Source organism: Lycium barbarum, chromosome 2 (genome assembly GCF_019175385.1).
Source record: "Lycium barbarum isolate Lr01 chromosome 2, ASM1917538v2, whole genome shotgun sequence".
Classification (NCBI taxonomy): Eukaryota; Viridiplantae; Streptophyta; class Magnoliopsida; order Solanales; family Solanaceae; genus Lycium; species Lycium barbarum.
In genome coordinates, this window is record NC_083338.1 from 150,628,956 (window position 1) to 150,770,743 (window position 141,788).

General features: G+C 34.5%; 11 protein-coding genes and 2 non-coding genes across 18 annotated transcripts in view; 6 read left to right on the forward strand and 7 right to left on the reverse strand.

Annotated features, from left to right (window-relative positions):
• Positions 1–4,101: 4,101 nt before the first annotated feature.
• Positions 4,102–4,984, reverse strand: LOC132623876 (protein SMALL AUXIN UP-REGULATED RNA 51-like). The gene has a single exon (XM_060338688.1). The coding sequence runs from the start codon at positions 4,805–4,807 to the stop codon at positions 4,487–4,489; it is 321 nt and encodes a 106-aa protein (XP_060194671.1). The 5' UTR covers positions 4,808–4,984; the 3' UTR covers positions 4,102–4,486.
• A 31,414-nt stretch (positions 4,985–36,398) lies between these two features.
• On the forward strand, positions 36,399–47,961 carry LOC132628103 (5'-3' exoribonuclease 3). 5 transcript variants are annotated; one of them, XM_060343821.1, is made up of 19 exons: positions 36,399–36,951; positions 39,634–39,736; positions 40,138–40,214; positions 40,298–40,489; positions 40,617–40,736; positions 40,846–40,908; positions 41,174–41,323; positions 41,592–41,756; positions 41,851–41,928; positions 42,031–42,117; positions 42,433–43,166; positions 43,239–43,315; positions 43,490–43,530; positions 43,603–43,677; positions 43,759–43,916; positions 45,728–45,832; positions 45,941–46,016; positions 46,694–46,773; positions 46,878–47,961. In XM_060343821.1, the coding sequence occupies exons 1-19, from the start codon at positions 36,748–36,750 to the stop codon at positions 47,518–47,520; spliced, it is 3,228 nt and encodes a 1,075-aa protein (XP_060199804.1). In that variant the 5' UTR covers positions 36,399–36,747; the 3' UTR covers positions 47,521–47,961. The 5 variants fall into 5 exon arrangements, with proteins under 5 accessions (XP_060199804.1, XP_060199807.1, XP_060199805.1 ...); XM_060343824.1 differs by having other exon boundaries at positions 36,933–36,951; positions 39,634–39,702; XM_060343822.1 differs by lacking the exon at positions 36,399–36,951 and adding an exon at positions 37,466–37,534.
• Positions 47,962–55,441: 7,480 nt separating this feature from the next.
• LOC132629158 (uncharacterized) lies at positions 55,442–56,344 on the forward strand. The gene is made up of 2 exons (XM_060344886.1): positions 55,442–55,657; positions 55,919–56,344. Exons 1-2 carry the CDS (start codon positions 55,442–55,444, stop codon positions 56,342–56,344), a joined length of 642 nt encoding a protein of 213 aa, XP_060200869.1.
• Positions 56,345–87,488: 31,144 nt separating this feature from the next.
• LOC132628105 (cytokinin riboside 5'-monophosphate phosphoribohydrolase LOG1-like) lies at positions 87,489–91,821 on the forward strand. Its single transcript, XM_060343826.1, has 7 exons — positions 87,489–87,841; positions 88,773–88,870; positions 88,976–89,006; positions 89,397–89,496; positions 89,797–89,867; positions 90,715–90,858; positions 91,418–91,821. The coding sequence occupies exons 1-7, from the start codon at positions 87,695–87,697 to the stop codon at positions 91,514–91,516; spliced, it is 690 nt and encodes a 229-aa protein (XP_060199809.1). The 5' UTR covers positions 87,489–87,694; the 3' UTR covers positions 91,517–91,821.
• A 2,776-nt stretch (positions 91,822–94,597) lies between these two features.
• LOC132628106 (endoglucanase 2) lies at positions 94,598–101,109 on the reverse strand. Its single transcript, XM_060343828.1, has 7 exons — positions 100,862–101,109; positions 100,512–100,741; positions 98,789–99,072; positions 97,206–97,643; positions 96,708–96,846; positions 95,886–96,052; positions 94,598–95,185 (listed from the first exon to the last, which is right to left on the reverse strand). The coding sequence occupies exons 2-7, from the start codon at positions 100,714–100,716 to the stop codon at positions 94,853–94,855; spliced, it is 1,566 nt and encodes a 521-aa protein (XP_060199811.1). The 5' UTR covers positions 100,717–100,741; positions 100,862–101,109; the 3' UTR covers positions 94,598–94,852.
• A 2,498-nt stretch (positions 101,110–103,607) lies between these two features.
• Positions 103,608–106,967, reverse strand: LOC132628107 (probable diphthine methyl ester synthase). The gene is made up of 6 exons (XM_060343829.1): positions 106,620–106,967; positions 106,374–106,498; positions 105,396–105,625; positions 104,859–104,898; positions 104,688–104,779; positions 103,608–104,024 (listed from the first exon to the last, which is right to left on the reverse strand). Exons 1-6 carry the CDS (start codon positions 106,767–106,769, stop codon positions 103,843–103,845), a joined length of 819 nt encoding a protein of 272 aa, XP_060199812.1. The 5' UTR covers positions 106,770–106,967; the 3' UTR covers positions 103,608–103,842.
• Positions 106,968–106,970: 3 nt separating this feature from the next.
• Positions 106,971–107,052, forward strand: TRNAS-UGA (transfer RNA serine (anticodon UGA)). Its single transcript has one exon. It is a non-coding gene; the product is annotated as a tRNA-Ser (tRNA).
• A 672-nt stretch (positions 107,053–107,724) lies between these two features.
• LOC132628109 (protein SPA, chloroplastic) lies at positions 107,725–112,191 on the reverse strand. Its single transcript, XM_060343832.1, has 5 exons — positions 111,923–112,191; positions 111,733–111,816; positions 111,167–111,218; positions 108,418–108,574; positions 107,725–108,045 (listed from the first exon to the last, which is right to left on the reverse strand). The coding sequence occupies exons 1-5, from the start codon at positions 112,082–112,084 to the stop codon at positions 108,024–108,026; spliced, it is 477 nt and encodes a 158-aa protein (XP_060199815.1). The 5' UTR covers positions 112,085–112,191; the 3' UTR covers positions 107,725–108,023.
• Positions 112,192–114,450: 2,259 nt separating this feature from the next.
• Positions 114,451–114,532, forward strand: TRNAS-UGA (transfer RNA serine (anticodon UGA)). Its single transcript has one exon. It is a non-coding gene; the product is annotated as a tRNA-Ser (tRNA).
• A 119-nt stretch (positions 114,533–114,651) lies between these two features.
• Positions 114,652–120,628, reverse strand: LOC132628108 (uncharacterized). Of its 2 annotated transcripts, none has more exons than XM_060343831.1 (8): positions 120,472–120,628; positions 119,868–119,998; positions 119,699–119,771; positions 119,023–119,105; positions 116,193–116,231; positions 115,316–115,386; positions 115,134–115,248; positions 114,652–115,057 (listed from the first exon to the last, which is right to left on the reverse strand). In XM_060343831.1, exons 1-8 carry the CDS (start codon positions 120,518–120,520, stop codon positions 114,989–114,991), a joined length of 630 nt encoding a protein of 209 aa, XP_060199814.1. In that variant the 5' UTR covers positions 120,521–120,628; the 3' UTR covers positions 114,652–114,988. The 2 variants fall into 2 exon arrangements, with proteins under 2 accessions (XP_060199814.1, XP_060199813.1); XM_060343830.1 differs by having other exon boundaries at positions 119,868–120,001; positions 120,472–120,626.
• A 3,834-nt stretch (positions 120,629–124,462) lies between these two features.
• Positions 124,463–128,127, forward strand: LOC132628110 (putative HVA22-like protein g). Its single transcript, XM_060343833.1, has 7 exons — positions 124,463–124,670; positions 125,258–125,298; positions 125,405–125,503; positions 125,582–125,638; positions 125,749–125,812; positions 125,928–126,134; positions 127,252–128,127. The coding sequence occupies exons 2-7, from the start codon at positions 125,267–125,269 to the stop codon at positions 127,678–127,680; spliced, it is 888 nt and encodes a 295-aa protein (XP_060199816.1). The 5' UTR covers positions 124,463–124,670; positions 125,258–125,266; the 3' UTR covers positions 127,681–128,127.
• A 1,060-nt stretch (positions 128,128–129,187) lies between these two features.
• LOC132628111 (transcription factor E2FC) lies at positions 129,188–136,593 on the reverse strand. Its single transcript, XM_060343834.1, has 13 exons — positions 136,192–136,593; positions 133,359–133,530; positions 133,211–133,264; positions 133,028–133,113; positions 132,772–132,860; positions 132,642–132,696; positions 132,299–132,351; positions 132,164–132,214; positions 132,032–132,080; positions 131,889–131,954; positions 131,727–131,812; positions 129,993–130,158; positions 129,188–129,617 (listed from the first exon to the last, which is right to left on the reverse strand). The coding sequence occupies exons 1-13, from the start codon at positions 136,369–136,371 to the stop codon at positions 129,549–129,551; spliced, it is 1,176 nt and encodes a 391-aa protein (XP_060199817.1). The 5' UTR covers positions 136,372–136,593; the 3' UTR covers positions 129,188–129,548.
• Positions 136,594–137,593: 1,000 nt separating this feature from the next.
• Positions 137,594–141,788, reverse strand: part of LOC132628112 (uncharacterized) — a 6,645-nt gene continuing 2,450 nt past the window's right edge. Inside the window, exons 4-13 of the mRNA XM_060343836.1 lie at positions 141,659–141,740; positions 141,518–141,588; positions 140,911–140,952; positions 140,480–140,604; positions 140,092–140,185; positions 139,819–139,885; positions 139,519–139,706; positions 139,329–139,434; positions 138,447–138,533; positions 137,594–138,047 (exon numbers count right to left, since the gene is read on the reverse strand). Of these exons, the coding sequence (XP_060199819.1) occupies positions 137,940–138,047; positions 138,447–138,533; positions 139,329–139,434; positions 139,519–139,706; positions 139,819–139,885; positions 140,092–140,185; positions 140,480–140,604; positions 140,911–140,952; positions 141,518–141,588; positions 141,659–141,740 (970 nt within the window). The 3' untranslated portion in view covers positions 137,594–137,939. The remainder of the gene's footprint in view (positions 138,048–138,446; positions 138,534–139,328; positions 139,435–139,518; positions 139,707–139,818; positions 139,886–140,091; positions 140,186–140,479; positions 140,605–140,910; positions 140,953–141,517; positions 141,589–141,658; positions 141,741–141,788) is intronic.

Here is a 141,788-nt window from a genome sequence, read left to right on the forward strand (position 1 = left end):
CATACAGATATATATCTGGACGTTCTCATGATATATACAACTCATAAGGTTCAACTTGGCTTTGGAACTCGAACTAACTTCAAAGATAAGTTTTTGCCTCCAAATTTTTGTTGTCATTGAGGATATTATTATAAACTACCCATTTGATTTTCTTGGTCAACAGGAAGTTAAAAGGAGTTAGAACAGCGGTTACATGAAGTCATCAACCTTATCATTCATATTGTCTTTCTTTTTTGTGCAAAGCTGGAACATGAAGCATATAGAAAATATTAATTAATCTTTGTTGCTAATCAAACCGAAGACAAATAGATGTGGAACAATTTTTTTTTTATTGGGAACCGGGAAGCAAGCACAGATATATGTCTTTAATTTTTCTTATATATGAAAAAACACACGATAGATTCATTTTAAAAATAGTTTAAATAGAAAACAAAATAGGTCAAACAAAATGATATATGTAAGACGTACTAGTTAATATTATAATTATAGAAGTACCATTGGATGTTCTTTGGTGCACTATAGTTTATTCTCCTTTTTCCTTTTTATAATTGAAGTTGTTTACAGTACCGCTTCAAGTTGTTGAAACACAGTAACGTGATTAAATTCAACAAATAGCATGTTAAACCGGTTGAAATATAGAGATATTCGGTCCTCGGAGACATATCTAAGATTTAAATTTGATAGTTATATGAAGTACTAGAACATTTCCGCAGCTGAACCCAATGATATCTAAATTGCATTTTCAATACATGATAGTGTAATGTCGGTTCGTTAGAGTTTTAATCATATAAACCGCTAGTCTAAAGAATTTTTTACACTATCAAGTCATGTTGAAAAATTTACATGTCATCCTCAAATTGTGAAATTTACATTCTTAAAAATAAAATAAATTATCTGCTATAATATGTAAAAATGAGCTAATTGTACAAAAATTCCTTGAACCCATAGTATACAAACCTTAAATTATTTTCGTTTATAGGGTGATAAAGATCATGCCGCCAACTTCGACGTCATCTTTAGATCAAACAGCTAGGACTATCCAATCTGTACGGATATGTTATGGGCCACTGAACGTCGGCCCAGGATTAGGAGTTGTAGATGGACCACATCCAATCCGACCCATATTGGTGAAACAAACGAAAGAATAAAGGGATAGGATTAATAAAGATATTGGCAAAATATATCAAATGCACCCTTAACTTATCTCGAAATGTCGAATTCACACTCCAACTAATCGAACGACCTATTAGCTCCTGCACATATAAAAAGTGAATTTATTACCTCCGTGAAACATCAAAACCAAATATTGTGATAGGCAGTGTTTCGCACGCGTCGCCACGTCAACACCACATCAGTGCCATGTCATAAGTCTATTGTATTTTTTAATTCTTTATCTTTCTTTGCTTTCACAATTTTTACATTAGTTAACACTAATTAACTACTAAAATTCCTAAATAATTGTGATCTTTTTCATCACCAGAATCTAACCCACTCCCGTTCCCCTCTGCCTACGACTTTTAATCTTAAGATTTACAATGGAGTGGCTTATAATTTTGCCATGTATTTTTTTGTTTTTTTATTTTAATTAGGCATGATGTGAAAGAAATCCCAAGTGCGATTTGGTCGGAAAAGTCTAATTCAGAGAAGATTCATTTTTCTGGGTTCTTTTGTTTTCAGTCATTTCGTTCTTCTAAGGAGTGGGTCTTTTTTTTTTTTCTTGTTGGCTGGATTATGTTCGTTTTACCTCCATTGAAGTCCTTTCGTAAGGATGTGAGTTTTCCGGCGAGGCGGTGGCTAATTTAGTGTAAGAATGGGAGTCTTCTCCGATGAGTTTTCGATGGGTTTAGGCAAAATAAATCATGAGTTTTACGGAGAGATTGGACAGGGTTTCCAGAAAGAGTCGTCGTCTTCCCAATGGTTTTCTTCGGTCGGTTCTTCGATGAGTTTGGGCAGAAAACATAGATTTTATGGAGATTTTATGGAGAGGAATCATTAATTATTCGATGGAAGTCGTAGTCTTCTCCATTAAAAATTCTCTTTCAAAGTTTACGAGATTGTCGCTTTGTCGGAGATGTCTTGACGGTGAAGAAGACGAAGTGGTACTGAAGAAGATACAAGGAGGAAAGAAGAAGTGGGACCCACAAATAAATAAATAAATAAATAAATATAAAAAGAGGAACCTAAAATAATTAATTGTATGAGAAACAGTTAATGTATTAAGAAGAAGTTGAAGAATACTTTAGTTATATAATGGCCAATAAAATAGTGACACGTGTATAATTCTGTCATTTTAAATTAAAGGAATCCTTCTCACGCACCTTTAGGAAAGTGAATACACTTTTTTTTGCCATATCACGTTTTAGGGAGGAAATTAATTCACTTTTTACATGTGTACAGAGGTAATAGGTCGTCTGATAAGTTGGAGTGTGAATTCGACATTTCGAGACAAGTTGAGGGTGCATTTGATAATTTTGCCTAAAGATATTACATATAGATGTATATAAAATACATTCAACAGGTTAAAAAGGCTTTGTAAAGCAAGCACGATTGTTAAAAAGGCTTTGTCAAGCATGCATAATTGTCACGTCGATCGACAGTTGAGGAATACTATCTCCAGAGCCCTCTCCTGAGGGTTATCTTTCACCAATTGGATGAAGTCTCGCTCATAGAGGAGAGCGTGCTACACCTTACGTAGTTGATCGGATCAAATAGCATGTCCATCGGGCAAACAACCAACTACGAAACCGTACCCAGGGAGCTTACATCAGGAAACTCCCAAGCTTGTCGAGGAAGGAACAAAACAGAGAAAACACCATTTAACTGAACCTCGTATAATTTACAGCACATAATATATATCTCTGTGTGTGTATTCATTAAATAACACAAATATTAAGTCCTATATTCATAATTCCAAAGGTGCAATATGAGAATATAAAAAGCTGAATTCATCAAATTCAAATTATAAATCGGACTCTGATAGAGTATATATTATCTTGGCCACCCCATTTCACCATTTAAAGCCTCTGTGACTGTAAGTCTTATCCCCGTAACATAATTTCACTACCCCCAAGTGGGCTCGGTAGAATTTCAGTCATTTGCTATTTACATCTAGCCTATTTGAATCCTTCTAATTTATAGTATCTACTTACTACTGTAGTAAAATTAATTCACGTGAAACGGTATTTTTCATTTTGTCAGGTAATATGAAGATATTTAAAATATGTTTACACTAGCACCAATTTATGTAAATTACACCCTCTGGCAGGCACTAGCTAGGCCACAAAATTCATGTTTTAATTACAAATAGAAAGTATGACTTTTTTTTAGTCGGCACTTTTACACTTGACCCAAGCGAATACCACATTGAGCTAGAAATTAAAAAAAAATTACTCCTAATTGAAATGTTGACCCGTCAAACAAAAAATAAAATGTTTTTGCCACACTTACAGAAACTTTAGCCCAAAAAAAAAAAAAGTACACCTCAAGGACGTCAATTAACCAAATATTTTTAGGTTTTAAATATTCTTTTTTCAGAAAAAAACTGCTGAAAATAATTTTGCCAAAACAATTGTTCAAATTCCAAAAGTCGTTATTTCATGCGCCCATTTACTTAATTAGTCATCTCACTAGCGAAAGGAATTGAGGTAGTAGTACTTCGAAAATGAAGTGGAAACTATTTTTCACATATGCTTAAGGTATATTTCAAATGACTCAGTAAGACCGTAAAGTGAGACGATACAGATGAAATTTCTTTACTCTTAATCAAAAGTCTCCAACTCGAGTCGGGCGAAGAGAAAAACCTCTAATTACAAGTAGTATTTCTCTATTATGAACCCTAATTGGCACCAATCTTAATCAACCGAACTAGCAAGTTCAAATTCTACTTTTATGAAAGTTGCAATATTTCAACATCCTTCCTAACTCATATTTATTTGTAGTTACTATACTTGATAGCTTTAGCTATACTCATATTTTTCTAACAAAGTACTATTCGAATGGCCAGTCAAATTAAGAAAACATTGATATCTGATAGCAATAGGAGTTGGTATTCATAAATAAAAACAATCTGTACATCTTAAGATCATTGAAACACAAAGCACAGCGGCAAAGACAGATATAAATCTCATAAACATAATAAAACAGCTCTAAATATTATACTATAATTTATACTATATAATTAGTTAAATCTCTCACAGGGTACAAATTTTAGTACCTAACACCACTATGAGGAAAATTACAGACTTTTGAGATTTACAAACAGAAACCTATCACACCCGTCACCAGGTTTCCAGTTTAGTTAACAATAAACACAAGATCCCCAAAAAAAAAAAAAATACAGAAGCAATAAAGTAGATTCCGGAACTTCTATTATAAAATTTTCCAGACAACCTAGCTAGCTCCGCCTATAGTTAACTAACTCCAATTAATTTCTTCATCGTCATCTTGCACTTCTCCGTTTTTTTTTTTTTTTTCATTTGTCCTTTATTTACCTTAGCATTGACGAAGTTAGAGATTCGAAAAAATCTTCATCACAAGGAATAGTAAGTCCCATTTCATGATCAAAGCCAAATTCTTCTTCGGCTCGTTGAAGGAGTATTCGAAATTCGGGCCTTGACAAGATGGAAATTGGAACAATGTATCTTGTTCTGTTTTCTCCAACGTATACTACAAAATGCCCTCTTGGTACGTCCATTGGAAGTCCTTGTTCATCTTGATATCCATGTTTCTTTCCCAAACTCGAACACCTTTTTAGAATTTGCTTCAACACTGCAGTTTGTGACAACTTGTTTGACTTCCTAATAGCCATTTTTTGGGAGAAAAAATTTGGAAGAGAAGAAAAAGAGGGATATTCAAGAATTGAGAAAATGAGTGTGGTGGAAATGAAAGGAGTTAGAGGGGTATATAAATAGAGAAATTTGAAGGAGAGATTAAAAAAATTTATAACAAATAAAAGAGAAGTAATTTTTTTAGAGAAACAAAAGCATGTGGGGTTGTGATGTAAAAGATCTAAGAGAGAGATAACACGGGTGTTTTAGAAGGAAGTGTAAGGCTCAAGGACAAATGTAAAAAATACATGTTGGGAGCCAAAGGCTTTGGGTTTATTACCTGTTGTAGCCTTTCATCGGGACATGTTGGTCCCTTTTGCTCTGTTTTCAGTAAGAGTTCAATGTACTAGTAAATTATTTCTATCGGGGTTGGGTAAATGAAAGGATTATGGTGGATTGAAAACGATTTTTTTTTTTTTTCGTTTAATTAGAGATTTCGAGTTCGAAATTTGGATATAGAAATAATTTTAGGAGGGAACACTTCACCTTTAATGGGTTTTACGGGCAAAAAATCGAATTAGTTAGGACCCAATACAAATACAAACACCGGGAGTGAAACAAACGAAAAAAAGGTCCGTTTACACTTAAATACAAGGGAGGTTGGATGGATTATAGGATCCATCCATCCTTAACCAAATGTTTCGGGTTTGGGTATGATCAAATCTTGATAAGGAGTATTTTCTCTTTTAATATTTCTTACTCGATGCGAATTTGGATTGGTCAAGGCCCCAATACGTGTATGGGACATCGGATTAGAAACCAGGCCAAAAAAGTCCATTCACCCTAATTAAGGATAATTAAGGATTTCGAGTTCGAAGAGATTGAAATCATCTTGCTAGGAAGCAGTAAGATCTCACATGGTGATTTTTCTACTACGCAAATTTAGATTACTCGGACTAATGAATTCTTGACTCGAGATGCTTGAAGAAAACTAAAAGATTTACGAGTGACTGTCCATAAATTGTCAGATTAGCAAACTAGAAAATAAGACATGGATTACTTGCTACAAGCCTACAAGACGGTAAATGCATATACAGATAGTGCAAGAAAATATTACTACATTATAAGTAGGCCTTATAAGTATTTACTAGTACTCTAAGTTATGTCGTATTGGATTTTTTTTTTTTCTCTTGAACAAAAAGCACAGATGGAAAATAATAAAAGAAAAAGAATAACAGACAAAGTCTAGGAAATTCAAATCAAATCATTGGGAAAGAGGTTTTCTTGTTTCAACTGATTAAGAACCTTCCTAACAATTTTCAAGAGTGTCTTGTTGTGAAATTCCTTTTTTTTCAACCACATTCTTTAATTTGTCTTGTCATAGAACAGAATATGGAGCATAGACTATCAGATTAATACTATTATCCCTAACTTGTCCATTTAATTTTGTTATTGACTTGACTAATCACAATATAATTGATTTGAAATCTCATTTCTAATAGTACTTTTCTCAACATAAAAATATCTTTGGCTGCAGCACAATATTGCTACGTCAAATTAAGCATCTCAATTAACTTTTCAAAGTCAACAAATGCGTAACATTTTACCAGGGACAACTTTCACGACATCCAATAGTAAGCAATCAAGTTCGATATGTACGACAGACCAAATTCATATGATGGAGCCTAAATTGCCGTAAAATTTGGATTAGTTTACTAAACCCAAACTATCATTATAAGAGTAGAAAATTGGCCTTGATGGAGGCGTTAATTTGACAAAAGAAAATTACGTAATACATTAGCTGCATTTGATGAAGGAAGAAATGGCTAGGCTGATTTGCACTGTGTTTAGTACTAAGGAAAAATGAAAGAAAAAGAAGAAAGGTATTGGTTTCCCATGCCAAAAGGTTTAATTTACCAAGAATTGATCTCTGTCCCGCAGGACGATAATGACATCTGTTTCAAGAGTTTAAATTGTATACACTAACATCATATAAGTTTTAATCTACAATAACATGTCATCCTATATAGCAAGTCTTGATAATTGCACTTATAATGTAACATTTTAATGCTCTTTGTATATAATAAATGGAGTTTTTTAATTCAAAATGTAGCATTATTAATTGCAATCTAGTGAAAACCATATAAAGTCTATAGTCATCCAGCTTTTTAAATAAAACCCTCAAGGTGTAAAAAATTAGTATTCCTTCCATCTCAAAATACTTATCACATTGCACTTTTCAAGAGGCTAACTACTTGAACTTTGATCAATTTTTTAAGATATAATTTTCACCATATTGATATGAGAAGAATTGCAACTTATAGTACTTTCTGTGTAATTTTTGAATATATAATAATGTTAATATAATTCTAAATTAATTAATCCAATTTAGTTTCAAAGATTGGTCAAATATACTCTCGAGAAGCAAAACCTGTGAAAACTATTATGGGACGGCTATAAGACGAGTGCCTCTAAAGTTGGGAACTAAGTGCGCATGATGCTACAGAGATAACAAGTTGACAAAGATATATGTGTTGCAGCGCCGAAAGTATGTATTATGTGTTTATCTGAATGCTTTCATTTTACGAGAAATATTGCAATACATGCATATCCTAATAGATTAAGATTTTTGACATATATTGGGATCCCTTTTCTGTGTTATGTCCATTTCACTCTGTTGAATACGTTCATTTCGTACAAACATTGTCCTATGGGACCTTAATAAAATTGGCCACTGGCCACTTATGAAAATGTAGCAGACATTCTTGCCCGAACGACGTCGAAGAATTAATCCTGTAAAACCTCAAATATATTACTGTTGGAAGAAACAAGCAATAACCAAATTGCACGATGAGGTAACAGCGGAAGAAATACCTAAGTTAAAACTTCCCACACTATTTGAACCAATAGAAGACAATAAATACTAGCACAAATGGAAATTCGGGCAGTAGCTATATCAACAATAAAATAGCAAAGCAAGCAAAAATAAATCGAATGCAAGAGATACCAAATTTACGTGGTAAAACCCCTTCAAGGTGAAGAGGAAACATCCACGGGACCTCCGGCCCATAAAAGCTCCACTAAAATCAACAAGAGTTACAACAATGTTCTCCAAATGGCTACAACAACAAAGCCAAACACGGAGCAACAATACATAAAAGATAGCACCAAAACTAGTGAAGAAAAGAGAGAAATCACCCCAAAAAAGGAGCTATTGTTCGTACTCGAAAACTGGAGCTACAGACCATAAAATCCGATCTCCACCATTTGAATCGAAGAACCAGATGTTGAGAACCCCCAGTTCAAATTTCAGCACGATCCAATGGTTAACGGATTGGAAAACGCAATTTAAAGCGGACTGCTGTAGCAAAAAAATTCTGGACGAAAATCTGTTTTCTCTCTCACGTTTTTCTCTCTATATGGCTGCTATGGATTAACTCTTGTGTTCTAAAAATAAGACCTAAATTGATCCTATATATAGAGAAATTTTTGGGCAAAAGTGGCCTGGTCCAAATTGGATTGCGTTTTATTAATCCAATTCCACATAGGAAGGGAAAACCCAAAAACCTAACAATTCTCCCCCTCCCGACTATGTGGAGGAAACCGCCATTCCGGCGATCAAGCAACAACACTCTAAATCCGGAATTGCAGCCAAGCCCAGAACAACCTGAATGGATAATATCTTCACAACTGGAGAAAAGATTTCATCAAAATCAACTCCCTTCTTCTGATTAAAGCCCTTGACAACCAATCTAGCCGTGGAACTGGGTTACCATCTTCATGTTTCACCCTAAAAGCCCACCTGTTTTTCAAAGATTTTCTGTCTCTAGGAAGCTTAACCAGATCAAATGTATGATTATCATGCAAGGATTTAATCTCATATTGCATAGCATCAAACCACCTTTCCTTTTCTTCACTATCCATGGCCTCATCAAAACTTTCAGGTTCTCCCCTATCAGTCAAGAGTACAAACTCATTGGGAGAATAACGAGATGAAGGTACTTTCTCTCTAATAGATCTTCTGAGAGAACTCTCTGGAGCATCAATAGCAGCTGGTTGTTGCCCAACCACATCATCTTCCACTGGAGGATCAACAACATCATGCTGGTCATTCTGAACATCTTCATTATCAACTTGATCTTCATTATTTTGAAGATTTTCTTCAGGTGCAATAGTCACAGGAACTGGATCAACATCAACTAAGCTCTCATTGCTCTGAGAATCAACCTTCCCAGCTTTGTCAAAATCTTCAATTTTCTGGTCTTTAAAGAACACATCATCACGGCTTCTAACAAGTTTCTTCTCAACTGGATCATAGAAACGATAGCCAAATTCGTCTTGACCATAACCAATGAAGATACACTGCCTAGTTTTAACTTCCAGCTTTGACCTCTCATCCTTAGGAACATGCACAAAGGCCTTACACCCGAAGACTCTCAGATGAGCATAAGAGACATCCTTACCAAACCAAACTCTGTCAGGGGCATCACCATCAAAAGCAACAGTAGGAGATAGATTGATAACATAAGCAGCAGTATTAAGTGCTTCTGCCCAAAATGAATCTGGCAACTTAGCATCTGAAAGCAAACATCTAACCCTCTCAACTAGAGTTCTGTTTATCCTCTCTGCTAAACCATTTAACTGAGGAGTCTTTGGAGAAGTTTTCTAATGCCGAATACCCTGCTGTCTACAATAATTATCAAAGGGACCAATGTATTCACCACCATTGTCTGAGCGGATGTATTTTAGTTTCTTCCCTGTCTGTCTCTTAACCAAGGCCTGAAAAGTCTTGACCATATCAAGTACTTGATCCTTGGACTTCAAAGAAAATACCCAGAGTTTACGAGAATGATCATCAATAAAAGTCACAAAATAAAGTGCACCACCACGAGAGCTTACTTTAAAAGGACCACACAAATCAGAATGTACCAACTCTAGGAAATCAAGTTTTCTTGAAGGCGAATGACTCTGAAAAGAAACCCTTTTCTGTTTCCCGGCTAAGCAATGAACACATCTGTTTAACTTTTCTTGTTTCACTCTAGAAAGCAAATTCTTCTTAGCCAAGTTATCAATCCCCTTCTCGCTCATATGACTCAGTCTTCTATGCCATAACTCTGATGAAGTATCATTCTCCACCAAATTTACTGAGTCACCACAAATGGAGCCCTGAAATAAGTACAAGTCAAATATCTTGTTATCTCGAGCCACAATCATTGAACCTCTAAGAAGCTTTTTCTGGCCACCACTAACGGTTTGATCATAACCCTCATCATCAAGCTTTCCTATAGAAATTAAATTCAGACGAACATCTGGAGCATTCTTGACATTGTTAAGAACCAACCTCGAACCGTTCTTACTTTTCAAGCAAACTGTGCCAATGCCAAGTACCTCAACCTCACCCATTCGTAACATTTCAAAATTACCAGGAGTGTAAGAAGAAAATAATTCCTTCTTTGACTTGACATGAGAAGTGGCACCTGAATCCACAAACCAGGTAGACTCATCACAAACAAGATTGATATCATTTTTAGCACAAGCAACAAGAAGATCATTTTTTCAGAAACAACAGCAACATGATTTTCATCATCACCTTCTTTCTTTTGCCTTTTCTGGTCTCTCTTAAACTTGTAGCAATGTTTCTTGATGTACCATTTCAAGTGACAATAGTCACATGTAAGATTCTTGTACCTAGAGGATCTTGACTTGCTTCTACTTTTGCCTCTGTCATTCTGACCTCTGAAATTACTTCTCCCCCTGTCTTTAGTAACCAAAACATCGGAGTGTGAAGTTGAAGAAGATGAAGCTTGAGATCTTCTTCTCATCTCTTCATTCAAAACACCACTCATAGCATATTCCATAGTTACACCATCACTGGGAGTAGAATTAGTCAAAGAAACTCGAAGAGTTTCCCAAGAGTCTAGCAGAGTATTAAGAAGCCAAAGTCCCTGTATTTCTTTATCAAACTTGACACCTATTTCAGACAGCTGATCAAGGACACCCTGAAAATCATTGATATGATTAGAAATAGGGCTGCCCTCTTTGTATCTAATATTCATCAATTGTTTCAGTAGGAACAACTTATTATTGTCAGTCTTTGAAGCATAAAGTGTCTCGAGCTTTTCCCATAAGCTTTTAGCATTTGTCTCATTCACAATATGATTTCGAACATTATCTTTAACCCATTGCCTAATATATCCACAAACCTGTAAGTGCTCAAATTCCCAATCCTCATCTTCAATAGACTCGGGCTTCTTAGAAGCAAACACAGGTAAATACAATTTCTTGACAAATAGAAGATCTTTCATCTTACTTTTCCAAATGTGGTAATTACTGCCATTTAAGCAAACCATCTTGCTCATATTTGCCTTCATCATTCAAATAGACAATCAACACAACCAAATACAACCACAAGCTCTGATACCACTTTGTTGGGAAGAAACAAGCAATAACTAAATTGCACGACGAGGTAATAGCGGAAGATATGCCTCAATCAAAACTTCCCACACTATTTGAACCAAGAGAAGACAATAAATACTAGCACAAATCGAAATTCGGGCAGTAGCTATACCAACAATAAAATAGCAAAGCAAGCAAAAATAAATCGAATGAAAGAGACACCAAATTTACGTGGTAAAACCCCTTCAAGGTGAAAAGGAAACATCCACGGGACCTCCGACCCACAAAAGCTCCACTAAAATCAACAGAGTTACAACAATGTTCTCCAAATGGATACAACAACAAAGCTAAGCACGGAGCAACAATACATAAAAAATAGCACCAAAACTAGTGAAGTAAAGAGAGAAATCACCCCCAAAAATGAGCTACTGTTCGTACTCGAAAACTGGAGCTACACACCACAAAATCCGATCTCCACCGTTGAAATCGAAGAACCAGATGCTTAGAATACCCATTTCAACTTCAGCACGATCCAACGGTTAATGAATTGGATAACACAATTTGAAGCAAACTTCTGTAGCAGAAAATTTTTGGACGAAAATTTGTTTTCTCTCTCACGTTTTTCTCTCTATATGGCTGCTATGAATTTGCTCTTGTGTTCTAAAAATAAGACCTAAATTGATCCTATATATAGAGGAATTTTTGGGCAAAAGTGTCCTGGTCCAAATTGGGTTGGGTTTTATTAATCCAATTCCACATACGAAGGGAAAACCCAAAAACCTAACAATTACATCATTCACTGATATTAATTTTATGTATGTTATTTAAGTACCCTTTTAGAATGGTTAAATATGTTCCAAAAGACATGACTTAACAGATTTTAAAGGTATATTATAAATAACACTTGTGTTTGCCTCCGAAGTGGATATACACAACTGATCAGATTTGCCTGAGAAATTTCTTTTTCCTCTTTCTCTTGAAATATCAAATGTTGACATCTAATTTTGGCTCAACGTGCTTAAAATTAACGTTTTGGGGGGCCATGATTCGTAAAGAGGGCGAAATACATTTTTTTACACATTTTCACATTTTTCGATAATTTATTGATGATTATCCTTATTTTAGGAATTTTATCAATTTACTATTGTCACGACCCAGCTAGGGGCCGTAACGGGTACCCGGGGCTAGCCACCGAGCACCACTCGTTCTAATACTCATCTTACTCATTTAATGCCCTTTTACCAATTTTATACACGAATTGTAGGAAAATCTTACTTTATATAGAAACATAAATACTTATATACATTTGCCTCTCGGCCATCAAAATAATATATACATAATAATAACATCTTGTGAGACCATCTGACCCACACTGCGTATCTACGAGCCTCTACTGACATACTAAACATATAGACGGAACAAGACTCCGTCGTGCCCAAAATATGCATATATACCAAAAGAAGAATCATAAGCACCTCCGGACAATGGAGTGCTCTCAATCAGCTGACAGCTACTAAGGGTCTGAACCAAGCTCCCCTCCCTGTCTACCTGTGGGCATGAACACAGCGTCCAAAGAAAACGGACGTCAGTACGAACATTGTACTGAGTATGAGAGGCATAAATAATAAAGAAAGACAGTGTTAATATAATGTGAACATCAATATGAAACATCTGAATTTGAATGACAATCATAAAAGAAGTAATGCATGTTGTCTTACTCATACTCATCATAATTTCATATATGCATAATATGCAAGCTGCCCGTCCATATCGGAACGGTGTAATAATCAATAACATTAGCCCGCGTCCAGGCCTCCCGCGTCCGGGGTACCATCTCATGCCGCCCACTAGTGGTGTCTGCCCATGCCAAAAGGTCATGGTGTATCCGTATAGCTGCCCGCCTTGGCGGTGACTGCCCGGCCAACTAGGCGCGGTGTAATATGATCATGACATGCTCATAAAAAAATACTTGTAGTAATATGCTTATCATAGTACATGCATAAGACTCAAGATCAATTATACTCTGTCGGGGTGGCGTAAGGTCGTGATCGCCCGATTTCATTATGGAGCAATTATTGACATTCTATCTCACCTTGAAGGAATTAGTACATAAGGTGAGTGTAAGAAATAAATAGCATCATTATCAATATGGCATCATCATATCATATCTCTTATCTCTTATCTTATATAGACATTTATAGACTTAGGCTTCTAGCTTTCCGGAAAATAAGAACTCATGAAGAGGAAAAGAACTTATGCTATAGGATTCATGCCATTAGAAAGAAAGGACTTGCCTCACATACCTTTGTCGTTTAGCTATGTTATCGTTCACTTGCTCTCCCCCAATGTCACGTCGTTACCTTCACGGGAGAATTCATGTTAACATTAGTTAATAGATTATAAGGACGCGTCGTAAATTCTAGAGAAAATTGGGCAGCATTTCCCCTGTAAACTTAACAATCCTCGAAATTCCAACTTAGTCAAACGTCAATCAAAATACCAACAACAACAATACCAACAATTTCATATCAAACTAGACTTAAATCCATTCTTAAATTACTCCCAAAACAGCCCAATATGCATTCGGATGCCAATGCTTGTATACACTTCTTTATACACTTTATTCTCCCAAATTCAAGAACAACAACTTATCAACAACATCAACAACAATATCAACAACCTCATATAGCAATATAAGCATCTAGAAATCTCTCAAAGTTCCAATAAAAAAACAACCCTCAAGGCAACCATATCAACCAACTAATCTATGACTTCATAACATAATTCCCTTCACTTTAAACTAGGGAATTCTCCCATGAATAACTTAATTAACAAGAATAGATTATATTACATACCTTATTGCCCAGAAAACTCAACTAAAATCCTAGCTCCAAGCTTCAATAATCAGCCACACATCAAGCACCAAATACTATAATCCTTTCTTAACTAGTTTCCAATTTCCTAAGATGAAATCTTGGTTTGATTTGGAGGAATTCAACTTGAAAGATTTAGAGATCTTTTTAGGAGATTTTGGGAGGGTTTAGAGAGAGTTTAGAGTGAGAGAGAGGGGTAGAAAATGAAAAAAAATCAGATTTTTTTCGTTTTTTTAGTCTCTGATTTTACTGTTCACTGGCACTGTTCACCCGCGTCTACTGTTCACCCGCAAAATTATTTCATGGATTCAATTTTTTTTTTTTTTTTCTGAGGTGTAACAACTATCATTTTCCAAGAATCATTATTTTGCACATATACAACGTAATACTAATATTTTTGTGCAATTAATAATTGTTTCTTAATTTTGTAGCAATACATTTTCATATCTTATACATTAATAATTACATTTTTATACTTACACACGTATTAATTAACTATATTTTAGTACAGTCCGTCAGTGCAGAGAAAATCGAAGCAATTAAATTTTTAAACGCAGAGCAAAAATTCGATCAAGTCAAGGTCTCGTCACCTTTTTAAAAGTTGACATTTGAGGTGATGGGTTATGTTCTTGATCCATTGGTTATTGTATTTTTGCATAAGGGTCAAAAGGGGTAAAGGGGACAAAAGAGGGAAGATCATTATTTTTTGGACAAAAGGGGGTGTTTGTTTACATTATAAGAAAGGGGGGGGGGGGGGGGTTTAATTTAATTATTTTCTACACAACACTTTGCACATTTCAGATTTTTTCTCCTCTAAAAACCTAAACATTTTCTTTCTCTCCCCTCACTCCTCTTTCTAGCCGCCGCCGTCGCCACCACGCCGGAGCTCAGAGCTCCGGCGACGCACCAAACCACCCCCACACCTCCTTCTTCGTCTCCCAACCACACCACCACGACAACACCTCCAAACCACCCTCGCTGCCCCACTTCGTCTCCCTCTCTCTCTTCCCATCGCCGCCGACCACCACCCCAGCTCCGTCCAGCCACAACACCACTGCCCGAGCTCACCGACGAAGCTCACCGGAACTCCGGCGGATCTATCTCCATAACATCACGAACCAAACGACCCTCCAAACAGCCCCCCCCCCCCCCACTTTTGCCTTCTTCACTGCTCCGGCGAGGAGCTTTATGCTCCGGTGAACCGGACCAGCCAACCACGACCCCTACAACCACGGCGCCACCATCTCCCACTTCGCTTCCCTGCCTCACTGCTTCTTCCTCCTTCACTTTGCAGCCCCCCTTGCCACCGCTGCTCCGACCAAACCACGCCGGAGCAGCCAACAAACACCTCACTCAACCAAACGCCACCAACCAACGACCCTTTGCTCTGTTTTTTTCATTTATTTATTTTTTCATTGCTATTGTTGCTAACTTGGTTATTGGTTGGATTGTAAATTTTTCTGATTTGTTCTTGGCTTTGATAGCCGGAATTGATAAGTTTTACGTAACTATTGCTATGCTCTTGATCTCTGCATCGTGATGCTACTGGTTTGGCCATTGTTTGGTCTAGTTTTGTATCAGTTTTGGTGTCTCTTGTGATTCGTACACCTCTCCGGCCACTTTTGATTTTTCTCTAGTGGTTTTGGTCAGATCCTCTAATGTTTTGCTGATGTTCAGACTGATGTTTTACATTCTATAAAAATTGGGATTGAACGGATACTACACCTTGGCCGATGAAGAAATTTCCGTCGATTTCCAAGGCCTCCCATGTACAAAAGACGGGTTTTTTATTTTAAGTTTATTCATTATTTCTTTAATTCATTCGATAGTTATTTATTTTCTTACTAACACTTTTACTAAGTGTTTATACAAGTACCCGGAGATACATCCCGGAGACGACACTCGGAAGGAACCCGAAGATTTCATCGAATCACTGTTTGTATTTACTTTCCGCATTTTTTTTATATAACTGTACAAAACATAAACTCATAGTATCGTGAAAACTTTATTTTTGGAATGACGGGTTGATATATTTATTTACTTATCGCCTTGTTTGTTGAACTTAAAATTGTCATTCGCTTTAGGCAAGACTTAGGCCGTCAATACTTTCATAACTGTATTAAATTGACTTGGTATAAATACTTTGTTAAATAAATTCACACTTTTGATGTGTAGGCAAAAAATACTAGTCCATCTTTTATTTTATATTATTTATACACTCTTAATACAACTTACAGTTTATAATGTTTCGTGTACACTAATATATATTTTAATTAAGTTAAATTCACATTTTGACGCTAGGCAGATATTAAGTCTTCTATTCACAAATCTTTTATTCTTTAGAGACATTACATATTTTCACTCATTTTTTATCCAGAATCCCTTATACTTATTTTTTACCAATACTTTTTACAATTATTTTGTTCTTTATTCTTTTGATAGGATATTCATTAAACAAACACTCTTTTTAACTAAACGGTAGAAACAAGTCAAATAGACCCTACTTTTCTGAATAATTTTGCTATATAAACTCTTTACACCAATGAATATTCGTAGATTATTTTTTACATTCTTTATGGACTAATATACCTAGTTATACAATTCTTTAGACATTTTATGTTCGATATACACTCTTTTATTCTTGAAAATACATTCTTTATTTATTTAATATCCATACATTCTTACATAGACGCACATTCTTTATATCCTTGATATATTTATTTTTTACATAGTCTTACATTTTTTTTAATATTCTTAATATAGTTACACATTCTTTACACTAACATATATATACACTCTTTGTACTAACAGATATACTTTTATACTTACGAGGTACATTCTCTTTATACTCTTTTATATATTCTTTTTTACTATACATACTTTATGAATACCTGATACTTGATATAAATACATTTTTATACACTGTATATGATTAGTATATTATCACTTAATGTAGCTTTTCATGAAGTCATAACATTTTGAAAACAGGTAATAATAATGATAAACAAATAGATAATCCCCCTCTAGTGTTCAGTTAAACTAAGTTTAAGGACTGTCTTCGGACAGGCTCTGAGGGATGTTTAATACCTTCCCCTCGGGGTAAATAAAACCCTGATCTAGTATCTCATAGGTTTCGTGGACTAAAATGGATTAGACACACAAATACATATAGGTTTCCTGATTTTCCTAAAAAATAAGGTGGCGACTCTAACCCTTTTATACCAGTAAGAAGAACCGAGAAGTTGCAAACTATCTTGGACCCAGTTCAAAATAGGGCGTAACATCAAATATTCACACTTGTTTTTATAGAAATTCAAGCGATTGCTTGTTTTTATAGAAATTCAAGCGATTGCTGAACTTGATTTTCTCTTGGCTTTGTCAAATCCTAAAAGATAAATGTGTTATGATTTTCCGAAGAGAGGTGCAAACATTAAGGAAAAAATATGGATGAAAATTTGTCTCTTAATTTATAATCACGGGATTTAAATAGTTGAATGAACAAAATAGTAGACTTTTCTTACAACTAAAGAATTAGCAGGTGGAGACTTGAAATATTTTGCAGCACCAGAACTAACTCTATCTGACAAGGTGATCTGTGATGCTTCTGGATGTGGTATTCACACTGCTCATACCTAAGTTGTCCTTATGACAGGCAAAGTCATTTGGGTCATATAAGTCAATCCTCACCGAAGCCACTATTGTTGTTTGCTTCACGAATTTTTCCTATAAATCAGTTAGAGATAACTAGACAATTCAGAGAGTAAAATTTTGCCCTTGACATTCATATCTTTGGATCTTTTACAACATTCTCTTAAAGCTCTTTATAAGTGGGCTTTAGAGACACTAATTTCAAACATTCTCTTACCGAGCGTGTACACTTGCTTGGTTGAGTTTTTCTTCTCGTCTAACTCTGAGAGATATTATGAATGCAACATTTCTTTCACATAAGAACTCCAACCATATAAAGGGGCGGACCCACATAGAGAAAAGTGGTGCTCGAGCACCCATTGACCGCATCTCGAGCTATATGTATTTATACATAAAAGTCAACAAAACGTTTATATAACATGCTTAAGCACCCATTGCACAAAGATACTGTTGGGTGCTTTGGTTAGAAAGTGGATGATAAAGCTTTAGCTTGCGTGAGGTTCGGGTTCGATACATGCTTAGAGCATTTTCTTTTTGAAACTTTACTGGGTCTTAACTTCTGAGCTAGTTTCTTTTTAAAACTTTACTGGGTCTTAACTTCTTATTGAGCTACTGTATTTCTAATTAAGTTTTTGGTGCTTTGATTCTCAAAATTTTTGGCAGATTCTTCCTTTTATATTTACCAGCTGGTTTTCCTTTTCTTTTGGATTTTTAATTTTTCTTTTTTAAATTAGTTTGCTTAATCATGGTACAACAGAGAAAAAAATATCTCTTGTATTAATATTCCGTAGCCTTCTCTTCAGTGTTCTAACTTGAACACAACAATTTTTCTTTTCCCTCCTCTTTAGCTTTTTTGACGATCATCGTTTATGTTAAAGGCGAGCACCCATGACCTTAAAATCCTGGGTCCGCCACTAACCATATTATGTGGTCATTGTTGACACCCAATTTTGTCCCTCCTTTATTTGATTTTACTTACTCAGGCGTCTAAATTAACTGACGAGCTAAATACTTTATTTTCACTACTATTATTTTCTACTTTGCAAAATATTTATTTTTCTACATATTAATTATTTATTGTCTTTACATAATATATATTGTACCAGCTATCAAATTAGAAGCCCGAAAATAATTTTAAAAAAAAAAAGAAAAAGGAACCCATATTTTCGGACCAACATTTGAGCCCAAATGCCCAACCAATGTTTAATTCGGATCAGCCCACACCCTTTAACAGCTTACACGGACCAGACCACAACACCCGGTCCAGCCCATACCATACCCAACCCGGCCCACTACCTAAATTAAAACCCTAAACCTATCTGCCTCCCTCTTTCTTTCGTTTCCCTTCCCTCTCTCTACTCTCCCCCTCACCTTCTCTCTCTCGCTGAACCTCTCTTTGCCATCCCCACGTTCTCTGCACCTCCACACTCCCCTGCTCCCCACGTTATCTGCACCTCCACACTCCTCTGCTCCCTACATCCTCTTGTTCCCCACGCCGTTCGTCTCTCTCCCACGCTCCTCTCTTCACTTTAACGCTAACAAAACCCTATAAATATGTCGAAGTTGAATCGTTGAAAAGGGGGGGATTTTTTTGGAATCCTAACGATTTTCCTATCTCTTTGATTACTACTCTAAATCTGGAATTCGTTCGAATTCTGTTCCGTTTCAGTCCTTCGGAAACCACTTTAACCATTCCTAATTGTTTTTACATATTTCAATCGCTATACTTGGGAACACTCATTTGAAAATCAAGTCGTTTTACTCTTTCGGCTTGTTACTTGAAGATCGAGCGTAGATTCGAGACCTCGACGCCTCACTTCACTGCACTCGCAAGAGGTAAACTTCGATACATTTATTACTCATGGTCTTTAGTTTCTGTTTTGATTAAGATTTTAGTTTATTCTGTTGTATGTTTAGTGATTATGTAGTTTCTTTGTCGTCGCGTTATTTGTTTGATGTTTGGGAGCTGTTAGGATAGGATATTAATCGTTAATTGAATTTGAAAGGTGTCTATTGTAGTTCGAATGCTTAAGACTGAATTTCCAGGACTTAGGACGTATGTAAAACCGAATATACATAGGATATACAGTGGGTTATCAAGATAAGAAGAAGATATACATTCGATATACATCTGATATACACACCATGGTGTGTATATCTTAGGTATATTGATTATATGATTAAAACAGACCGACACTGAATCATCTCTACAATTGTCCTTCATCTCTAGGTTTAAATTTTCTGTTTTGGTTAATGCTAACATAAAAACAGTAGCAGTGACATTATTACTGTTAGTGTAGTGCGTAATGTGACCAAATCCAGTTCTGGGATTAGTATGTCCATTAGTTAATTTCCAGCCAAGTATATGTCTGTCTGTTGCTTGAATACTAGGCTTAGTATTTAAATACCTGTTACACGGTCTAAATAGGATTGAGATACAGCCTATAATAAAACTTATGCACGAGTTACAGCCCTGCTTTTTAAGTTATCTGGATTTATCCGCATGTTTGATTAATCTAGTAATGTTAACGAACTAAACACAACATACACAGCTGTTAAGTGTGTGGATTTGTATGTGTACAAGCTCAGAAATATGTGAAGAAGTATGTTGTATCTGTTTCTTCATAAGCACTGTCCATTTGGAGATGTCTAGTCTGTGTTGAGTAAATCTGATTTTGCTTTGTTCGTTTATACCCCCATGCCTACTGTTTTTGCTGGTTTAGGAAATTGCCATGTCCATGATTTTATCTTCGTGTGTTCCTAATGCAAATGTTTAAAACATGAAGATGATTCTGATGTACTTGTTTAACTATGACTGCACTTTGAGCAAATTTGATAGGCATTGCTGTTGCACTTTGATACCCATTTTGGGGGGGGGGGGGGAATTAACTGTTGCTTTTGTTCCATAAAAATGAACTAATGCTTAGTTCTAGTTGTATTATACTTCCAGGTGATTATTTCCTGATTCACGAATGCCTACTGGCTCATTTTCTAAGTCCTAATATATAAGAGTTATCTATACTCAGATTTAGCTTGTTGTTTAAGAATTTGTTTGGGAATTACTAACACGCTGACTGTGAGCAGTCCCTGTTTTAATTAAAATAATTAGGTTGTCAATTGATTGCCACACTTAGTATGTATTTTGTGGAGTCTCGAATTGCTATTTTCTACCCTGCACCATGTGTTCCAAAATGTTTTCCCTGTTTTTCTCTGTTTATTTTCTCTTCTTGTGCACATGCGTATCCCCTCTCCATTTCCCTTTATCTGCAAAATTAACTCTGTGTATGAGTATGCAACATGTAAAAAAAAAGGAAACTACCAAAAGATTTGTTTACATAATCAACTTTATGCCTGCTGTCTATCTTATACTTATGCTCTAGAATGCTTATGTTGGTTTATCTTTGCATATTCCCTAGCTGATTTCCTGTTGTTGTATGGTATACCTCGAAGTATACACGGGTATATGAACCTCAGTATACCCCTGGTGTATACAGGGGTTGCATATCAGTATATACCCTCTAGTTATACCGAATATACTCTGAATACTGTGCATATATCAGCCACTGTATTGTCTGAATTCTCCCGCGTCTAATGCACAATAGATGTTATACGGTTTGATTCATCTATATCGGTTGTTGCCTTGTTTATATGTAGTGTGTGTTGGCTGAATTGTGTGCACATAGAATACACCTAAATACGCATAACAATATACATAATCTATTAATTTGTTTTTTTTTTCTTTTTGAGTTATATTTTACACGTTTAAACTTCATTCGCTGATCATATTCTAATCATTTTCTTTTCATTTTTTATGCATGACATCTCGCATACGAGTCCAAGCAACTCGTCATCTCCCGCATTCGATGCTGGGCTAAAAACCCAACGCAATTTCTCTATCGAGTCAGCCAACCTGCAGCCAAACAAGGAAATAAAATTTGGGCCAAAGCCCAATAAATGTGAACAGCAACAGTAGCGGACAGCAGCATTCTTTAATGGGCTGAGCCCATTGGCATCATTCCTACTCCTCTATTTTTTTTTATGTGCATTTGACGTGTATTGTATGATTAACATTTTGTTTGCTAATTTAGATAAACCTTAGTGACATTAAGGGTTTTAGTTTAATAATGGGTAGTTAATTCCACAAATTACATTCACTTCTATTTATGTTCTAAACTACTTATATAGTATCTATAACATTTATTTGGAGTAACTGATTTTTAAATAGCATGACTACATATTTGAGTTAAACGAATCAAGATTCGCTCTTACTATCTTAGAAATTTAAAACATTACATATTTGACACTAATGCTAACTCATTTGAGAAATAAAAAGGCAAACTAATTTAACGGATAACTCTTTCACTTTAACTCTTTTTCAACGCTTCAAACGTATATTTGTTAAAACAATCCTTACATAATCTATATTGAACTATTAGTCTTTTGTAAGTCTTACTTTTAAATAGCATTTAAAATCTTGTTTTATACCAATAATTATTTTTTTACAAGTTCTATTTTAAATAGCATTCTTACATGTCTATCTATAACTTTAGTCATACCTACAAAGCTACTTTCTTTTTTCTACAATACCATATTTACACTTAGCCTAGTTAATTATAAGTCCGGTCGGTTAACCATTGTTAATGGGTCTTAAAGGGTGCCTAATACCTTCCCTTTAGACTAATTGAACCCTTACCTAGAATCTTAAGTTTCGCAGACCTTAAACAGAGTTAACTTTAAAAATAACTTTAGTAAACTTTAGGTGTCCTAATTCACCATAAATAATTAGGTGGCGACTCCTTAAAACAAAAAATTTAGGAATCTCCAATATGTTGTACTTCTAATTTAACCCGGGTTAAAATGGGGTATAACAGTCATAATGACACGAGAGGTGTCAGCCAGATGTTTTGTTGAGATTCACATCAATATGATCATCAAGTATATCCTTCCATCACTAAATGGGATCCTGGAAGGACTTTTCGACCTCTTTATTTTTTTAACATACATCGGTATTGAAATTAACCTTGTCTATCGTTCGTGTCTGGCCCAATGCAGCTTACATTAAAATTCATACTGACACGACCTAGCTGGAAGAGGTTATCAGCACCGATACCCAGCTTTTGCTCCGAAGATTCTAAAAACACCCTAAATATGGAACCAACAAAATTCTAATCTCTTTTCTCTTCCCATAGATTCTGTGAAGTGTCAAAAGTACCTTAACTCTTTTGTAGGACAGGTCATAGAAGGATAGGATGATAATACTCATGTGAAGTTTATAACTATTATATATATATATATATTCGTGACTTTTTGATATCTTCATTTTATATATATATAATCGTGACTTTCTCTACTCTCGAACCCCCCCCCCCCCCCCGGCCCGATCTAGCCCCGTTATCAGACTTATTAGAAACCATCTTTGACACTTTTTAAAATTAATTGTTCTTATGATGCACTAGGTGTTAAATCACACTTTTTAGAACAATAATAAAAATAAGGCAAATATACCAAAACCACCCAGGGTCACCACCATTTTTTTTTCTTTTTTCTGTCGAACCTACCTCACTACACCACCCCACTCCGTCGGAAAACAACTCAACTCCACCCATCAGCACCCAAACACCCAACTCAACTCAAGAAGGTAGCTCTTTCTTCTCACTTCTTTTTTACTCATTTGTGATACAGAAAATGTTCTCAAACTACGTACTGCGGTACTGGTGTTTGCTTTTGTATCTTTTTTCTTTTCTTTCCTTCATGACTTTTGAACATCTGCAAGTTTTTTTTAGCTTCTTTGTTTTGTTTTATTTGAGTGTTGTTACATGGCAGATATAGTGTGTGCTATCTAGCAAATATGAAAGTTATTGTTCGATATTTCCTTTTATTTTTTTAGTTTTGAGTAACAATACCTGTTGTTTTAACTCAAGTATAAAAATATTATTTTTTCCTTTTCTTACTAATCAGACATACATATATTTTTCTTTCCTATCACGCACACTCATATAAACACATAAACACACAAAAATATTGGGGGACATGTAGGTATTGGAACGTCTAGAGTTCATGCAACACCGGGGGATCAGTGCAGTAAGTTTTTGAGTTTCTATATCAACCTCAAGTTAATATAAATAAATGGGTTGCTAATAAATATTTAGCAAATTTATTAATATAAAAGGGTCTCGACAAAAGCTATTGGAATCCAGTAAACTCATATATTGTACTTTAGCTCCACCTTTACACACATAGAACAATATAGATCCTTCAACTTTAACTAAAGATCTCGAATTTCAACCATGAAAATGAATGTCCTTTGATCGATAGAGGTAACCCCCTCCCCCATCCCCTATAATAATTTTTTACCGGGTGAATCTAAATTATTCAGATCAGGATAATTATAAAAAGAATTTAAGTTATATCAACAAACAAGGGCAGCTGAAGCGTCAAGCAACTAAAGTTGCTCCTCTAGGCCTCTTAATTTTAGGGCCCCCAAAATTTCCTAACATATGTATATATATTATACTTCATTCGTCTCAAACTATGTGAAGGTGTTTGATTTCGAGAGTCAAACGAGTTATTTTCTAACCGTAATTTCTTATATGCTTCTTAAATATTTTAAATTATTAATTATTGCGACTTATAGTACTTTTTAGTGGGAGTTCGCTAGAAGACCACTTTGGAAACATATTTAGGAAACAAGCCACAAGTTTCAAACAATTAGGGGCAGGATCACCATTTATGACGTCTTTATTGACAGCCCAACAAGCTGTCTACCCTAGTCCCAATGTTTTAAAAATAGATTTTGACCCCCAACCCCTAACATTTTAAATATCCCAAAAATAAATAAAAAACAAAATATTTCCTTCAAAAGCTCCAAAAGCTCCCGATTTCAGATCCCGTTTCCAGCGAAAATTCCGGCGTTTAGTCGGAAAATCAGTCCCCAATGACTGAAAGCTTCCCTATTTCGACCATTTTAACTAAAAGCTCGTAGAAATCATTGAAAATGGTCTTTCCCATTGTTGGAAAAGCTCATTTTTCAGGCGAAACTCTCGGCCTCATTCCGACATTGGAGTTCGTTTTGGGAATACAAATTCTCTTGTGGAGTCAATTCTCCATTCTCGTAACTAGTAAGAGCTTTATCCATGCTCTATTTGGTTCTGAATTTGGTGTTGTTCGTCGGCCAGTCATAGACCACGGTCATCGAACAGTCATAGACTATAGTTATAGTCTATTATAGATTTATTATGGCGTCGATTGCAGAATATATTATAGTAGGGGTGATTACATGGATGAATGGGAGGAGACCCCAAAACTCATTCATTTTCTATTTTCTTAATCAAACACCTCCACAGTTTCTTTTCTTGATCAAACTCCTCCATTTTTTTTCTTGATCAAAACACCCAAAATGTATCAGCTATCCGAAACATCTCAACCAGTAGATCCCGATATTTGTTTCAACGGTGAATACACTATCTTGAAGATGTTTGTCACACCCTCGTGATTGGCACCCGGCACCTTATGGAAACCGAGCTAACCAAATTATAACTTGTATTCTCTATGTCTCGAATGACAAAATAAGGCTAAGGCTAGATATGAACGTAATATCATGTGTAAATATATGTACAATGGACCCACGACGCCAATATAACGACTGACAGAACATAACGAAGCTATACACAGAAACTGTCTGCAAAGCCACTATGAACATGACTGAAGTATTCAAGTCGGGACAGGGCCCCCGACATGCCCTAAACAAAAATCATACAAACATATATATATCCAGACTCGGCAGCGCTCTAGGAAGAAGTGGAGCTGACCAATCATAACTGGTACCTGAAAGTAGCCTACGATGAAAGATCCTCGTCTTGTCTATCCACACCTACGAGTATGAACGCAGCGTCCACAAGAAGGGACGTCAGTACGAATAATGTACTGAGTATGTAAGGCATGAATAGTAACATAGTAAGCGATACCGAACATGGAAAATAATATAATGAAAGTATGAAAATAAAGTAATATAAAAGAGATCAAACTGTGCCTCTGAATGCCCTTTTAAGGCGAATGTCGTGCATGCTTAGCTTTTAAAGAAAACCTTTTCCTTACATATCCATATATAATATCTCGTCCGGCCGTTAAGGCGCGGTAATACATATATATACACATAGCGTCTTGCATGGTATTATCTTACCCGGCCATATAGGCTCGGTGTCATCTTACCTGGCCCTTTCGGGACTCGGTGTTATCTTACTCGGCCATATAGGCTTGATATTATCTTATTCGGCCATATAGGCTCGATATTATCTTACTTGGCCATATAGGCTCGATATTATCCCCAGCTGATCAGTGGGATGCAATGCATACATACATACACACACATAAAAAAAATACATACATGAAATCAACATTATCATTGGCTTTACCATTATCATCATATCATTCTTGAAGGATTAACCATCGTAAGATGAAATCGACGATGTCACGGGAATCTTGAGAATCATGAACTTAGGTAGCACTGAAAATAGAATCGTTATCTTCGCTATATCTCACCTCGAAGGAACAAGTAACATGAGGTGAGACCATCAATAATAAATAAGATCTAGGGATTCATGGAATGGCTCAATAATCTCATAATGCCCTCAAATCATAGCTTCGGAGTTTCTAGAAGAGGATCATCATCATCATCACAACCATCATAGAGCAATATGATCATCTTTGACATCATCATTATCATTGCGAAAACGTGTTCATCGTTGTTATCATAAGAGCGTACGGAGTCATAAACCGCTGGTTTGGAAAATACGAACATTTTGGAAAACATTTATGAATTATTAGGAAAGGAATTATGCCTTTGAATCGTAAAATTCTAACCTTGAAAACAAGGAGGCTATGAAAACATTTATGGAATTATAATCATAGGAATCATGACTTTGAAAGAAAAGGGACGAGCCTTAACATACCTTTTTGGTCGCCTTAACTTTAACTACTCAACTCTTGTCCTCCCAGGCTCGTAAATCTATATTCAAGAAAATTTACTGTTGTTAGACTCACCTTTATACGCTTGTCTTAGTCCTTCAAATAAATCCATTCATAATCTGCGAAATTCAAGCAGCACCTCCCCTGTTTATATGCCTAGCCCGAAATCACAATACCAACAAAACAACAACTACAACAGCACCAACATCAACAACATCATCATCAATACCAAAATATTCCATAAAACATCCCACGCGATGTTTGTCCAATTTCTCAACCAACAACTTTATTATACAACCATTTCATCACTCTATCTTTGTAAATAAACCAAAAGTACTACTAATAAGGAGAGATTCATACCTTATTTTTGTTAAAACAGCGATATCTTCAATATCCACCTTGAATCCACCGCAAAACCATACTAAAATCACATCTATGCGTTTATCCGAGCTTCGATTAATACTCCGCCACTTGAAAATTGCTTACTTTTTGATTCCCTCACTCCCTCTTCAAATTTTCTAGAATTTTCTGGGCAAATCTGGTGAAAAAAAAAAAGGTTTTTACCCTTTATATAGGGGTCAAATTCGGGTCGGGTCATTGTAGTAATTTACTGTAGCATTGCTGTAGCAGGTCGGTACTGTAGCAGTACTGTAGCATGCGTTTCTGCTCTGTCAGCCAAATTTGTAACGTCCATAACTCTCTACTCCGATGTCCTATAGACGAGCAGTTTGTTGCGTTGGAAACTAGACTCGACGAACTTCATTTTAGGCTTTGTTTCACTTCAAAACACTTCATATGCTAAGAGATATTTGTCCCCCAAGTTAGACCAAAATTTTCACACAAAACATTACCCAATCCTTTCTCCAAAGTCGTACTACTCCATTTCTTCCACTCATTTCCTTATAAAACATTCCTATATACCTTATATACATCCTTCACTCATTAAATATACTTAATAATGCTCACTCTTTATATTCCAAAGTGGTTTCGATTAACCCTAACCCAATGTACTTATGTTTCAAATTTGATAAGTGTTCTTCAAAGATACGGGGTGTAACAATGTCACACACCCCAAAGAATCCAGGTCACAGATTCTTTAATGGTGCAGTTGGAACTATGAGTTTTTATTCTTAACGTATGTGTTTTTTTATGTGGTTTCAGTTTAAAAACCTCTAATTGATTGCTGTTTGTTTTAAGAATATGGCAGCTGCGACTATTTCAGGTTTATTGATCCACACCTCGACGCAACACCAAAAAATCTCAAATGAGCCCTGGACCTAGAAGAAGCCCATGTGGACCTGAGGCACCAATATCAAAAGACTTGACCAAATTTGAACTGCAAACTAGGCTCATAGAATATTTAGAGAATGAGGAATTACTTCAGTAATTGTTTAGAGAATCTTAAGAAAAGAAGAATCACTTGAAAGTTATGTTGCGAGAGACCGAAATTGAGAGGGATGAACTAAAACAGAGGTTGATGGTGGCTGAAGTGAAAGAGAATGGACTAAGGATGCTTTTGTATGATTTATTAGTGGTATTTGCCATATGAAAATGCGTAATAGAGCTGTAGTGGGATTGGGTATTTTATTTTGGCATATGAAGAATTATGGACAAGATGAAGCGGGTTTAATTTATATGAAAAATATATATGTGTATGGGTAGAAATCTGGATTACACAAATATCCATGTGAACTTGCAAAAGGAGATGAAATAAATCGGAAAGCAACGCCGAAGAAGCAGAATCGGAAAGCAACGCCGAAGAAGCAGAATGATGCAGCGACGTGAACATTTATGGCAACATACCAAGAGAATTTCGGAGATGCCAGAACGTGATATACGGGATAGGGAAATAATTACATGTTATGACCATAACGGAAAATATAACGCATGGCGAGAATCACGACATTTATTATCAGTCATTAATTCAGGAGTTAATGATATACGTTACATCAGGCAGATCAACTTAGAGACCTTAAATAGCTTATCATTTGTACATTTTTGGGCATCGAATATAGACAAGAGAAATACATAAAAAGCTTTTACTTTCTTGCTCAATCTTCCAGTTCATATTGATATTGTTGCCAAGTTCTTATGATTAACGAAGAAAAGGATAAGTAGATTGGAAGCGCTCATTACAGAAGGAACAAGTTTTCTTTCTCTTCTTATTATCGTTTAAGTCTTTAACTGTTCATCTTGTTAGTTCGATCAAAGTGTTTAGTCTAAATCGAATTACTACCTACTGTGGTTAACTCCTTTATTTCCTTTACATAAATTTAACTAATTGGGCAAAGTACGAATTTTGACTCGAACAATGTGTTTGTCCTCAAGTGTTATAACATCTCTATTAGGTTTGTGTATAAACGTTATTCATAGTCAATAATAGTAAATATAAACTCACAATCGATGATCAATAATCATCGTAGCAGATAATAAGAAGTGACCACTGCTTGTAAAAACAATCACATTTGAAGACATCCAAGTGTTATAACATCTCTATTGAGTTTGTGTATAAACGTTATTCATAGTCGATAATAGTAAATATAAACTCACAATCGATGATCAATAATCATCGTAGCAGATAATAAGAAGTGACCACTGCTTGTAAAAACAATCACATTTGAAGACATCCAAGTTCACAAGGAAACGGGTTGGTCTATAATAGCTCACTTGAACGAACTATTATAGACCATAACGGTTAATTATAAACCCTAGTAATAAAAGCGACTGTTGAAGCCTGCTAAATTTGCACAAGTCCAATAGATCAAAAAAAAAAAAAAAAGGCAGACCCCAAACCATATTTGTTGAACCGCGCATGGTTATATGCACGATCAGTTTAAAAAATATTCACACTATCAAATCACCGTTACTCTATAGTAGATAACTTATTTTACTTTTAACACCACATATTTTAAACTCTAATGAGTCTTACAGGTAGATATCCTTTGAACGATCTAGTAATATAAAAAGTTCTTTACACACGACAATATATACAACCTAAATTCTTATAAAAAGGTAATCAAACAAAGGCTAAGAATAAGCAAACATCTCCCCTGAAATAAAAACAACCCCAGACCATAAATTTATTTCATACGGCTCTAGTCCGGCCATTTTGTCCTTGTACACCTTCTATGTCTGTCATTTTCATTTCTCCATTTATTTCAAACTAAATTATAAATTAGTACTACTGTTACTATCACTCCAATTTACTTTTTATCTGACAATATTTGTATGATAAAGAGTACGTGTACGTATCTCATAGCCATGTGCACTACATCCCTTCGAAATATTACTTCCCAAGTAACGGTTATTTCAAATTAAAATTTTGGACGATGGAGTTTCGTTGTCTGTATTATATTCACATATATTGGTCGATTTGAATATTTCTTCAAAGAAGGTTTTTTTCTTTATGTATACACCAAATAAAGTACAATTAGTTACGAACTTGAATGTTATGTCGCTATTCTCATAAATCATGTATTAATTAAGGAGTTTCAATCATGGTTGATACATTTATAAGTTATGTCTACATCAATGTGAACAGTGAACACCGTGTTTTCTTCTTTTCCTTTTCTTCACTAGCTCGTTTTTTAGTTCAAATCCAGTAAATAATTTTTTTTTGCACTATCAGGTCACCAAAAAAATATCTACACGTAAACCTCCATAAATAGTAAAGTTTATGTTAAAAACATGACAATTTACCTACTACAATAGATAAATATGACATGATAGTGCAAGATATCTTTATATACTGACAACGTATACAACGTAAAAGTCAATTTAATATTCAGGCAATTCATTATAATTAGATTACTTTTATGCTAGTCATGATCGACGTAACGCAACGTTATTTCTTTATTCAGATTTGCAATAAATATTATAAATAACTCACATAGTCAAAGAATTATTGTACTGTACTTTGTTATTAACAAAATGTGAAAAAGAAAGATTGGAAATAGAAAATAGAAAGTGGGCCAGGAAATGGCCTGCTTATGGAAGGCAAGCCCATGTTCTGTGAAAGAAATTGGCTAGACCCGGCCCCACTCTTCTCGCCGAAGGCCGTTTGCACTTAGCAGTTTAGCTCTTTTGGTCATGTTCAACTTCGAATGAAATGACAAAGCTACCACTTTTTAATGTTTTAGGCCGTATTCGTCTTTACCAAGAATTATATGCTTGAATTTGGAATACATATTTACAACAATTTATTTTTTCGACATTTAAATATATCTAATTTATTTGTGTTATAAGTATCAATAAATATAAAAGTTTAGAATAATTATTAGAAAAAATATAATTATATATGATGACGTCAAAATTATTTGTTTGATGAAGCATGCTCTAAAAACTAGTGAAAGCCGGGTGATGATCATCGGAGATGATGGTTGTGAGGTGGTGGTTGATAGTGGTTGAAAGTAGTGGCTGATAGTTATGGCATGCGTTTGTGGCCAAAGGTGATAGTTGGGTGGTGATAGCTAGTAGTGAATGCGGAGGTGATTGTTAGTGATGGTTGGTAGCGGTGAAGGGGATTGGTGGTGTAGGAGGGTGGCAATGGAGGTGGTGGTGATGGTATTGGCGGTAGTGGCTGATGGTGATGATGGTGTAAGTGGTGGAGGTGGTTGCCAGCAGGTGATTGTGTAGTAACAGTTGACAATGATAATTGCTGGCAGTAGCAATTATGCGCTAGAGGTTGGTGATAACTTGTGGTTATAAATTATAGTGAATAGCTTAGTGATCAAAAGTCACTCAAACTAGAATATTTCAATGAATAACGTTGTAATGATTTTAAAATTTCATACAAGATCGGAATTTCAAAATTTGATCCTTCATCAAGTAATAATAACAAACGAGAGCTAATTAGCAAAGTCATGTTACTCTTGCCTCCCTCGCTCATTTAAAGACAACTTATCCATTTCTTCTTTCAAAATCTGTTTCTTTTTAATCAGGTTGTAGGGTACCTACATGTGTAAGAAAAATAGCTAGTATAGAAGTGGTAAGGTATTGAAATCCCATAGACACTATGTTGCTTTTGTCAAGCGACATTTTCTTGTATCCCTCCAAGGAAATCCTAAATAAATCACATGGAGTTTTTGATAACATGCTTTTAAAGATTAACTAATTCGTGCTTCCAACACAAGAGATGATAATAATAAGTTGTTGGATGTGTTTCCAAATTTGCTAAAAAAGAGTAGATTGGCACCGAACTCTTGAAATAATCTTATACCAACCAACTAAAAGTAATTAATAATTTGTATTGATGCATGCATATAGTTCCCTCTAAGTAGAGTTTGATCCACTGTTCTAGTATTATTTTCCATGCATGATCTAGCTAGTGACAAAATAATTTTTTTTTTGCCAAGTATGTTTAAAATTTAATATACACGTATAAGAAGTGAACTTTTAACCTATACATATAGTATATTTTTTTTTTCCATAAAACATATAATTTGACGATAAATGTTCAATTGACCAACCTTCAGTTTTTGTACATGTGTCCTTGGGAGATTAGACCTTGGAATTGAACATTTGAACATAGTTAATGTAGTGTAATAACCGACGTGAGAATAAGGACATCACATAATTATTAAGTAAGACAGCATCTGGTAAGAAGTTTCATGGGACTATCACATTTCAAAAGCAACATGTGAAATTACAAAAAGTAGAATGTAAAAAGATAAAACAAGATGACAAAACGAACAGAATAGTACTTAAGAGGAGAAAACTGATCATTAAAGAAAGAAGATATAAAAAGGGTGTAGGAAGCAGTAGTAAATGAGGAAATGGACCAAAAAAGGACAGCTGGGTCATTGAAATCCGGACAACCAAAGGACTTTACGGACGTACCTAAACCTTAAACATCACTTAAATACTTATTCATATCCGATATTTACATCAAATCATAACTAATTATTAGGGTAAAATAATAACGTAAAATACTTAATTAACTACATATAATTTAGTGATAACGGTTTACGTGAAGACGTGTGTCATGTATTTATTGATGAACTAGTGTCAACACCAGATCATGGGCGGAGCTAAAATATGGGTTAGGGTTCGGCCGAAGTAGCTTTGGTCCAAATTCTGTATTTGTCTTAAGAAATTTGTTTAATATGTACAAATTGTTAATTTAGAATCCAATAATTTAAATAAACTAGAATCTCAAACCCATAAATTAAATCTCAAACCCATAAATTAAACTCCAAATCTTGATTCCGCCTTTGCATTGATGTAAATTAATATCTATTCATCAAATTGCTGCCTAATTGAGTAACATTTTGGTACTAAAAGGACCATTAAAGCCAAACACATTAGAGGATGAGGAACTATATGTTTAAACTTATGTTGCAATTGAAGAAAGAACAACGGACACGGTCTCGACAAAAGGGTCCATGGCCAACTAGGGTTTATGAATCATCCATGTTTCTTGTTTTCTTCATGATTTTAGTCACTGTATAATAAGAAACAATAAAAACTAATGTATCCATGTAAAGCCACGTCGAAACAAGATGCGATTTACACAACTTATTGCATTAGTTATATTTTCCTTCCATAAATTATTTAAACATATTCCTTCCTAGCATGATAACTTGAAGATAAGGTGAATAATTAATTAGTTCCTATAACTAACTCTTTTTTTTTCATTCAATAAACTTACTATAACTTGTTATGATAGAATGTACTGGAAGCATCAATTTACCAGTTATGCTAATGACCAATGGCATCATCATTAATTAGTTCTGACAATCAACTATTACAAGCACCACTGAGGGTTGTGATAAAGTAGATATCACTCATTCACATTTAATTAGAGATCTCGGGTTCAAAACTTGTGAATCATTTTTTTTTTTTTTGTAAAGAGCGCTTCCCCCTTTAATAGGCCTTATGTAACATAATTCTAAATTAATCGGGACTCAAAGCAAGTACTGGATAATTGGTGAGAGAGAAAAAACAGTTATTACAATAATCTGGCTTCTTGCTTTATTCTGCGCTAAACAATTACCAAGAAATACAATTGTTAAACACTACTACAATATGCTAGTATGCCAATAACATGAACTTATTGGAAAGGAAAAGAGAAAAGAACGATAAATAGATTGGAATAATTACTCCTAGATACTGGTCGGGCATCTAGTTTTCCAATATGAGTCAAATTCCTCATTACTTACCCGCTTAGCCCATGCTTATCGCACAACGGCGCCGACCTTGCCTTCCGACCTTCGACAGGTGCCGACCTTGGCCTTCCGACTTTCGATCGGTAAGGCTCCTCTTTTTGTTTTTTTTTTTTTTTTCTTCTCTCTCTCGCTCTCTCCCATTCTCTCTTTCTACCTACCCCTTTCTTCTTCTCTTAGAGATTTTGGGGTACTGGTTGGAGTTTGGTGATGAAAACTGCCCCTCTGCTTCTCTCTCTCTGTATGTGTGCGTACTTCGGGTCTGTGAACAGCAACAGGTCCGGTAGATCTGGAATTTTACAAGAAATTTTAAAAAGCAACAATGGAGTTTAGATTTAACCAATATTTTAGTCCCCAAAGGGATACTTTGTTTATACATAGTTATACTATATTTATACATTGTTAAACAAAGCATACACATTATTTATACATTATATATAGTGTATAAGAATGTATATGTAATATATATGTAATGTATAAGAACGTACATGTAAAGTTACAAAAAAAGTTGAGCAATTTATATATATCTATACATTATCCATACACTGACGATACAATTGGCTACATCGATTGTAAATTAGATGTGTGTGTTATATATGGGTTATTTCCCCAAATAGATTACCCAAGATTTATAGTTTTATTGGGCTATAATTTAGGATAGTTTCTCAAGAACGTCATTTGAAGTGACGTTGATGGTGGAACAGACCGACTAACTTGAAGCCCAATAAATATTCCAAATTGATGGGGGTCATTTGCACTTTTGTCCATGTTTTGTACTGGTCTTTCATTTTTGTCCTCAAAAGCGAACTTATGCCTAGAGTGCATAAGTTAAGCATCATAATATTCAAAAGTTATATCAGTGTTCTTAAAGAACTTATGCCCCATTAGGCATAAGTTTGATTTTGAAGGGAGAAAAATTAAAGACCAGCCCATTTGAAGAGCAAAATTTAAAGACCAGTCCATTTGAGGGAAAACCATGCAATTACTTTGATGGCCCAATATTTAAGTGTTCATGGGTTATCCTCCTTTTTTTTTTTTTTTTTTTTTTTTTTTTAAACCGTAAGTTATTGTTTTCAAACTTCGAATTTAGTTTTCTATTTCTGCTGTGAATTAAAGAGGTAAAAACATATGCAGAACAAAACATGGCTGATATGGAACAACTACTTGTAAAATGAATAATTAGTTCTTTTAAGATTTTGTAAGGACTTGCTTTTAGAAGGTTACTCACAAGACTGTTGAATTATATCAAACCATAATGAGTTTCCCTAGCAGTTATCAATAAGCAAACATATTAAATAACAAAGTCTTGAACATCGTCCTCGATTTACGCATTCTGTTTATGATTTGGACATAAAACAATTTGGATAAAATCCGTTTCTTGCATTGCATCTTTATGTGTACCGAGTGAATGTCAAGGATATAATGCTCTTAAAATGGCCACAAAAAAAGACAAACAAAATCACTAATACTAGATTTCAGCATTATGCAACTCGTGCCAACAAATCACGTACTCAAACACCACAGCGGAATACAATAAATGCTCCAAAATTATTACGATCCGAAACAGAAAAGAAAAATCATGCACTCCTCAACACTACATTTAACAAATGATGAGTTGATTATATATAATGTACAAAATACAAATGATGGATTTTCTACTTACTCATAAGTAAAATTAATATAGTACTACCAGTGTTTATATTATAGTCAAGTACTTGCCCATTTTAAGGAATATGAAATATCTTTTGTACTAGAGAGCTTCATGAAAATACTATTACAGGCCGTTCCCATAACGAAACAATAAACGACGGACTCTAGTGCTTTACATAGTTTGGATAAATCCGAAATCTGAATCGAAATGGTATTTAATTTGGGTTTCAAAATTACTGGTTGAATTTCAGATTTAATTTTTAAAATTTACGGATTGGATTTCGGTTTTGGAACGTTGGATTTTTGGATATCTGAAAATCTTTATATCTTATATTTTAGTCCCTACCCGACTATCCCATTAGATACTAGCGCATTAATCATATGCTCAATCTAATAAGTCAAATACACTCTAATCCATGTTCCGGTCCCGGAAGAAGCTTATTTTTATCGCTATAAGGTATAAGTAGTGAAAGAAGTAGACCTATAAAAAGAAAAGGAAGCGCTATCCCTCCTCCTTATGATTCAACATTTAGCTCGATCTATTCTAAATGCCATTAGACATTTGCCTATGTATCTAATACTCATTACTAAGTCCAAAATATTTGAATTTGTTAATCTTGAAGGACCGCATTTTAGTTTTTTTGTTGTTGTCATTGTTAGCATATTTTATGTTTGGCATGTTTTACTATGCTGGAATTGTCTCTTGTAATTAATGCTTTTCTTGCATTTCCTTAGTAATGATTTCAATGCTTCCATGAATACTTTAATTGGATGATTGTGGTGAGCATGAAAAACTATTAAGGCAATTTGTTATGAATACTTTATTTGGATGTTTATTTTTGTAGGAAGAAGAAGCAACTCAATTTACACGTTTAAAATCGAAAATCCGAACTATTCAAACCGAACTTCAAATATCACATTCAATCGGATCTTATTTGGATGAATTTAGATTACGGTCCGAAAACCAAAATATAAAACCGACAATTGTGAAATCCGATCCGTGCACAACCCTTTCCGACTCGAGTACAAGTACAAAAACAACCCTATGTATTCTCTCAAGATCATGTAAACAGAAGGGTATAATCGTCCTAATAATTTCCTGCCCTAAAAAGATCCATTTTACTCATTCCGGATCGGATCCGCCCCACCATCCAAATTCACATAATCTTTTCCCTAACGTCTATCCTACTCATCATTGCTAGGGTTAGGGTTTGGTTCCTTAAATTGCTTCAATTCTCAATTTCAATATCATTAAATTGAAGTGAATTTGAGAATAATCGCATAAAAATGGGAGTTCCAGCATTTTATCGATGGTTAGCTGAGAAGTATCCAATGGTTATAGTTGATGTGATTGAAGAAGAAGCTGTTGTTATTGAAGGCGTTACAATTCCAGTTGATACGAGTAAACCTAATCCAAATAAAATTGAGTATGATAATTTGTATCTTGATATGAATGGAATTATTCATCCATGTTTTCATCCTGAAGATAGAGTACGTAATTTTAACTCTTGCTTTTTATTCAGTAATTATAGTCAAAGATTCAGTTTTCTTTTAATCTAAATGTTGGTGATAAAGTTGATTGTTTGCTTGTTGGGATTTTGAATTGCCTTTGAGTTTATGTATAAATGACTAGCAGTGTGGGTACATAATGAATGATATGTCGTTTGTTCAGGGTTGAATTTTATGTATAAAACGAAGAAATTTGTTCCCGTGTTTACACTCGGTTTGGATGGCTGTTACCTATTGTATTGTATTGTATTGTATTGTATTGTATTGTATTGTATTGTGGTGTTAGTTTAAATAGTACGTATTTTGTTTGTTCTGATTGTTACTTAAATTTTATTGTATCGTCTTGTTAAATCCACTATATGTAATGACGAACAGTCTCATTTTGTATAACGACCGATTTGGTGTGATCGCATCATTACCTTATTTTTTTCCTCATTTTGTCGTTACTTTTTATCTAATAATCCTATCTAATACGATTAAACCTAATCCCAATAAAATCGAGTATGATAATTTGTATCTTGACATGAATGGGATTATTCATCCATGTTTTCACCCTGAAGATAGAGTACACACTTTTTACTCTTGCTTTTTATTCTGTAATTATAGTCCAAGATTGATTTTTCATTTTCTATGAATTTGGGAGCTAGTTTTTTGGTTTTTCAATTTTTGTGATAAAGTTGATTGTTTGCTTGTTGGGAATTTGAATTTTCTTTGAATTTATGTATAATTGACTAGCAATGTGGGTATAATTGACTCTGAATTCTCTTTCGAGCGTTTGTATAATTGATTAGCAATGTGGATTGTGGGTACATAATGAATGGTCTGCCATTTACTCAAGGCTGAATTTTATGTATAAAGGAATTTGTTCCTGGGTTTAAAGGAACAAGAATGAAATTTTAAGCTTCTTGGTGGGCTATATGAAAATATTGCACTGCTACTTATGTACCGGACCCAAACACAACATAGAAAGTTGAATACTAAAATGATTTTATTACTCATGATATTTCTTGGCATCTCATACATTAATTACTAATTCATGGTTATTAATGCAGCTTTTAGCTAATTATTAGTATTACAAATTAAGTATATTTGGACCCATATGTATTACTGTTCTTGGCATCTCATACATTAATTACTAATTCATGGTTATTAATGCAGCATTTAGCTAATTATTAGTATTATAAATTAAGTATATTTGGACCCATATGTATTACTGTTTAAAAATAGCTTGATTTAATTTCAAGTGTGATTTGCATTAGCAATAGGCCTCGCTTCGATTCAATGAATAAATAAATTAATAACTATGAAGTAACAAAATCATATAATGGAGGTCTAGGGTGGCTCAGTTGGTTGAGCATGGGGCTTTCATAATGGAGGTCTCAGGTTCGAAACCCCCTGCCTACGACAGCAGGATATTTGCCTTCTGGGTCGAGCTCGTCGCACGGGGCTTGCCTAGTGCGAGTTACCTCTTCTGTGTGGTTTGCGAGCTATTGCACAGGAGCTGGGTTTACCCTGTGCGCACCCGGAGGGTAGCGGCTGCGGGTTCCCATGTCATCAAAAAAAAAAAAAAGTAACAAAATCATATAACTTTGAAGATTTTTCAGCAATTACCACTTAAAGTAGGCACCAAACAACTACTTGTAAATACATACATAATTATATATGAACCACTGCATATTCTCAGGATGGTTGAGACCAAGTTAACTCTTACAATTTGTAAGTTGTATGTTAGCAAAAACGTTGTAGTATTTTGCTCAATGCATATATGCCTTTAAAAGAAGCTACTTATATATAGATATCTTGTGGGTGGTGGAAATTTGCATTTTTGTAGTAGGTTGAGGCCACAGTAAAAATACTTGCACTATGAAAAACAAGAATCCTATAGTGGACCTCAGCTTATTTGGATTGAGCCATAGATTGATTGATTGTCTGAAACGATCATTTTAATTTAACTTTGAAACATGCTTGTGTATTGGTGATATATTCAGTCTAGATTATATTTGAATGAAAAATGTAAAATGGAGATTTCTCACTGCTTTGCTGCTATTTTCCTATCCATGTTATCATGGACCATATTAGTTTTGTAGCAAGAAAGTACATAGACAAACTTGTAGCAAAAGGATGTATCAATTTTGGACTTCCTTTGTCCTGTCTGTCAGAGGCTAGTAGAATTGGTCAGATTCTGTTTGAAGAAACAAATGGTGTCATAGAAAATAAGTCTGGGTTCACCTATCTTAGTTTTCTACTGCTTTAATGTTGCATGTAAGAGCTTTTCTAGGGAGAAACCTATCTACTTCCACAATAGCTTTTAGACGTAGAGAAATTGATAGAAGTTTTTCGTATTGGACATGATGGTTTTTATTTTGTTCAAACTCAGTCCGTATGCATAATTGTAGATTCCTGTACTGCCTGCATTATCAATTGGTTTTGTTCCCTTTTGGGATGCCTTATTTGAACTACAAGAATTTGTCCTAATATCCACCTGTCTTTCCCTGCTGTAGTAAACGAGAAATATAAGAAGAGGGTGGGAAAGTTCTCTTTTGATGGCCAATTTTGAATTATATTGGATGCTATTGAAGGATGCTGGACTTTATCGCTGTTTTATGTGTATGTTATTGCCATCTCTTATGCATTGTCTTCTAACTTACCATACTTTTTATGCAGCCCTCTCCAACGACATTTGAGGAGGTCTTTCAGTGCATGTTTGACTACATAGACAGGCTTTTCTCTATGGTGCGTCCTCGAAAGCTGCTATATATGGCTATTGGTGGGTAATAAGGTCAACATGCCTTTTAATGATAGTATGGATGCTTTATTTTGGATAAAAGTGAATTACATAACAGGAAGTTGGATGATGGAAAAGAAATTTTTTCTCAAAAGTTTGTAAATAGGGAATAAAAGAAAATGGTATTGTAAAAGGGATCTAAAATTCGTGTGAATTCACTCTTTAATACCGATTTCCCACTTCTTAGATCATATTCCCTCTTTATAGGTTAAAATCATTTCTCATTTCATGGTTTTTTACATGTCTATACATACTTGCCCTTGCACACATTTCCTTTTTGATTCCTATTGAATAATTTCCCTATACAGTTAATCGACGTATTTTACATAGCTATAAGTTGATTGAAGACTTTAGTTCTAATTATTGACTGATATCTGTGGTAGATGGTGTTGCACCAAGGGCAAAAATGAATCAGCAGAGATCTAGACGTTTTAGAGCAGCAAAAGATGCAGCAGATGCGGTACGTGCAATTTTAAATTTCTGTAGGAATTTATTTTCAACTTCTAAATGTTTTATGGTTCTATCTCATGGAATCTTTTTTAGGCAGCCGAGGAGGAAAAGCTGCGGGAGGAATTCGAGAGAGAGGGTAGGAAGCTCCCCCCTAAGCAAGAATCACAAGTTTTTGATTCAAATGTCATCACTCCTGGGACTCAATTCATGGGCACATTGTCAATCGCTCTTCAGTACTACGCTCATCTTAGACTAAACCATGATCCAGGATGGAAAAACGTCAAGGTATCCTTGATGTAAATCCTTTCTGTTTATATTTTTCGTTGTCTGTTTTCTTTGTATTCTTTCTTGTTTTGCCCTGTCTACGATGTTGGATTTTTACCTTGCTTATTATTTGAACTGCTGCTTGAAGGTTATACTTTCTGATGCAAATGTTCCTGGTGAAGGGGAGCATAAAATTATGTCCTACCTTCGCCTCCAAAGAAATCTTCCTGGTTTTGACCCAAATACACGCCATTGTCTCTATGGTTTGGTATGTCTTATCTTTTAAAATTACTTGCAATTTGTACTAATAACTTCTTTCTGGTTTCGTGAGTTTATATTAGATAACTTATATCTCTGATTCTGGTTCCACATGACAGGACGCAGATCTAATCATGTTGGCTTTGGCTACTCATGAAGTTCACTTCTCTATACTCAGAGAGGTTTAACGCTCAACTTTTTTGTGCTCTCTAGTTACAACGTTCTGGTTAGAAATGATTTTGAAAAGAACACTGGGGTTTTTTTGTTCATTCTGATTTGGATAGTGGAGATTCTCCTCGTTTTCCCTCATTTTTCTTAAATTCTGGATGTTGTTTATGGCTTTTCTTCAGCATAACATTTAGTCGTATTTTGAATCTCTTTTTAAAAGTCTCGTGCTTTATCTTTTACTTTGCTTCTTATTTGATCAATCATGCGTCTATGTGTCAGGTTGTATTTACTCCAGGTCAGCAGGATAAGTGTTTCCTTTGTGGTCAAATGGGTCACTTAGCCGCAAACTGTGAAGGAAAGGCGAAACGAAAAGCAGGAGAATTTGATGAGAAAGGCAATGCTGAGGTTGTGGCAAAAAAACCTTACCAGGTAACATTTGAGTTTTCTGTCTATGAAAAATTGACGTAGACGATGTTCTTGATTAAAATTTTTTAGATGTATAAGATGTTATTGAGGGTCTTTCGTAAACAGCCTCTCTACCTCCCAAGGTAGGGGTAAGGCCTGCGTACAGTACACTCTACCCTCCCCAGACCCCCCTTTGTGGGATTTCACGGGGTATGTTGTTGTTGTTGCATAAGAAGTTATTGACAAGTAATATCTGGAATTTCGTTTGCTAATCTTGTGCATCCTGTTGCAGTTCCTCAACATATGGACTCTGCGGGAGTATTTGGAATTTGATATGAGAATTCCAAATCCTCCTTTTGAGATTGATCTCGAGCGGATCATTGATGACTTCATATTCATTTGTTTCTTTGTTGGAAATGATTTTCTTCCACATATGCCTACACTTGAGATCCGCGAGGTCTGTTCTCTTAAGAATCTTAGAATTGTCTTCTTTTTTTTGAGAAGGTTGTACTATGATTTTCTTCATTATTTTTTATATTCGTCCTGCTCAGGGTGCAATAAACTTGTTGCTGGCTGTTTATAAGAAGGAGTTTAGATCCATGGGAGGGTATTTAACTGATGGTAGCCAGGTATTTGGTTGTTTGCCAAAATATGATATATCTAAATTTTTCCTGTACCAAGTTATTCTTGGAACATTTACTTATGAATTGATTCCTTTACTACTTTTCCAGCCAAATCTTAGCAGGGTAGAGCATTTTATTCAGGCAGTGGGATCATATGAAGATAAGATATTCCAGAAAAGAGCTCGCTTACATCAGGTCTGCTCTTGTCTGACCATGTCCTTCTACTAGTAGTAGTTCTACTACCACCACCACCAACACCACCTCCATTGTTCAAAATGTTATTCTGCAATTAAACCCTTCTGTTCTATTCTAATGCAAAATCTTCTTTGAGGTGATGCTTTCAATAATTTTTTGTTGTCTAGCTCTCTGAAGTGTCCTTTCTTGAAGCTAGGACTTTGTAATTGCTTGCAAGTTACATTATATATTAAATAGGTACTTTTGAGCATGGGCCTTCTATTGCATGTAAATGGAGCTACATTTCACTTTGATGTTTTTTTTTTTTCTTTCCAGAAACAATCTGAGAGAATCAAGCGTGAAAAGGCCCAGTCAAAAAGAGGAGATGACTCTGCTCCTCAAGCTGAACCTGAATCTTTGGTTCCTGTTTCTCGATTCGGTGGTTCTCGGCTTGCTTCAGGTCCTTCGCCTTCTCCCTATCCACAAGGGGGAACTGCAAGACGTGACCAACTTCGGCATGGCACATCAAGTCTTTCTGTCCTTGACATTCAGAGCGAGCACTCTGGGACTGTTGATGATAAAGGATCTGTTATTCACGCCAAAAAAGTTGCACGTTCGAGTTCTGGGGCCACGATAGGAGCTGCCATTGTTGAAGCTGAGAATAGCCTTGAAAATGAAGCATTTGAAAACAAAGAAGAGCTGAAAACAAAGCTAAACAAGTTGATCCGTGAGAAGAATGATGTTTTTAATTCAGAGAACCCTGAGGAAGACAAGATCAAACTGGGTCTGCCAGGATGGAAAGAAAGGTATTATGAGGAAAAATTTTCTGCAAAGACCCCTGAGGAGATGGAAGAAGTACGAAAGGACATTGTCTTGAAATACACTGAAGGCTTGTGCTGGGTTATGCACTATTATTACGAAGGTGTTTGTTCCTGGCAGTGGTTTTATCCTTATCATTATGCTCCTTTTGCTTCTGACCTCAAGGATCTTGGGGAGTTGAATATCACCTTTGAACTAGGTTCTCCATTCAAACCATTCAATCAGCTGTTGGGAGTTTTTCCTGCTGCCAGGTTTATACCTTACTTTTTGTGTTTCTCAAACTAGATGTCTTGCTAGAGGGTGCTGACTAGGTTTATATGCAGTTCACATGCTCTTCCTGAACAGTATAGGCGATTGATGACAGACCCAAACTCACCCATTATCGACTTCTATCCTTCTGGTATGACATTTTGTTTCTCATTTTGACAGTTAACTTCTGTCAATCTGTTAAATTACCTAATAATACACGACAACTTCTATCTCATCTGCCGGTATAGTATTTTGCTTAACATTCTTTCTCTCTAAATGAATATCTCAGACCTTAAAATATCTCATACCTTGATGTTGTTGACAGATTTTGAGGTGGACATGAATGGAAAGCGCTTTTCATGGCAGGTACTTGTTAAATTAGTTTTCTTAAGAACAGTATTGTCATATCTTTGTACTGACATATTTCTTAATGTGAAGGGTATTGCCAAACTACCTTTCATTGATGAAGCCCGGCTCCTTGCAGAGGTTGCAAAAGTTGAACATACCTTGACGGTATAATGGCATTGCTTCTGAATTAAGTTGAACTTCTTAGAGGACAATATCCATTTTCCTAATCAAGCCATTTTCTTGCAGGAGGAAGAAGCACGAAGAAATAGTGTGATGAATGATATGCTTTTTGTGTCATTATCTCACCCTTTATCTCCATACATTTTTTCGCTTGATGATCGTTGTAAGCAGCTTACAGACAACGAACGTGTTAAAGTGAAGGAGCTCTTGGACCCAAAAGCAAGGTTCGTTGTGCCATATGACCTATGTATAAATATTAATTTGGACTTTGGAGGACATTAAGTGAAACTGAAAAGAAAATGTTACTCGTCGGAGCATTTATTGGTTAAGTTTGGCATCTTATTTGATAAATTTTCTGTGGAGGTGTAATGATACCCAAAATCTGCTCATCTTGTATCCTATTGCTCGTCCCTGTATCTGGATTATCTACGAAGCGCATATGTTCTTTACTATCGTGTTTATAAACTTTGTGAATTTAGAATCTTCAATCATCTACCAGGATCCAGAAGAAAAGTAGTTTTAAGTACCTTGGGTCTATTGTGCAAGGCAGCGGGGAGATTGACGATGATGTCACACATCGTATTGGGGCAGGGTGGATGAAATGGAGGCTTGCTTCCGGAATGCTATGTGACAAGAAAGTGCCACCAAAACTTAAGGGCAAGTTCTACAAAGCGGTGGTTAGACCGACTATGTTGTATGGGGCGGAGTGCTGGCCAGTTAAGATCTCTCACGTTCAAAAGATGAAAGTTGCCGAGATGAGAATGTTGAGATGGATGTGTGGCCACACCAGGAGCGACAGGATGAGGAATGAGGATATTCGAGTTAAGGTGGGGGTGGCCTCGGTGGAAGACAAGATGCGAGAAGCGAGATTGAGATGGTTTGGGCATGTGAAGAGGAGAGACACAGATGCCCCAGTGCGGAGGTGTGAGAGGTTGGCCATGGATGGTTTCAGACGAGGTAGAGGTAGGCCGAAGAAGTATTGGGGAGAGGTAATTAGACACGACATGGCGCAATTATAGCTTACCGAGGACATGACCTTAGATAGGAGGGTTTGGAAGACCCAAATTAGGGTAGAAGGCTAGTAGATAGTCTCGTTATCCGTTCTTACTAGTAGTCGCAGTATCGCAATATAATTTCTTGTGCTCCGATTTATGCTATTATCTGTTATTTCGTGTGCTTTGATTATCCTGTGGTATCTATGTCGACTGCATTATTTTATTTTATATTATTGCTTTTCCATGTTGCTTTGAATTTCTTAGCCTTATCTGACTTTTTTTATGCTTTTATGCTTTTCTTGAGCCGAGGGTCTTTCGGAAACAGCCGTCCTACCTTGGTAGGAGTAAGGTCTGCGTACACTCTACCCTCCCCAGACCCCACGATGTGGGATTTCACTGGGTTGTTGTTGTTGTTGTTGTTGTTGTTGTTGTTGTTGTAATCATCTACCAGGATGTTTGGAAACACTGCTGCTTCCCCTCTTCATACACATGCACATGTATTTAGTTATTCCTAAAAAATTTACTCAGCCTTTATGCTAATTGTTCAACACTTTATCTGGATACTATGTGAACTATCTATTCCGTATGGTATTCTTAAATTTTTTTAAAACTTGGATCTAGTTTCATCAACCGGGATATGTGATGACAATTGGTCATTCCCAGTTTCACAGACATGCACATCTATATAAGAGGGGCTTTTTTTGTGTGTGTGTGGGGTAGTGGTGGGGACGGGGGTGGTTATGTCAAGGACAGACTGTCATATCTCCAGTTTTGTTTTCTCAGAGGTTTGCTGTGGAACTTGTTATGTTTGTGATCGAAGTTTCTCACTAGTGACTTCAGCCCGGACCCCTTTAATTGTGTCTTCTCTGGCTGGGCTAGGTCCTGGTTTTTCCTTTTTCTACATGATTATTCGGTCTTTAGTCTTTTTCTGCATACTAAATCTGCTTTTCTCTATTGTTAATTGTGATAAAGACCTAGCTCGAATCTTAATGGTAGAAGTCCTTGGTGGACTCTTCTGATTTGTCTAACGGTACATGCAGTGGTGGGATGAATGGCTACATATCCCTTTGCATGGGAGATCCTTGTCCTCCAATTTTTAGAGCACCTATTGATGGGATGGAAGATATTATGGACAATCAAGTCATGTAAGAAACTTGCATTTAATTGCAGCATCTCTGTACCAATTGATGGTACTGACCAAATGAAAATATTTTTATAATTTCTGATCAGCTTTCTGGCTCTTGCATTTTCAGATGTGCAATATACAGACTCCCGGACTCCCATAAGCATATCGCACGGCCACCTAAAGGGGTTATTTTCCCAAAGAAGGTAATCTATGCGAGAGATCTACTCTTTTGATCCTTCATTTTTTTGGGTGTTGTTTGTTTTTTTTTTTTTGGGGGGGGGGGGGGGGGGGTGGAAGACCATACTGTGTTCTTGACTAGAAGGTTACCCTAAGATTATATTTTGTGAATGCTTCCTGTGTCCTAGATTCCTTTTGTCCTTTTTAACTTTTCAATAATCAAACCAGGTAGTGGTCAAATGCCTTTTTTAAATATATTTATCTAATATCAACATTTCTAATCCCGTTCCATGATAATACATATTCCATCATTTATCTTAGTTACTATTCGTATTAAGAACTAAAAAACGAGTCCTAAAAATGGCTTTGACCAAAGCCTATTTTGATTGTTGAAATCCAAATCTGGGAAAATTATGGACCGGAAGGAGTTCATGAAAGTGCTATTTTCTTTCTGATATATACTTGACGTGTATAGAGTGAAAAACCAGCATAGTTAGTCATCCTTGTTTAAACAAACATAGATAATGGTTCTTTTAAATATCATAATGTTTCTAATTATACATGACTTATAAAGAGTTAAAAACCAGCTGTTTCTATGTGTCCATTGTTTAGCCAGTTGAATAAGGTAAAAAACACGAGAATTTAAGTTTTTTATTTTTCTTTTTCATTTCTTCCTCACTGATGCTGCATTGATACTCTGCAGTTGGTCACATTCGGTGATATGAAACCTGATCCGGTGTTGTGGCATGAGGATACTGGGAGGAAACCTTGGGAAAATGGAAGGTACGTTGCTATATGTTGATTGGATGAAGTGTCAAATGATGCAGTATAGTTAGTTATGTCTATCTTGTCCATTGGATTTTATGTAGCTGTGTACTTCGTTTTAGGAACAACCACCCTGGCGGAAACTCTGGTCGTCACCTTGGAGAGGCAGCACACAGGCTGGTTTCTAATAGTTTGCAGATGAGGAGTGGTCATGGTGATAATACACATGCTCAACCGGCATATCCTGCTGGTTATGGTCCTTTTCCTTCCCCTCACAGATACAATGGTCAGGAACATGTTCGAGCTAGTTTTGGCCATTCTGCTCGAGATGACATAGCTGCCCCTTACCCCTATGATCGTAGTTATAACCAATCTTATATCCCAGCTGCTGTTGATCCTTATAGTAGGCCGCCTCCTCTGTATGAGAGGGGTGGCCAACCTGCCCCTCCTAGCAGGGATTATCATAGACATGGACATCAGCAAAATGTTGGATATGGTTATTCTCCTCATGCCACTCGTCCGCAGCATATTAGCCAATCACCAGTACCACCAAATGATCATTTTCGCCAGCAGAGTGGATACAGTAATTACGCGAATTATCAACCTTATGAGGCAGGAAGCTATAACCCACGGGGTGGTGGATGGACCCCACAAGTAAACCAAAATGTTGCTCGGGGGTATAGCAATCCACGCCCTTCTGGTAATCACTTCTCGGCTTTAGGAAGGGGAGGAGATCGAAGGCCACCTTCAGGTTATCACCGATAGAGGTATCATTGTTTTAGCCAGGTCAAAACAGGACAGCATAATTGCCGCTGCAAAGGATAATGAGAAATTCTTGCATGTAATCGGTAATGTTTCAGACTTATCTTTTTGAGTAGCATGTAGATGAACAGAAAAGAAAAGAAAAAGCAGGTGGAGAACAAACAGATGTTGCTGGTCAATATGTAAGTTCAAGCGACTTTACGGTGCTTGTTCATCATATGGTGATGTTGTACAATATAGGTATTCACAGGATTTTGCCATATTCTTTTCTCTTCCTTTCAATAGTAAGGTGTAGTTGAGCTTCATTTATTTGAAAGATGACATTATATTATAGTCCAGAAAGGTCAGCGTTGATGAATAAGACTCGAATTTTTTCCTGAGCTATGAGCTTTATTTGTAACGTCCTTTATGTTTTTGTTTATTGAAAGAAACTTTGATATATAACTCTTTCCTGTTCATTTCATTCATGGTGCTATTTTGACGATGTAGTTTCTGTAACTGTAGAATTAACTTAATGACAATTATGCCTGTATTTCATGGACAGGGACTGTTGGGGGTTCTATTAGGATGGAAAAGGCGGACAATTTTGGTCCGTTGATGGGATTAAAACTCAGCCTGAGTAATCATTAGGCTTCCAAAATGCTGGATTAAGCAGTGATTAATTAGTCGGATAGCTAAATTAGTCCTACACACTACCCTTTACAACATCTGAATGGGTCTATATGTCCTTTTCGGAGGACTTTTTTTAAATTCTGTCCCTGTTAATTTAGTGGCTGTATCTAACATTTGAAAGTAGTCTGGATGAAAATTCTTTTGCAGACAAATTAACCCACTCAGTTAACTTAGAAACTAAATTGCGGCATAAAATGGGTCATGCGGACAAACACTCCCCTTTATGGGAGGTGTTAGGTTTTAGATACCCTGATGTGATCCAATTGTTCAAACCTTCAACCAGATGGACTATTATACTTCTTTACTCACAAAGAATGGGCCGTATTTATTCCCATAGTTGGCCACGCCCATGAGCATATTAGGCATTTTTGTGTGCGTATTGTCCTTCAAACGCAATGGTCTTTAATTTTTGGCCCTCAAATTGCTGGTCTTTAACTTTTGGCCTCCGTTTAAAAAAGTGGCCCAAAATATCCTGGGTTCGAACCTCAGCTCACTAAAAAAAAAAAAAAAAAAAAAAATTGCAAAGCAAGGCTTTCGCGAAATTTCTACCTTAAGGCCTAACATTTGCTCAAAATTAGGCCTATTTTTGACTTAGGCTTAACTTTTGCCCGAATAGGCCTAATTTTGGGCAAAATTTTGCCTTAAGGTAAACGTCTACCTTAAGGCCTAACTTTTACCCGAATAGGCTTAATTTTGCTACGAAACTCTGTCTTGTAATTTTTTTTTACTGATCCGCAGTTCGAACTCACAACTTCGGGGTATTAGGCGAAGGATAAAAATTAAAGACCACCTGAATAAGGCCAATCGTGCAAATTGGCCCGTCCTCCCGATCTCATGGGCCTCTATCAGCCAAGAGGTTAAAAATGGTCACGAGATCCATCTCGTACTTGTTAACATTGCGATTCAAATGAGATAGAAACTCCTACAGATGAGGAGCGGTTTTCATTTTATTATGTTATATGAGGCACTAATTAATATGAATTAAGCGGTCTGGTATGCTTCAGATATTAGATGGTTAGACCGAGAAAAGAAGAAGAGGTCTATGGTGGTCAGGAATTGATCTAAATTTTTGCTCCTTAAAATTAGATCCAATTGTGACTAATAAAGAAACGCATTGTAGGTGTAAGTCAACTGAAAAGTCTCACGAGGTGAGCGTTGACCATTACCATATAAAGAGGCAATCCCATTCCTAAAGAGCCGATGTGGGAACTAGACATAACTCTTGGTAGCAATAGAACCGCTAAAATTAATTTGTTTAGTGCCAATATTAATTGGTTGTTTTTACATTAAGGGGCAGCCGAGCCCCTAAAACTCTAATTAAAACCCTTCATATTCTTCAAAAAAAATTATATAGAAAATATCATAATACGTAACATCCAAACATTGGTATCTCGATGAAAAAGACTTTCATTGATAAAAGTACCCCAAATATATGCGAAATTGATTGGGTTAACCTTTCTAGACATGAGCCACCTTATCCCATTTCTATTTGCCGATACTTTTCATCTCTAAGGAAGCAAAGTTTAAAGAAGAAAGGGGTCAAGAAAACAAAGAAGAAAAAGCCAACAAGGATGATACGTCATGTGATAAGGTTCATTAAATAATTAGTATAGTCAAAGGAGAAAAAGAATGTACTACTAAAATCTGTGTTTTTTAATAGTATTGTGGACCTTGTACCCACGCGTGTGCATTGTAATCACAGCTTATATTGGTCGGAGGGTTGGGATATTTGGAGGGTCCCTTACCTTTATCTATATATCTCCAAACGTGTAGTAGGCCTAGCTTTATTTGTTTGGAGTTCAAACTCAGCTATTGACTTAATAAATATTCGACACTTAGAAGAGGTGTGTGATATATATATATATATATATATATATATATATATATATATATAATATTTTTTCCTAATAAAGAAATGAGATACGTGTATGTTTTCTCTTGAGAGAGAGGACTACTTAATTTCGTTAAATAAGTACACCTAATAGATTTTGAACCAAATAATTTAAATAAACTGTTATAGAATCTGAATTTGAAAGCATAATATGTAAATCTGACTTTTCCAGGAAAAGACAGCAAAAAGTATAGTTGACAAACACGGGGAAATTAATGAACCTATCAGTTTCGTTTCATTTAAAAATGGTTGAATTGATTCAAAATGTTAGTCTTCATTTGTCATAATTCGTCAGTAGGTAGAATGTCCATTCCCACAGCTGTGGGAGACACTTACCTTTGATCTGCAATATCCTCCAATGGGGCACTTTCCTTTGAGTTTCTCATGGATAATAAATATTCCTTCTTTTCTTAATAAACTCTACGCAATAACGGAAGAGAATATGTACTAAATAGTACTAGGAAAAAAAAAAAAGGGTTTCAAGATCTTCTCCCATCTCTTATATGAATCCTTAAGCTAATAAAGATACATTAGTGCATGTCTTTCTTTCAATATTATCAAGATTCTTGTATATTTATATATGTTTAATATGAAAAAATAGTGAAACTAGTTATCAAGTAGTTAATGATATGGCTTTTACTTTCTTCCTGTTGAGGTCCTTGAGGATATAACTTCAATAAGGTATTCGCGTAAATTACCGTTCAATCAATTGTGAACTCTTCATATGCTCTCTTCAGACAATTCAATTTAAAGTAAAATTTTCGCGAGATCCAACCTGGATAGGGAAATCGTTATAGTTACAAATTCGGCAAATAACTATAAATCGATAGCTGAACTCAAATATTATATTTGTATTAAGAAATTCATTTAATATGAATAAATAATCTAATCCAGAACTCAAAAACTAAAATTTGTGGATCCAAGCAGTCCAAACTCATTGTTTTAATTTTTATTTTTTTATTAACATAGATTATCATATATAGATGAACTAGGCTCTGTAATCCTAACCCATTGTCGGCATAATTATTTAAAATTAGAAAACATTAATCAAAAGACTGTGTAAAGGGAAGCACGACAAGCAAGGCTTCTAGATGTCACCCAGCATCAGGCAATCTTTAATTAATTACTTTATTTGAAGAGAAATGAAGTACTTACTAATAAGCTTCATTCTAAGTACATATTTATTAATGGGAAGAGAGACACTTATATTATCCACCATGCAGTCATTAGTGACGCATTATCAACTCTGACATTTCATAGAAAAGCAATTTTAATCGAATTTATTGAAAGACCTATAGTATTAGTTAATGTACAAATTGCCCATTTTACAATAGTTTAAAGACCTCTATAATGGACTTCTACTTAAAGTAAATAACATCCAAAAAAAAAAAAAAATCCTAGCTGGCTAATTTCTTACAAACTAACAATTACTGTGCCTCAAGCCTAAGTTGGATCGGCGGGAAAAAATCCTAATCTATTATGGGACTATATAAAGTCTATATTTTTGTATTTAATGAAAGCAAAAGATTAACAAAATGAAAAGGACTCCGTGTGTGTGTATATATATAATCATAGTACAACATACTCAGGTTTGAATGTTTGCTTCCACACTAATCTTAATGTAGCGTTTCCACTTTGCAAATCCTTTTTTGTTTTATAACACTACAAGAAAAAAGATATTTGGCAATAATTTTTTTTTATTGTCATAGATTGATTATTGTTGCAAAAAATACTTTTGACAAAAAAAAATTATTGCATAAACTTTTCCCAACGGCTGTTATTTTAACGACGTGCAACAACTTATTTTTTTTTTTGTTACCAAAAGTACTTTTTGCAATAATAATCAATACTATGACAATAAAATTAAATTGTTTGGCAACAAAAAAGTTCATTTGCCAACAATAAAACTAAATTGTTGCCAAATATTAAATTTTTGTTATCATTTCTATACTTTCTTGTAGTGTAATAATCCGCCATAACTGCTCCTACTTAATCTACATAACCAAATAATAATCTTCGGTGTTCTTATGCTGCTTGGTAGATGCATTTTAGTTTTTAATAAAAAATGCAGTTTCTAATAAGGAATGGACTTACACATGGTTCTTTGGTTAGTCATATAATTCGGTGATCTTTGTATTTTATAATTTATTTATTATACTTTGCCTACTTCTGTTTTCCGAAAAATTTCTACTATATTTACCCATGCTTCTTCGTCAGTCACCATAAAAAAAAAAAAAAGGATGGCCCCAATCTTCTTTCATAGTAGAAAAATTCTTAAAAAACAAAAAGAGTGGGCCCTAATCTTCTTTAATAGTAGAAAAATTGTAAAAAAATAAATAAAAAAATAAGGTGGGGCCCAATCTTCTATAATAGTAGGAATGAAAAAAAAAAAACAAATTTAAGGTGAGGTTCACTCTTCTATAATAGTAGAGATTAAACCCTTTTATTCAACAAGAGAAAAGGGTTAAGTTTTCTCTCTCTACCGGCGCATGTTAGCATAGGTGTACGATAGCAGAGATTGCAATTGTTCACCGCCGCCAATGGCGAGGGGGCGAGCTAAGAAAATGATCCCGGTTGAGCGAGTGGTGGGGAAACCTCATACTCCACCAGAAAATACAGGGAAGACACCAGGGGTGACAATAGTTAAGTACGAGTACAACAACACCAGTGGCGTTTTATGCTACACCGATGGCCCAAGCTGTGGTGGCGTCGGCGCAGCATCCAAACCCTCCGGTTAAGCCAGTTGTTGAAAAGGAGCTGGTGCCGCCAGTTGCACAAAGGAAACTCAACCAGCCTAATGCTGATAAACCATGGATTAGCCTTTTTAAGGGGAACACGATAGGGGAAAAGGGCATTGAGCTTCAGTTTGTTCCACCGGTGGTGCAGGATGGGGTCAAATATGTGCAATTGGATAAGAAGGAGACCATAAAAGAATCAGAACAATGGAAATCTGCCGTGATTCTGTATGTGGTAGGGACGTCCCCAACAATTGCTGCCATTGCTCGGTTCCTAGGAACCATCGAGTTCTCGAGTAAGCCTGATATCTTTTATCACAACGATGACTACTTTGTCGTAAAATTCAAGTCCATTGATGATAGGGATGAGCTGCTCTATACAGGACTCCATATGATAAATTTGAAACCTGTCATTGTTAAACCGTGGAGTGCTGACTTCAACTTTAAGAATGAGGTTCTGAAAGTGCTGCCACTATGGGTTAAATTCCCAAATATTCCACTAAATTGTTGGGGTGTTAAATCACTGAGTAGGGTGGCTAGTGGTTTGGGCAAACCTGTATGCGCAGATAAATGCACAACTAAGATGGATAGGATTTCACTTGCCCGGGTCTTGGTGGAAATGGATATCACAGTCCCACTACCTAATGAGGTCCAAGTAATGAATCCTGATGGGGGAGTGTTTGGGCAAGAGGTTAGATATGAATGTACACCCATGTATTGCCATACTTGCTGCCAAATTGGGCATGTTTGTCCTCCAAAGCCACCGAAGGTGGATGAGCAACCAAAAAAAGCCTGTTGAACCTCAACAGAAAAAGAGGGGCCACAAAAGGGTTCGGCAAGTTTGGCAAAACAAAGCTGGGGATCCAAATGAAGGGGTTCAACAGGAAAATAGGGGAACTGCTCCACAAAAAGGGAATAATGCTGGGAATATGGAGAAGGCTGAGGAAGGGTGGACAAAGGTGGTGAAATCAGCTGGCAAAGGGCCCATGCCAGCAATTGAAGAGGATAGTGTAGGAACATCAAATATTTTCCAACCTTTGACTGAACATACTTTGCAGCAGTTCATACAGGCTGTCTTTGCTTCAATGGGACAGAGCGAGCAAGGGGTTGGGGGTCAAGGGTACAAACCTCACTTTGTTCCTAAATGAAGATAGCTACATGGAATCTGAAAGGGTTTAATAAGCTTTATAAGCATAAGGAGTTTTTGAAGACAATAAGGAGGGAGAATATTAGTATAGTAGCTATATTAGAACATAGAGTAAACCAAAATAAAGCTCAACAAATAGTGAGAAAAGTGGCACAGAGGTGGGATTGGCATCATAACTACAATGCAGTTGGAAGAGGTAGGATTTGGTTGATATGGAACTAAGCAGTGGTGGACGTTACTGTCTTGCAGACATAAGACCAGTTCATACACTGCTTGGTTGAGCACCATGGTATTGGGATAAAACTACAAGAGCTTATGGGCACAACTTGAAAGTATGGCTCCACTAATAACTAACCCTTGGTTAGTCATGGGTGATTTTAATGTTGTGCTAAGAGTAGAAGACAGAATTCAAGGGAATCCAATTGTAGATGCTGAAACAAGGGACTTTGAGCAATGCTTGTTACAAACTGGCCTGTCGGAACTTAAAATAGTGGGGAGTTTCTTCACTTGGACCAACAACCATGTTCTGAGTAAGATAGACAGAGCACTGGTCAATCCACTATGGGTGTGTAGATGGCCTCAACTGGAAGTGTCAGTGCTGCATCCTCAATTCTCTGATTATGCACTCTTGTGTGTAGAAGAGGTATGAGGGAAACAGGTGAAAGGCAGTCCTATGGAGAAAGTGTGGATGAAACTAAAAGCAGTGAAGAACATTATGAAAACACTGAACAAGAGGGAATTCTCAGATGTAGAGCAAAAAATACAGCTGGCAAGGCAGGAGCTGAGTGATGTTTAACAAGTATTGAGAACTACCTATGATGATCAGGGTTTGTACGAGAGAGAAAGGAACCTCAAAATGGAACTAGAAAAGTGGAGCCTAGTGGAGGAGAGTATATTAAAACAGAAGTCAAGGGTACAATGGGTGGGGTTGGGGACTCAAACAATGCTTATTTTTTTGCTAGTGTGAAAAATGGGATTAGCCACAATCATATCAAGAAATTATTGACTAACAATGGAAGAGTGTTACATGGGAAAGCAGAGGTGGAGGGTGAGATTACTTAGTTCTATAAAAGGTTGTTGGGGTCCTGTTCTGATGCATTACTTGCTATCCATCCTAATGTGATTCCAGTTGGCCCTATTCTTCATAGAGAGCAGCAACTCAGACTTATTCAGACTATCTCCAGACAGGAAGTGTTTGATGCACTGTAAGATATCTCTGACCTGAAAACCCCTGGATGTGATGGTTTTAATGCGGTCTTCTTCAAAAGAGCTTGGCCTATTATAGGTGATGAGGTGGTTGCAGCAGTCCTTCATACATTACACAGGAAGCAGATGTACAAAGTTATTAACTACACATCAGTGACACTGATTCCAAAAGTACAAAATCCCTCCTATGTAAAAGAATTTCGACTTATTTCATGTTGCACACTATTGTATAAGATAATATCCAAAATCTTAACTATGAGACTACAATGTGTAATGGGTGATATCATAGATGGTAGTCAAGCAGCCTTTGTTCCTAGGAGGGTAATAACTGATAATATATTGTTAAGCCATGAACTTGTAAAAGGTTACACTAGGAAAGGGGTGTCAGCTAGATGCATGATCAAGATTGATATGCAGAAAGCTTATGACTCCTTGGAATGGGGCTTCCTTGAACAAGTACTGGTGGTTTTAAATTTCCCTGTTGAGTTTGTAAGCTGGATTATGATATGTGTTAAAACTGTGTCCTATTCTATACTAATTAATGGCCAGCCATCCCCTCCTTTTGAAGCAAAGAAAGGTCTAAGGCAAAGGGACCCACTGCCCACTTTTCTTTTTGTCATTGCAATGGAATATTTTGGTAGACTCCTGAAATAATTAGGACAGAACCCCAAGTTTCATTTTCATCATAAATGTAGAAGACTAAATATCATACAACTAGGATTTGCTGATGACCTGCTACTGTTCTGTAAGGAAGATGTCGAGTCTGTTAGATTACTTTTTGAGAAGTTTACAATGTTCTCTCAGTCTTCTGGTCTCAATGCAAACCTGGGGAAGAGTTGTATCTATTTTGGGGGAGTCAAAGATCAGGTACAAAGTGAAATACTGGGGGTGTTGGGAATGAGCAAAGGCAGTATGCCTTTGAGATACTTAGGGGTCCCCCTCAGTACCAAGAGAGTTTCTATTGCACAGTGTCAGCCCCTCTTAGACAAGATGCTAAGTAGAGTCAAGTCCTGGACCACAAAGCTCCTATCTTGTGCTGGGAGTCTTCTCATAAAGTCAGTATTGTTTTGTATACAAGTGTTCTGGGCACAGGTTTTTGTCTTGCCAAAAAAGATTGTTGAAGCAAATGAAGCCACTTTAAGAACCTTCCTGTGGACTGGAGGGACTGCTTTATAAAAAAAAAGCACTCTTAGCATGAGAAAAGATCTGCTCGCCCAGAGCTGCTGGTGGAATGGGCATCCTTGATATTGAGAGTTGGAACAAGGCAGCATTGTGTAAGCTCCTATGGAATATCTGTAGTAAGCAAGATAATTTATAGGTGAAGTGGATCCATAGTTACTATGGGAGGAACAGGAATATACTGCAAGATGTTCCACAACATGCATCTTGGATTGTGCAGAGGATCTTGAAAGCAACCAAATATTTTGTCCAAGTTTGGTATGATGTGTGTGAGATACAGAGTGTGCAACAGTTTTCTATCAAACAAATGTATCTAAAGCTTAGGGGGCAATTTCCTAAAGTGACATGGAGGAAACTTGTATGCAATAATGATGGGCTTCCCAGATGGAGTTTCTTGTTGCTGCTATGTGCTCATGCGAGGATTGCAACTAGGGACAGGCTACATAAATGGGGGGTCACTAATGACACTATTTGTCCCTTATATGGTACAATAGATGAAAGTATCCAACACCTATTCTTTACTTGCAGTTTCTCAGCAGTGGTTTGGGGAAAATTTTGAATTGGTTGGGCTATTAAAGGGTAGACTGATGAATTGGAGTGGGCAGTCAAAAATGCAAAAACGCAAAAACGCAATCTGTGAGGGCTGAAGTATACATAATGGTCTTGGCTGCCACAATATATCACTTGTGGAGAGAAAGAAACCAAAGGGTATTCCAGAAGCCGCAACAGCCAATTAGTTTGCTGATTAAAAAGATCATCCAAGAGGTGCATCAAAGAGCAATTTGCAAGCCTAGACAAGCACTGTGGCTAGCTAATTATAATTACTATCCTGTGTAGGCATGGTATTGAAATTACACTGTTTTGTTTTGAGCTAGTAGTAAGTATTTTTTGCTGCTTTGAGATATATGCTTGAGAATGACTGCTGGGGCTTTTGTCCAGTAGCATTGGTCCACAAACTGCTTTGTATTTTTTACACTTTGGTAAATAATATACTGTTATTTTCCAAAAAAAAAAAAAAATTAAGGCGGGGTCCGCGTGGAGAATTAGGAGACAATTGTAAAAAAAAAGTTAAGATGGGGTCCACGTGAAGAAGTAAGAGACAATTGCAACAGGAAAAAAAAGGATATTTAAATAATGATAATAAGTTCATAAAATGGTAAAGGTACGCTTAGAGAAAATGTAAAGAAGAGAAGTTCGGGAAAAAATAAATAACGATTTAAATTGAACACAAAAACTGCTAAAGAAGTCATAAAATCAAAAGATTTAAAACTTATACCATACGTGTAACGCTAATAATGAGGAATAACATCAAGAAGGCGAAATATAAACGGTCTTCTATAATAGTAAATTAAAAAAAAATAAGGTGGGGCCCACTCTTCTATAATAGTAGAAAATTTTTTAAAAAAATAAGTTGGGCCCCGCTTTTCTATAATAGTATAAATAAATAAAAAATAAATTTAAGGTGGGGCCCACTCGTCCATAATAGTAGAGATAAGAAAAAAATTAAGGTCGGATCCACGTGAAGAATTAGGACATAATTGCAAAAAATTAAGGTGGGATCCACGTGAAGAAGAAAAAAAAATAGGACATTTAAATAATGATGATAAGTTCAGAAAATGGTAATGGTGCGCTTAGAGAAATTTAAAAAAAGAGAAATTCAGGAAAAAAGAAATAACAATTTAAATTGAACACAAAAACCGCAAAAGAAGTCATAAAACCAAAAGATTTAAAACTTATACCTTTGGGTATAAAGTTTAGACACATACGTCTCACAGAAATAATGAGGAATAACATCGAGAAGACGAAATATAAATGGTCAAGAAACGTATACACATATTTTCTTAAAATGATGAAATTGGTCTATACTTAAAAATTTAAGACTACAGCAGATGTTGACACATGAAAGCGTTTTTCAGTGTTGTTGATTAAAATGAGATGATGGCATGAAACTCGGTAGGAGAAAGTGTATTTCGAATCTTTCAATTGGAGAACCAAACAAGGAAAGTCATATATGGGAGAAGCGGACTAAGTAAAATAATTTGTTGATATTTTCAATTAATTGAATTATAATACTTTCTATAATAAAAATTATATAATTATATTACTAAAAGGTATTCTCTTTGTCTTAATTTATATGACATAATTTGACTAGGCACGAAGTTTAAAAAAGAAATGAAAGATCTTTGAAACTTGTGATCTAAAACAAGTCATAAATATTTGTGTAAATTTAAATCAAGTTAAACGATTTCTAAACATAAAAATATATCATTCTTTTTTAGACAGTCTAAAAAAAGGTGGTACTATTTTTTACCTCCAACTCATGTAAAAAAAAAGAAAGAAAGAAAAAACGTGGACTCCATATTAAAAATAAGCAATATCAAAAAAAAAAAAAATGTGACCCCATATTAAAAAAATCAAGCAATATCCATGTAATTCTCAAAGTAGCCCCATTAAGTCAATAATGGTGGATTCATTCAGTAGGATTTCTATATCACCCGCTGCATTTGCAGCATTTTTGAATGGCTGTCCAAAAAAAGTGGCCCCCTTTGTTGGTAGATCAAAATATTCACTTTATCTTATTGTGTTGTTTTTCTAACAGTTTTTTCGGATATTCCATCTTTTATTTTGTGCTGTCGGTCCTACCAAAACTTTCTCCACATTTTTTAGGCTCATTGTCACTTATGCCCTTATTTTGTATTGTTGTTTAATTTTTTCCCTCAAAAAAAAAAATTCTAGGGTATAAATTTATATTTCTGGATCATAATATCTCACAAGTTATGTTCCGCACCATTAAAAACTTATGGCCACTAGGCATAAAATTTAGGAAAAATAACAGCCTATGTCTATTTGGAAAAAATATTTACCTGAAATAACTCATATTTTCAATATTACCCAAAATAACCCTTTTATACATTATTATACACTTTTATATAAGATCGACACATTATTTACAGTAAGTGTATAATGTTGTATATCGTGTGTATAAACACTATTGTAAAAAAAGTTAGTAATATAGATGTAAATTAAAAATATAACTACATGGATATAATATTTTATGCTGGATTATATATTATTGAAATTATTCCTAAAATTAATTGCTAAAGGTAAAAATTAAATACCAGCCCTTTTGAAGGACAATTCGTGCAATTTAATTTGTAATAGACAAATTCCTTTTTTTTAAAACTAAATTATATAAAAGCATGAGTTAAAGAAGTAGATCGTGACCAAGGGCAACCAAGGACAATTTGGTCAAAGCACCTGTCATTGAATAATTCCATTAGTTAAAAGTAAAATCTTACTGTAGCTTAGTATTAAATATATTCGTACTTTCCCTATTTTGCCCCTGCTCATAAAAATTGCATCAGAACAGATGATGTCATTTCAAGTGGCAAGTATTAATTATATTTTTGGCACGTGTCACTTTTACACTCCTTTTACTATTCATTGTTTTATCATGGTCACATAATTTCATTTAATAAACAAATAAAATTTGTGATATGTATTAATGTTCATCTATATATATGCATTGACAGTGCAAATTTAGGTATGTTTATTAACAGTATAAAATTTATATATATACTATCACTACCCTTACAATTGTACACAACCACATACACATAGATATACTATATAATGCAAAGTGCGCACGGGCATACGCCGTCTAGTATCGTTATATATAAGTGCGGTGGGGGTACGAACACAGCTGCCTCCACTTGTACAATGAGCTTCACAAATTGTACACGCAATGAATGCTTGTACCATGAGCTATATAACTTATGCACTTTATCTAATTATTTTTATATTTCACGTAGACATATGTCATAGTACTTAATATTTATTCTCTTCTCATGTATAGACGTATGCACTTCAAATTTAATTCTCCGACACATTTACTTCCTCCGTGCACTTTTACTTGTTCACTTTTGACTTTTTGTATTCTAGCTGAATATTTATTCTCTTCTCATGTATAGACATATGCAGTTCAATTTTAATTCTCCTACACAAATTTATTTCGTCCATGCACTTTAATAAGTTCACTTTTGACTTTTCACATTCTTTAAGAATTAATAAATCTCACGTGGATATATGTCATATTATTGAATATTTATTCTCTTCTCATGTATACACGTGTGCACTTCTATTTTAATTCTCCGACACATATTTATTTCCTCCGTGCGCTTTTACTTGTTTACTTTTGGCTTTTCACGTTTTTGCTGAATCTTTATTTTCTTCCCATGAGCTTCACAAATTTTACACGCAATGAATGCTTGTACCATGAGCTATATAATTTGTACACTTTATACAACTATTTTTATATCCCACGTAGACATATGTCATAATACTTAATATTTATTCCCTTCTCATATATAGACATATGCAGTTCAATTTTAATTCTCCTACACAAATATATTTCATCTGTGCACTTTAATATGTTCACTTTTGACTTTTCACATTCTTTAAGAATTAATAAATCTCACATGGATATATGTCATCCTATTGAAGATTTATTCTTTTCTCATGTATACACGTATGCACTTCTATTTTAATTCTCCGACACATATTTATTTTCTCCGTGCACTTTTACTTGTTCACTTTTGGCTTTTCACGTTTTTGCTAAATATTTATTTTCTTCCCATGAGCTTCACAAATTGTACACGCAATGAATGCTTGTACCATGAGCTATATAACTTGTACACTTTATCCAACTATTTTTATATCCCACGTAGACATATGTCATAATACTTAATATTTATTCCCTTCTCACTAATAGACGTATGCACTTCAAATTTTAATTCTGCTACACAAATTTATTTCGTCCGTGCACTTTAATATGTTCACTTTTGACTTCTAACATTCTTTAAGAATTAATAAATCGCACATGAATATATGTCATACTACTGAATATTTATTCTCTTCTCATGTATACACGTGTGCAATTCTATTTTAATTCTCCGACATATATTTATTTCGTCCGTGTACTTTTACTTGTTCACTTTTGACTTTTCACGTTTTTGCTGAATATTTATTTTCTTCCCATGTTTCTTTTCTAATATATATAAGTGGCTTGGGGGTATGAACACAACTGCCCAAACTTGTACCAAAAGCTTCACAAATTGTTCACTTTTGACTTTTCACATTCTTTAAGAATTAATAAACCCCACGTGGATATATGCTAGAGTACTGAATATTTATTCTCTTCTCATGTGTACACGTTTGCACTTCTATTTTAATTCTCCGACACATTTATTTTCTCCGTGCACTTTTACTTGTTCGCTTTTGACTTTTCATGTTTTTGCTGAATATTTATTTTCTTCCCATGAGCTTCACAAATTGTACACGCAATGAATGCTTGTACCATGAGCTATATATCTTGTACACTTTATCCAACTATTTTTATATCCCACGTAGACATATGTCATAATACTTAATATTTATTCCCTTCTCATGTATAGACGTATGCACTTCAAATTTTAATTCTCCTACACAAATTTATTTCGTCTGTGCACTTTAATATGTTCACTTTTGACTTTTCACATTCTTTAAGAATTAATAAATCTCACGTGGATATATGCCATAATACTGAATATTTATTCTCGTCTCATGTATACATGTGTGCACTTCTATTTTAATTCTCCGACACATATTTATTTCCTCTGTGTACTTTTAGTTATTCACTTTTGATTTTTCACGTTTTTATTAAATATTTATTTTCTTCCCATATTTCTAATATATATAAGTGGTTTGGGGGTACGAACACAGCTGCCCAAACTTGTACCAAAAGCTTAACAAATTGTACATGCAATGAGTGCTTGTACCATAAGTCACATAACTTGTACATTTTACCCAACTATTTTTTAATCCCACGTGGACATTGCTAATACGTCATAGTACTTAATATTTATTTCATAGACGTATGCACTTCAATTTTAATTCTCCGACACATTTATTTCCTCCCTGCACTTTTACTTGTTCACTTTTGACTTTTCGCGTTCTTGAAAAATATAATATGTGTGAGTCCAAATTACTTGTTCATTTATAAAACCAAAATAAAATTAATCATTTCTAATAAATATTCTTGGAAATAGTCTATTGGAGAGAGACTATGACAAATGTCTAAGTGGATAAAAAAGTAGTTGGTTAAAGTGAGCAATTCATATAACTTTTGATATAAATTTGCATTGCTATTGTTCGTCCTCTTTTCACGTTTAAAGTAACCTTCTTTGTCAATACTTTACTTATCTTACTCTCATTTGCATTCTCTGATTATTGTTTCTTTACATTTATAAAATGTATTAGTTTATATTTTCATTTTGAAATTAAAATTTGGTGATTTACGATACAAAATATCGCATTTCTAATATGTCATAATACTTAATATTTATTCCATAGACGTATGCACTTCAATTTTAATTATTCGACACATTTATTTCCTCATTTTTTTTTAATTAATTTAATAAAAATATTTTATTAGTTTTGCTTTTAAAAAAACCAATATATACAACAATAGTTCTTATGTTTGGATCTGAACAGTTAATTGATTGAGATGGCTATCAACTTATCAGTATACATATAAGATATTAAACAATCTAAAAAAAAAAAACGAAAATCAGAATATTAATTTTCTCTCACCTTCTTACTAATTTTCTTTTTCATATTGATGAATAACTTTCATGTCATGACTATGACAAATTTTTTAAAATTATTTACAAAATACAAATTTTAAAGACAGGCTAATTAAAATGAATAAATAGACAGGCATAGATGGCTAGTTCTTTATAGAAGGCCCAGGTCTGAATCTGACATAATTAATATTCATAAATAAATAGCACAACTTATGTCGTACATCATCATGTACATTTGGACTCCAGAAGCAGGAAGAAATAAAATAAAAAGCCATACAAATTCAAAAATAATTAATGTGTTGATCAATTATAAAGATCCAATTTAATAAATCCAAACGTATGCTTCTCCATTTGTGGTTAGGTTCTTCCTTCTTTGACCTTCCAATCCATAAAACATAATTCCCTTTTGAGTTTTAAGGGATGCGTTCTGTTCCTAACCACACCATCAAGTACTCTTAAATCAATTATTAATATAATGATTGTATATAATAGAACAAAAGAATAAAAGTATATTAATTAGTCAAATGACTTGAATAAAAAGGAAGAGATATTGATAGACGTACACACCCGCGACATTACCGAAGAAAAAAAGTGGCAATTATCAACCAGCTTTTTATTTCAGTCATATAGTTGGTCATAAACATGATTGATTAGTATATTTGACATCAACTCAAGCGTATGATTAGTATTGTTCGTTTTGGCACAATATATTTTACAGATTTGTATCTTGGACCATGCCATCATCGAACACAAAAATGTACATATCTTGTGAACTTGTGTTATGCATTATAAAGCTATTCACTTTCCTCTCTAATTTCAATATGATATCCGCTTAAGGTGTGACAAACACTCTTTTTCGAAAGCTTGCCGGCTAGAAGTCTCTCAGTGCTTCTCTTCAACCCGTCGGCCCGCCATTCCGTTATCGGCTCCACAATACTAGTTTTGATGAAAGGAATATATATAAAGTAGTATAGTAATATTAATACAGTTTATGGATAAGATTATGACTTTATGCATTGCCCCTTTCTTGCAAGTTGCAACCAGCCATCGTCATTCTTAGGTAAATCAAACGACTTCGTGCTGAAAGGAATTATTTATAAATATTATACCAACAAATATAGGTTGAACTAAATAAATTTTCTGATCGATTGATTGATTACGTATTAATTAATTTTTTGTTTGAGTGATGATAAATAATACATGACAATATCAGTTTTATTTTTATGCAACTGAGCCACAATGAGACGTGCAGTGTGTAGGGAGGCAGCAATACATCTGGCAAAAAAAGTAACCCACTTCAAATTATCTCAAATATAATTAAAACTAAAAAGTTGTACAAAACTATTGCAAAACATATCGCTAGAATCTTCCCGTAGAATTCACTAAGGGCCTGTTTGGAAAGCCACCCAGGTAATTGGAATTGGGTGTAATTACACAGTTTGGTCTGTTTGTTTGACCATTTAATTACACAGTTATGTGAGAATTGAGTGTAATTGAGAGGGTGTAATTACACTCTCCAATTCTCAAGGGGGGGGGGGGGGGGGGGGGGGCTGAGAATTGAGTGCAATTACAGGGTTACTTTTTAGTTCTTTTCTTTTTTAATTTATTTTTTATTTCTATTATTTAATTTATTTTTTATTTAATTTTAATTTCTTTTCTTTTCTAATTTATTTTTTATATCTATTATTTGATTTCTTTTTTATTTTTGTTTTTTAAAAATACATATTCTTTTTATAATATTTATATTTCATTTCATTTCTTCTCGTTCTCAACCTTTACTTCTTGTGGTTCCATGTAATTGTTCGTATTTTTTTATTTTATTCATTTATAACCGTGTTAATATTCTAATTTTGGAAACTACATCTCTTAATATTAGAAAGAATCAGTCATTAACAAACTTGACATATAATGAGTTACGTTATTACGGTAGAATTTTATTGTGAATGAGGTTATAGACTTAAATTTTTCCTTTCTTTTGAATTATAGGAGTATTTACTTATGTTACTTTAAAACTTACTTATGTAATGTTGGAATTTGACATAAGAGTATTACGTTAAAAAAATTTCTTTTAGATTCTGAATTTAGGTTATATTTTTTATTTTAATTTATTTGCTTTAGTACTATTGACTTGTTATTTCACATTGCATGTTGTTTATTTTTCACTTACGGTTGATAGAATTATTGTCAAACATTTGAATAATGTTATGACATCATATTTATAAATATTCTTTTTTTGTCAAACATCCAATTCCATAATGTTCTCACAAAAAAAGTATGCTTTTAAGTTTTATAATCAATTAAAATATTATTAATTTGAAATTACATATCAATTATTTTTTACAATATTAGTTTCAAATATATGATTATTAATTAACATATTTTCAAGAAACAATTTATTATTAAATAACTAATTTAATATCATTTATAAAGGCACATATTTTTTTAAATATTAGTGTTAAATTTTTTTATAATTAAATTTTATTTTAAAATTAAACTAACTGTGTAATTACACTTGTGCAACCAAACAACACGCTTGTAATTACATTATGACAAACAAACATGTCATTATAATTACAATATTGTGTAATTACTAGGCTATATAATTACTAGGTAGTAATTACACCAATTCCAATTACCAGGTGGCTTTCCAAACAGGCTCTAAGTGGAGTAGGTTTTAATACTGTTTAAATGAACTTGACTTAAATGCAAGACAGTTACATTCAATTATTTGATCTAACTGAACTCTGAATTTTTCATGTGGCCGACGACAGTAATTAGGTCCTTGTTGTGACAAGGATGTCTCGGTGTGCCAAAAAAAACAAAGAATGCCTCGGGTTATAAATTTCATGCTATACCGATTTTTCTCGATTATGTTACGACATAAGCTCATGCTTATTTATTTTGCTTCAACATGCCTCACGTATATGTTTCTTGGGCTATGCTATCATCGAGCCAACAACACGTGTAACATATCAACTTTTGTGTAGCGCTTCCTCAGAGGTTTGGCACCCCAAGAGACTACTAATCTGTCTTAGCGACTCGTCTTCGTCTGCCCACCTTTCTTCATGGGCGTCGCAAATTATAATATATTGTAAGTGCACTGATATTTGAAGCATATGATGCTGCTCAACCCATCGGAAAGTTTCACTTTAAGATATAAACACTCCTATCAGAAGTGACTATTATTTCAATGGACAAAAAGGAAGTACTACTGAATTATCATTTTCAAAATGAATTATTAGCTGAAACATCACGTAGGAGAAGAGGTAAGGAACAAGCAACAAAAAAGAAGCAAGTGTTTTGAGACAAAGATCGTTCCACGTGCAACCCAAGTCCAACTCTGCCCCACTTCTACTCCAATCATTCCCACTTTCACACCCCACTTATCTTCTTTTTCATTAATATAATCTATTTTGTCGAGAAATTATATTATTTATATCGCTCAAATATTAGCTTGTATGCATATATATTCAATTCCGAATGCCTTTAGTGAAATTCTTGATTTCAGCACCGCGAAGAAGATAATGCTTCTGCTGAGAAAATTGGTCATTCAAGTATGTATTAGTTTATTATCCGGTTGAAATTTTGAATGCCAGAGAAAATTAAGTAAACGTTTTTACAAGAAAAAGCTTATCAAAATAATCCAAGATTAATGACTTATAAAATCGCGAAATTCTATTAGTGCTAATTACACAATATTTTTGAGAATCTAAGCTTTTCGAAAATATATTTCGACAATGAGTGTGATAACTAAGGGTGTCAATGGTATGGGTCGGGTGGTTATTTTATAAAATTTATATCATATTAATTTTTCGGTTAATTTATTTTGTATAACCAAAATTGGACTTTTTGAAATTGTCCATCATCTCGATTTTTCTTCTATATCGGTACGATTCGGTTAATTTTTCTGTATTTTATAAGAAAAAATGTCATATAAAAGTTACAAGTAGAAGTTGTACACGATACCATGCATACTTGTATAAGACTTTGGCAAAAACTCTCTAGACATTTTATTGTTTAAAAGGTGAAGACTTAAGAAAACATGAATCACGACAAGAATAGAGATCCATCCCATTATTTTTATAGTAGTGTACGATAATATTAAATAAAAACAAAAAATCTAGATCAAACGAGCGGTAAATAATCATTCAAGATGAGACACAAGAACTGAGTCTAATAAGATTCAATATCCAATAAAATAATTTAAATCAGAGAGGAAAACTATATAATACCTTGTAGCTTGCTACTCAATATCGTTGGAATACCCTATAACTTAGTGGTTACTACACGAGGTGCTAGACCTAATTTAGTTTCAATAGGGGAAACATAACAGGTTTCGGTGTTGGGATTTTAGTGCTAATTACTTGTTGCCGACTTGTAGTCATTTCCATCATCCAAGGATAAGGCGAATAATTTAATGTTTTATTAATTTTAAACTTAATATATAAAATTATATATTAGACATATAAATGTATTCGATACGGTTCAGTATTTTTTTAATTTATTTTTATAAAATAAAAAACCTATTCAATTTTTCAGTACGGTTAGAAATTTATATAAAAAAACTGATAAGATGTCTTTGTCTTGCAAAATTGATGTTAATTATAAAGCTTAATTGACTACTACTGATAATTGAGATCTTTCTTGTGCTTTTCTAATTCAGCATTCCAATTATTATTATATTTTTTGACGGACGTGTCGGAATTCAATGTTCATACGACTTTAAAGTACCAAAACTCATTTTTGGATCTGAACGAACAATGTTGACCATAATGTAGATGAAAGAGGCTTCTAGAGGCCAAACAAATAAATAGGAAACTTTTTTTGACCTTGGAAATTACTGAGGAAAGAGGAAGTTAAACTACATTCTTATCTGCTAATCACATATAGAGGTGAATGCCATTATTTGCAAGAAATTAACAATACTACTCATTAGCTATGACTTAGAATATATGATCATTAAACTCGAGTAAATAATCGAGTCCTCATGAGCAGTGGCGGAGCCAGAATTTTTGTCAAGGGGATTCAAAATACAAAAAAGTAAATATACGAAGAAGCCTAAGGAGTTTCAACATCTACTATATATGCATAAAAAATAATTTTAACCTTGCAAAAATAGTATTTTTTTCCGCCGAGAGATGAACCCCTCGGCTCTATGTGGCTCCGCCACTGCTCATGAGTCATGATTGCCATATTACCAATTTGACGTTGGTAATAGTAAAATGATAATTGCATTTGACGTATGATATTTTTTTTGTTTTCTACTCGGTGCATACTATGATACTCGTTTTGGATGTCGACTAATTTAGATTCATTCCCAGAAGTTCCACCATGAGGGAAAACGCGCTATATATCAAAGACGATTGGGTTTCCAGCGTCGAACCCGAATTCTAATGAAGAGTCTTTACTGTTCCGCTACAACTACAGATGATCGTATGATGAATACTTTAACTTTTATGTAATATCCTTTTTATAAAACACTACTCATTATTATTCGGAAGAGCTAACTATTGTTTCTTTGAATACTTTTATGAATTATCTTTAATGTACCTCGATAATATAGTGATCATGTCGTACATGCAATAACGGCAATAACATATCCAGTGTAATCCCACAAGATATTTACATGAATTTTTCATAATTTTAAATGCATAAATATGAGGGAAAAGGGTAAAAAATGTTCCTCTACTTTGGAAAAAGGGCTAAAAATATCTTTCATTACAAATTTGGGTAAAAAATACCCTTCTGTCATTAAAGTTTTCAAATATACATCTGTCTTAACGGAAATCCCCAACATAACCTGATTTCATTTTTAAACCCGCTCCATTTAAACCCGACCCAACTAAATAAAAAACACATATCGATTACCCACTCCTGTGCGTAGTGGCTCCAGATGTAGGACTCGGGATAAGTTGGTCGCATATGAGTTTTTTATGTAGTTGGATCGGGTTTAAATGAAGCGGTTTTAAAAAAGAAATCGGGTTATTTTAAATTGAGATAGGGGTATATTTAAAAACTTTAATAACGAAAGAGGTATTTTTTACCCAAATTTATAACGGAGAATATTTTTAATCCTTTTTCAAGCTAAGGAGTTTTCCCTAAATATAATTCTACTATCTTATAAAAGGGAATAAGCACACAGCAAGTCAACATGCCTGCTAGGCTTTTATAGGGGCATTTCGGTCATCTCAGTTGAAATGGAGCAATATAATTGGGCCTAAGAAAATTTTACTGTAGCTGTTATATAGCTTTGAGTGTCTGGACTAAAGTGTCCTCTGCTTATGCAATTCTACGTCACCACACTCCTTCCCCACACGACACAACAGCCCAATGCAACTACCTTCACGCCCCAAACCCTTCCCACTGTTTCTTTCCCATGTATATATCAAAGAATTGAAATTGTCATATTTGGTATAAAATAAAACTATGAAGTAAATACACAGAAGAAATATATATAGCTTTGAGTGTCTGGACTAAAGTGTCCTCTGCTTATGCAATTCTACGTCACCACACTCCTTCCCCACACGACACAACAGCCCAATGCAACTACCTTCACGCCCCAAACCCTTCCCACTGTTTCTTTCCTATGTATATATCAAAGAATTGAAATTGTCATATTTGGTATAAAATAAAACTATGAAGTAAATACACAGAAGAAATATATAGAGAGAATATGTAGAGAGATATCCGATTATATTACTTCTGCTCTCTCAACATTGCATCTGTGCATCCTATTTATATGAGCAACATACAAAGGATTAACATATTTAATGGACATGCGATATTTTGAGATATTTATAACTTAATGGATATCCACTACTTGGGATATTTATAACACTCCCCCTTGGATGTCCATTAATAGATGATGTACCTCGTTAAAACCTTATTAAAAAAAAAAACCTGTGGGAAAAAGTCCTAATGAAGGAAAAAGAGTGCACATATCTAGAAATACGCTTTGAGAGCTGCCTCATTAAAAACCTTACCAAGAAAACCCAATGGGACAAAACTTGGTTAAGGAAAAAAGAGTACAACACGTATTTCACCCCCCCCCCCCCTGACGAAGACCAAGATTCAGATGTCGGAGTCTTCGCATTCCAATCTTGAATATCATCTTCTCAAGAGTTGAAGTTGGCAAAGATTTAGTGAACAAATCTGCAGGATTGTCACTTGAACGGATTTGTTGCACATCAATATCACCATTCTTCTGGAGATCATGTGTGAAAAATAACTTTGGTGAAATGTGCTTTGTTCTATCTCCTTTTATGAAACCTCCTTTTAATTGAGCTATGCATGCAGCATTATCTTCATATAATACTGTGGGAATTTTTGTATCACACTTCAAGCCACATCTTTCTCTGATGAAATGTATCACTGATCTCAACCACACACATTCTCTACTTGTTTCATGAATAGCGATTATCTCAGCATGATTTGAAGAAGTAGCAACAGTAGACTGCTTGGTCGATCGCCATGATATAGCAGTACCTCCGCATGTAAACAGATAGCCCGTTTGAGATCGAGCTTTATGTGGATCAGATAAATAACCTGCATCTGCATAACCAACAAGATCTGTACTACCTTTGTTAGTATAAAACAGACCCATATCGCTAGTTCCCTTCAGATATCGCAATATATGCTTAATCCCGTTCCAATGTCTCCGTGTAGGAGAAGAGCTATATCTTGCTAGCAAATTAACAGAAAATGCTATGTCAGGTCTTGTAGCATTAGCAAGATACATAAGTGCACCTATTGCACTAAGATATGGTACTTCAGGACCAAGTAGCTCTTCGTTTTCTTCCTGAGGTCGGAACGGATCTTTGCTCACTTCAAGTGAGCGAACAACCATAGGAGTACTTAAAGGATGCGAATTGTCCATGTAAAACCGATTTAAAACTTTCTCAGTATAGGCAAATTGATGGATAAAGATCCCTTTTGCGAAATGTTCAATTTGCAGACCAAGACAGAGTTTTGTCTTTCCGAGATCTTTCATCTCAAATTCTTTCTTCAAATATTCAATCGCCTTTTGGAGCTCTTCTGGAGTTCCAATGAGGTTTATGTCATCAACATAAACAACAAGTATAATGAACCCTGATTTTGTTTTCTTAATAAAAACACATGGACAAATGGCATCATTTATATATCCTTCATTTATCAAGTACTCACTTAGGCGATTATACCACATACGCCCTGATTGTTTTAAACCATATAATGTTCTTTGTAATCTGATTGAATACATTTTCCGAGACTTTAAACCAAATGCTTCAGGCATTTTATATCCTTCAGGAATTTTCATATAAATTTCATTATCAAGTGAACCATAAAGATAAGCTGTAACCACATCCATAAGATGTATTTCAAGGGTTTCATAGACAGCTAAACCCATGAGGTATCGAAATGTTATAGCATCCATAACTGGAGAATATGTTTCTTCATAGTCGACGCCGGGTCTTTGAGAGAATCCTTGTGCAACAAGGCGTGCTTTGTATCGCACAATTTCATTTCTCTCATTTCTTTTCCGTAAAAAGACCCATTTGTGACCAACTGGTTTTACACCATTAGGCGTTTGGACTACAGATCCAAAAACCTCACGTTTAGAAAGTGAATTCAATTCTGATTGAATTGCTTCTTGCCATTTTGGCCAATCATATCTTCGTCGACATTCTCCGACAGATTGAGGTTCCTGATCCTCACTACCTTTTATAATATTTAGTGCAACATTATATGCAAAAACACTATTCACCACAATTTTCGAACGATTCAAGTTGTCCTCATCACCAGTAAAACTTAATAATAGTTCTTCACTCACTGAAGTCTCGGGTTTGCTGATTTCTTCAGGAATATCAGAATTAATCAGATCTTGAATCTCTTCATAAGATCCTTTCATAGTGTCATTCTGATCATTGTTTGTATTTTTATCCTTGGAGCCCAATGGCCTACCACGCTTCAGGCGTGGATGAGATTCAGAGGCTATGACACTAGTAGATTGTCCCTTTGGAACATCAATTCGAATAGGCACATTCTCTGCAGGGATATGCGACTTAGTTATTCTTTTCAAATCAGTAAATCCGTCTGGCATTTGATTTGCTATTTTCTGTAAGTGGATGATCTTCTGGATCTCCTGCTCACATATAGGGGTACGTGGATCAAAATGAGATAGTGATGGAACTCTCCACGCAATTTCTCTTTTGGTTTCTTTTCTCTCTCCCCCTAATTGTGGAAAATTTGTTTCATCAAATCGACAATCTGCAAATCGGGCAGTGAATAAATCTCCCGTCAATGGCTCAAGATAGCGAATAATGGAGGGTGATTCAAACCCAACATATATTCCTAACCTTCTTTGGGGGCCCATCTTAGTGTGTTGTGGTGGTGCTACAGGCACATATACAGCACAACCAAAGATTCGGAGATGAGCAATATTTGGTACATGACCAAATACTAATTGTGACGGGGAGTATTTATTATAATGAGTCGGTCTAAGACGAACAAGAGATGCTGCATGTAAAATAGCATGACCCCAGACGGTTGTAGGAAACCGTGTTTTCATAAGTAATGGTCTTGCTATCAATTGCACACGCTTAATAAATGACTCAGCAAGGCCATTTTGGGTATGAACATGTGCTACAGGATGTTCAACCTTTATCCCAACTGATAAACAATAATCATCAAAAGCTTGGGATGTAAATTCTCCATCATTATCAAGACGTATAGCCTTTATAGGATAATCTGGGAAGTGTGCCCTTAAGCGTATTATTTGTGCCAATAATTTCGCATACGCCAGGTTGCGAGACGATATGAGGCACACATGAGACCATCTCGAAGACGCATCTATTAGAACCATAAAATATCTGAATGACCCACAAGATGGGTGAATAGGTCCACATATATCCCCATGTATACGATCTAGAAAAGCAGGGGATTCAATGTCAACTTTCATTGGTGGTGGCCTGATTATCAATTTGCCCTGATGACAAGCGACACATGAAAATTCACTACTTTCAAGAATCTTCAGGTTCTTAAGTGGATGCCCTTTTGAATTTTCAATAATTCGTCTCATCATTATTGATCCAGGATGACCCATTCGGTCATGCCAAAGCATAAAAGTTCCTGAATCGTTAAACTTTTGGTTTACGATTGAGTGTGCTTCCACTGTACTAATTTCTGCATAGTACAGGCCAGAAGACAAAGTTGGTAATTTCTCCAAAACATATTTCTGGCCGGAGACATTCTTTGTAATGATAAGATATTCATCATTTGTTTCATTTAATGTCTCGACGTGATACCCATTACGGCGGATATCTTTGAAACTCAACAAGTTTCTTGGGGATCTAGAAGAGAATAATGCATCTTCTATAACAAGTTTCGTCCCCTTAGGTAGAAATATAGTAGCTCTTTCGGAGCCTTCAATTAATTTCAAATTGCCAGAAATTGTATTAATATTTCCCCTTTTTCTACGCAAGTGAGAAAAGTATTTCTCATCTTTGAATATAGCATGCGTTGTTCCACTATGAATCACACAAATATCTTCATGATTGGTCATTGATCCAAATAATATTTGAGGATTTTCCATATATTCTTCAAAACGAAAGAATAAGCAAAGTAAACATCGAAGTAGATATTTTGATTAGACAAAGTATTACACACACTTTATTACTGTTGTATACCTTATTTTTTAACGTCAGATTATTTGCTGAGATGGGACCCACACATCGAGATTTTTTTTTGGACATCTGAAAACTCATATGAATCACATATGAGAAGTTAAACACAACTCAAGAAGGACCCTTGGGCGAAATCAAAGTGGAAGTCCTCCAAACGAATATTTTAAGAAAACGTTTTCGGGTGATCTGACTTCAAGGGGCAAAAAAGGTATTATAAGTTTGGAATTTTGAAAAGTACCAAGAACTACAAGTTGTAGATAATTGAATTAGCTTTCCAACCATAGGTCGTGGGTGCCCAGGTGACGTCGGTACAAGGAGATATGGACGTTTTAAGGTCGAAATGTCAGTGGGCTAGGCCCAACTCGGGACCAAACCGAGTTGGCCCAAAAAAAAAATCAAAAAAAATAATAAGGCCCAAATTTGTGAGGCCCAACCGGCCATGGTTATGGCCCAAGCCCATATTAAATAAAATTTGGTCAATAAATAAGATGACTAAGTCATCTTATTCCACATAATGTTCTAGAAATTTCAAGAAAAGCAAGAACAAGAGAGAGAGGAGAAAAACTTAAGGCCATTTCGGCCAAGAGCAATTTTCACAAGAAAAATTTGCAAAAATTCTCCAAAAATCATTTTCTACCAAGTAAAGGGTGATTAACAAGGTGGAGTTGTTGTTGGAGCAAGAAAAATTCAAAATCATACAAGTTGTCAAGTTGTAGTCAAGTGAGAAGTTGAAGAAGAAAGGTGAGTTTTGATCTTGTTTTATGTGTTATATATGGTTTATATGTGTTGTAGTATGCTAAAATGGATGAAATTCATGAAGGAGAGAAATATAGTATATGGCCGTGTATATATATATGTGTGTGGGAGTCATGCTTCAATTATTTTAATTAGTGTTTAGTTGTTATTGTTGTGAATGATATGTGGAAAATGGAAGTTGAATGAGTTTGGAGAGATTGTAGTGGTGTATACATGTTGGAGCCGTGTGAGTGTGCATGGTATATGTGGCCGTGTATACTTGATGTATAGTCGTGTATATTGGTGAGTTGTGAAAGAATAATGAGCGAGTTGTAATTAATATCTTAATCGTTGTGTTGTAGATGTTATATCGCAAATAAAGACTTGACAAGTTTGGTGAAGTATTGGCAATTGGAAGTTTGTGTAAATTGAAAATAATGTTTTTGTATGGAAGACATGTAATGGTATTACTATGATGTTGTTGGAATATATGTATTATAAGGTTATTGTTGTTTCATTGGAATTGGAGAGTATTGAAGGAGGTAGAATGTTAATTGAAGTGTTGGAATGCACCTTGAATGGAATATGTGAATTTTTAGTGTGATTGTTGAATTATGTTAATAGTTTGGCCGGGTTTGAATTCCCGGATTGTGATTGATGAGAATTTGGCTATGTTGAATGTTGAGGATGGTATATTTACAGAGGAAGTGCTGCCGAAATTTCGGTAGCCAAGTGGTTCCTTAAGATTCTAACTCTAAGTACCCTAATGAAAGTTTGGGTAAATGTGACCAATTTGCAGATTTTGACGAGATTGCAACGTGAATTCGGAATAGCAAAAGAAGCGGAAAGAGGTATGTAAGGCTTCACCCTTCTTTCTATGGCATGTCTTAGTTGAAATAAGTTGGGTACGAGCCTCGGGGACAACTCGGTTCCCCGGAATCCGCACCTAAAGTTTTCCACTTTTTGTTCAATAGAATTGAACTAGAAAGTGTGCCAATTGTTGGAAAAACCTCCTACACCCTTAGAACTTGTATAAATGGGACCCGATTACCCTAAGACCCTCACAAGTAACGCTATGACACGTAACATACGTAAATCGTATACGCTACCTCATCCGGCCCGAGGTGGGACCGCTACTCTCGGATTTTTCCTTACAGTCTTGCTTGACTTACTTGAAGTGAATCCAAAGGGAACCTTTGATCCCGATTTCGATACCAAATGATAAATACTATGACTCCTCTAACGAGGGCACTTCCATGACGATAATGATAACAATGATGTTAGATAAGAGAATATGCCTATGATACGTACTACCGGAACGACTCTATGACTAAGATGACTAAGCTAAGTATCTTATGTAAACATGAAAATGATAAACTAATTTTTGCATCTTATTTATATTTCCTAGCTATGACTTTATTTTCTAAAAGATTTCAAAGTCTATGAACCGTCATCTATGATGCCCCGATTTCATTCTACGTTTACTTTAATATTATTCCCCGTTGGTAGTCTCACCTTAAAATACTCGTTCCTTCAAGGTGAGACAAAGCGATCACGAGTATTCTATAATATAATTGGAGGTCACCGACCTTACGTCACTCCGATGACTACATGATTCTTCTTTGGGCTTTCCTGCGTGCCTATGAGACATATGTATATAGGATACGTAAATGCATATAAGACATGTAAATGTATGTAAGATATGTGTATATACTTTTTAAAACATGCACATGACGAAAGACCTAGAGCGCTATAGACGCTGATGTACCTACACGACACACGTATATGTATATGATAAAAGAGCTAGAGCGCTATAGACGCTGATATATGTACATGATATATGCATGTGTATACGGGGAAAATGGAGGTAAGGGCAGAGCGTTATGAACGCATATCCACCTGATCAGTTGGCATTACATGATATGATATCGTCCAGGACGCGGGATGCCCGGACGCGGGATGTGTATATTTATGGTTAAATGGATCGGCTGCCGACGCCTCGGCAATATGAGATGTCCTATTTTATATGTATATGTATATGAACAAGGAAAGATTCTTAAAGGAAAGCTAAGTACGCATAGCACCTGCCAAGGGTATATATATATATATACAGGTTATGTTTCTATCCCAGGACATGTGTTGTAACTCTCTTATGTCATTATACATGATTCATATTTTCTGTATATTACTATTCATGCCTTACATACTCGGTACACTATTCGTACTGACGTCCTTTCTTGTGGACGCTGCGTTTCATGCCGCGCAGGTCAGCAGACAGGCGGATTTGATCCTTAGAAGCTCTACCAGCAGTGTTGACAGTGCTCCAGTTATTCCGGAGCCTCACTTCCTTGGTACTATTTTGTGTATATATATTCGGGCATGGCAGTACTCAGCCCTTTCTATGTATAAGTGTACTACGTCTAGAGGCTCGTAGACAGATATGTACAGTCAGTTAAGTATAGTTAGGTATATGGTGTTTTGGCATGCTAATGTTGATGTATAAGTGATAACGAAGTTTATTAGTCTATGTTCAGAATGACGCCGATAATGTTAATGTTCAAAAAAAAAATGGCTCTGTTTACATGGCTTGCTAAGAGGTAAAGGTAAAACGATAGACAAGGGGTGCTCGGTACAAGTATCGGGTACTCGTCACGGCCCCTAGACGGGTCGTGACAATTACTTATATATGGAAACATAACCACATTAGCTAATACAAACGACATGTATGAAATATCTAAGTTAATACACATCCATCACCGATCAGATGATCTATTTTCCCTTCAGGGAGTTCAAAGAAATCTGCCACATCTAGATGCATGGGCTCAACATTATCTTCAGAAATAAAATTTGCTTCGGCATCCTTTTATGCCTTTTTGAGGGAGGCTTGATATAGCTCAACAAGGTGCTTTGGCGTACGACAGGTACGTGACCAGTGCCTTTTTCCTCCACATCGGAAGCATTTATTTTCTGAATTTTTCTTTTGCACAACTTCATGTTTTTCATCCTTCCTTTTACACTGCTGGTGGTGAAGGGTATTATATGGTGCAAAACGAGAATCATGATTAAAATTCCTTCCTCGACCACGACCATGACCACGACTGGGGCCACGACCTCTTCCACGCCTAGAATGGCGAAAATTTGCCTCATTCACTTCAGGGAATGGGACAGTACCAGTGGGTCGGCTTTCATGATTTTTCATTAGTAATTCATTATGTTGTTCAGCCACTAGAAGATGTGAGATTAGATCAGCATATTTCTTGAACTTCATCTCTCGGTATTGCTGCTGTACGAGCATACTCGAGGCAGGAAAAGTGGAGAATGTTTTCTCTAGCATATCATTATCAGTAATATTTTCACCACATAATTTCAATTGAGAAATAATTTTAAACATTGCAGAATTATATGCCTTAACAGATTTAAAGTCTTGGAACCTTAAATGGAGCCAATCAAAACGTGCTTGTGGAAGTATGACCATCTTCAGGTGATCATATCTATCTTTCAGATCATTCCACAGCGTAAGAGGATATTTAACCGTGAGATACTCCATTTTCAAATTCTCATCAAGATGACGGCGGAGGAATATCATTGCCTTAGCACGGTTTTGGTTTGATGCCTCATTTTTATCTTTGATGGTGTCTTCCAGACCCATCGCATTAAGGTGAATCTCGACATCAAGAATCCAAGACATATAGCTATTACCGGATATATCTAAGGCTACAAATTCACATTTAGTAAGATTTTCCATTAGTAAAGGAAAACGAAGAAATCAATACCTTCAAGGTTTTGAAGTATTTGCTCGAGATAATAGAGTCTCGTGCTGATAACGTGGTATAAAATAAAACTATGAAGTAAATACACAGAAGAAATATGTAGAGAGAATATGTAGAGAGATATCAGATTATATTACTTCTGCTCTCTCAACATTGCATCTGTGCATCCTATTTATAGGACCAACATACAAAGGATTAACATATTTAATGGACATGGAATATTTTGGGATATTTTGGGATATTTATAACTTAATGGATATCCACTACTTGGGATATTTATAACAATATTTCTATTCTTATATTTTATTTCTATTATATATAAACGGCTAAGGAAGACTAACAAAGCATCAACAACTTATACAAATAGCTATCTAAGTCGTACAACAAATTTGAACTTATTTCATTGGTAGTTGGTCTCTTGCCTTCTTCCATATTAACACGTGTATTGGATTCTTGTTCTCTCTACCTAATTCTTTCCCGATTTGTCATAGTTCCCTGATTAACCAACTACTTTTCTTATGTATGCACTTCAATTTAATTTTCTGACACATTTATTTTTTTCGTGCACTTTTATTTGTTCACTTTTGACTTCTCACGTTCTTTAAGAATTAATAAATGAAGTACTCTCTTCATCCCATATTACTTGGCCGCATTTCTTTTCTATTATATATAAGTGTCAAAGGAGGACCAACACAACATCAAGTACTTGTACCAAAAGCTTTATAAATTGTACACGCAATGAATGCTTGTACCAAAAGCTATATAACTTATACACTTTAACCAACTACTTTTTCATCTCACGTGGACATATGCCATAGTACATAATATTATTCCCTTCTCATGTATAAACGTATGCACTTCAATTTTAATTCTCCGACACATTTATTTCCTTCGTGCACTTTTACTTGTTCACTTTTAAATTTTCACGTTTTTGCTGAATATTTATTCTCTTCTCATGTATAGACGTATGCAGTTCAAATTTAATTCTCCTACACAAATTTATTTCCTCTGTACACTTTTAATTGTTCACTTTTAACTTTTCACATTCTTTAAGAATTAATAAATCTCACATGGACATATGTCATAGTACTGAATATTTATTCTCTTCTCATGTATACACGTATGCACTTCAATTTTAATTCTCTGACACATATTTATTTCCTCTGTGCACTTTTACTTGTTCATTTTTGACTTTTCACGTTCTTGCTGGATATTTATTCTCTTCCCACGTATACCTGTATGCACTTCAATTTTAATTCTCCGACACATATTTATTTCCTCCGTGCACTTTTACTTATTTATTTTTGACTTTTCACATTCTTTAAGAATTAATAAATAAAGTACTCCCTCAGTCCCACATTACTTGACTTTTCATTTTTTTTTAAGAATTAATAAATGAAGTACTCCTTACGTCCCATATTACTTGGCCACATTACTATACTTAACTTTTCACGTTCTTTAAGAATTAATAAATGAAATACTCTATTCGTCCCGTATTACTTGGCCATATTACTAAAAATATATGTCCATTTTTCCATTCTACATTTTTCTTATTTATATTATATATATCAACGCCCAAGGTGGACGAACATAGCAGCAATAAATTGTACAAAAAACAATAGGAATTGTACTCTAAGAAAGGACTAACATGTGTACATTTCAAAAGTTGAACATTAATTCTACCTTTTGTGTGTTTACTTTTTAAGTCCCCATGGGTCCGCAGTATCTTAATTGTCCTTTCATTTCCTTCATTTGGCATATACTCCTTCTGTCTCAATTTAAGTGTATACGTTTGACTAGACACGGACACTACTAAAAAATAGGCAAAAATCGACCGCCAAAATCGACGGACTGCGTTGGTTTTTCAGTGAAAACCGACGCAACACGGTCCGTCGATTTACGTTACGTCGGTTTTGTAAAAAAAATAAAATTTAAAAACGACAGACTCCGTCGGTTTTTTTTTTTTTTTGAAAATAAAATAATGAAATGTAGCAACTTGGAATTGAACTCGGGTATGTTCCTTGGCATTAGAGGGCTCTACCACTAGACCACTGATATCCTTTGTTCATATACTTACATTGATTTAATTTATTCTATTTTTTCGCTCTAAAAACCGATGGTTTTTTTTTATAAAAATATAAAAAATAAAAAACTGACGGATTTATTTTAGAAAATAATATAAAAAATAATTATATTTTTTTGCGCATTTTTGCGCAAAAAATAACCAACGCAGTCCGTCGATTTTCTTAAAAAAAAAAAAAATTAAAAAGAGATTTAAAAAAATTATTGAAAAACCCGACGGTTTTTTCCATTGGTTTTTTCGTCGGTTTTTGCCAGTTTTTTAGTAGTGGGAGTTTAAGAAATAAAGATAGACTTTCAAATCTTGTGGTTCTAAATTAAAAATGTGTATAATATAATAAAATATCATTTGAATCTTGTGATTATAAACTTGACATGTAGGATATTTGAATTGTCAACTTACTAAATATAAAAAGAGGCGGATATAACCAAAATAAGACAATTTTTTATTTTTTATTTTTAACAACAAACGCCCAAGGTGGACGAACACAACAACAATAAGTTGTACAAAAAGCAACTGAAATTGTACTCTAAGCCGGGACTAACATGTGTACATTTCAGAAGTTTAACATTAATACTACCTCTTGTGAGTTTATTTTTTAAGTCCCCACGTGTCCGCAGTGTCTCAATTGTCCTTTCATTTCCTTCATTTGGAATATACTCCCTCTGTTTCAATTTAAATGTCTCCGTTTGACTAGACACGGAGTTTAAGAAATAAAGATAGACTTTTGAATCTTGTGGTTCTAAATTAAAAATGTGTATAGTATAATAAAATATCTTTTGAATCTTGTGATTATAAACTTGACTTGTAGGATATTTAAATTGTCAACTTATTAAATATAAAAAGAGGCGAACATAGCCAAAATAAGACAAATATTAACAACAATTGAGAAATTAAGGGGAGAAATAAGAGAAAAATAATAAAATGTAGAGACTCACTAAGGAGAATCGCAGTATCATTTGCAAAATATACAAACCATAAAGACTAACTAAAGTGAGTAACCAAATTAATCATGTTGGGCTCCGTGCATCGCACGGGCATAGTTGGCTAGTATTATATATAAGTGTGAAGAGAGTACTAACACATCAATACAAATTTGTACCACAAGCTATATAATTGTACAGTTTAACCAACTACTTTTTTATCCCACGCGATCATATGTCATGGTACTGAATATGTATCTCTTCTCATGTATACACGTATGCACTTCAAATTTAATTCCCCGACACATTTATTTCCTCCGTGCACTTATACTTGTTGACTTATGACTTTTCAAGTTCTTTAAGAATTAATAAATAAAGTACTCCCTCTGTCTCATATTACTTGAGCATATTACTAAACTAATTTTTTAACCCCTATGGACATATGTCATAGTACTGAATATTTAATATCTCATCATGTATACATGTATGCACTTCAATTTTAATTCTCCGACACATGTTTATTTCCTTCGTGCACTTTTACTTGTTAATACATGAAGCACTCAACATTACTAAAATATATGTCCAAATTACTTGTTCATTTACAAAATCAAGATAAAATTAATTAAATATTTCCCATTTTATCCTCTCCGTCTCATATTCGTTGGCCACATTAATAAAAATATATGTTCAAATTACTTGTTCATTTACAAAACTAAGATAAAATTAATTAAATCTTTCCCATCTTACCCTTAGTAATAAATGTTCTTGAAAATAGTCAATTTTGATTAGAATGTATTTATTGGAGAGAGATAGGAGTAAGATAATAAAATACATCTTTTATTTATGATTTCTTAAGGGGCGTGCAAAAGGGAAAGTGACAAGTAATATGGGACGGAGGTAGTATATATTTTACCATAATATTCATATTTATTGGTGTAAGTCTCTATAGCCTTCGAAAATGATTTGAAAATGAGTAATCAATATGAAGGGTAAAATTAATAATAAGAACAAAAATTTATGTCGCTTGATATGTTAACGTGGACAAGTAAAAGTAAACGGAGGGAGTGACTTTTATCCCCCTTTTTCTTCTTTGTCAATACTTTAAACGTGAAGAGAGGACAAACAATAACAATGAAAATTTCTACCAAAAGTTATATAAAAAACCAACTACTTTTTTTATCCCACTTGGACATATAACATAGTACTGAGTATTTATTCTCTTATCATGTATACACGTATGCACTTCAATTTTAATTCTCCTACACATATTTATTCCCTCCATACACTTTCACTTGTCCACTTTTGACTTTTCACGTTCTTTAAGAATTAATAAATGAAGTATATATTTTATCATAATATTCATATTTATCGGTGTATAGTCTCAATAGTCTCAGAAAATAATTTGAAAATGAGTAATTAATGTGAAGGGTAAAATAGGAAAAAGTTTTTTTTTTCTTGATGTGTTAATGTGGACAAGTAAAGTGAAGGGAGGGAGTGATCTTTATCCTCGTTTTCCTTATTTGTCAATACTTTACTTATTTTACTCTCCTTTGCATTCTCTGATTATTGTTTCTTTACATTTATAAATTGTATTACTTTATATTTTCATTTTGGAATTAAAATTTGGTGATTTACGATATAACATATATCTTTCTAATTTTGATTTCTTTGTAACAATTCTTTTTATCTATAATTGTTAATATAAAAAATTATAATATATTTTTAATTAATTTAATAAAAATATTTTGTTAGTTTTGCTTTTAAAAAATCTAATATATACAACAATAGTTCTTATGTTTGGATCTGAAGAGTTAGTTAATTGAAATAGATATCAACCTGTTGATATACATATAAGATATTAAAGAATTTAAAAGAAAAAATCTAGAATCAAAATATTAATCTTCCCTCATATTCTTACTAATTTTTGTTTTTCACATCGGAATAACTTTCATTGTCATGACAATGAGAAAAAAGTTCGACTCTTTCCATCTTAAAGACTTAATCAGAAAATACATTTTGCATATGTTGCTATATATAATAACAATTAGAATATTTTTAAAAACTATTTTCAAAATACAAACCTTAAAGACTGGCTAATTAAAGTGAATAGATATGTTCGGCCCGTGCATCGCACGATCATGTATTGCTAATCCTCTTATTAACGTGAGATCAAACTTAATTAGTATTCAATTTTGCTAATTGGAATTATATTATCATTGCTTACGGAGAGTAGAACTGGAAATATTAATTAGACTTATATAAAATTTTAGATAGTGAAATAAATAAATTAAAATGATCACTAAAAATTAAAAAATAGAAAAAAGACCATATGCATTACTAAATTTTAAATAATTTGCTGATTAAATTATTAGAAATTTTACAAAAAAATAGAAATAATAATATATCTACTCTATATAGCAGGTCATTGCATATTGGCATACTTTGTGCCATTTTAAACATTTCAGCCTAAGTTTTTTAATATGGACTGATGTAAGTTTGATTAGCTTTAAAGTTAATCAAATCAAAATTTGACAGAGAGAATAAGTATGTTTTAGTAGAATTTACGTACGGCAAATTAATATTTGTAAACTTAGATTAACCAAATCAAAAATTAATCGATTATAGCTGGTCGTTCACAACATTTTTCATGTTATCAACTTATGCTTAATGGTATAATTAGTAATTTCTATTATTTTAATGTCTCAAATAGTAAGGAAAGGAGTTTCCTTTGATTTGCATGCAAATCTTCTTAAAATATTAACAAAATTCATGAAACAAAGTATATGAGAAAATTTGAATTTAACCAGCTTTATATTTGTAATCGCACCTAATAAAGTGAAGTTTTCAAGTATATAATACTAACTATAATTGAAGTTGATAGCCGATAGAATGACTGACTGAAACATACTTTGATGTAAACATATCTTAATATTTTTAATATCCTTTTCAGTTCTCCTTATATTGCCAAAAAAAATTAATAACATTTCGTACTGATTCTACGTAATTCATAATATGACACGAAATTTGCATAACGCCCTTCCATCTAGTTTATGTTAAAATGAGAGACCAACGTCTCGTACTTCTAAAGAAGGTTAGATGATTTGACTACATACTTTCTTAGTCATCAACTCTCACATACCGACCCGGGTTTGGTTCTGACGTCTTTTCTATTCTTGAAATAGGCATTAATAAATGTAAGTTGGAGAAGATATATTAACAAAGAAAGATTGAGAGGGACAGATTATTTTCTTTTTTAAATAAGAAAAGAAGATTGCACACGTTAAAATTGTAGTGTGTGGTTGACAGGGCTTTTTGATGCATTGCTGGATAGTTACTACATGAATGGTGCTGTGGCCCAATTAAAAAGGACCACTCAGCAAACACGTGATTTTCGTACGGCACCGTCAAAGAATGGGGTATTTGTTCCTAATATGTTACGGGTCATTCGAACTTGTGTCCCTAATTGTGCTGGTCTTTAATTTTTGCTCTTTGTAACAAACAATTTTTTTACTCTAAATACAAATTTATATTTTTACATTATAATATGTTGTAAATTATTTTTCAAATCCTTAAAGGATAATTTTTAAAGACCAGGCCATTTGAAAGGTAGTTCAAGCAATTTTATCAATATTTTACTGAATTCAAGGCCGGCCCACCATTTCCTGGCCCATTTCATACTAATCCTATGTGATCGTTAGGTGCCATGAAAATTGGCATTATTCCATTGATTCTTTAGGAAAAAGAAAAAGAGGTCTCACTTTTGCTTTTTACCTTTAATTTTCTTCAATTCCCTTTTGGTTCCAAATTATGACATCAATTCACACTAATTACATGTGCTTACACATTAATTCAGTCAACCAAGCTTCTCCTCCAAAATAGTCGGAGTCAATCAGATCTTTCTATAACTCTCATCTTTTCACTGTAATAGATAAAAAAATTTTGGAACTAATCTTTTATGTTATTTTTTTCTTTCTATATAGTAGTCTTTTACCTATAACAATAACATTTATCGATAAGACTACTATATAGAAAAAAAAAATTCTAAAAGTTATTGTTAGATTTTGTTAGAATTACTCAATATTATGCATTTAGGATCGTATATAACAAAAAGCGATTTATTAGTTATATTTTATTACAGACATATCTTAAATAAATTTTGCAAGTTCTAACAAGGAATTTGGAATGTCAAAAGCTCTTGTGCACTTGAAACATGAGAAATAAATATGAAGTTTGGGGACTCATGCATTATACCATGTTTTCACACATTTCAGCTTACACTCTTTCAACCAATTATGCCATTTTATTTATTTATTATTATTCATTTCATATGGGGTCTAAACATCAAGGTCTTCCTTTATAAACGAAGGTAATATTGTCTATAACAGTCTAATAAAATCAAAATGGTTATTATAGCTGGTATAAAAAAATTAATTCCTGTAACAAATAAAAGAAAATCTGCACATATAAGATTGTTATAAAGAAGTTTAACTGTATATGAATCTGTTGTACCGTTTTATCCATATTCATTTGATTTCATTACATGTCAAATAATCCATCATTCAGACATTAGAAACTTTTCAGAATTGGAAGTTTTCGGAATCTCATAACTTATTCATACACGGCGCTCATGTAAATTCACACGTACGAATTCAAAGTTGTCCAGACAAATTCTTATTTCATGTGCACAAGATGTGCTAAAAAGTTAAAAGAAACTTCGGTAGAAAAATTGCTTATATGGTTTGGGCTGCTAAAAAATTATTCTGAGATGCAATGCATTAAAATGAGCAGAAAGAATAAATTGTTTAACATATTTTTCTTAATCATAGGCGACTCTCTTTTAAAAGTGAGATATTGCCTTTCGTAAAAGGAAATTAATCATTCAAACATGCGATAGTGTTCATACAATAAGAAATATATGCTATCTCAATGCTCTTTACTTGTTAAATGGTATGTTTAGTAGGAGTATTTACAATTTTATCTTTTATAGAATGAGAGAATTTGTTTAGGTCGGTGCTCAAAGTGAAAGATTAAATTTAGGTTCTTATAATACATGCTTTTTGGAAATTATGACCAACCTTAATTAAGTATATACTTTTATAAGAGGAAGGAAAAATCTGTACAACTATATATGGATGAGAATAAACACCTGAACTACTTATTTTATATAATATGCAAAACGACAAAAATAATAAAAGAGACAGTATGGTTCTCAATCTCACTAAAATTCTTCCTCTACGGCTCTTCCTTGTGCATGTTGTATTCAATTGCTTTGGCCTCTACCCTCAAATAAAAATTATATGGAGGACAAATAAGGAAAATTATTACACTTATAAAGTAAAATATAAGTTGTTAATTCCCAGTTGCTATTGAGAATTGCCACGATGTAGAGAGGGAGAGTTGGACCCTCTTCACCACACAACCTTTCCTAGTTTCCTTGCACCTTCTTTGCCTTAAGGTGAACGTGACATTTTTTTGCATTTTTTAAATTCCAAATTATCTCTAATAATTTCACTTTTTTTTTTTTTTTTTGCATAGTTGATAGGAACCAATAAAAGTTTAACAAAGGCATCCCCAAAGGGTGTGTTAGAATGATAAAGATTTATACTTCTTTAATCAAACATCTTGGATTTGAGCTTTGAAAGCACTAAAATTTCTCATACTAGGCTTTCTACTATGCGAATTTAAATTAGTCCAACAAAGACCAATAATGGTGAGATTGAACTCATGTTGTAACCTCTTAACTATTGGACGCTATTAAGGATAATTTTTATTTTTATCATTTCTTTTTTACACAATTTACGGGAAATAAAAAAAGTCAACTAAATAACAATGGTCACGAGAGGCTATTTCAAAGCTCATGCACTACAGTTAGAATTCTGATTTCTTTTTACGGCGCGTTGTTATCATATGACAATTTTTCTCTAGCCATGCTAATTTCTAGTAACCAAGTCAAAAATTTCACTATTACGTGTGTAAAAAGAATATTCTAACCTATATCACATAAACAAGTTTTTGGTTAAGGATATTTTATTGACCATCATTTAACGAAATTAGCTCGGAAGTGGTGATTAGACAGGACATGACACACTTGCAACTTACCGAAGACATGACCCAAGATAAGAGAATATGAAAGTCAAAAATTAGAATAAAAAGTTAATAGGTAATCGAGCGTTGTATAATTTTTCTATCATTATTATTCTTTGATTTTATTATTACCTATTGTTTCTTTTACTTCAGTTATCTCTTATTGTAATCTGTAAAGAATATTCGAATTCCTAAAAGATGGGTAAAATGATGGAAAAGTATAGGCGGAATGTGGATGGGGGTTATTATAAAAAAGGACCAATAAGACCGAGGAGCATCCCCCTTCTCACATCACATTTCTCTTTGCCTACTACTTCCCTGCTTCTTCTATTCAAAGAAAAATTGCTGACTCAAACCAAAGACCTGTTTTTTCCCACTGAAACTCAAGTTCCTTCTGTTCCCTTTTCCTTGTACTTAGAATCAGGAGTGCATAAGAAGAAGAGTTAATTAGGGAAAATTAATTTCATTCTTATTATGGAAAACAATCACCAGCTACAAATTAACTCTTCTTCTCAGCCCATTAAGCCATCAAGATTCAAAAGAATATGTGTTTTTTGTGGTAGCAGTCCTGGAAAGAAGCCTAGTTATCAGCTTGCTGCTATTCAACTTGGCAATCAACTGGTACACATCTGCTATTATAACTTTTTCACATATACAATAGATATTAAAATATATACATATAATAAGATCAAATTTTCTGAACCCGTTGATTCTAGATTCTGGATTCGCTTCGTCTACCTTCTTCTTATTTCTTTTCATTTTTTTTACGACTGCATGAAAACAAGTTTAAACATTAGAAACAGAGACTTCCTCTGTCCTCAAACCACACAATTTTTTTTTTTATAACCTCGTTTAATTGTACGGGATACTTGTTACCTTTCATCACCACACATATCATATAACTCTTCCACCAAAGTAATTTGGACAGATAAAAAAAATTACTTACTATTTTTTTTTACTCAAATTTAGATCACACGATATTTTTTGTTCTTTTTGGGTGGTTAGGGTGTTTTCTTCCGTCCTAATTTGTGTTTAGAAAGAGAGGTTATCATATTTTTTCTTGAAATTCCCCTGATTTTGCAATATGCATGGAAGAAACCAGTAATTAGTATTCCAAGTACTTGTATTTTCAACTGTAATATTGACTATTTAGTATGAAGAGACTTCATTAACTATAAATAAAGATCAGTGGATACTAGTCTCAACAGCAAAACAAGATTTTCCCATCAAATTATTATGTTTGGTTCTGAAATTCCGCACAAACTTTTAAGCAATTCAGTATATAATACAAGTCAATTTTCCCCTTCTGCTGTTGCTGTTTTATTTTTGTTGGGCTCTGCATTAAGAAATCACGTTGGGTTATATTTGGTGTTACAAAATTAAAAGAGTAGGTGATGGGTAAGATTAACGTGAAGTAATTTGTTTTTAAAAGGGGTTTCACGTTGAATTTAGTGGAGTGAGCAATTTAGACAAGCAATGTTTGTCCTAATTTAAATATAAAAGAAAACAATTGTCCTAATTAAAAATCAAATTAAATTATAATATTTGGCAGGTTGAAAGGAACATCGACTTGGTTTATGGAGGTGGTAGTGTTGGCTTGATGGGCCTAGTCTCTCAATCAGTTTTCAATGGTGGCCGACACGTGTTAGGGTACGATTTTTTTTTTCTTTTTTGCCTTTTCTTTTTCTTTTAAAAATCTTCTCCACTAATAAAACTCACATTTTTTTAAAATCTTTTTCGTTTTTCACTTGACAGGGTGATTCCTAAAACTCTTATGCCAAGAGAGGTAATTTGTCTTTTTACCTTTTAATAACAGCAACCATAACTTAGATAATTATGTTCTCCATTTATTGTGACTTGTGCCTATATTTGGATATATTAATAATGCATCTGGTACAAGTACTTATTGTACTCTCTGGCTTCTTCTTGACATACACTTGTATTCATTCTTATTCTACTGTAGTAAACAGTTATGATCAAAATGTTACATTTGAACTTTAAATTTACGATAGGCTGGTTGGTCCAACCAGACTGCCGTAATATATATTGGCACATATTGTTTTGTTAGTAATTTATAAGTTAAGACTAGTGAGCTATATTGAGTCTACTTCACGGACCAAGCCCCTTTTAACGGCTCTTTACCCGACTGTGTGTAAAAACCTCTTTATTTTTACAGATTACTGGAGAGACTGTTGGAGAAGTGAGAGCGGTGTCTGGGATGCACCAAAGAAAGGCAGAAATGGCAAGGCAAGCTGATGCATTCATAGCCTTACCAGGTAACCCTCTTTTTATGAGAAATTTTAAATAATAATAACAACAACGTGTTTATCCCCAAAAAGAAATGTAATCCTCTACCTAGAATTCTTTTTTTAATTATGAATCTTGATTTAAAAGAGTTATTACATCATAGCATTTAGTTGCTATCACAAGTATCAATCAATAAAGTAAGTGGCCAACCAAAAGTGTTTACAGGTATGGAAACAGTCAAAAACAGGCTTGTCAATTACAGTGGCCACTTTATAAATTTCATATCAGTCGCTAATTGGGAAACAACTATCTTTAATTAATGTTTGTAGGTGGCTATGGGACATTGGAGGAACTCTTAGAAGTCATCACTTGGGCTCAACTAGGCATTCATGATAAACCAGTACGATTTTTTGTCTTTTACTCCCCTGCTTTTGTTTTTAATGATAAATTGGGTAATTGTCTAACAATTATAGCACTATTTTGTTTTTGGCTATTAACAAACGCGTGTCGACTTGAAAATTACCATATCCTCTCTCAATTAATAATCATTTTGATAAGTTGGATTTATTTAAAACAATTGACGTTTTGTAATAATAATAATTATGTCTCAGTTGTAAATAAATTTTGATCGGCATAATTATCATTACAAAATTATTGCAGATTTATCCTTTCTACCAATTAGTGGAGTGTTAATAAAGTGAAATGTTTAAGAAAAGATTAAGGGTAATTTAGATTGACATTGTTATAATTAAGGCAAAGAGTTAAATTTGCCCCTTAACTATGCAAAATAAAATAAATTTACTTTCTATTTATAATAATTGGAGTCACTTGTACCTTTGTTGTTACCAAATTGGCTCAATATAGCTTTTAAAGCCTAATGGTCTACTATTAGATGCTAATTAGTTTCTATTTACAAGATATAACACCTAGTGATGACATGTGACAAAATAAAAACCCGTATAACGAGGGTACATGTGACCTAAACTATTAACGGATGACAAAATTGTTCTATTTCGTATAGTTCAAAGATAAATTTGATCCTTTACCTTTATATTTAAGGCTATTTGATATCTTTTTCAGATGTACAAAATCATTCTTAAGGAAATTGTATTTTTTTTCGGATTGAAGTAGGACCATAAAAATTGTTCTCTTTAATTCCCTAATGTCAACAATTCATCATTGTAGATGGGTACTATGTACAATTCATTATTGCCATTTAAGATAAACGTGTGTTGTACGTAATGCAGGTAGGTTTACTTAATGTAGATGGGTACTACAATTCATTATTGTCATTTATAGACAAAGCTGTTGATGAAGGCTTCGTTACACCCGCTGCCCGCCACATCATTATATCTGCCCCGACTGCCCAAGAACTGATGTCCAAGCTTGAGGTACAACTCATGATTCATCACGCTCATGTGGGCGATATTCTGCTTCCATTGACTTAAAATCTTGAATTAGCCCCCGAGTTCAGTACTCATGATTCGTCATGTCTGTATGATGATACTATGCATCCACTGCCTTAAAAACTTAAACTAATCTCTATTAGCATATACCCCAAGTTCACTACTCATGATTTATCATGTCTGTATGACGATACTATACATCCATTGACTTAAACTCTTAAATTTTCCTCTGTTAGTATCCCGAGTTTACTACTTATGATTAATCACTGCCGTATGCCAATACCATGCATCTACTGGCTAAAAATCTTGAATTAGCCTTTGTTGATATACAAGGTTACTATTCATGATCCATCCGCCCGTATTTCGATACTATGTTTCACTGACTTAAAATCTTGATTTAGCCTCTGTTAATATCCCGAGTTTACTACTCATAATTCATCCCGTCCCTATGGCATTACTATGCATTTTCTTACTTAAAATCTTGAATTAGCCTTTAATTTGTTAACATACCGAGTTTAACATGTTGAATGGGTTTTATATGCAGGATTATGTCCCGAAGCATAACGGAGTGGCACCAAAATTAAGTTGGGAAATGGAGCAACAACTTGGCTACACAACAACAAAATTGGAAATTGCTCGTTGAATTTTCAAATGATGGGTAGATAATATATATAGAGAAGTTTAGTAAATTTCTTTGAGGAGTTAAATTCATCAATTATGAGTTACCACAAGGCAAGATGTTGATGAGAAAGCTTCAGGGAATTAGCAGCTTCGCAGCACTTTTAACTTGCTGTTGATGATTAGTTTAAGGAAAAAATTATTACGTAATTATTTGTTTAGTGTTGATTCATTTTTGTCCATTAGGCTAATCAAAGCCTAATTAAACAGAAAAAATTGATGTAGTACAATTAATTGTTTTTCTGTCTATATATGATTGTTGTTCTTGTACACTAATTCCTTTGTCACTCAATAGTTGATTGTGTTTCGTCTTATGTAAAACGTGTAAGGTTCTCTTATTAGCAGAAATGGGTCTTTAATTTTGAACGAACTCTCGTTACTTGCATTTGTGCTCAATTTGTACAAAGGTGGTCAATTCTAGACACATTAAACGACAACATGGCCCAAAGGAGTTCAATCAAATTCTCTTTGTTGAAAAGCTACCGGTGCCGCTAGAGTCAAAATAATTTTTTTATGCGTATATAAATCGTTGAATCTCTTTAACATATGGGAAACTTCTAGTATAGCGGCAACGATGAATCAGAATATTGGTTTAGAGAAAAGGTTTGAATCCCATGTGTGATATTTCTGCATTTTTCCGAATCTCTTTGATTATTAATTTTTGATTCCATCATTATGATTCATGTAGTCGTACGCTTATATTTTTCTGAGTAAAGTGACACACGATGATGTTAAAATTTGAGAGAGACAGGTACTTCATGATTTATGAGGGAACTATAGACAGTACTCATAATTAGGTTGTGAACATCAAGATCCAAAAACTTGGGCAAGAACCGTGGATGATGTATGTAATAACATTACATAATATAAAAAGAACAAAATAATTTAGGAATTTCTTATGCAAGTATTCTTATGTCGTCTTGTCCACTTTAATGAGTTAAAGAAAAGAAAGATACTACTAGAAGAGGAAGTTTCAAAGTCCACTATAAAAAGTAGAAATCAAAGTGGCAAAAAATGGTTGGAGGTTGAGAATAGTGGGGCTAAGGCTATAAATTAGCTTCTTCCAAAGTTGTTCGCTTGCATATGGCAACATGTACGCTATAAATTTAGGTTGGAAGGATGTAGATTTGATGTACATCAATTTGTGAAGTTTTTCAAAATTTTCACTTAACCCTCATAACTGTTGGTTCCTTGTACTCTCCCCTACTCGCTATTCCACTAACCTCAATTTTCATATATATATATATATATATATATATATATATATATTTATTTTATTTTTCCCCCAACACTTAGGATAACTTAGCTATGTGAACTTCACAAAGTATAGCCGGGATCAACATAGAACTTTTATCTATCTAAAGCAATTTTTAGATGATCCCTGATTTTCTCTACTGTTTTGGCTGCACTCCTGCACGTAAGGTGCCTGATGTTCTAACTCAGTTGTCCTCTCTTCCTGTTCCTTCAGCCAAGCCGCTTTGTATGTTCATAGGATTGAGATCTTTATATCCATGAGAAAGAAAAAAAAGAAAAAACGCGAATACCATTCCTTTATCAATGTTGCAAAAGGTTGACTGACAGTAGCGTAAAAATAGTCTAATTTGGAACAGAGGCGTAATTAATGAATTTATTTTTACATTTATTTGAACTGTTTTTTCTTGAGCCAAAGGTTCATCGAAACAGCCTCTCTACCTCCATCTCCAAGGTACCCTCCCCAAACCCCACTCGGTGGAACCTTTATCCTCTCCAAACCCCACTCAGTGGGTTTCACTGGGTTTGTTGTTGTATTTTTACACTTCATGTGCAGAAAAATATTACTCATGTGATTGGTTAAGTAGTTAGCATTATTGGACAGTTGGAACGAGAACAGAACAGAGCAGATAAATCCACCATTTGACTAGACCAAGAAAGAAACTTGAGTTTCAACAACAAAAGGCACAAAAGCAACAGAAAAAGCAAGATAAGGGCTATGTTTGCGATGTCGTGAATAAACATAACATAACAGAGTGTCCCTTCTTTAACTTTTTAACTCATGCATAGTGTTTACAGTAGAGTACCAAAGTAAGAAACAAGATAAGGGTACAGCAAAACAGTGGATTGCATATGTGGACAGACCACTTCAATTTGCTACTTAGTACATCTACCTAATTTTGGAACCACCATTTAAGTTATATTCGCAGTGGGTAAAAATTTGCAAATACTCATTTCGGAACAACTTCAAACATGTGGTGTATGAAGTTTCATATGATTGAAGTTCAGTCATATTTACATGAATTTCAGTTATATGTGACTGAATTCAGTCATTTTATCCTAAACTTCAAGTAAAAATGCCTAAACTTCAGCAATAAGAAACTTCAGGCACCGCATATCTGAAGTGAGTAGACGTGTGACAGAGTTGCAACAGAGTGTCCCTTCTTAACCTTTTAACACATGCAAAATGTTAACAGAAGTGTACCCAAGTCAGGAACAAGATAAGGGTACAACAAAGCAGTGGATTGCATACATGGACAAAGCAATGGATTGCATATATGGACAGACCAATCCAATTGCTACTTGGTATATTGATTGAAGCCCAACATAAAAACATTTCATCTTCTGCAGCTTTCTTTAAAAAGTTGTTCTTTGCTCAATCATGAAAACACTTTCAGATTTTGGGATTAGCTTAGCTTCATAGTGGAGGAACCCATATGTACTATGTTTGCCTTTGGTCTGTTTCACATCAGTTTGAATTAGACGAGTTACATCTTCATAACTTTCATGAAAGCTCAAATCATGTTTTCATATGATGTTTTTAAATGTAGAATGTGTTTGCATAAGACATGAAGACAAGATATAACGGCAAGAAGAAAGTGGTGTCTGAGACTAGTTCTTGTTCTATCCAATCAAAAAAAAGTTAGATGACTAATTAGTCAAGGTGAGCGCAAGCTAGCTGTTGGCCTGGACACCACGGTTATCAAAAACAGTAAAGCTAGATGGCTAAAACAGTATTTGCAAATATTGAAATACTCAAAATATCTTCTCACATCTGGCAATTTTAACGCGACGGTAATAAACAACACGAGATCGTTTCAATAACATTTTCAAGAAAACTAGTACTACAAAAACTCTTATGCCTGTTGAGCACATAAATTGGATATTAGTACACTAGGACAGTAAATGAGGTACACACTAACATACACATATATAATGCACCTTAACGTGTTCAAGGAGCTACAAGAAATAAAAAAATTATGTTGTATGTAGCTACATACGATAGAAATACAACATGAGGTGGCACACAAATGAAAAGGCGGTATCCAACTCAGGTGAAAGATTGAACAACTGAGGAAGTGGTAACCAAACCAGAAAGAAGGCCAACAAGGGCAGCGCTATTGTATGTGGTTGGCTCTGTTTGCATCGAATTGTTCCTTGAATCGATATATGTTTCATTAAGAAATGGTCCGCCGACAAGAGCTCCAGTTGCGACATTGGGATTTGGTTTAGTTGAGTCTAGATACTTCCAACCTTCTTTGCAATTAGTATCGGCATCTTCAGGAATGGACGCCCCTCTGTGGTGAACATATTGCGGATATTTGTCCCCATAGCCTACGAGATAACTCATCTTCGATGGATTGTTGCCCAACACATAATCAGCCTAGAAACGGTAGGATACATTTGCAAAATTGTTAGCTACTAGCCGTTTGGACATGAGAATTATTCACTTTTTGTGGAATAATTTTTCACTTTATTTCAAAATCATTGTTTGGTTATAAATTTTTTAAATCTAACTTGGAGTTGGATTCCAAATTTGGAAACGTGCTCCAAACCTGTTTTCCAACTCCATCTTCACAGAACCAAATAAAGTGCTCTCTTCTCTCTCCTTTGCAAAAAAGTATAACCAAACACAACTCCATCTTCAACTCCAACTTCATAAATTTCGAATAAAGTGAAAAATATTTGGAATCAATGGCCAAACGCCTACTAAATTCTAATACAAACCAAGCACAATAGGGCACAATGAAAGAGAAAGATCTATATAACCAATTAGTTGGAATCAAATTTTGGACATGTTAGTAAATTTACTTTAGGTCCAAATTTTTCTAAAGTCTATTAGTCCAGTCAGAAATTTACATACAGTAGTAAACATAGGAGCTTAACTGAAGTGACATGAGTAATTTTAGTTTAGTTGTATTTTATATAATATTGGACTGACATGAGCTTAAATGAAGCAACATGAGTGAAGATTTATAGTGGACCCCAACTTGATTGGGAATGAGGAATGGTTGTTGTAGTATGCTTATTGATCAAACATCCAAAAATATATTCTCTGTAAGTCGAAAGACCAAGAAGTGCACCTGGGAGATGGCGAACTTCCGGAGATCAGATGGTGTATATGCATTTCCATTACAAGTTATTTTTGCAGTCCGGGAAGTGAGCATGTAATCACTGTACAGTACAGCTAAGAAGGCAGAGGCTACAGGATGCTGTAACGCGTTCCATTCACTTATCCATATTAAACCACCTGCATTAACATTTACTTGAAATGAGTAACAAATACTAGGTATTCATAATTACTGATACCGGACAACCGCGTATGTGTTATCTTTAGCTTCTATTATAAAGAATAAGCATGAGTTAAGACACAAACAAAACTAAGTTGTAAGATAAGAAAAATGGAGAAAGGAACTAAATGAAATAATTAAGCATTAAGTACAATTACTCTTTTAAGCTCATATCTTTTCTTACTAGGCGGATGTTGTAAATGGTACAAATTAGGACAAAAACAAAGATAGGCTTCGTGATAGAGTTAAAACCACAATCAGTTTTCTTTTCCTTCTTACTAAGAATAATGAATGATAAGAGAAGAATATAGTACTTTTACAACCATCAGTCAGTGCTATAAAGACTGTCGAAATTTTATTTCAGATCCATGGACTTCATGAGGTTGATACCACCTCATCTTATGACTTAAGTTGTTGTATTATTCTAGCTCAACAAAATACGAAGAGCAAAGTTGAATGCCAGTGTAAGCTAGTTTATAATATGTTGACTTATGCAAGTCCGCCCCTCCAAATAAAAATGGAAGTATCTGCTAAATACTCATAGAAAGGTACACAGGGAAGAAAACAGGAAGAACACAAATAGAGCTTAATAAAGAAGCTTAGATGGGTCATTACTATCAGTTCTGCTGGATGTTGCCGTTGGAGATTTTGGTAAGAGACCACACATTACAGCTTCTGCAGTTTTCCTGTACTCTTGAAGTGTATCCGAGTTTGAGGCTTTCGAATTAAAGAAGCTGACCCGGGATAAAAGAACCTGCAATAAAAGTAGTCATTGACTTGTTCAAGTTGTTTACTTTGAATATTTAAAATGTAAAACATCAAAAACAAAGTGAGTAATTCAACATCCAAGTTGGTTACTTTGAATATTTAAAATGTAAAACATCAAAAACGAAGTGAGTAATTCAACATCCAAGTTGTTTACTTTGAATATTTAAAATGTAAAACATCAAAAACAAAGTGAGTAATTCAACATCCAATAGACACACTGCTTAAATATCCCGAGATAAAATTGGTCTGTTTAATAACTTTCTATAGTTCCTCTCGGACTTTCAAACAGCTGGATTCGCAGATACAGTTACTCTTAAATCAATTATTGGAAGCAAAATAAAGTACCTGAGTACCGGCTAGTTTGTTATCCCAGCTAAACCAAGTTGGATTTCCAAAATTACCAAAAGAATCTGCATTTTTCCCAGTCGCATAATCAAAAAATGTTTGATCCCCAGTTGCATGATATAGCCAACTTGCTGCCCACAAAAGCTCATCTCCATATCCAGTGGAGTTGTAATACGTTGCGACTTCAGGAATATTTTCGCTGTAGGAACCTCTATATTTGTCGGCAAAAGTAAACAACTGTTTAGCATGCTTAAGAAGGTCACTCGAGTATGACGAGTCACTGGACTTGAACACCAGGGATGCTGCTGCCATAGCTGCTGCAGTTTCAGCTGCAACTTCAGTCCCGGAGACAGTAGTATTTATCTGAATTAGAGGCCTTGCCTCAGTCATGTCCTCGGGCCTGTCCCAACATTTATGGTCGGCAACAGGATCACCCACCTGCCAACGACTTGAGTGAAACAAACACTAATAGCCTATTTGAAAGATTCTAAAATCAGCTTATTTTGAAAAGTGTCTTTCAGGAAAGTACTTTTGGTGAGAAGCCGTTTGTGTTTGGCTAATAAATTTGAAAAGAACTTTTGAGCAGCAATTAGTGTTTGACCACTCTTTTTAAAGTGCTTCTAAGTGTATTTTCTCAAAGGTGCTTTTCGAAAAAGTACTTTGAGGAGAAGCTATTTTTTCAGCTTTTCAAAAACAACTTCTGCTTCTACTCAAAAACACTTTTTCTTCTCCTAAAAGCTTGGCCAAACACCTCAACTTTGAAAAATAAAACACTTTTTTGAAGGGGAAAAAGAGAAGATTTTTTGGCCTTGGAGAAGCTTGGCCAAAAAAGCTAAAAGGAACATTTGATCAACTGAAGCATCACCGTGATTAATGTTCAAAAACTGAAAAATTCGTTGTCGAACAACTAAAAGAGTTAAAAATAATCTGAACCAGATCACTTGATGCAAACTCAAAGTCTCCTTTATGATATTGACAAGAAATGTAAACATCATGATGAGATGAACTGAAGCTAAGACATCCTTGATTAGTATGGGAATTATTGATTAACATATTAAAAGAGTATATCCATAACATAATGGATGGCAATCAAACTTCGTTAAGTAATTTGAAGATGCTGTAGGAACTACAGTTTATTAGAGGTTTGTCATTTACCACTTAGTAAAATAGTTCTTCAGTGATTATGATATTTGACTAAATGCGTCTATGTTTATGACATTGGAAGTGGCACGCCTTTTATAACTGAGCCTTCTTTTCACATTAGGAAATACTTACCAACGTCTTATCACTTCAGTTGTATTAAATGCTGTAAGCCCTTAGCAAAAAAGCCATCATTAACAAATTCATAAAACGTGAATATAGAGTAGTTAACAATCTTAAATACAAGGCAAAGCGCATGAAATAAGGACACTCTCCTTTTGCACCATTAAAACTGTAGTGATATACTACATGCACCCTTTTATTTAATTTGTAAGGCAAACTTGCTCTTGCTCTGTGAGGGCAGGACGGATAAAGGAAGCTTATAAGTCTTGAATGCAGAAGCAGCAAGAAAAACGCATGAAAGAGAAAATTGAGAGAAAAACCTGAATATACAGAACATTGTCTTTTGGATGAGAATTGATAAGGTAGTCGGTAATCCACTTGAGTGAGTCTTGAGCAGGTTCCAACTGGCTCACAACTTTCATCTGATCACCATACTCAAGGATGGCCCATGATAACACAGTGGCAGTGTAAGCCATTGGGAAATTAAATTTCATGTGATCGCCAGCATCATACATTCCTTTGCTGAGGTCTAACTTTGCTTGACTTCCATCTTTGAGAGCTGAATCGCCTCTCCATGATATCTTGTTATTTACCAACTGCCCAGCTGAAACATTAAGAGATTTTACCTTAAGAAAATGAGCCCAACACACAAACTCAAAAACTAGAAAAGTTTCAACAAACAACTTACAGAAAGCAATAACAACTTCACTTTCTATGGTGAACTACTACCTCATGTCTTTGATTTTATGTAACTTAAGATGAATGCTTTATTTTTTTAACTATCCTTTTCCCGAAAAGGGGTTTGCCAAGTTTGATAGCAAATACAGTGAATACATGACACTACCAGTTAGAACTATCACCAATGATATTTCAGTATGTTTTTAGATCAATCTTCAGTAATAGCTGCGAGAATACCAGAAGTCATGGTTTAAATATAACTATGACAATAAATTATGGTGGGAACCTCCTCCATAGAAACTTATAACATCAGTCTACCTACACCTGTTAATATACTTGGGACCTCGCCCAACATTCAAAGGAGACAAGGCAACAACGTGCCTCTTCCCAAACCCCTCATTTAGGAACTCTGTTAATACCAGCACATTTGGACCTTGTTTCGCATTATAAGGAGAAAGAGAATTTAGACACCTAATAAGTTCCCTAACCTAACTCATCCCATAGGGTACACATTTCACCACAAATCCTTCTACACCAGCGGGCAGGCAAGACAATACCTCACGGAGCATCAGCGATGATCCATTCATCATACCGACGTTAATAGAAAAATTGAAATTCCACTTCAACAAAGAGTTTAGCCCACCAAAGACTTCAAATAAGGGGAATCAAAGAAAAAATCTTATGCCAAGGGATTCAACAACTTATATATATGCCAAAAGAAATCATTTTTTGCCCTATATAAATAGTACAGGTACAATACCGAGCTCGAGATGTTAGAAGGTTTTTATACGACCTTGCACCCCTATGCCTCCACATCTAGGCATAGTTATAATCTTTAACAAATAGAGAAATGTACATTCAAGAAAATTATAAAGTGCAACATCCATATGAAATGTCTTAAGTTATTATATGACACAACACAAATCTTGGAGACAATCAAGAGTATAAGACAAAATGAATTCAGAAAGGAAAGCATTAAAAGATACTCCTATTAAGTACTCCCTACGTCCCCATTAATGTGGCACCGTTCAGATTTCGAGAGTCAAACAAGTTTTCCTTGACCGCGATTTTTCATATGCATTTTAAGTATTTTGAATTGCCATTCATTGTGACATATAATACTTCTTACATAGTTTCCAAATACGTAAATTTATTTCAAAAGCCTTAAAAGATTATGTTCGAATTCAGGGTCAATTTTTTTAAAAAGGATTGACTCTCGAAGTTTGGAGAGTGCCACATAAATTGGGACAGAGGGAATGCTATCAAACAAGTGAGCTGCATTAATGGAAATGAAAATCTTTCAGCAAGGATCTAAACAACAAACACAAAACTACTTCAAAATCAAAATATCACAAGAGACTTTACATTTTTGTACATCAAAGAACTGCATTGCAGTTTTCAAAGCATCTGCATATTTCTTTTGAGGAGCACCAGGATTTCCAGGAGCATCAGGGCTAGAATCATTATGTTTCTTCCTAACAAGTGCCACAATTGCTCCAGCAGCTGCAGCAACAACTATCAGTGCAATAATCCATCCACACCAACCTCCTTTTCTTGATTTCTCTCCCATCCTTGTTCACTCAGCAAAAATTTACCTGCATTGTCATCAAGAAACAATAAAAATGTAAACTTCATCATTCAGATCTCAAAAAATATTGATCTTTGAAACAAATATCAGTTTAAAGAAGAAAATAAGAAGAGGGTATGTTTCAAACCTGATAAAATGATCCCGCATACAACAATGCGGGACTATTCTTTTGGCACAAACAAGAATGCAAAATTATAGGTGAAAAGAATTAAATAAAAAACAGAATTTTGGAGAGATTGAAGAAGAAAATAATGGAGTAAATTTGGTGTGGTAAATGAAATTTAGTTATTTGAAAGAAGAAAAAGAAGAGAAAAATTGGTCAGGGCACCGACAATTTTGTTTGTTCTGAATATGATGATGATTTTGGCTTCAGATTCAAGATATTTTTGTCATTTTTTGGGAGAATGACGATAATGCCATCTGTTTTTTTTTTTTTTTTTTGGAGAATCTTAAATGAGATTTGCGGAGGAAAAATTTTGACTTTGGTTTTGGGGAAATGTCAACTAACAACCTTTGAAAAGGTAATGAAATCCTTAGACCAAGTTTGGACAGTAGAAATTTAGTTTCCATATCAAATTAATAGATTTATTAAACTTAATTTGACAAAATTCTCCTTTTTTCTTAAATTGACATTAAACCATATTCTATTATTAATAGATAAAAAATAGATAATTTTGACCAGTTAATCTCTCTGTCCCATAATACAAAACTAGTTACTATGGTTAATTTAATTATTTAGTTCTCAAGAATCGAATGAAACAATACTTCAAAATTATAATTGAATAATCATTAAAAGTTACGGTGAATGTTAATTATCTCTTCATTTTTAATCACAAGTCTCGAATTCGCATTTTGAAAATTGAGTCGTCTTTGATCAGGAGCACTTTATTCCAAAGTAGAAATTATTGGTGGGCATTCGGATTAGTAGACACAAAGGGGACATTGGACACAAGATGGAAAACCAAAAAGAAAAAGGAATGGTAAATTTTCTCTTCAAATTTTGAGGTTCTCTATTTTAGAATTTCCATACAAATGATTGGGTTGTTATTGAGCTTAATTAAAATGCTGTTTCCTAGTTGGGGTGTTTGGGGTAACTCGTAATTTTACTCGATTGGTACTTCATGTGCATCGAAAGCTACTTACCACTAGTACTGTCAGTTGGCCAGAAAGAGAAATGTTGTCAGATTCTTGACAGCTGTCCTCTCACTATAGACTAAGTTAAGAAAGGAAAAATAAAAATTTAATGATCCATCCTGCCTATGTTAAACCAATAAAGGAGTATAACATTTTTATCACTAGTAATTAATATTAATTTTCCCTTTTTAAATTAAATTAATATAAACATGGATTGTGAGTAAGTTTTTTCCGATAAGTTAACAAGAAAAATTGTTCTATTTCAAGGATTCAGAACATTTCGAGATTAAATTTGCCAATGATGTTTTGCTAAATTGACAATATTGATATTGCACATCTCATCTCATTATGATTTAGGAAAGGGAAAAGGTGAAAATATTCCCCGAAATATTCCGATTTAGAGCATATATATCCCTCGTTGCAAAAATGGTGTGTATATACTCCTGCCGTTACAAAATGGTGAAAATATACCCCTGCCGTTACAAAATGGTGCAAATATACCCTTTTTGCTGACGGTTTTTTTTTTTTTTTAATATTTAGGTTATTTTTTAATTAAAAAATGTCACGTGACTTTAAAAAAAAGCCTACCCCTTTTTTGAGTAGATATACTTTTCTAAAGCCAAATAATAATTTTTTTTTCTGATGGGTCGGGTCGTTCGTTTAAAAAAAAATATCTCCGTGACTTTAAAAAAAATACGTCTACCCATTTTTTTAAACGAACCAAACCCGACTCATCAAAAAAAAAAATTACTACGTGGCTTTAGAAAAGTATGTCTACTAAAAAAAATGGGTACTTTTTATTTAAAGTCACGTGGAATTTTTTTTAATTAAAAAATAACTTAAATGATTTTTCTGAAAAAATCTTGTCGGCGAAAAGTGTATATTTGCACCATTTTGTAACGGTAGGGGTATATTTGCACCATTTTGTAACGGTAGGGTATATTTGTACCATTTTGTAATGACATGGGTATATATACACCACTTTTGTAACGAGGGATGTTTCAGCTCTAAATCGCAATGTTGAGGGGTATATTTGCACCTTTGCCCTTTAGGAAAAATACTCTGTGCATCTTCCTTGTCTCTTCTACTTTCCTTTTGAATTTCTGAAGAAAATAATTCATGTTGAGTATATCATATGTTACTGAAGAATCTGCTAGTAAACTGTTATTGTCTTTGATGTCTTACTATTCATTACATGACAGCACTAGATTATTACGTTACACCTAACCTAAGATCTGGTAGAGTTGATGGGAATATACTTGAAAGAAGTGAGATATGACACATTAGCAATATGATCTTAACGTGAATAAAACATTTAACCATTATATGGTTAATGAACTCTACAATTTGTAATACATCATTTATATGAATACTCACAACCATATTTCTCCATTTAATTTTCCATTGGTTGGATGAAAAGATATTTTACCTACGACGTTTTCTAACCTAGTAGCATTAGCCAACTAATTACTGTTTATTATTCATGGTGGTTTTTCATCTCTCTTTGAGCTGAGGGTCTAATTGGAAACAGTCTCTCTACCTATCAAAAGGTTAGAGGTAAGATCTGCATACACATTACCCTCCCCAGACCCCACCTGGTGGGGGTGGGATTATACTGGGTATGTTGTCGTTGTCGTGGTTGTTGTAGCATTAGCCAACTGGGGATCATTGTGCATATAAATTTTGGCACAACAAACGGTAACCAGAATATTTTGATATTCATAAGAAAACTTGCGGGAGAAAAACAAAAATAATGAACAATCTGGAATACATCAATCGTAAATACAAGAATTCTTGAAAATATGTTTAATTCACTTGAACATGGGAAGAGTTTACAAAGCAAAATATATCATACTCAGCTAATGCCTAAATAAATAGTCACCAAAAAGAATGGGATGGTACAAAAGGCAACACATGAATAGAACATTTGATAAAGTTTGCTACAGCTTAACCTTCTATCCTGTTATAACTTCTCTAAAGCCCATAAAATTCCAGCATTTCTTCTTCAACAGGATGTGTTTTGCCAACAATGACTAGGCAATGCAATGGAGGCCCAAAATCAACTGTTAGAAGCTGCTTCATTGAACCAGCAACCACCTTTTGGTCTTCACTCCCCAGCCGTGCTAAACCAACACAAATTGTATTTTCACCGTATACTGCAGTGATGAAAACGGAAGCAAAATATAATGTTAAATGTCAAAGAACGTCCTTCATAACTATAAATGCCATAAAACCAGGGCTAAAGCAAAACCAGATGTCAATTATAAACAATGAGTATGTCATGTTTGAAAATTAGGCGTGGGTTAGAGCACACTTGCAATATCTAGACCATGTCAATTATCGTCCTAGTTTCAGATTGAATCCTTGATTTAGCTCATACAAGCAGGAAAATGATTTGCAACCTCTTTTAGTCATGTTATTGGAACTTATCATATGGACTATGTACAGGCATGTTTGGGAAAACATTTACACAAGCAGTCCAGATTCTGTTTTTCTCTGAATAAGAGAATTTTTGGACTGTAAATGAGATTTGTGTACAAATCAAGCACAAAGTGGGGGTCTTACTAGGAAACATAGAGATAACTGCAGGGGCAGGTCTCAGATATTCTATATCAAGTAAATCACATATTTATCACAAGTAAGCGTCGCGAGAGTGAAGTACTGCAAATTTGGACGAACTAAGGGAAATAGGCTATTAATAGTTAATTTTTCCCACATTAGGATAAAGACTAATACTAATCAATTGCCAGAGAGCCAAGATAGCTTCTGTTGGACAATTACCATTTTCTCAAGCAAAAGCATAAAACTCATGAACGTACCAGATTCTCCGCGGACTTCTTCAACCTCTAAGAGCTGCTCAATTGCAGTGTTAACTGTCATAAACCTAGGTGGTTCATACTGCTTCTTCCCTCTGAAAAAATAACATCGGGGTCACCGACCACTTCAAGTGATTCATCTAAGAATAAATAGAAGTGATACTGAAATCTAACCTGCAAAGAGACTCAATGGTGGGTTCTTTCACTCGTATATCTGCAAACCAGAAGATGAAGATGCAATTAAATAGAGAAAAATCCATGAAAAATAGGGCAATAAAATATAAGATTTACGATTCTTGTAACTCCACAAGTCACAAACAACGTATTACAAAGACACAACTAGAAACATCTAGTTTCTAGAGTATCTCAACACTAAAACGGTGTTCAACAGTTGAAACCTCTGAAAACTAGTCCAGAAGTATGATGAGTGAAAGGCTTCTAATAGAAGCAAAAGATGATAGCATGTCAATTGGAATTTTTTTGTCTAATACACGGCGTATATTTTGGTAACACAATACTTATAATGTAACTAAATAGCAATCACCTACGGAACAGCCCAGTGGTTAATACATGGGACTAATGGGATCTCGTGTTCGAATCTGAAGTTCTGTTTCGAGCCCATTGGCATCTGCTCGGTGGTTAGTTGTCCTGGAGACCACCAATATCCACTAAAAAAAAAAAAAAGAATAACGTAGTTAAATAGCTACTTACCCAACAAACAGAGTGTGTGTAGTCCAAGCTTTCGATTTTCTCTAATCTTCTCATAGAAACTATCAGGCCTCCAGGTCTCAGTGAAGAATGGTATGGAAACTGTCTCTCCATAATGGTAGAGCTGTAAGCCACACACTCCAACAGCATTCATCACTGATGCATTGTGTATCACCTTAACATCCACACCCAGCTTCTTAGCACGGACAACAAGATCAGTGTGGGTTGTAGCTCTGCATTGAAATATCGACATATGATAGACAGAAAAGGAAGTAGATAAGAGAAAGAACAGCTACGGCGCAACATGAAAGGAACCATTTATGTTATTTTCACTTCTTTATTTAAATCTATAAGCAAAACAAAACATCTAAAAAAGTTCTCCCCTTAAGGAATATTACCATTACGCCTTCACAAACATATATCAACAAAATTATTCTAAACGAATTATACAAGTCATCCCATACTTCTAAGAATGCTCGAATGGAGTCTCAATATAGCATTAACATGATTTCTCCTAGAAGAGATTTTCAATGCCAGTTTTAATTTCAAACAGAAGGCATAACAACTATTGAAAAGACAAATGCCTTAATGTAGTCTTAGAACAATACAACATTCTTTATTCTAATCGCTCGTCCTAAGCTTGGAAGGTTAAAATTATAAAATGACCACCAATTGATTGATTTAAAAACTTGAAGAAGCACCTGCTATTGCTCTCAGTTTTATTGAAATTAGGCGAATTATAACTTCAAAATCGGTACCACTTACTCCAGAAGGAGAATCATTGACAGCCTATCCACATTGTTAACAAAATTAACCACTAAAAGTGAAACAAGATTGAACAAAACAACAAATCTTGAACTTAAAAAAAAAAACAAGTTTAAAAGCTGATATACCAACTGAAAGTTGAGCATTCAAAAGGGTCTTTAATATATAAAACAGATAAGCACATTCCAAAAATAGAAGGGAAAAAGTAAAGAGTACCCAAAAGGGTCACCAACAACTAGAAAAGCCACATCAGAAGATTGAGCTTCATTAAGGAACTGATCAGCTTTTTCCTCTACCATTTCCCTATCTGCAATTGTAATTGATATCCCATAAAGATTTTCCTGTAAAGATCCCAACTTTAATATCAAAATCACATCTTTTTCCACAGCTAATGATTGGAAGTGAAACTACACAAAAAAAAAAAAAAAAAAAAAATAGTAGTACTAGTAGTATTTTGCTTACCAGATTGGAAAGGCCATTGGGAGAGAGGCCAAAAGAAAGAAGTGAAGTGTAAGCTTCCATGTACACTTTGTTGCATCTTTTTACAGCTTCAAGACCTTTCAAAGTTATGTCTTTTTCATCTCCCAGTCCTAGTCCTATTATATACAACATGATGACTTCCCCCTGATTTCACTTCAAATGAAACTTAGTTCAAATTGATGGTGGTTTATAAAATTCAGTAGGAGAAGCACTTTTTGGAGTTCTTGTTTTCAATTGGACGAGGTAGAGGATGAATCTAAAACCCTAGAGAAATCTTGTGAATTGAAACGCTATCTGTGTTGAAATAATTTTGTGGTAGGCGTTTACACCATAGTCGATATGTCCGAGTGGTTAAGGAGACAGACTTGAAATCTGTTGGGCTTCGCCCGCGCAGGTTCGAACCCTGCTGTCGACGTTCTTTTTTTTAATTATTCAAAAAAAAATAAAAAATTATCTTTCTCATTATATCTGGAGAAAAACATGACTATCAACCAATTAATCCACTACGGTTAAATCTCATACTAGTTGGGGTAGATTTTCTCAATCATTTATATTGCTGTCATTCTATTCGTGCTAATTTTATTCTAATACACTATATTTTGTTTTAGAGGATTAAGTTATAATGATTATCTAAAACTATATATTCATTGAACCTCGCAATTATCTCTATAATGACGTACAGCTCTTTAAAAAACTAAAGTTAGCGTAACAACGACTGATTTCAACCTCTAACTTATTATTAACGCCTCTATAGATCCTTTACTTTCACATTATTTTCTCAATTAAGTATACATGGATTACATATTGTGGTCTTATGAGACATTTATCCTCGATTTGGTTTATAATCATCTACCTCGTTCTCTTTAACACGTTTATTACTTATTAGTCATATCTTGCACATACAGATCTGGCTCGAACAATTTGGTTTGTCTCATTAAGGGGCAGCATATCTTCTCAATCGTGGTAGCGGAGCTAGACAGGAAAGGAGTTCACCGAACCCTCTTCGTCAAAAAATCACACTGTATATACATAATCAACTTTTTTACGTATATATATTGGCAAGATTTAATCCATAAAAAGGAAAATGCAACACACAACTGCTCCTTTCCATTGCCTCAACAATACTCCAAACACACTAACTTTGGCTCTTTTACAACATCTAGCAGTTGGACAAAGCTGGAACTGAAATCATGTATTGCTTCATTTGTTAACGATTACATGTAAGAACAAAAGGCAAAAGGAATATGTAAAAACTGAGAAAGGCAGAGAGAGAGGATAAACATAAATGAATTTTACAGAAATTTTTGTCAAAATATCCGGGTCAATATGATAGGCCTTCTAGAAAAAAACAAGTTGTGGCATCCGCGGTGAATATTCTTCCATATCTTAATCATCATCCTTAAATTCCCTGTCCAAGATAAAATGACACTCTCAGTATAAGTTTCTCCAACACTGAGTTCTAAATTCTCTTTATTACACTTAATTGAACAGAAGTCACATTATGGTAACGATCTACCGCCAGACCTCTATATAACGGTCATCCTCTAAAATAACAATTCACTATAATAACCAAATTTTTTGTGGAACCGATCTTTCATGTTATGGTATATGTTCTTTATAGCAGCATTTCGCTACAGCCACCAAGAAACACCGGAACAAACAATGTGTTGTAGAGAGGTTCGACTGTATTTTTAAAAAAGATCTGATCTCATACTGCATTTGGCTACAGAAAGGTAGTTAAGTATAATTCTTTTTTGTGTGGTAAAGAGTAGTCACTCACCTGCGATCAAGGTACCGAGGTTGAATGCCACTGCCTTGACATGTTGTGCAAGTCAAAGCACCAGCACCGTCACAGTTGATGCACCGAGAGACTTCTTTATTGTCCCCTCCAAGCTCCACTGTCACACTGCCAGTACCCATGCAAAATCTGCATTTCTCTGCAATATAAACCTTTTTTCTCATAAGTATTAGCTCTAAGTTAGCCCTCAAAATGATGCTAGCTTTTAAGGATTAGCTGGCTCTACAGTCTTTGGTCAGACAATCTACTGACGACTTTTTGAATAATCGAACCTCAGTAAGATCTTATGGTTCTATTAATCAATTACCCTCTTCTTGCATGGCAACCGTTAGTAAGAAGCGTATTTTGAGCTATTTGGAGAGTTGGAGGGCATTTTTAAGCTAGTTGACTAACATCGAGGGAATCTTTTAGCCAAAATCGTAACGGAGGATAAATTTGACCTATTTCCGATAGTTTAGGGGTATTTTTGGCCCTTTTCCCTACATACTATAAGCATTTTGGAAAGCTTTCTAAGAAATGCAAAATTTGCTCTATCCATCATGTCAGGGATTTTGATCAACAAGTTATACATGCAATTTAAAGATATACAAAACTAGACCAATTCAATTAGACAGTTTAAGATCCATGGAAGCACTTAAAATGTGGTTTAGTTTAGTGTCTACAATTAAGATGTGGTTTAGTTTAGTGTCTTGCTCGGACTTCCGGAAGTTCTGATCATTGATATATACACGCAAAAATGTCACTAGATTAAGAGCCGAGAATATCTCAAACCAAAGTCTAACTACTCTTGGCTGGCAAATAAAATGACTATAGATCTGTTGCAAATCTAACACCATTACTAGAACAAAAAAAGAAAAAAAACAAGTAGTGCAAGTTATATCTTAATATAGCATATGGAAATGAATCAATAGAGTTATTTCCCTAAGACCTAAAGAAAGAATAGAGTGACAACAAGGATGGGTGAATATGTTCTTCATGGGCCAAAAACTATGAGAAAAAGTACTACAACATCTAAAACTGAAGCTAAGCATGAATCAGAACTTGTACTTCTTAGTTTTATCTTGAGGATATTGAAAATTTTGCCCTTATTCTACAGTCTACAGCCCACACAAACTCTTCTTCTGTTGTGGTGAACCAATGTATGCACCCCTTCAACAACAAGAATTACTAGCTTCCGCTATTTATTTTCAAAAGAAACTAAGGGCCTGTTTGGAAAGCCACCCAGGTAATTGGAATTGGGTGTAATTGAGTGTAATTACACAGTTTGGCCTGTTTGTTTGACCAGGTAATTACACAGTTAGGTGGGAATTGAGTGTAATTGACAGGGTGTAATTACACTCTCCAATTCTCAAGGGGGGGCTGAGAATTGGGTGTAATTACACCCTGTAATTACAGGGTTACTTTTTAGTCTGTTTATTTTTTTACTTTAATTCATTTTTATTTTTAATTTATTTTATTTCTATTATTTTAATTTTTTGATTTTAAATATTTTTTTATTTCTATTATTTTAATTTCTTTTTTATTTTTACTTTTTTATTATTTTTATTTTTTAAAATGTATTTTTCTTTTTATATTATTTATTTTTCATTTTCTTTCTTTTCATTCCCAACCTTTACTTCTTGTGATTCCATGTAATTGCTCGTATTTTTTATTTTATTTTATTCATTTAGCATAACCGTGTTATTATTCTAATATTTGAAACTACACCTCTTAATATTGGAAAGAATGAGTTATTAACAAACTTGACATATAACAGGTGACGTTATTAAAGTATAATTTCATTGTGAATGGGGTTATAGACTTATATTTTTCATTTCTTTTGAATTATTTACTTAAGCTACATTGGAACTTACTTATGTAATGTTGGAATTTGACATAAGAGTATTATGTTGAACTTTTTCTTTTGGATTTTGAATTTAGGTTATATTTTCAATTTTAAGTTATTTGCTTTCACATTGCATGTTGTTTATTTTTCACTTACATTTGATGGATTTTTTGTGTCAAACATCTGAATGATGTTATGGCATTATATTTATTAATATTATTTTTTTGTCAAACATCCAATCCATGACGTTCTCACAAAAAAGTCTTCTTTTAAGTTTTATAATTAAATATTAATTTGAAAAAAATATATCAATTATTTTTGTTACAATATTAGTTACAAATATATGATTATTAATTAATATATTTTCAAGAAACAATGTGTTATTAAATAACTAATTTAATATTATTTATAAAGGCAATATTTTTTAAATATTAATTTTAAATTTTTTATAATTAAATTTTATTTTTAAATTAAACTGACTGTGTAATTACACTTGTGCAACCAAACAACACGCTTGTAATTACACTGTAATTACGTTATGACAAACAAACAGGTCGTTCTAATTACACTACTGTGTAATTACTAGGCTGTGTAATTACTACCCTAGTAATTACACCAATTCCAATTACCAGGTGGCTTTCCAAACAGGCCCTAAATTTCTGCGGGTTCAAGGCAGACAGAAATTATTTTCTTTTAAGAAGAAATATAATTCTGCTGCTCTCTGAACAGCCATTCAGCTCAAATTTCTTATTTAAGTGCTACCCATCAATTATGTAGTAATCATGTTTTTAAGTACACTTGTTAACATAACAATATCCTTCTAGGATCATTTGTACTTATCGAATCGATCAATTGAATATTTAAAGAAACAAGAGAATGGGAAACTCTAGTTCAAGAAATACTTACGAGCACCAGTGCCAGCGCAGGGGAAGCAGGGCTGCGTGTTATCTCTTTTCGCCTGCAAAATGTACATACCTTAACTTTGATAACACAGTATAAATCAAATTTCAGCAGGACGTGTCAATAAATAAAAGGAAAATAAGTGGCACATACTTAATGTTCATCCCTATAATCAAAACGACAAAACGAACCTAGGATTTTGAGTTTATGGGTTCTGAATTATATATACATATTAGAGCCCGTTTGGATTGGCTTATAAGTTGCTTATAAGCTGTTTTCAGCTTTTTTGAGTGTTTGGCTGGCCAGCTTAAAGTCATTTTGTGCTTAAAATAAGCTCAAAAAAATAATTGGACCCATTTGACTTAGCTTATCTAAAGCAGCTTATAAGCTATTTTAAAAAAAAAGTTAGACTACCCAACTTATTTATTTTTAGCTTATAGGCATAAGCCCATCCAAACGGGCTCTAAGTGGAAAGAAAATTAAGCAGAACTCTAGCTCCACCCCTGATAATCAAGAAAGGTATAACAATTTATCCAAAGAGCATATATCATAAAATCAAATAAAAAACTTACAGCATTATCAATTTGGGTCTCATAAAAAACTGGAATCCCAACTCCAATAGCAACACTGAGCACCCCAACTGTAATTGCTATCACCTGCCAAGTACATTATTATCCAAAAAAACACCCATGTGATCAAGCAAAATTAAGAAATAATTACGTAAGAAAAGAACAAAAAGGGGAACTTGACAAAGAAAAATACCGTGTTTTGATCAAGATCCACAGCTCTAACACATGGATAAGAATTTGGTGAACGTTGTATTTGATGAAATTTCTGAGAGAAAGATGAAGTAGAAGGTGAGAGCTTAAGAGGGGAACTGAGAAATGGAGACTTAAAACGGGAAAGTGAAGGAGCTGTTAACATTTCCTTCTTTCTATTATTCTAAGAATTTTACAATGATGGGTTTGGTTTGCTTGGTTTTTTTGGCTATGGTTTTTGCTATCTATCAGAATCAGAAAAACAAGAAATGCTGAAACTGACACGAAGTGTGTTTTAGCTATATCCATTCTGGCCTTTGGATTGTGTGGGGTCACATTTCATATTTACCAGTCAGTTCATTGTTGTTGCCTTTATGTTAAGGGCTAAGCTTTTTGAGATACTTGTTGTTTAGCAAATAATTACTACTACTATTTAGTTGTAATTTCTGAATCTTTAGAGCATAATTTAAGATTCATTTTAAGCAGTGGCGGAGTCAAGGATTTTCATCCAGGGGTTCAAAAATTCTAAAAGTTAAATATACGAAGAAGTCAGGGGGTTCAACAACTATTATATATACACAATAAAATAATTTTAACTTTGAAAATACACTGTAATTTTTCGCCGAGGGAACCCCCTGGACATACGCTGGCTCCGCCCCTGATTTTGAGCAAATTGAAAATCTTAATAAGTTAGAATACGATCTAAAACTTTATAAGTCATTGTAATCGTTAGATAATATTATAATGTTTTGCTTGTAAAGTTGAATAATATATGAACAAACATTAGACCCGAATCTAATGTTGTGGAAGAATAGCTTTTCAAGTACTATATTTTGCATAACTTTTTTAAGTAGAGAAAAAATTTAAATGATGACATAAATAGCGACATTTGTGTAAATGAGCCAAATTTCTCCCATAAGTAGGATGCAAACTGCAGCCCAAGAGAAAGTAGTTCATTTTGTGACCTGCGAGCTTAGATGTCTCAAAGGATAACTTGCTTACTCTATCCACAATTTTTGTACATTGTTTTCAAGTTTGATGCGATATTTTTATGACTTTTGCTTAAATATTGTTAATGTCCGGTCAATTTATACTCACCTTGACTATTCTATCAATATCCATTGTCTTCCATTGGTATAAGTGTCAGATAAGTAGGTTTACCAAAATTTAGACGAATTTTTGTCCACATTGAAATTTGAATCGTGATTTTCCATAATTTCACCCACTTTATTGATGCTAAGCGACGCCCTGAGTACGATAATAATACTTTCTCCTGATCAAAAAGAGTGTCCACTTAATCATTTGCACACTGCTTAAGAAAATACTAATTTCTAGGCAAAAATGGGTACTTTGACTGAACTACTCATAATTAAATAGGTATTGAGATTTGATCACTTAATAAGGGTAATTGAGAAGAATAAAAGTTAATTGTTTCTTCATTTGGTAAGTGGAAACTCTTTTTGATCCGGGAGTATTGTTTATTTATATTGAGTCATCAACTTTCGGTGTGATTTTAACTCATTCACAACAATGGACTGAGAGGTAATTCTTGTGACATCATTGAAAATGAAACATACATTTTCAATGATGTATTTGTGGATATTGACGCTAATGTAACTAATTACGATTGATACGTATACGCGCAGACAATACAAATGAAGTGAAATTAAACTGTAAATTATGAAAGGGATTGGCTGGTCCTTGTTGCAATCAATTACATTGTCGCTTTAGATCATGGAATTTTAATCTTCAATAATTAAAACAATCTGACGATTAAAATTAAAAGCACACTTATCTTTTCGTAATTATTTCCAATACGTCCATTGTAAATTCAATCAAATGAAAAATATGCTAACTTTTTGATTTTTTGGCACAAAGAACTTGTGTTACACCGAACTCCAGTCTCCTTTTATTTCTTTTTTCCCAATTTTCGATTATGAAAAGATGAACTAAAGGAGCTTTTCTCAATAAATAAAATTTACTTATTACATGTGTGAACTAAAAATTGAAGAACTAAACTCATTATCTGTAAGGGAAATTAATACATCACGAAATTATTCGTCTTGCTAATACTACAAATTACGTCAAGGTGATGTGGAGCACCCCATACTATGAAAGAAGTGTTATACTTCGCAATGTGGTATTAAATTAATTTCGAACATGACAGGGGATAACTTCCCGTGAAATATCCATTTGTAAATGACACCTTAAAATCAAAAGTATATTGTTTTGAGTAGGATTCGATCTCTGCTCCTCCATGGCTTAGCCCTACCACCTTTTAACCAAACCTCCAAGATCTTTTATTGCTTCTTGGGTGCTATTTATTATTATTTTATACTAAAATTCTAATATTTTCTATATATCTACTTAGAGTATCCGTCACGACCCATGGTTAATGGTGCTCGAGCACCAAAAATATATAAATGGGTCCGCTTCGGATTTACATTTACATATAATGAAAGACGCAATATTAACAAAGCTTTTATATAGCAAGCATAAAAGTAAGAGAATGAAAACCAAACCACATACAAAGTCGATATGTCCGAGTGGTTAAGGAGACAGACTTGAAATCTGTTGGGCTTCGCCCGCGCAGGTTCGAACCCTGCTGTCGACGACTTTATTTTAAGATGTTTTTGCTTATAGATCTTAAAAGAGAAAAAACCAAACCATATGTTAGAACTGTAAAATGTATGATAGGAAATATGAGCTAGAACTTGTTACACATCCCAGATCTGAACACACAAATTCTGCATCACCTTTCGTAAAATAATGGGCTGTACAGATGCGTAGAAACGAGCATTAGTTTGCTGATACGTTGTGAGTTGTGAACTAAAACTCATACATGATCTTGTGAGTGGTGAACTAAAACTCAGAACGAGTATGATTTTACAGATGCGTAGAAACGTGACAGCGGGTATACGTATACGTTAATTGATTACATTAAAACACATTTTGTAACTGAATTGACAAGTTCCTTAACCACTTAGCTTCATACCTTTGCCACAAAATCTGATCTTATGTTATGGCTTGCCTGTAAGATCTTTGCCTTGGTCCTGGAGCTCATGCTGCACTACTTTGGTCCGCTCGTTTTTGAAGGACCACATCTCTCCACCATAGCATCGTACAGTTGCTTCCCATTCTATTTACGAAATTTAATCAGACTAAACCTTACATGCGACACAAGTGATACACATTCCAAGTTTGAAAGCACTTACAAAAATTACTGGAAAAAAGTGGATTTGTCCCTCTGGTTTTGTCTGTTTCTCTTTAAAATAAACCAAAATCGGAAAATTTGGCCACCATAGCTCCCAGTTCACAAATGTCGAATATCTGTTCACATAATTGAATCAGATATTTGGCCAAACTGACTTTAGAGCAAGGATTGCCTTCTACTTACTTCCAGCGGTTCTTTCCACCCACAAAAACATTTTCACCTGACTCCTCAAGTCGCTCCCCAACTTTCACCTCCTGTAACGAAGTTAACGTAGCAATTAGAAAGAACAAATAATATACCACGTGAAAAACATATAAATTGCTTACATTAGATTTAATAAGGATGTAACCACGTGTTAGACAAAGTTGTGCTTCACTACCATATAAGCCAACGCAAGAACCATGCAATGGTAATTAGTGAAATCAGAGAATCCGTCTCAAATTTAAGGACATTTCAAGCCAATTTTGGGACACTTATTTCCATGCCACATAAAACCTTATCACAAAGGTTGAAAATATGTTGATATGATGAACACATGTAATTGTATTCCCTATTACATACTTACAGCCTATTTGGACTGGCTTATTTTGGGCGCTTTTAAGCCAAAATAGCATTTAAGTACTTTTGTAGTGTTTGGGTAAAAGTAAAAAAGTGTTTTTAAGCACTTGCTTTTAAGCTAAAATGACAAAAATAAGTCATAAGCTAGAATTCTTAACTTATGACTTTTGGATTATAAGTCAAAAGCCATAAGCCCATCCAAACGGGCTCATAAGTATTAAGCTTGAAAAAAACACTTTTTTCTGTTACCACTCCAAATTGAATTAAATTTGGAGTTTAGGAAAGAAAATATAAGAGGGAAGCATTTTACTAGTGAGTTCAAACATGCTTTCATTTTCAATTGTATCAACTTTTAAAACAAATTGCACAACTCATTAGCCAGCTGAACAAGGAAAAAGGATCAGGAGACTGTATGTTTCATCTGATTTATCTTCTCATTATCTGAGCATGCATTATCAAAAGAGTGCATCATTTCCTGAAGGACTAAGAAAATATAACATACCAGAGCTTCATCATCAAAGACAAATCCCACTCTTGTTGTCTGCAAGGGGAAAACAATGTGAATCAATAATGAAAAAGGCCAGCTCATTAGATGCACAAGCGTGAATTATAAGAACCTCAACATTCCTGAAGAAAGTTCTCCTGTGTTAACTTCTTTTCCCCCATTGAACAGAGTAATAGAGACAAAGATATGGTGGTGACAACTGACAAAGACAACAAAACTAAAAAGAGTTTCAGTGGCAAGTACTTTACCTCAATTGTTCCGCCAAGGCTCCTTTGGCTCCATCTAAGATAGTTGAAAGTGAAGGCTATTCTACCACGTATTAGTTTTGGGCTAAAATCACAGCAATGTAGTGAGTTCCATTGATCATGATTTCTCCTTCTTTTTTTTTTTTCCTTTCTTCTTTATTTTTTTTTTCCTTTCTTCTTTATTGGGGTGGGGGTTCTACTTATCTTTTCCGTCTTGATGTCTTTCAACCACTATATGACCAATCTCTACTTGAACTGAATTTATAGCTGGATTGAGCATAATTGGAATAAATTTTTAGCATAAATGGAAAAGGAAATTACTTGCGATCCGCGATTTGACTGTTTACAAACAGGCTATCTCTCCTTTTTGGAAAACCTGTTGTTTCTAGATTTGACCTTAACTTCAACTCTGAGGTAGTTTTAAAGTTGGGATCAACAGAGGAGGAAGGCCTAGAATTTGTATCAGCAGAATTTGATCTATAGGCACCTGCCACTCCATCAAAATAGCGAGATGGAGAGACATACCTTCCACATGGACCTCCAGGGCTGATACCCCTTAGATCCATAAGATCTGCATTCCTCGATGAATCAAGATCACTTCGAATCCTCTTTTTCTCCAATTTCTCATTCAAAACAACCTGCTTAATCCCTTCAGAACTCTGCTTTTTATCTTCCAGGTTTTTACCCTTAGGGTACTCCAATAATGTTGATTCTAACCTAGAAACAAGCAAGCTAAGATTCTCCACAAGCTCTTCTAGCTTTTCTAATTGAAGTTGGTATCTTTTTAACACATCTAAAGCATCAATATGTTCAAATTTCTGTTCAAGGCCAAGATTCTCCAACTTGTCCTCAATTACAACTAAAAGAGCAACCCAGTGCACAAAGCATCCCGCATTAGCGGGGTCCGGAGAAGGGCCGCAACCCAAGGGATGTGATGTAGACAGCCTACCCTGATGCAAGCATTAGTAGTTGCTTCCACGGGTCGAACCCGTGACCTATAGGTTACACGGAGACAAGTTTCACGGGTTTTTAGAGCTTTTGCTGAATCAATTGTCCTCAATTACAACTGATTCAGCAAGACCACTGGTTCAGCAAAAGCTATAAAAACCTGAAAGTTGAAATAACAAAAGCAAAGAACAAGAAAACCTTGCCTTTGTGTGAGCTTGCCATAGCGGAAAGTGATGCTGGTCCAAAAAAAAAACACTGGTATCAGAGCTCTGGGGTCATTAGATAAGTTGGGGAAGTTGCAAATCTTAGACTCTTTTTGATGAGTTTTTTTCGACACTTAATGTTCAGGATTTGAAGCATTAAATGAGAAAGTTTTTTTTTTTTTTTGTTTTGCTGAATAACCTCACTTTTTCATGTAAAAGGTTATGGTTCAACCGAATAAAATTTGAGTTAAGTGTTCCCTTACATGAGGAATGGAGCATTAAATGCATAAGAGGGAATTGCAAGAACCTCGACATGACTGAAGGAAGTTGTTCTCCTGTATTAACCTTTCTTTCATCGAAGAGAGTAATAGAGACAAAGATAGGATGGTGACAGTGACAACAGAACTAAAAGGAGTTTCAGTGACAAGTGCCTTACCTCAATTGTCCCGCCAACACTCCCTTGGCTCCATCTAAGATAATTAAGGCTATTCTAGCACGTATTAGTTTTGGACTCGGCGACCAGACCAAAGTAGTGAGTTCCATTGATCACGATTTCGCCTTTCCTTTATTTTTCCTTTTTTCTTTTTTGGGGTCAGGGTTCTGCTTATCTTTTTCTGCCTTGGGATGAATGAGGTTAGGGAGCCTAAGATAATAAATAGAATGAACTGATGATCCGTTATATTTCGGTGGAATAGAAGAAGCTTCAGTTCCCATTATAACTTGGAGTTCATGGGTTCAACTCTTGACAGAAGATTCTGAAGTGCTTTTCCTTCTTCTTCTTTTTTTGGGTTGTTGGTCATCCGGTCAGCTTTTGCGCACCTTACTAATCCATTGAGCAGCCTATTCAACTCAGAAGCACAAGTTGCCAAAGTAATCCACCAATTTAGAGTTGATGATCTCACAACAGGTATTGCAATTGGGAGTCGAACCTAGAATCTCTAGATTGATTTCTGAAGTACTTTCTTAAGTTTCTCAAGGTAATGTAACCAAAAACCTTTTCTACTAATCTTCTCAAGATAATTCATGCACCACACTAGGCTAGGAAAAGTTCAACAGCAACAACAACAACAACCCTGTGAAATCCCACAACGTGGGGTCTGGAGAGGGTAGAGTGTACGCAGACCTTACTCCTACCAAGGAAGGACAGCTGTTTTCGAAAGACCCTCAGCTCAATAGGCTAGGAAAAGTTCAGTATCATTGAATTCCCACCTCACAGATTTTTTGTTTGCAGAAAGCCACAATCTTATACATGTAAATGTCCATCAAGTATAGGAAAGCCACAAATTTTGTTACTGGACAATTTATTTTATGTTGTCATCCAGGATGAAACCGCTTAAATCAGCAGTAACACGTAATTTCATTCAAAATAAGACAATTACAGTTTTGCAGTCCATCTCAGTTGTTAAAAAAAAAAACACACGAAAGAGGTACCTGGAATAACAGGAGTAATCCAAGAAGACCAATAGGAACCGCTGCTGGTAGATTTTCCACATAAAATAAACCACCAGATAACCCTGTTCATACCAAAATGTCAAAAATTAAAACGACACTAGAGAAAAAGATGTACTATAAACTAACAAAAATGAAAGTGGGAAGGGACTGAGGGGAATTCTTCATGAATAAGAGCTTGTTTTGGATGGTTATATCGTTTCACAGTGTATTGTATTGTAATGTATTATACTGTATTCTTTCAATGAAAACAACGTTTGGATAGATTGCACTATTTCCTGTCGCTTCATAATACCACGCAATAACAATTTCAAGAATAAGCTTACAATATTATAAAAAAATAAAAATAAAAAAGGCAGAGTATGAGGTAGAGTTATTACAGATTAAAGGTAAAATGTGATTATTAAATAAAAATAAGGGCAAAATGAAAAAAGAAAAAAAAAAGGTAATGCCACGCGATCACACCAAGTCAGTCTTACATAATATGAACCTTTTCGTCGTTACATAACAACAGATTTAACAATAAGATACAATCAAATCAAAGTAACAATAAAAACAAAAACCAACACGATAGGATACAACAGGTAACAACTATCCAAACAAGGCTAATAAATTTTAAAATGTGACTTATCAGAGAAAAAGAGATTGTAGAATGCACCTAGAAGGACAATTGGAATTCGGTAATCAGGGTCAGGAACAACAGTCTCCTTCTTAACTAGTTTCCTCCGCATCTGCCCCACATCAATATTAGCCCCAAATTGCCAAGGCAAATTACAATTAGAACTGGTAATAATAATTCTCATGAGAAATACTATGAATTAACTAACCACTGAGGTGACAGTGAGAGGAATTCTTTTGAAGTTTCTGGTGAAAAGAGCATGACTATTATTAATCTCTTTTCCATAGAATGAGCTCTGTAATTTCCTCACAGCCACTGGCCCACCTACTACTTCTCTCTCTGCTTTTAATAACAATCAAAACAAAAATTAGTGGGCGTTTGGACAAAAAAACAAATGTGGAATTTGAAACAAAGTAGTTTTTGTTTTCAAGTTGGAAATGATATTTGGAAATTGGAGTTGTGTTTGGATGTGAATACAAATTGAAGTTGTTTTTAAATTTTTGTGAGCTATTTGGAGCGAAAATTATGAAAATAGCTTTTTGGAGTTTTCGTAACAATTTTATGTTCAAACAGTTTTCCTGAACAAAATTCCAGAAAAAAGTGAAAACTATCCATGGCCAAACGGGCACTAAATTTGCAATAGAAACCAGACAAGACACAAACACAACTTTCTTTTTATATGCCCGGTAATCTTCACATCAATAATTATCTACAAAAATGGATAGACTCGATCGATCACAATAGAATCACGAGAAGCCTGGACAATTTTAAAGTAAGGTTTAAAAAAGTTTAATTTGCAGAATTTTGCTTACTGTGTAGAGTAGTAGTGAAGCGGGAAGCAGAAAGAAGAGCGCTCTCCATGGCAATTTCTCTGTTTCTGCTTTGAAATGAGTAGTGAGAGGCTGTAACTGATTTCACTTAATTTTGTCATTTCCACTCCTATCCGTTTCCTTCCATTTCAAGCCACTGATATGTTCAAAGCTCAAGGGCAAAATAGTCAAGAAACATAAGTATTTAAAATGAAGTTAGCTGCCACTAATCGTGTGCATTTTTTGACGAAATGATGGTAAAAAAATACACTTCAAGTATCACTTTTTGTGAGTTTTTTATCTGAACTATCAGATGTTTGTGTTTCCTACCTAAATTATCACTAATTATTTATCAAAACACACCTCGACTAGTATTTGACAGTGTGCGGTGTACATACTTTTTTTGGTTTAAAATGGTGTCAAATGGCACTCCACGGATAGTAAAGGAATTAATTAGAAAATTTGAAAAAAAAAAAATCAAATTTTTGTGAGTTTTCAACACTAGTCGAGGGGTGTGTTGATAAATAGTTGGTAATAGTTGAGGTAGAAAATGCAAACAATGTTCTATTCCTTCATCCCCAATCAAAGTTTTCAGATTCAAATTCTGAATATAGAAAAAATTATGTCAGGAAGTTCTCCTTTAAATGAATTTTATGTTGTGCGAATTCAAATGGACAAATTCAATACAAACAAATAAAAATAAATTAAAGAAGGGTCAAGGGTGTGAGAGGGACAGGCCATCAAAGTGCCATCAGCCCATCATGACAAAGCATGTGATGGTGTGATCACGTCCCTCCTCTTCCATCCCACAAAGTCATTTCTCTCAATTCCATCATTTTATGTTTCCCCTATTATCAAGGCCTTTAAATATGGGCATTTAAGGAATTGTCCATTTGGAAAAGATCTTCAAAACTATGGTATTCGATGTTGCTTGAATCCTCAATAATGTTGTTATAATTGTATTAAATTCTTAAAAGAATAGTATAATTTTTGAGGAATTCTACGCACACAAAGAACAATATAATTTTTTTAAGGATTCGAGCAAAATAGATAATATCCGAGCAATATATATATATGCATATATTCAAAGCATCATATGGACGGCTATAAAAAGAAATGAATGTTACTTTTAACTGGATAAAATCTATCACTACTACAAGAGAATCATATTGTCTAACGTAACTATAAATAAATATATACAAGGACGTGATTTTTATTATACTCAATCTAGTTTTATGTGACATAATCTTTCTCGATCTAGTTTATGTGACATAATCTTTCTTTTTAGTCCGTCCTAAAAACATGACAATAACATACCAAAATAATTAATTTTACATTTTCATTTTACCCTATGAGCAATTTTTACAACCAAACAAATGTAATGACAAGTTTAAACTAACAAGTAACAAACGTAATGACAAGTTTAGAACCATACAAATTTTAGATTATAAGTTTCAAAAATTTTCATTTTTTTCATAAAATTTGTGTTAATTCAAATTATGTCATGGAGGATATGAGCTTGCTCATCCTCTCGAACTAAAGGTAGTTCTCCGATATTATAGCCAAAAGTTAGAGTTGTATGATTCGCTTGTTGTCTTTTAAAAGATAGGAATAATAAAAAGGAGATATGCGTGAAAACCACTATTCTTTTATCTAATTTGGTAACAATTAACGTTTGGACTTAACCATGGTGGTATCACAGTTTATATGATTGTTGGAAGACTCTTATTCAATGTAAGTACCATTATAAAAGGTATCCTAGGAAAACATGTATAATAATTTTATGGATTCTCACCAAGTAATTTTCATTAATTGAACCACACAAATTAAAAGCAGTTATTGTCCCATCAAAATTTATTCTCTATATATGTAGTTTCATCAGTTCAATCACATTCACATTTCTAAAAAGAATGGTCACTACACATCCTTCTAGTGCTCTTTTTTTCTAAAAATTTTGAAAAATTTGAATACCGTTCTACACCTGTAAGTATTCAACTGCGATTTCTATCTATAATTTAAAAAAATAAAAATTACACGAAAGTCCATAATTCTAGAATGTCATATATAGCCGTTATGTGAGTGTGGCCACATGTAAATGTCGTCCAATGAACCTCAAATGTCGAGGAAGCTTTTTCGATCACACAATATCATATAATAACTTGTCTGGTAAATTATATGGATATATCCCCTATGAACGTACTTAAAAATTTAACTTTCGAGGCACACTAATGAAGGCTTCGAAACAAAGCCAAATTCACCACGTTAGGCTGTTAAAATTATTGAACAAATTAATTTCAATTATTATGCGCGAACATTGTAAGTGTTTTTATCTAAAACTACCTATAAATAACCATTGATATTAACTAGAATCAGTTATCTAAAATATCAAAATATATAATTTCTTTTAATTAGAGCTTGAACAACTAATTGCATGTTTGAGATGACAAAATAAAGTAAAGCAGCCAAGACTCGAGGGTGGGGACAAGGGGTGAAGTGAAAAGCAAGGAAAAAGCTCCAAATAAAAGTGTGGTTGTGACTCACATTGAAGAAACTCAAATATTTTTAAAGAAAGAGTTTAAATTATATATTTGTTTGTGTAGATATATTATACACAACTACGATATTTTACATGTTGCGGTAGATAATCTATCTTGTTTTCAAGATGAAAATATTACATCTTAAGAAGACTTATGATCACATGTTTCTACTCAGCTCAGATCTTCCTTGGATGCTAGTGATCCTTTCACCGAAGAACTCTTCAAAGAGGACACTGGTTTTCTATCTTTGAAGGGTTTCCCCACTGACCAGAGGGTTAAGGCTCTCACCTTCTTTTCAAATCAAATAAAGAAGAGCTCATGCCAAATGAACATCCGATTTTTTTCAGGGGGAAGAAAAGAGCTCTAGGTCAAGCCTCTTATTTTATGACGTGATACTACGCATAATTATTTTTTACATATATAACAATTAAAAAAAAATAGGGAAATAAAAAGGTCTTGCATGAAGAATTAAGCATATGCATTTACCTTTTGGTGGTCAAGCATCGCAGTTGTCCACAAAGAGTGTAATTGAAGTATTATTTCCATCAATTTAAGAATATTCTTTATCTTTTCTTTTTTCTGCTATACGTATCGCTTTATAGAGGGTTAAACAATATACTTTGCATTATCCATTATGGTTTAGTTTTCATATACTTTGCACATTATCCACTTATCCCAATTCTATTTCTCCAATCCATCTGTGGACCCAGATAGCAATATTATCAGAAGAAAAAAAAAAGGCAATTTTCCTAGTAATTGTGACCTAAAAATAAGCAAAATCCAAAAGAATTGTAGTCCATCCTTCCAGAAATGTACTCCTTTATTAATACCAAGTTGTTATATTTTTTCATTTCGAATCTGAGTGTTTAAAATTATGTCCACAAGTTTTAGTAATTAAACATAATGAATTATCGACATCTAAGTTTACTCCAAAAATCAATTAAATTTAGCGATAATTTCCATAATGACAACAAAGATTGCTCTTGAAAATTTTCACATAATTAATCAGGAATCAGGATTATATAGAATTGGAAGGTTTAACCGAACACAATGATGAAGACAACACTAAAATTTAAACTTAAGCTGTTACATTTTGTATTGAGATATTTTATCACGTTTCAAACTTAATATTATTTCGGTACAATTTGCAAGTACTAGTTTAGCCATGAAAATCAAGAAAAATATTGAATTACCAATTTGACGGTCTCACTTGAAATTCTAATTTTTAATCCCAATACAAACATAAATTCAAATTTCACTTTAATAACTTATCATTTTATACCAGCAAGAGATCTGATAGAGTGATAAGTACTCCTCCATACTTAACTGGAGATCTCGGGTAACACTTTATCCTAATGTGAGATTTTCCGGCGCGAATCCAAATTTCGTTGGTTTTTAAAAAAAAAAATTGAAAAACTTTTTACAAATCCAATTTAAATATAAAGTCAATAAAACGGTATGAGAACAATCCAAAACGACACAATCTAAGGAACCCCGTTTCTCTCTCACACACACACACACACACACGCCGACATCGCAACGGTTCGCCGGAATATTAAATAACTCCGTTTAGTTGCCTGCTTTGCTTCTACTGCTCTTAAATAACGGTTAATTAACGTCCGTTTGATAATCAGTTTACGGGTGATTTGGATTGATTAGCAGAAGGTACTGATTAAGTTTCGGGTCATAGTCATTTACTAGTTTAACTTAAATATTTTTAATTTTACCGTTTCTTGAATCCTCATATTTTGTCTATTCGTTTTTAGATACTTTTCAAAGATATTTAGTGTTTGTTTGGCATTGTTTTGATTTCAACTTTTTGGGGTTTTTTATCCAGAAGTTTGGGATTCAATTTTTTTTTTTTTTTTTTAAAGTTTACCATTTCTGGAATCTTCATATTTTGTCTTTTACTATGTTCTTACATATTTAGTATTTGTTTGACATTGTTTAAATTTCAACCTTGTTTTTGTTTGGGGGGGGGGGGGGGGGTTGGTATTTTACTATAAACATTAAACAATGAGAAATAAAGAAGATGCAAGGCAAAAAAAAAAAGGAATTTTGTGCATTTTAGATAGTATGCTATGTTGCATTTTCAAGACATTTGCAATTTTGATATTCATTTTTATACAACAAAAACAACGGCAGCTCAATTTTTAAGTTAATTGGGTAGGCTATATGAATCATCTATATCAATGAATTTTGTTAATAGCAGAGATTGGTTAACCAGTGCTGCCTTTTTTTTTCTGTGTCAGGAATTCAAGATGATTGGATCTTTTATCACCAGAGGGCTTGTGTAAATTTCGAACTAACCTTATAAAGCTTTTTAAAGACTAGTAGTAATCCTGGATTTTCTATTCCTTGAGTTGCTAAAGCTGTGATCTTTGGTGTTCCTAATGCAGGATGGTTTTTGGTTATGCTTATCCAGCTTATGAGTGCTTCAAAACTGTGGAAATGAACAAACCTGATATTCAGCAACTTCGCTTTTGGTGCCAATATTGGTATCTTTGCTACATTTATTGTTTAGACCTCAATTTGTCTTGTTGTGGATCTCGGTTCTAACTACCGCCTTCCTTCAGGATCTTAATTGCTATGATGACAGTTTGTGAGAGGTTTGGTGATGCTTTTATTTCATGGTAATCATGGCGAACTTGTCCGTTTATATCATTTTTATGTTACTCCAACTTGTTATATTTTGAAAATTTGTGTTGGTATTAACTTTCTCTTAATTTGTGTTCTTTTTTAGGGTTCCAATGTACAGTGAAGCTAAGTTAGCATTCATCATTTACTTGTGGTGCCCCAAAACTAAGGTATTCATATGTATGTTTTCCCTATTGGAATTGGAAAACAAATATTTAGTCTTTGACTGGTTTCAGTTTCATATTAATCTAATTGCTTCTTCATCTTATTATAAAATTACTGCAGGGAACTACGTATGTCTACGATGCCTTTTTTAGACCCGTGATTTTAAGGCATGAACCTGAGATTGATAAAAATTTGTTGGAGTTGAGGATCAGAGCAGGAGATATGTTCTTTTTATACTGGCAGAAAGCTGCTAGCTATGGTCAGACGAGGGTTTTTGATGTTTTGCAGTATATTGCTTCACAGTCAAATCCACCTCCACCCACTCAGGTTTTCATTAAGACGTGTTTCAGAGTTTATATGCAAGCTCAATCATTTTCAGCATTTCAGAAGTGCTTTTTACTAAGTGATAGTCTTAGCTGTTTCACATCTGAAGATCTTATTCGTATTAGTTTTGGCGTGCTTATGAGTCCATAAATCTGTGTTGTGATGCAACTCCGGAAAATCCTTCTCTAACTGTCCATGCTGCATAATTTGAAGGTTAAGGAGTGATGATTCATCAGAACCTAAAGATACATTTATAACACATACTTGTGAAACGTTGGGGTTTCATAGATAGGATGAATCTTTTTAGCCTAAGCATCTGATCTTCTTATCATCTTCTTTATCTCTGGGCAAGCAGGCACCCTGTTGAATTAGTTTGTGAAGCTAGTTCCAACTTGTTTTTTCGACTGTGTATTACTGTATTCATGGCTTAATTTGCCAATTAGATTGGTTATTTCAAGGTATGGCCCAGGGAGGAGGGGGGCAGAGGTTGGAGGTTCACTTGTAGATAATAGACAGATTACAGAAAATATGAACCGTTGCATTTTTTTGGTGCTTTGCTGAGTGGATTTGTTTGTGTTTATCATTCTAATTAGGATATGCTAATTAATGTTCCAGTCAGGTTGTTAATGTCAGCTAGAGCTTGGAATATATAGGGGTTAGAATCTAAAGGGGAAAGTTTGTTGCTGGTGACCCGGTGTGTATTTGTCATGCTTGTTGTTGACTTTATGACTTCCCCAACTAGAGTCACCTATACAAAATTGCGCACAAATTATGTGGCTTCACGTGTAGATAATAGCCAGTTTACAGATAATATAAACCGTACCAGTGCTTTGCTTAGTGGATAATATAAACAGTATTTTTTGGCTAAAAGGTGAACCACCATTCATGCTTCCCTTTTCCCTCTAATAATAGTCAAGAATTATGCTCCTCCCTTTTTCACTTATCAAAAAGAAAGAAGTTATTAATCACGATAATTATGGACAAGAAGTAAAACCTAGTACAAGAGCTTTTGGTGTTCAATTGCAATGTTGAGTGGTATTTATTGATTAGCTGTAAGACTAGGAGCTGAATTTAGTCCCAGTTTCAAAATATCAATTTGAGCTGTCTTTCAAAATTGCAGCCACAAAGGCAAAGCAGTAGAGGTCGTCAACCCACAGCAACACTAAATCGCAGATCATCCGCTCCAAGACAAGAACAAGCATCCCCTGCTTCTTCTGAATCCTCAAGCGAGGATGAAGCAGATACAACAGAAGAGGCGGAATCCTCCAAAGGTCCTCCACCGGCTTCCACTGCAGCTGCAAACGCACAAAAAGCAACTCCATCCAAATCGCTGGTCTCCACTGCATCTGCTTTTCTGAACACACAAAAAGCATCTCCATCCAAAGCCCCTGCTGAAACTACGGAATCTTCGACTTCTGTTGAAACTCGAGCGATGGAGATTGATTCAGTGCCTTCCTCAGCCAATGAAAGTGTTAACGCTCCTGCTGAGGAAGCAGCCCCAGTTACGCGAGCCAGACCAAGAAAGGGAAGGACCACAAACAACCCTTGATATGTTAGTTTGAATATGTGGTTTATATTCGCTGTGAAAAAGGATTCATCCTAGGCTAGTGAGTTCAATGTAACATTTGGCATATCTTAGTTCATTCATTACTTGAAGTTGTCCATGATTTTTGAGCATGGCTTGAATAATATGAGGGTGGAGTGGATAGGAATGCCAGATGCAATTACCATTCATTATTAGATATCCAAATTAAAGTTCTTACATTTGTGCTCGGTGATTGGGGAGTAAACTCATGATTACTTGTGCTAAGATGGCACTAGCTTTTAGGTGCTGCCGCGTAGGAAAATGGTCATGAACCTATGGAGCCAGAGTTATCTTAGAGGATCTTTGTACATATAAACATCTGGTTCTTGGGATGACTTCTTGATGTACTGAATGGTAATTGACATGGGACTGAGCATCTATAATTGTATCTCTTTACCTTTTCCCTCTTCTTCTCTGTTTGCACATGCTGTTCGTAATTTAGTTTATCACTATTTTCTCATGTGTCTGCATGCGCAATCCGATAAAGGGGAAATTTTCTTGAATATGAGTCATTGAAAACAAAACTGATTCCTATAACGATTTTACTTTTTTTTTTCTTTTTTTTTTGGTAGAAACCACTGATTATCCAGTTCGTTAGGGAGCGTTTTCTTGGAGAGACAATAGGGTTGTATCTTTCTTTCTATCACTTTTTTATTTTATTCTTGCACTGGGAAAGACTAAAACGGGTTAGTTTATAAATTTTCAAAAGCAAAGCTGCTTACGGCTGCCAGGAAATTAAATTCCATATCCTGGAGCGTATTTTTCCAAATTATAAAATTTTCATCAAAAATTTCATTTGCTTGAACTTCGGCACATTGGTTCGCCTCATTCCAGATGCGTTTTCCATCACTTTTACATGTGTCAAAAAGTAGTAGATCATCTGCACAAAAATTCCTTCAAATCGCCCTTTGAATTCCCGATGCCATCACTATAGAAACCAGTATAATCCCTCAAGTGAGGTCTAGAGAGAGTAGGATGTAAATAGAAGGTATGCAGGTAGAGAGGTTTCCGATAAACCCTCGGCTCAAAAGAAAAGTTTTCGAAACAGGGTTGTAAGAAAAATATTACAGCAAAATAGCAATAGATAAAACGTCAACAACCCAGTGAAATCCCATAACGTGGCGTCTGGGGAGGGTAGAGTGTATAGGGAGGGTAGAGTGTCTGCAGACCTTACTCCTACCAAGGTAAAATGGCTGTTTCCGAAAAACTCTCGGCTCAAAGCAATAAACAAAACAAATAAAGTAATAAATAGTAATACACATTGAAGAATAAAAAACTAGGCGGGTATGAGGCTAGCCCCGGATGCCATTACTGTAGGCAAAAAATTATTTGAAAGGGCAAGTCTCAGAAAAAAAGCGTTGACGTAATACCACTCTCTAAGCTCGTTTACTGAAAACGGAAGAAATGTACATGTAAAATGCTATAGCTCATTCACAGTAACCAGAATCGCCAGATATATAAGATTCAGAAGTTTTGTAAATATAACAGTTCACTTCAATAAATTTAAATTTTTCGCCTTAAGCAACAATGAAATAACTGCCAACCAAAATTGTTCAATGAACTGATATTTAAGCTTAGTCCCAAGTCCCAACATTGGTTAATCTTAAGACTGGTATTTCTGTGAACCATACTGATATAAATCAGCATAATTATGAGCCAAGTTGCAGGGTTTCCCCTGAAACCCAGTTATTTGCTACTATAATCTGGCTAGAGGTAGGTGAAGGTTTTTTTTGCTTTTTAAAGATATTTACATGTCTCTTAGAAGCCTTATTTCTGTGTATCTTCTGGAATCCATCTATGGAGTTGTTAACCAGGCCACTCCATTTTTAAGATTATTCAATGCCCCATAGATCAGTAGCGCTGACCTCCTCTTCCGAGCGCAACCAGTAATCATCATCTATCTGCAGTTTATGGTAAGAGCATGTTGTGGGTTAAAATTAGTGTTTTTAAAAGCGAAAACATATTTGAATTTAGCACCATAGTACTAATATTGCAATCAAAACAACTATTGTCAGCATCCAATGTACAAGAAGTGACTGTTTATCCAACTCCTGACAAGTTGAGATTCAAAAAGGGACTGTTTATTGTTTGGATTACTTTGCCTGTTAATATTTGAAGTGCATGACTCATACCCCATGAAGAGATATCCCTTTGCGTCGAATTACTTTGTCACTTAAAACGACACGGCAGATAGTGTTTTTATCACAGATTCATATACATTTTAAGAGCTACCAATAAATCGGAGGAGGATGAGAGGCGTTCAGTCATATACTTACACTGTTATGAGAAGGTACTATTTTGTGAACACCCGAGAGCTTTGAGGCCGTCGAATTTAAAGAGCAAGGACGTACTGGGGATAGGTAAGCATAATCCATCTTTTCCAATTCATCCAAGGGCTTCTCATGTTTTCTGGTTATGTCCTCATGCTGCCTAGCCTGTTTGCTGCATTGTCGATAATAATGTCACTCAATGCGGTCCTGAAGTTCTTTTTTTTTTGGCTAAATACCTAGATAGCCCTTAAACTACACAATTTGTAAGTTAGACATATAAACTTAGCTAGTGACCAGATAGACACTTTAACTTGACAAATATGAGTCTCATTAACACTTCAGTCCATGAGTTCATGTGCGTGAATTTCACTTGTTGTTGACATGTCTAAGAGACAAATGAATCAGTGACAACTGTCATTTGAAAAAAAAAAATCACCTGCAATTATATATTTTTTAAAAGAATACATATAATCCTCTTCAATCTTCTCTCTTGTATACATTCCCAGTCTTGTTCTACGTTAATCACAAACACCTTGTCCAATCTTCTTCTCCATTAATCCCTCCCCATGGCCCCATCCTCCTCTTCTTCTGCCATAACACCCCCGCACAGGCATAAATTGTTGACTCCTTCATTGTATTGCTTAAATGCTTGACCTGGCTTCTTTATTTAAAGGATTCTCTTGGAAATCTTATAGCCTGTTTGGCCGAGCTTCTAAAAACATCATTTTAAAAAGTACTTTTTAAAAAAAGAATTTTTGGCTAAAAGCAGTTTATGTTTGGTCAATTAATTTAAAAAGTACTTTTGAGCAGCAATTTGTGTTTGGTCAAGCTTTTAAAGTGTTTCTATGTGTATTTTTCTCAAAAGTACTTTTGGGCAAAAGATATTTTTTTTAGTTTTTGAAAAACTGCTTCTTCTACTCCCAAAAGCACTTATTTTCTCCCAAAAGCTTGGCCAAACACCTCACTTTTTTTAAAATAAGTACTTATTGAAAAAATAAGTACGTTTGAGGGAAAAATAAGCTTGGCCAAACAGGCTATTAGTCCCAACTAACTTTATCTTCTTGAGACTTTACATCACCATTTTTATGTTTCTCTATTTTATTCAAACAAGATTTCTCTTCCTTTTATTTTAAATTTGATCTCTTTATTAAGTAAAAGGCTCAAATCCGATTCTGACGTAGATTGTAATATAAATCCGTTTTCATGTGAGCCTGTAAGTTAAATTAATTAGTCAATCTATAATGAAACACATTTTACAATTCATGAATAAGCATTAAATGTTTTATTTGCGGTATTTATGTGGGTGAAGTAGGAGCAAACGAATTGGAGAAAATCAGTGAAGGAGGAAGATGAAATCGTGGGACCCACATGAAATGTACATTGAAAGTAGAAAAAATGACAATGAGAAATTAAAAATAAGAAAAAATCTTAATTAAGTCATTCACGCGCTCATTTGTGAGTGAAAAACACACAACTTGCATGTCAGCATGAGTTGCCTATGAGACACATATTTACCAAGTTAAAGTGTTTATCTGGTCACTAGCTAAGTTTATATGTCTAACTTATAAATTGTGCCAAGTTTAAGGGGTTATCTAGGTATTTAGCCTTTTTTTTTTTTCCTTGTACAGTAGAAAATCCCTTTCATTTTAAGGGAAGACTACTGCAAAGAGAATTAGTGAACCTGCCAAGCTATACATACATTAACAGTTGTGGAGAGAAGCCTGTAATATAGTGAGATACCTCAAGAGAAACAAATCTATCGGCCCGGTTGTGCTTCTAAGAACAAGCCTATACTGCCGATACTGCCTCTCTGAGAAATCCAGCTCCTACAAACAAAAATAAGGGATCAGAGTCTAGCATATTGTCTATAATTCTCAATGTTGCCAAAACCAGGTTACTCACCTCACATGGATCAGGAACTTCAATAGAACTAGCATATGGAGCTTTTATAGCAATAACAGTTTTATCCTGTGATAAATGCCACAGCCATTATAGAGAACTGAAACAGCATCACGAATCACAAATGTAAGATGGATGTTACATACCCTGAAATGAGGCAAGCTCATGATATCTTCCTCAGTCAGAAAGAGGCTCCTGAAGAGTCGAACCAGATGATTTTAAGAAATTGATCACATTTGCAGAGTAGAAAGAATTGCATCAGGAGAAAAAGGGCATACTTCTGGCAATTCATATCAGATTCCAGGGTCCTTATTTGCTCGAGTTTTTCCCTGTATTGAAAATTGCTTCACATTCATAAAGTAAAAAAAGATCTCAGAAACATTTTTCTCATTGATGACAAGATATTATCAAACCTTATGCAGTTATCAAGTCGGCAATCCTCTGCATTTAGATATTCAATTTCTCCCTGTCATTTCATTCGAAAGCTAGGTTCAGTTAAAGAATCAGAATGGATGAATATACAAAGTAACAGAACATCCTCCTCATTCCTACACTCAAAAGTTATTTACAAATAGTTAGGTGCAAGCAATTTCTGTTTCAGTCGTGTATTTTACGAGATTAATTGAGGCATACCGTTACATTGGTTGCTTCATAGCTCTAACTCAAAAGCTTCGTAGCTCTAACTCAAAAGCTTCGTAAAATAGTATATTGCTTCTGTTTATATAACAGCCATCAAATGAAGCAATTTATACGCACCTTTAGTGTAGATACTTGATTATCCAGCCCTCGAGATCTGGGTGACCGAAACCCTCTGTCAAAGATAAATCCAGGAGTCATTACTATGTAAGGTCATTAAAAAACTGAACCAAATGCACAAGTGTATTACTTCCAACGTATACGACTCTTTGTAGTTTTCTCAATTAATCCAATTCCCTCAAGGACATTTGTGATGTCATAAATTCTCCTCTTTGCCACCTGTAGAACAAGAAAATAATTAAATTAGTATCGCATAAGAAGCTAAGGGAGCCAAATAAAGGAAAAAGAAGAACGAAGAATGTTTTCTACTAATCGTACAGATCCACATTCATAAAACCTTTATTAACATGGAACTTCTCCAGAAGATGACGCAGGGGAAAGTTTACCTCCAAAACATCTGCAGAATGGTTCAAATCAAGGGTTCCATCTTCAGCCTCCTGAAGCAAACTAATGAACTTCTTTGTCAACAAGCCTGCCAGAAAATGGCATATTTATTAGCAAATAACTCAAACATCAGCAAGAGCAGAAGCATCTGGTCCTATAAATTACATTTACAAAAAGCAGCTTACCCAAAGAGTTGTCATACCGATAATTGCCACCTAAATTCAGGTTATCAAGTTGATCTGCTTTAGAAGCAAAAAGAAAGAAATTGATACATTAACAAACTTGGCCTACAAATCAATACATATCTAGTAATATACAGCCTCATTGTAGGACCTGCATTTGTTCCTTTAGCAGCTGATATGGCATCTCTAGAAGCCTTTCCTTTACTGGATTGTTTAGTACGTGCACTAGCAGCTTGTTTAAGGGGAGAGTAGTTGGCTGCCAGAATCCTCTTACTAACTCCATATGCACAACTGTAATCCTTAGACTGTTCAGTTTCATTTTTCTGCTTCAAGCAATGAAAGAGCTCCATTAGTATGAAAGATATATAGGTTACACGGCTTAGTAGTATTATGCAATCTCAACTCGCCTCATGTTAGTACGATCTCAGAACTGGGAAATGATTAAAAAGGAATCAGCAGTAATATTTATTAGCAGAACAACATGTACAATCACCAGAAAAGTTCTAAGAAATCCTCATTCTAAAGGATTAGATTACTTTAACTCGGAACGAATGGTGAATCCAATCATTCAACTGTATGACATTTACAAGAGGACGTTATAGGATTTGAGGTACTACATTATGCAAACTAAGACAGCATCTCTATAATAAGAGATTAGAAGAAATTTCACTAATTAAGGTACAAACATCCCAATAAAAATAACATGAATTATCACATGTACATAGATTGAGTCCGGAATTTTGTTTACTCATTTTAAATTGAGTATTTGTTTCCCTACCTTTTCCACTAGGATTGGAAGTCCTGTATTTTACATATCCATACGATTGCGTCTCTTGGGTTTCCGAAATAGTGTAAAAAAAAGTGTTTTGAATCACTGCTATTTGACTCGGACCTGTTCTGAAAAAGTCAAGGTATTTCGAATTGTTTGTTGACACAAACAAAGTAAGGGAAACCTCTGAAATTATTTCAATATTGAACCTTGGACATATAGGAGTTCCCAATCGAATCTCTTTAGAAAGAAAATCTTGTCTCCTGGTAGTCTGCTCCAATCCCCTTACAGAACTATCGTTCCTAGGTTAGCCATGCAGTTCACATGTCTCTAGGGATTCACATGGCATCATCAAGTGATACAAGTCTTGGATAAGAATCTATAACGCTCTAGAACGCTCTTGTTGACGGTCCTTTACTCCGACAACATGTAGGGTTCCTCGAACAATCTGATATCTCACACCGGGTAAATCCTTAACCCTTCCCCAGACTTCCCTTTGTCTATTAATAGAAATAAAAATCATGTCAACGTTTAAATTTTGAATAAAATTTTAAATTTCTTAAAATTGTGAAAGTTGTACAAAAATGATCTATTCCAATATAGTCCTACAATGACAAGTGTATCCTATAAGTGTGAAAAAATGAAGTATTAAGCATAGTAGTAAGGTTTCATTATAAAAAAGAGGTATCATTGTAGTAGTAGTTTTCGTATAGCCTTTAAATATATAACTTTTTCAGAATAAAAATCAATGTCTACCGCATGTTGAAATTTTTTACTGCGATCTGTTCATATAATTCGTCGTTTTGACACACTGAAATACTTGATGCTTAAGAAAAAGGCCTTAATGTTCTATAAGTAAAGTGTCAATTAAGTAGTTAAGTGAACGTTTAAGAGAGATAAATGGTAACTAAGACAAATATTTTGGTAAACAAGGCAACTAAATAATAAGTCTGCAGTGTAGTGGATAAATTTCCTGCTACAAAGCATCAGTGTCTCTCAACAGGAGAATCCAGGCTATTCAGGAAGAATCGCAACAATTTCCTAATCCTAACGAAGTAGTTCCTCCGGAATCCAATGAACAACAACGGAGGAAGTATGTTCAACAATGGAGATACACAAGTGTAAACGATAACTCTAAACTTGGATTGACAGAGTTAATTTGCATCTGTGTTGATCGAGATAACATATAGGCAATTAAATAATTTAGATTCGCGAAACAGTGTGGAAATCACGCTATTTAAATATAGGAGAAAGCGATGAAGACACAATACTCACCGGAGCAAAAAAGAATGTAGAAGAGGCAATTAATTGTAAGCATAGGAAGATAAAGTTTAGCAAACAAGGAGAAATCCTTCTTCTCATCTTTCTAAGCTTCAATTGACAGAGTTACTCTATACCTATGTTGATCGAGATAACAGATACGCAATTAAATAACTATGATTCGCGCAACAGTACAATACAATTTGGAAATCATGTCATTTAAAAATAGGAGAAAAAGCGATGAAAACACAACACTACTCATCGGAGCAAAACCGAATGTAGAACAGGCAATTAAGTGTAAGCATAGGAAGATAAAGTGTTTTTTTTTTAAAATAAAAATAAAAAAAATCCTTCATCTCGTATCTCTAAGCTTCGATTGATAGAGTTAACTTTGTATCTATGTTGATCGAGATAACAGATACACAATCAAATAGCTAAGATTCGTGCAACAGTACAAAACAGTACGGAAATCACGTAATTTAGAAGAAAAAAAGGAGAAAGCGATGAAAGCACAGTACTACTCATCCGAGCAAAAACCAATGTAGAAGAGATAAAGTTTTCCAAAAAAAAAGGAGAAATACTTCATCTGATATTTCTAAGCTTGGATTGACAAAATTACTTTGCATCAATGCTGATCGAGATAACAGATACACAATCAAATAGCTAAGATTCACTCAACAGTACAAAAAACAGTACGGCAATCACGGAACTTAAAAAATAAGAGAAAAAAGCGATGAAAACACAATACTAGTCGTCATCGGAGCAAAACCGAAATGTAGATGAAGCAATTAAGTGAAAACATCGGAAGATAAAGTAATTGCTCTGTATCAATGTTGATCGAAATAAAAGATACACAATAAAATAACGCTCAACAGTAGAAACAACAGTACGGAAATCACGTAATTCAAAAACAGTAAAGAAATAACGTAATTCAAACACGATACAACTAACTGACCGGAGAAAAAAGGAATGTAGAAGAGGGACACGGATTGCCTGAAACGGAGATATTAGAGAACAAAGGCCGACGGCTCCGATAAGGAGCTGAAGGCGATGAAGAAGAAGACTTCACTATATGAAGCGGATTTGCTAATGATAAGTTAAGATCCAGGTCTTCACTGGCAGTAGTAGTAGACATAATGGGAACCAAAATTAGCGTTTGTTTGCAACAAGGAAAGAAAAAAAGAGGGCTGCAACAAAACAGCGGGAATGAATAGGAATGGAGAGTGTGGGGGAGGCGCTGAGTTTTGATTCGAATGAGAGGGGGCCTATCTCCGCGCCCACTTTTTTGGTAAAATTATTGTGGCCCAGGGCTACTAATAATGGGCCCTCTGGTCTCTCATACTTATTGGTTGTAGATAGATGACAATAATAAACAATAGCTAGATCTCACGGATCTTAACATTTTTAACCTACTCACTATTTCTTCCCTTCCGTTTTACTGATCAATGATCATGGTTATTAACTATAATTGGTCTAAAATATTTATCATTTAAAAATTTAAGAGAGGAGTTATACTTTTTTTTATTTACACTTATATGCTAATAAAATAGAGAGAGGTAAATGTGATGAAAACAAGAGTAGTATTAAATTGAGATGAATGAATTTGAGAAACTTTTCTTTTTGAAAAGAAAGATTCAGGCTATTTTCTGTTGTTGGTTTTGTCGGACTAAAAATTTCTATATTTAATTCAGACGACAAGTATCTGCAAAACTTTGCACATAATCTCTTGGAAATTTTTATTTCCTAATTAGTAGCTTTGTTGCAAAGGAATGTCATTATTTTCTTATTATCCATTCCAAAAAGAATATTAGTTTTCTAAATTTGACAACAATTTAACTTGAACACTCATATTTACCTTCAATGACATTCTTTTTGAAGTCACGTAACGTGCTCAATCAAATTATATCATACTATAAATAAATTAAAGCAAAAATCGTATGAAACTTGTCCATGCCTCCAACAGTGTGGCATGAGTCATGACTAGTGGATGATAAACTGACTATATTTGGTTTTTGAATTTCAAATACTGTGATCTAAAAACAAGGCGGCACTCCGCAATCTGCTCTTCATCATATTAAGTTGTTAATATCCCTGATCAAGTCGTGTTAGATTGAGGGAGTTGATGAAAATGATAATTCATAATTTGAATAGAAGAAAATAATCTAGCAAATATTACTTGCTTGTTACTTATAAAATATCTTATATATTACGAGAATTTATCATAAATGTGGCAAGTTTATTAGCTACGAGCTTACCATAACTCTCTTTATCCGAGCTTAGGAGCAACGATATGAGCAAAACTTACACATGCATAGATTTTTTTACTTCAATTGTTTGCTCAGATAAGGACAGTGATATAAGGTAAGAGTTCAATGCCTTTATAACTTAAATCTTCAAATACTAAAGAGACTTGTCTTTTTAATTAAAAGAATTGGTTATTCAAGAATACATCGATGAATAAAAGTACAACATGAATTACCTTGTAGCTGCCCAGACAAAACACAAGATAATTAAAAAGAATTGCTTATTCAAGAATACATCGATGAATAAAAGTACAGCATGAATTACCTTGTAGCTGCCCAGACAAAACACAGGATAATCCTTACATCTATTCTAACAGACAATATTCTCAAAATTTTGAGGCAATGGCATTGCCAAGCGACATGTACAACCAAGCAGAGAGAGATGCCAAATAATATCATTCTAGTTTGAGCTGGCAACGGGCTCGCTGCTAGATATTTTCGTGCCGCTTAGTATATAGCCACCAAAAGCACTCATCTGCATATGTGGATGGGTTCTTGATGGGAGTACCTGCATGTTTTCTAATTAGTAATTCAGGCAAAATTAACAAGCTAGCAAGCAGAGGCAGATCTAGAGCGGGTTCAATAGGTTCAACTGAACCCATTGTTTTTGGTTTGATCATTAAGTACACATGCAAAAAGATTTATGCTTTTGTGTTTGTATTAGACTCATTTTAAACCCACTGACTTTAAACCCTAAATTCTGATAGCAAGTATAGCAATAGTTGTCACTTGTCAGTTAAAAAAATGTTTATGCATGTATCTGGAAACAACTTCAAGTGGAGCTATTATAAAATTTCTATGATCTGCTTCACAGTCCCTGAAGAATGCAAGTAAGAATAAAGTTAAGGAATCATGTAAGTGGGCAGATCCCCTTTTTCGGGGTGGTTTGGGTTTAGTTAAAACTAACCTGATATTCACGTAGCCAAGGTTCAGAAATTTGTAAGCCAATCGCCATTTTCTCAATCTGCAGGTTGTGCATACATGTAGCAAGAGGCTGCAATTAAAACAACGGATCAGTTTTTATCTTACTTCTCCAACAGAAGGGAGGGTACTGTGACAAAGAGGGCGCTCCAATCATTGATCTAATAGAAGACACACACACACACCCCAACTTATGGGAGAAAAGATACTATTTTTACAAATCTAGCAAAAATATTATAGTGGAATCCTTAATTTACATCAAAGCTTAAAATGTCTATTTGGAAGAGAAAAAGAAATAGAAGCAGAACATGCAACAAAGTATAAATTTTACATGAAGTTATTCTACCAAGATTGTTTTTTCTGATTGAAGATGTAATGGCAAAAAACTTCATAGACTTTTCTGTGTGGATACCAACATAGAAAATCGACTGAGACATCATGACTCTAGATGAATGTGAGATCCTGCTGCGGAATCTCCTCTCAAACGCTTGTATCACTCAAATGGAAAATGAGAATGATACTTTTTTTTTTTTTTTGACAATGATAACATAAATGAGAATGATACTTTGGAAAATCTGTTCTAATTCTTTCACTTATTTACACAGTTTTGGACGTTAAAGAGCAGATAAAAGGAAGTTGACTTACTACCATGATCACTACAGGGTTCCTAAATCCAACAACTTAAGGTTTTTACAATCAAACATATTTATCTAAACTCAATTCGCAGAAAATTCTTCTTGACAAATAAAGAATGCAGAAATTGGGCTAATAAACAAGTGGATAAGAAAGGGCTTGGGTGTGTACAAAATATGAGCAGCAGCATGGCAGCTAAATAACATTATTAAGATTGGCAAGTTAAATACAACACCTGAGCATACTGGTGATAAATAGCAAAAGGAGCTGAATATGATAAAAGAGGAAGCACGTCTTTAACAATGCCCCATGGGTCCTGTTCTGGAGCAGCAATTATTAGGCTGAAAAAATGAATTGGAAATAAGCTAGAAGGCAGCAATATAATTTGGCAAAAGAGAAGAATGAAAACCAGATTATATCCAAACCTGGAAAAACCATTTTCTTTCCACAACTTGATGGCCTCCACGGGTGCCTTCTGACCTGCTTTTACAGATTTACAAGGCTTGATTATTGGTGAAGGAACTTCCTCAGGTGTTATATCCATGCCACCGTCCTCAGTTGACACACCAACTTCTTCTAGACGGCCAGAATGAGTGGCAGGTAAGGTTTCTTCCTGCAAAAACATGTTTTAGAGAGAAGTTTAAAACACATCCACGAGCCCATTTAGAGAAGAAATAATTTATACCAAAAAAGGAACAACTTTGGTTATTACAACTTGATTTTACCTGATTCTCAGACACTGAATCTCCAGTTTGAAGTGAATTCAGGTCGGTCAGTGATGCATGCACAATTCTAGACCCACGGAAAAACAGCAAAATCATAGTTAGCACTACGCAATATACATAGACGATTTTTGGAAAATGAAACTATAAGCTACCCACTGAAATATACAGTTTTTTTCTTCGTTTGTACTATATACTAAGTACCCCTCAAAAATCAAAATCTTGTCGCATACTGTAAATGGGTTATTTTTCAAATTTAAATGCAAAGGAGTGTACCTTTTACATATCTCATCACTTAAATTAAACATCCTTGTGATATCAACAGGATATGGTGATGATCCACGATAAGTATTGCACACATAACCAGTACCTGCTAAGATCGTTGTCATTAAAAGTCTATAAAGTCACCAACTTCATAGCAATTAACAGTATCTGACAATACCATAACATGTTCCGACATGGTTTCACAACTATGAAACATTAATGCTGTGTACATCAGGACAATTATAGGGTCAGTATCAGTAACAATAGCAATAATCCACAGACATGAGACAGATTCGAGTAGTATGGGCTGCATAGTCAAATTTAATGTGAATAAAGCAATGATCACAAATAGCCCCTTGATGTTCTTAATGTAATTAAAGTGAAGAACAAATAAACATACCGCCTAGTCGTTCCGCAATAGCACCAGTAAGAATACCACCGAGCATGTCCACTACAAGTACATCGGCATTTGCAGTAACATTTCCCAAGGAGAGCAGTAGAGATAGTGCATCCACTCGCATGAACCTGATGGAATCAAAAGAATATAAAATCAACCCCCATGTATCCAAAACCATGAATCATGCCATGCAAGATGAGCAAGCTTAGGGTTATTATGACTACAATGAACATGTGGACACATACACTTGCATGAGCACTGCCATACCAACAGCAAATAACATCAAGGAGAATATATCAGATTTCAACATTTTCTGATTCTAAAATAAGCAATCAAAGCCTATCCTTCCTTTCCTTCAATCAAAAGAGAAATCACAACCAGAAAACAACAGATGAAGATATTTGATCAAAAGCAAGAGCAGATCATACTATTACCCAATTTTGTCAGGATGTTTCTTGAAGTAGGCCTCACAAATGCTGAAAAGAGCAAGATATACGTTAGAAATTGAAGAAAAGATCAAGGAACACAACAACTAAGGAGTTTGCAACTAGAAACCAAATGTAGCATTACGATTTTCTACAATTGACATCACCACTAATCGCTTGGGGGATTTCGAGTCCAGAAATTAAATGCAGAACTATCCTTTTATATCCTTGAAAGAACAAATAGTGCTTAGAAATTAATGCAGAACTACCATTATGTATGATTGAAACGAGGAAATCACCTGAATAAAAAAATTCATATAAAGTGAACCCAATCCACAACAGCCCTAAAATGCTTTACTTATCAAAAAAAATAAGAGGACGTACTCAGAATTCCACAGAAAAACTGAGTATTCTACATGAATGAAGTGGTATAATCCAGTTACAGCAAATTGACAGTTACTATAAGATCATTGCTCAACTAAGAAATACCGCCTTCTTCCACTTGAAGCGGTAGGGCTACATTCTGGAGTATATGAAGTAGTTCAATATTGGGAAGAAGTACGTCTAAATAGAGATCTCCAGAATAACAAAAAGAAATTTAAAGCCAGGAGTCAACCTTCGTGCAAAGGGACGCCTCATGAGCACTCTAGGTGCATATTTCTTCTGTTTCTTAACTCTATACTTTTCCTGCAAACACTGAGAGTTCAGCATAATTTCTCAAATAAATAGTAATCAACACAAAAAATATCAAGCTCACTTGTGAAAATAGTGTCTTCTTCTCAAAAGTTGCACTGTTTGCAATGAGTGCTTCAACTATTTCATCCCCTTTTGCTCCCTGCCTACAACATAGTAAGATTAATACTTTTCTTCAGAACTGCTAAATGAAG

Coding starts and splice junctions, on each gene's coding strand:
- LOC132623876 (XM_060338688.1), bottom strand. CDS start 4,807: ATGGCTATTAGGAAGTCAAACAAGTTGTCACAAACTGCAGTGTTGAAG.
- LOC132628103 (XM_060343821.1), top strand. CDS start 36,748: ATGGGAGTTCCAGCATTTTATCGATGGTTAGCTGAGAAGTATCCAATG. Junction 40,737..40,845: donor GCCATTGTCTCTATGGTTTG/GTATGTCTTATC, acceptor TCCACATGACAG/GACGCAGATCTAATCATGTT. Junction 46,017..46,693: donor GGGTTATTTTCCCAAAGAAG/GTAATCTATGCG, acceptor GATACTCTGCAG/TTGGTCACATTCGGTGATAT.
- LOC132629158 (XM_060344886.1), top strand. CDS start 55,442: ATGGGTGATATCATAGATGGTAGTCAAGCAGCCTTTGTTCCTAGGAGG. Junction 55,658..55,918: donor TAAATTTCCCTGTTGAGTTT/GTAAGCTGGATT, acceptor CTGTTCTGTAAG/GAAGATGTCGAGTCTGTTAG.
- LOC132628105 (XM_060343826.1), top strand. CDS start 87,695: ATGGAAAACAATCACCAGCTACAAATTAACTCTTCTTCTCAGCCCATT. Junction 87,842..88,772: donor TTCAACTTGGCAATCAACTG/GTACACATCTGC, acceptor AATATTTGGCAG/GTTGAAAGGAACATCGACTT. Junction 88,871..88,975: donor GGTGGCCGACACGTGTTAGG/GTACGATTTTTT, acceptor TTCACTTGACAG/GGTGATTCCTAAAACTCTTA.
- LOC132628106 (XM_060343828.1), bottom strand. CDS start 100,716: ATGGGAGAGAAATCAAGAAAAGGAGGTTGGTGTGGATGGATTATTGCA. Junction 99,073..100,511: donor GTTCTTTGATGTACAAAAAT/GTAAAGTCTCTT, acceptor TTAATGTTTCAG/CTGGGCAGTTGGTAAATAAC. Junction 95,186..95,885: donor GGAAGTTCGCCATCTCCCAG/GTGCACTTCTTG, acceptor TACCGTTTCTAG/GCTGATTATGTGTTGGGCAA.
- LOC132628107 (XM_060343829.1), bottom strand. CDS start 106,769: ATGTTGTATATAATAGGACTAGGACTGGGAGATGAAAAAGACATAACT. Junction 104,899..105,395: donor ACACACACTCTGTTTGTTGG/GTAAGTAGCTAT, acceptor TCTGGTTTGCAG/ATATACGAGTGAAAGAACCC. Junction 104,780..104,858: donor ACCATTGAGTCTCTTTGCAG/GTTAGATTTCAG, acceptor TTATTTTTTCAG/AGGGAAGAAGCAGTATGAAC.
- LOC132628109 (XM_060343832.1), bottom strand. CDS start 112,084: ATGTTAACAGCTCCTTCACTTTCCCGTTTTAAGTCTCCATTTCTCAGT. Junction 108,575..111,166: donor CTGCGCTGGCACTGGTGCTC/GTAAGTATTTCT, acceptor TTTATATTGCAG/AGAAATGCAGATTTTGCATG. Junction 108,046..108,417: donor CCTCGGTACCTTGATCGCAG/GTGAGTGACTAC, acceptor TATCTTGGACAG/GGAATTTAAGGATGATGATT.
- LOC132628108 (XM_060343830.1), bottom strand. CDS start 120,520: ATGGAGAGCGCTCTTCTTTCTGCTTCCCGCTTCACTACTACTCTACAC. Junction 120,002..120,471: donor CTTCACTACTACTCTACACA/GTAAGCAAAATT, acceptor TGTTATTAAAAG/CAGAGAGAGAAGTAGTAGGT. Junction 116,232..119,022: donor GATTACTCCTGTTATTCCAG/GTACCTCTTTCG, acceptor TTCCCCTTGCAG/ACAACAAGAGTGGGATTTGT.
- LOC132628110 (XM_060343833.1), top strand. CDS start 125,267: ATGATTGGATCTTTTATCACCAGAGGGCTTGT. Junction 125,299..125,404: donor TTTATCACCAGAGGGCTTGT/GTAAATTTCGAA, acceptor TTCCTAATGCAG/GATGGTTTTTGGTTATGCTT. Junction 125,639..125,748: donor GGTGATGCTTTTATTTCATG/GTAATCATGGCG, acceptor GTTCTTTTTTAG/GGTTCCAATGTACAGTGAAG.
- LOC132628111 (XM_060343834.1), bottom strand. CDS start 136,371: ATGTCTACTACTACTGCCAGTGAAGACCTGGATCTTAACTTATCATTA. Junction 133,531..136,191: donor CTACATTCCTTTTTTCTCCG/GTCAGTTAGTTG, acceptor TGCTTGAAGCAG/AAAAATGAAACTGAACAGTC. Junction 132,697..132,771: donor AAGAGTCGTATACGTTGGAA/GTAATACACTTG, acceptor TATCTTTGACAG/AGGGTTTCGGTCACCCAGAT.